The sequence below is a fragment of the Lynx canadensis genome, chromosome D1 (genome assembly GCF_007474595.2).
Source record: "Lynx canadensis isolate LIC74 chromosome D1, mLynCan4.pri.v2, whole genome shotgun sequence".
Lineage (NCBI taxonomy): Eukaryota > Metazoa > Chordata > Mammalia > Carnivora > Felidae > Lynx > Lynx canadensis.
Genome location: NC_044312.2, coordinates 102,476,060 through 102,597,955, shown reverse-complemented (window position 1 = coordinate 102,597,955; position 121,896 = coordinate 102,476,060). Strand labels below are relative to the sequence as shown.

At 47.5% G+C, this 121,896-nt stretch overlaps 2 protein-coding genes across 3 annotated transcripts; one reads left to right on the top strand and one right to left on the bottom strand.

Annotated features, from left to right (window-relative positions):
• The first annotated feature begins 7,919 nt into the window (after positions 1–7,919).
• Positions 7,920–27,688, top strand: APLNR (apelin receptor). 2 transcript variants are annotated; one of them, XR_003972504.1, is made up of 2 exons: positions 7,920–10,475; positions 27,675–27,688. XR_003972504.1 is itself a non-coding variant. In XM_030333427.1 (1 exon), exon 1 carries the CDS (start codon positions 8,204–8,206, stop codon positions 9,344–9,346), a length of 1,143 nt encoding a protein of 380 aa, XP_030189287.1. In that variant the 5' UTR covers positions 7,920–8,203; the 3' UTR covers positions 9,347–11,478. The 2 variants fall into 2 exon arrangements, 1 of the variants encoding a protein (XP_030189287.1); XM_030333427.1 differs by lacking the exon at positions 27,675–27,688 and having other exon boundaries at positions 7,920–11,478.
• Positions 27,689–50,871: 23,183 nt separating this feature from the next.
• Positions 50,872–61,771, bottom strand: LRRC55 (leucine rich repeat containing 55). Its single transcript, XM_030333478.1, has 3 exons — positions 61,434–61,771; positions 58,969–60,508; positions 50,872–55,049 (listed from the first exon to the last, which is right to left on the bottom strand). The coding sequence occupies exons 2-3, from the start codon at positions 59,687–59,689 to the stop codon at positions 54,814–54,816; spliced, it is 957 nt and encodes a 318-aa protein (XP_030189338.1). The 5' UTR covers positions 59,690–60,508; positions 61,434–61,771; the 3' UTR covers positions 50,872–54,813.
• Between the last annotated feature and the right edge of the window lie 60,125 nt (positions 61,772–121,896).

Here is a 121,896-nt window from a genome sequence, read left to right as displayed (position 1 = left end):
CTTCCCCCCCATGTTGGGTACCTTCCCGCTTGAGGAATTCCTCACACCAGCCCCCATAAGGCAGATGCTATAATGGCTCCCATTTTACAGAGGGGCAAACCGAGGCTTGAAATGATGGCTCCTTCGCCTACGGCAACGTGACTTGTGAGCAGCACCCTGTGCTCTCCTGAAGATAACCCTGTCCGATGAGCAGCTCTGCCCACTGTTGGGGCCGAAATGGGCTTCTAGGGGCAGGAGTGAGCATCTGGTCAGCAGAAGCATTCAAGAGGCCCCCGGATGGCCCTGAGCCTGGGGGGCACTACAGGAGATGTCCACGCTGGATTGGAGCAGGGAGGCGGGTTGATGATGCTCTTGGTAGTTGTGAGGGTCTAGGAAATCTTCCTGTTCCCGGGGCAGCCAGGATGGGGGGGCCGTGGTCTGCAGTGCCTGCTCTGGCCCCCGGGGGTGGAGGGCTTAATTTCCTCCTTTGGCGGTGTGCACAGCGGGCCGGCCTTCCCCAACCTCCTGGGCCCTCGTCTGGCCTATGGGCTGCTGCTGGCGTTGGTCTTCTCCCCTGGAGGGCCCGGCCCCACATCCTCCTATTGTTAGAGCTGATACAGTACCTCATTAATTTAGACTCACTGTAAATATTTTTGGAAACACCCTGTTGCTCTCCTGAAGACTGGTAGGGCTGGGCGTGAGCAGGGTCAGGGTCCTGTCCACCTCTTCCTGACCTCCTTCCGGCCTCTGCTCTGTTTCCTGTCCTAGCTGCCTCCTGCCCCAGCCCTCCTGTTAGGCTAACAAAGGCGAGTGAGCTCCAAGGAGAAAGGCTTCCTCCGGACTTGATCTTTAGGGATGGGAGGGGTAGGCAGAGTGGCACAGGGGACAGTGGGCTGGACCTGGTGGGGACACCTGGATGAATTCCCTTTCTCCCCTTGGGCCTCCCTTTCCTGATCAGTGGAGTCAAGCGTGTGGAATGGATTACTGGCTGCAGACTTTTCACCAGCACAGGCGACCTGGCTTGCTCTCCATTCTCCCCTACCAGTGCGTTGTCGTTTTGGAAGGATTCTGTTTACCTAACCCACTCTGTTTGTTAAATAATAATTAATTCATATTCTCAGTTCTTATTCATCAAAGCCATCTTGAGCACCAGGGAGTAACCAGAGCCACCATATCGAGCTGTGCAAATCTAAGCCTGAGGGGCGGCGACTTGACCTTTAGAGAGGGTTGTCTTATTAAGGGTGTGTGTGTGTGTGTGTGTGTGCGCGCGCGCGCCATTTCCAAAAGGTTTCATGAAATGCTGATGCTGCCTCTGTGGACCCTCCTTGCCGCCCACCGTCTTACTGTCTTCTAGCTTGGGTGGGGGGCAGTCAATGGCCTGGGTGAATTTTCGGAGTCTTTCCTATGTCAAGTCGTAGAAACCATCTAGCTCCCCGTCTAGGAGGTCCTAAAGAAAGCCCTAACTGCTCCCAAGGTTGTAGAAATTCTAGTCCTCGTGGCTGCAGAGAAACGGTCCCCACACACTTACTAGAGACCCACTTTGTTTAGGGAAGTGTGCTAAATAATGGGGGTGGGTAGTGTCAGGGGAGGGGTGAGGGGGCGGGTGAGGAAATCAGGAAAGGCTTTCAGACCCTGGTTACCGACAGCCTAACAAACACCCCATAAGGTGGGGCCCGTGGCCAGGAGAACGGATTCTGGCCTGATTTTGTCCATCGTCGACCTGCTACACGGAGTCAGGTTGCCTCCCTCTTTTGACTTCTTTAGCAAGAAATCCACTTTTCCAGCCTCCTCTGTGAGCCACTGCCACTGTTCCAGAATCACCAGCTGCTTCACCGTCCTCACGTACAGATGGGGAAACAGGCTCAGAGAGGGAAGAACCTCGTCCAGGCTCCCACAGGAACCTAGACATTCAGATTTTAGCTAGAATGGCAGCCACTCCAAGAAAGCCCTCTTCTGGTGGTCCACCCTCTAAAACTGCCCCCTTCCTATTATCCTGTGCCATTACCCGGCCGAGCTTTCTCTGCTGCTCTTATCACTATCTGAGTTCATTGATCTGTTTATGGTTCAGCTGTTTTGTCTCTCCTCCACCTGGAGGATGCTGTGCAGGAGGCCAGGGACACGCTTTTGAACTGTTCACACAATTCAGTGTGAGCCCAGTGCCTGGAGTAGAGTGTGGCCAATAGTAGGTGCTCAATAAACCTTTGCTGAGGGAATGAAGTAATAGCCAAGATGGGACTGGAGCTTATATTTCCTGGCTCTCGGGCCCGTTGATTTTCCTGCCTTCGCTGTCCCCAGAGCCCAGGGTCTCCTAGGTGTTTGAAGTACGCCTGGGAGTTTGAAGTGGCACCAAATGGCCAGGGGGAGAAGAGGGGCTGCCGAGGGGCGGGGGTGGGGGGTCTGCTTTCATTGTCAGGAGCAGCTGGCCATTTGGTTCTGGTCAGATAAGCTGCTAAGGCAGGGCTGTGTGTGTGTGTGTGTGTGCAGGGCTGGGATGGGGAAGGGGGTGTTGTGTGCCAGAAGAAATGGGAGAGGAATCCCAGAGTGGGCCGGACAGCCCAGTTTCATCCTCTTCCCCTGTCCTCCCCCCCTTCCCCTCAGATAACACCACCAGCTGTTCAGGACACAGCTGTGCTTTCTCTTGGGAAGGGGAGAGAAGGGCCTGGTCGCCCTGGGTAAGTTCAAAGCAGACCTGTGAAGTGAGGAGGCTGGAGCAGGGCTGGGGGAGGAGGTGAGAAGTCAGCAAGGGGCAGAGAAAGACCAGCTTCCACTTTGATGTCCTCCACCCAGAGCCTGGGGCAAGGTCTGGGCAGGTCCCTGCAGACCGGGGAATTTGGGCTTTCTCCCTCACCCACCCACCGCAAGCCCTTAGAGCGATCCAATTAACCACTCTTTCCTGTCCCACAAGGGGGAGGCTTACCCAGCCCCCGACCCAGGTACACACTGGCGCATGAACGCATGCACGCACCCAATATACACTCGTGCTCCAAGAGCACGCAAGTCCCGTATGCTCACAAGCGGCCCCACGGCACACACAAACCCTTCCCGTTTGTGCACACAGCCACACACAGTCACGGGCTTGGGGCCAAGCCAGTCTCTCTTGCTTTCTAGGCCAGGAACAAACTCGGGGCTTTGAATCACCGACTCCAGAGGGCCCCCAGCAGTCTGGGCTCTCCTCAAAGGGATCTGCAGCTGGCCTGGGGCGCTGTTCTGCCTGGAGCCCTTCATGCCAAGTCCCTCACAATACCCTGAAGAAATCACCCAGGAGAGAGCCGAGTCCCCCAGGAAACCAGTCGGCCTCTCCAGGGCAGGCCAGCCCCTGGGGACACTGGCCAACGGCCCTGCCCTCGCTGCTGGTTTGCCAGATGACTCAAGGCAGATTATTCTGGAGCAATTTAGCAAAAAGATGTCCTTGTTAATGCAGTAGAACAGCCCCTGGAATGAAGAAGACCCAGTCTTTCCCATCCTTTTCCTGCATACATTCCCAGAGCTTTAATTCAGCAGGCATTTACCAGGCACCCACTTGAGGTGGGGAGTGGGGGCAGGGGGGTGGGTACCAAAATGAAAACAGGGGTCTGGCCAGGTGCTCTCTGTCTGGTGAGGAATTGCTTCTGAGCCCTGGGGACACAGAAGGTCAGGCTTCAGCTACTGGTTCTGTTTACTAAACTTTCATCTCGATGTTGCATGGACAGGGACCTTAGGTGTCAGCCTGGGTGAGGAGTCTGACGCTGGCTTCATTCTCCTCCTTTCAGGCCGTCATTGCTGTGGGCACTCAGACCCCCTGGTTCCAGCTGGAGCTCCAGCTTTTGGCTGGAGGTCAGATCTTTTCTGCGCTTCACCCACTCTGGCCCCCCTATCAGTGGCCCCCTCCTAGTCTTGCCTCCCAATTCTCTCCCGTTTTGACTAGCTTGGTTCCTCAGGTGACATTAACCGCTTCTTACCCCCTCAGAGGTACAGGGCCTGGAGACCAGAGCCCTAAAGAGAAGAACCCACGTCCCCTCCCACGGGGTCTCTGTCTGGCTCACGATCCAAATGGGAATAGCTGTGGGGAGAAACATGATTTTGGGGACACTCTGAGCTCGCTGGCTCTCCTTCTTCAATGTTCTTAGCTGCAAAGGGCCCAGGTGCCTATGTCTTTCTGGGAGAACCAGAGAAGATTTGGATTACCTGGGGGTCTTGAACTTGGCCTTTATCTTGGCGTGTTCTGAGCAGCTGTTTGTATTCATAACAAGTGCTGTCAGTCGTGACCTGACCTGAGCCAAACTGGTTCCTGTGCACCTCAGGTCCCTTTTGAGAGGTCAAGGTTGGGGTAATCTGACATGTTTTCACCCAAGCTTACTGTTGGATGAATGAAAGCCATTTGTCCACCTGCACAGACTTCTATTAGACAAACATGCCAGGGCAAGCAGGCCCTAAGCAGTTCCAACTCCTGTGTACCCTGAGGTCAACCTAACTCCCGCTCTGGGTCGTATTGGGTGTCCTGACCGCCATTTTGCAGACTGCCAAGATTCCAGATGCTGGGTCCTGTTAGCTTTCCTGCTGGCCTCAGGCGACCAGGAATCTTTATTGGGAATGACCGGCCACAGAGCAGTTTCTGGATCAAGCTATGGTTCCATCCCTAAGGTACAGTACAGACTATTGTCTGGCCAGGGTTCTTGTAACCTGTTCAACCATGGGAGTGGGGGAGTGGAGAGTATCTCTAAAATATTTTAGTCCATCTTTTAAAAATTTTGCTCAGAGAGCTTCTTTTATTTTTATATTTTTAAGTTTATTTATTTTGAGAGAGAGAGAGAGAGAGAGAGCACACGTGGGGGGGGGAGGTAAAGAGAGAGAGGAGAGAGAGAGAGAGAGAGAGAGAGAAGGAATTCCAAACAGGCTCCATACTGTCAGCACAGAGCCCAACTCAGGACTTGATCTCATGAACATTGAGATTTTGACCTGAACCAAGATCAAGAGTTGGATGCTTGGGGCGCCTGGGTGGCTCAGTAGGTTGAGTGTCTGACTTCAGCTCAGGTCACAATCTCACGGTCCGTGAGTTCGAGCCCCGCGTCAGGCTCTGGGCTGATGGCTCAGAGCCTGGAGCCTGCTTCAGATTCTGTGTCTCCCTCTCTCTCTGCCCCTCCCCCATTCATGCTCTGTCTCTCTCTGTCTCAAAATAAATAAATGTTAAAATTTTTTTTTTTTAAAAATTAAAAAAAAAAAGAGTTGGATGCTTAATGGACGGAGCCACCCAGGTGCCCCACTGAGAGCTTATTTTAAAGTAAATGACAGGTATCCTGGCATTATTCCACATTTCTATAATGCTCAGCAGATGACAAACCCCTAATTCGAAAAGGGTTGGGGTTTTCTTTTTCTCTTCTTTCTTTCTTTTAGGGGGAGGAGAACTTAAGAGGTTTTAGTTCATGTGCTCAAGCCTTGGTTCAAATCCCGGCTCTGACAATTCCTAGCTGAGTGACCTTGGCCAAGTTACCTCACTTCCCTGTGCCTCAGTTTCCCGGTCTGTAAGTTGAGATTAATGACAGTGCCTACTTCCTAACACCATTGTGTTGATTGAAAGAGATAATAAACACACATAAAACACATAGCATGTTTAAAAGAGTTCCTGGCAGGGAGGAGGTGCTGAATATGGAGAAACACACCCAGTTCTCCATCCAAGACTCGGGGTCTGTCTTGTCCTGCTCTCTCGCCATCTCCCCTGGGTCTCCCCATTGCACCCCGAGACTTTGGCCGTGTTTGCTGTCATTTCTCTCTCTTTGCATTTGATGTTTCTTGTTCCTGGCCCATCCTCCCTGTTACCCTCTGCCTTACATTTTTGGCAAGCTCCTGTTCAAAGAGCACAGAGTGGGAGTGGCAGAGGACAAGCTTTACTTGTTGTGACCTTCGCTTTTTTATTTTTAAGTGTTTACTTACTTTTGAGAGAGAGAAAGAGAGAAAGAGCACATGCACATGGGAGAGCAGCAGAGAGAGGGAGAAAGAGAATCCCAAGCGGACTCTGTGCTGACAGGCAGAGCCCTACGTGGGGCTCGAACCCACAAACCGTGAAATCATGACCTGAGCTGAAATCAAGAGTCAGTCATTTAACCGACTGAGCCACCCAGGTACCCCACCCTTTGTTTTTGTTGTGTTTTTGTTGTTGTTGTTGTTTTTTTAACAGGATGAATTTCCCAGATTTGCAAATCTGGACATTTCTCATAAAATCCAGAATTTCAAAATTATGTAGAAAATCAGAGCGCTTGGCAATGCTGGGTCCCATGTTTCTGCACGGCAACCAGGGACTGAAGCTTAGGAGGGCTCCTCTTGATGGGGTGTGCTTGCTCTGGTTTGCCACAGACTACCACTCCCTATTGTCCCACAATAGCTTTTTTGCCCATGTACACTCTTCACCGGGTCCTTGTGGGTATTTGAGTTGGGGGCCCCTACTTTAAGGCCCCGGCAAGGTTTTCTGACCAACCCTCCCTTGAGACAAGGGATTCTTGTTTGGTAAGCCCTTTGTTTTGGATGAGGCCAAGACTTATCTCCTGATTTTGTCTTGTTTGATCCCTGCCCAACCTGAGATGGACTCCTCCAGTCTTGGGGGGCACAGTTTTAAATCGTATCTTGTGCATCCTTCTCTCCTTCTCTCTTTCCTGCCCAGAGGTCCCGGAAGGGCAAGCAGACAGGGCAAAGTGCATTTGGTGGGACTGTGCCCACAGCATCCCCTCAGTGACCGCCCCTTTCTCTGCCTCCCTCTCTGGCTGCATGGTCTAATAGAGACCTGGTCCCCAAAGGGCAGGAAGAACCTGAACACTGAAATGTACCTGGGTTCTTCTTTTCCCTTGCCCACGAGTTCGTCCATTGTACATTGCTTCTCTCAACAATCATTTAATGATCACTTACTACATGGCAGGAGCTGCGGGTGCTTGGAGACGAAGAAGAAAAGCGAACAGTGGAACTGTAACAAAATTCATCTTGTGACTTTGAGTAAGACATTTACCTTGTGAAGCCTCAGTTTTCCCACAGATTTTTTTTTTTTCAACGTTTTTTATTTATTTTTGGGACAGAGAGAGACAGAGCATGAACGGGGGAGGGGCAGAGAGAGAGGGAGACACAGAATCGGAAACAGGCTCCAGGCTCTGAGCCATCAGCCCAGAGCCTGACGCGGGGCTCGAACTCACGGTCCGCGAGATCGTGACCTGGCTGAAGCCGGACACTTAACCGACTGTGCCACCCAGGCGCCCCTTCCCACAGATTTAACAACTTGATTTCGTGACTTTTGTCTGAGGTTTCTTCCTTCCGGGACTTTGTCCTCCACCCTCTAAAACTTCCAATGCCATCTGCAAACGGCAGTCCGCTAACAGATTATGAATTCTAGAGAAATCCCCTTAACCGTGTCTGTAAAACAACAAAAGTTCCCAGAGGGAGGGTCAAAGTGGAGGTGTGAAGGAGGATGACTGTGGAGTGAAGTCTGGTCTGGGTGGGGGCTGGGAGGGCAGGAGGGGAGGGTGGGGGCCAGACCTGCCTGCCAGGAGGGCTTGCCAGATGCTCAGAGCATCCTGTGAAATCTCACACCCTCCTTGCCCGCCCCCCCCCCTCCTGGCTCCAGCTCCGGCTGGATTTCAATCTGCATAATTTGTCCCATTTAGAGGGGAGGGGAGGGGGTGAGAGTAGGAAGGTGGGGAGGGTTGGGGAGAGGGTGCTCCAAAGGCCAGAGGAAACCGGGGACTAGAGGCTGGGGAGAAGAAGGTGGGTGGTAGCCAGAGGGTGGAGGCGGGGCTGGGAGGAGGGCAGGCTGCAAACCTCAGATAACATTCTGCCCAGCTCTGCTCGGCAGGGCTCAATTTGGTCCACTTGCCCGGGGACAAGAGGAAAAAAACAAAAAAAAAAAAAGTGGGCTGTAACTTAAAGATCTTAAGACTCCCAAGTGAGGGGTGGGTCTGGAGACGGGTGGGAGGAGGGAGTGACCAGACAAGGAGGAGACAGAGACTCAGGAGGGCGCAAGGAAGCCTCTTAGCTGAGGCTGGGGCAAGGCGAGGAGAGGGCGGAGGGACGTCTGCAGGGGCAGGCACCCTCCAGAATCCGGAGGCAGCTTCTCCTGCTTGCCGGGAAGGGCTCTGGACACCCTCAGCCCCTTCTCGCCTGCCCCCTGAGGCTCGGGCCAGAAGCCCAGGGCGGCCGCCGGGGTCGGGGCCGCAGCCACGGAGCTGGTACCCGCGGGAGCCCCTGCCCCGTCTTCTCTCCGCCGCCCAGCATGGAGGAGGCCGGCGACTTTGACACCTACTACGGGGCAGACAACCAGTCTGAGTGCGAGTACACGGACTGGAAGTCCTCGGGGGCCCTCATCCCCGCCATCTACATGCTGGTCTTCCTCCTGGGCACCACGGGCAACGGCCTGGTGCTCTGGACCGTGTTCCGCAGCAGCCGCGAGAAGAGGCGCTCGGCCGACGTCTTCATCGCCAGCCTGGCAGTGGCCGACCTGACTTTCGTGGTGACCCTGCCGCTGTGGGCCACCTACACGTACCGGGACTACGACTGGCCCTTCGGCACCTTTGCTTGCAAGCTCAGCAGCTATCTCGTCTTCGTCAACATGTACGCCAGCGTCTTCTGCCTCACCGGGCTCAGCTTCGACCGCTACCTGGCCATCGTGAGGCCGGTGGCCAACGCTCGGCTGAGGCTGCGGGTCAGCGGCGCCGCGGCCACGGCCGTCCTGTGGGTGCTGGCCGCCCTCCTGGCCGCGCCGGTCATGGTGTTCCGCGCCACCGGGGACCTGGAGAACACCACCAGGGTGCAGTGCTACATGGACTACTCCGTGGTGGCCGCCTCCGGCTCCGAGTGGGCCTGGGAGGTGGGCCTGGGGGTCTCGTCCACCGCCGTGGGCTTCGTGGTGCCCTTCACCGTCATGCTGACCTGCTACTTCTTCATCGCCCAGACCATCGCCGGCCACTTCCGCAAGGAGCGCGTCGAGGGCCTGCGGAAGCGGCGCCGGCTGCTCGGCATCATCGTGGTGCTGGTGGTGACCTTCGCCCTCTGCTGGGTGCCCTACCACCTGGTGAAGACGCTCTACACGCTGGGCGGCCTGCTGCGCTGGCCCTGCGACTTCGACCTCTTCCTCATGAACGTCTTCCCCTACTGCACCTGCGTCAGCTACGTCAACAGCTGCCTCAACCCCTTTCTCTACGCCTTCTTCGACCCCCGCTTCCGCCAGGCCTGCGCCTCGGTGCTCTGCTGGGGCCAGGGCCGGTGCGGGGCCGCGGCCCACAGCGGCAGCGGGGAGAAGTCCGCCAGCTACTCCTCCGGGCACAGCCAGGGGCCCGGCCCCAACTCGGGGAAGGGCGGAGAGCAGATGCTCGAGAAGTCCATCCCCTACAGCCAAGAGACCCTGGTGGTGGACTAGGGCTGGGGTCGGAGGGGAGCCCGGTGCCCTCCGCCTGCCCCGGCCTCTGCCCCCCCCCCCCCTCTCTGAAAGTCAGGTAGCATGATAGCACCTTCTCCCTTGCACTTGGCCCTCTTCCCTGCCGCCCGCCTCCCTGCCCGCTCCTGTGGTCCTTCCTCCTCCAGCCCTGTTCAGATGTGTGTAGTTTAGTGGAAGGAGACTGAGCCCTGCAGACCCCTGCTCAGCCGCTCGGTGTCGGTGAGATGGACCTTGCACCAGTCTCTTGACCTCTCTGAGCCTCAGTTTCCCCATTTGTATAAAATGGGGGAAGTCACGCTGGCTCAGCTGACGTGGGTTGCCCCCACCCCTTTTCACGGCTCTCCAGCTTTTTCTTCTCCCTCCTTTTCCCCTAATTTTCTCTCCCCATGTCCCTGTCCCTGCTTCCCCTCTCTCTGCACTTTCCGTTCTGAATCCTCTCCGGCCACCTCTCTCACAGCACACCCCCTCCCTCAATCCCTCCTTCTTCCCCTTTTTACCTCCCGGGTCTGCAGGGCTCCTAAGGGTTAAGAATCCTGAAGCTTGCACACAGGGCCCCTGCTGCAGCTCTGTCTGGCTCCCTGAGAGTGCAGGAGGGGGAGAGCAGCAGGGACTGGGACTGGAGGGCTGGTGCCAGCCAAGAGTTAACTCCAGGCTCTGCAGCTGGGAGCTCCAGAACTTTCCCCCAAACTGGATCAGTTCACTGTGATTTCGGGCACTAGGTTATCCCCGACGGGTGCCTCCCTTCCTGCGTCCCCCTCCCCAATGCCAACAAGATATGCTTTTTACAGATTTCCTCAGGCCCTCTTGCTCAGTCTCTTCATGGCAATTGGAAGGCTACCATATCTGATGAAGGGACGGCTCCTTGTTTCATTATATGAGTGGGGGAGGGGTTGGGAGGGGAACATGGAGGAAGAAGGGAGTCTGTATTTAGTCTATATGCTGCTTGGCTTCCCTCTCTGATTCCTCACCCTTCCAGCCTCCTCCAGAGCTGTGAGCTGCAGGTCTTATCCCCGTCTCCCCCCTACACCCTGTCATCCCCAGACAGGAGGCTTTTTTCTTGAGCACTGGTGCTTCTTGGTGCCAAGAGTTGTGTGTGTGTGTGTGTGTGTGTGTACATAGATGAAGTCATTTGTCACTTGGGTGAACTACCCCCTACTCTCTACCACACCTCCACTCTTCACACAATATCCTTGGGGGAAGAGGGACATATTGAAGCAATATAGAGTAAAAACGAGTCCACCCCCCACTGGATTTGGGGGCTCTGACGGCTGGTCCGTGCTTTAAGAGAGAAGTCTATGTTACTGCTGGGGCCCCTCTGGGGAGATCTGTCCCCAGGACAGTGGCGCCCAAGACCTGGGGAAACCCGATGTGGTGGGTCCCATTCTTCCTAGTTCCATGAGGGAAGCAGGAGGTGGTAAAGAGCTTCCCGTGGCCCCCTTTCCACACCTCCCCACCCTGCTTCGAGTTTAGCCTTTTCCCAGGTCTGTGGCCCTCTCTCTAAGGAGGCTGCTTTCTTGCCTGGGGTGAAAAGAACTGGGTGGGTTTTTTTCTCATCTCACCATCTGGACAGGAGCCCCTCGGCAGGGCTGAGGGCATGACTTCATGGCACCAGAGAGGCCTCAAGGACAAAATTGATGGTGGGGCCTTTGTGAGCTAGGGGCAGGGGTGTGTATATTCCAGGTTTTGTTCTCAGAGGACTCCGGATGGGATGTGAAGGACGAGATTTGCACCACGGAGGCAGGAAGAGCCCAGCTTGGTGTAAATGGAGAGCTTGACCATCCCTGGGATGGCGCCAGCCCTGGGAGCAGAGGAAGGAGGAGAAAGGAAGAGACTCCTCTCAGCTCAGTCTCCCCCTCACAGGATAGAATCTTCCCTTCTCAGCCCAGCACTGTCCTCAAAGCATGCTGTCAAGGCTGGAGGAAGCTTCTAGAAGGGAAGCTTCCGAGACTCTCCTCGGTGACCCCAGAGACCTCTTTCCTGGAACTCATTGGTGGCCCCGGACAGAGGGTGGAGGCTACCCCATCCCCTTCCAGCCCCTTCCTCTTCATAACGTCTCTGCTACTTTCTGACTTTGTTAGTCACTGAGGTTCATTAAATAAATCTGTTTTGTGTAACTCTTGTGTCCAGAGCTTCTTCTCACACAAGTGTCTTGGGATGGGGAAAGGCCCCCAGTTTGCAAATGGTGCAGTGGGAGGTGGCGTGGGCATGGCTGAGGGGGCACAGGAGGAAAGTAGGGGCTAACGGGAGTCAGGTGGGAAACTAGAAAGGGAGGGGGGAGGTGGGAAGAGCACGGAGAGATACACGCCAGGGCAGGGCAAGGGTTGGGAGTGAGAGCAGGGGAGAGCACAGGAAATAAAGCAGCTCAGTTTTTGGCTTTGAAAAGCTGTGGAGCCAATGGGTCCATACTTTGGAGTGCACACATTCATTCATTCACTCATTCACTCATTCATTGTTCCGTGAGCATGCAATTTAGATCAGAATTTCGGGTGCCTGGTCTCCAAACAGTCACTCCGGATGTTTTCAGGTACCCACTCCTGAGCGGCACCCCTGACCTACAGAATCAGGATTTCCTGGACTACCCCTCCAGAGGCTCACAACTGCTAAAAACTCCTCACATGATTTCTGGAGGAGGCGAGGCTTGGGGATGTCCGCATCCACACAGATTCTCTGGGCAAATTAAGGTGGGCACAAAAGAACAGAGAGTCAGAGATGGATGGTCACTGATTTGGGGGAGGAAGAGTCTGAAATGCAATCCTTGGGGAGGGGGACTACTCAGTCCAGAGGTGTTCCTCATCTTCCCTGAAGATTTCGGGCACTAACAGCGTCTGCAGATGATGCAAAGGTGGTCACTGCAGCAGGATGGATGGTGACGAGAGAGCCCGCATCTACTGTGATTTACCACCGTGTGTGCGAAGCTCTTCCAAATATTATCTCATTTAATCTGAGCCGGGCATCTTTACCTCATTTTGCTGGTAAGGAAGCCAAGACTCGGAGAGATTAGTCAGGTGCCTCGACCAAGGTTGCACAACCAGTACATGGAAGAACGAGACCGGGGAGAGCTGAACCTGACCATTTCCAAAGCCCACGCTCTCAAGCACAAAGTACAAGTGAGGCAGGGCCAGGTGGGCTGGAAGGAAAGTGAGGGCCTCAGCTGTAAGGCGCTGGCACATGTGGGGAGTGCTCACCGCATAGGGACCGGTCCGGATGGGGAGGTGAGAGGAAGGGTGGGGGATGTGAGAGAGGGAGAGAGAGAGAGAGAGACAGAGAGACCGAGAGACAGAGGCAGAGAGAGAGTGAAGGGAGAGACAGAGACAGAGCTGTGGAGAAAGAAATAAAGAAGGTGAGGAGGGGGGTGCCTGGGTGGCTCAGTCGGTTGAGCCTCCACCTTTGGCTTAGGTCATGGTCTCCCGGTTTGGGAGTTCAAGCCCCTCATCAGGCTCTGGGCTGACAGCACAGAGCCGGCTTAGGATTCTGTGTCTCCCACTCTCAGCCCCTCCCCCCTCACTTTCTCTGTCTCTCTTTCTCTTAAAAAAAAATAAACTTTAAAAAAAATGTTTAGAAAACGAAAACAGTGGGTGAGGAGGGAGAGGGTTGCGGTGGGAAGGAGGAGGGAGCTGGAGGACTGGGTGTCGTTTGTTTTCAGCCTTTGGAAGCACACCAGGGAAAAGCTGCAGGAATTTACAACTGCTATGAGCTATTCAGGCTTTTTTTTTTTTTTTTTTTTTTTTTAGATGCTGGAAAAAAAAAAAAACCCAAAAAACAAAACAACACAACCACCTCACCAGCCCTCCAGGGAAATTTAAGGTAAGTTATCCAAAAATTGTACGAAAATAGAACAGTTAATAATTCATTCATCCACACATTTCTTCCTTTCTTCAGTGACTCACTCACTCATCTGGTTATTCATCCAGTCCTTATTTACCATTTTGGTGCCAAGCAGCGCGGTGGGCATAGGATAAATGGTGAACAGGACTCAGTGGGCTCCGGGCAGATGGAGGCAGCAGCGAGAGGGGTGATGATAATCAGCAAGCTCTAAGGAGGGAGTGTACAAGGTGTTCCGAGTGCTTAATGGAGACGGTGGAAGGAGTCTAGGCAGGGTGTCAGGGCAGACTTTAGAGACAGTGCCTTCCTTGCGAGGGCTGCTCTGGAAGGGAGGAGGGTGAGCGGTTGGTGGGGAAGTTCTCCATGTAGCGGAATTACCAGAGGGGAGACAGAGAACAGCCCCTCCAAGAACTGCAAAGCAGCTCGTCTACTCACCAGTGCTTTCTGCCCTACACCAGCTCTAGGAGGGAAGCCAGGCAGAGGCCCAGAGGAAAGCTTGCCCAGGTCTCAGAGCGTGGATGACAGCAGACTGGGGCCGGGGACCACGGTGCAGGTCTCTAGACAACCTGGGGGCCAGGGATTTTTTAGGGGGTGACTTCCTGTTTCCCCCTGCCTGGGCATGAACTGTTTTCTCTTGAAGATATCTGCCAGGGTCTTAGCTTAGACAGAGGCTGGGAGCTTTGGTCCTCTCATACCGTGCTTGTTGGAGAGAAAGATGCTAAAAGGGGCTGATGGATCCCTTGGGAAGACCACACCTGGAAGCCAGGATGACACAGCATGACCGGAGCTGGATGTGACATCTGCCTTTCTCAGCTGGTTCCACTCTGTCTGAACTCTGGGGAGTTGGAAGCTTGCAGGGCCTGAAGCAGCAGGTGCAGCCCTTGTGAATTATTACCCAAATGCTTACACAGTCCCTGTGAGCAATGTTGGAGAAGATTACAAAGGGGGCTTACAATCAGGTTGACAGTCAAGGAGATTCAGAGACCCTGGGCTGACTACTTATAGTTAGACTGTGAGAGTTTCAAGCAATGTGCATTGATTTATTCATTCAACAAGCTTTTGTTCAATGCCTACTATGTTCCTGCTGTCTCAGAAGGTGGGGATGCTAAGAACCTGACACCATTCCTGCCTTCATGGAGCTACATGGAGAGCTTCAACTTCCCATTGAATAGATGGGAAACTAAGGTCTTGGGAGGGAGAGGGATTTATACACAGTCAGACAGTGGGAATACGGCAGAGGTGGGACTAGAACAGGCACTTCCTGCTGTGAGGCAAGAGCTGACATGTGAATTTTCGGGGGAGACATTCAGTTTTTGGCTCCAGGTTTAGAAAAGAGAGAAAGTCGTTTTTGGAGAATATGAAGAGTGAGTGAAGAGGGTCAGAGCAATGATGGACCGCCAGCTGGGCAGGGGGTGGGCACAAAGTTGCTTGAAGATGATTATCCATAGTTCTGTCACTACATCTTTTGCTTTAGACTTACAGAAAAAATTGCTGATTTAATACAGAGAGTTCCCATCTATTCCACATCAAGTGTCCTTTATTATTAACATCTTACATTAGCATGACCCATTTGTCTCCATTAATGACCCAGTATTGATACATGACTATTAACTAAGTCTATATTGTATTCAGACTTCTTCACTTTTTACCTAGTGTCCTTTTTCTGTCCCAGGATCCCATCCAGGATACCTCATTACGTTTAGCTATCGTGTCTCCTGAAGCTCCTCTTGGCTGTGACAGTTTCTCAGACTTTGTTTTTGATCACCCTGGTACTTTTGAGGAATACTGGTCTGGTAGTTTGCTCCATGTACTCCATGAGTACTGTGACCCAGATCTTTGTTCCTCTGAGTTTGTTCCTTGGACCAATAGCATCCACCACTGTCAGAGGTCTTTCAGAAACAAGTTTCTTGGGACACACCCTAAACTACTGAATCAGAATCTGTTTTGTTTGTTTATTTGTTTTGTTTTTTTTTAACTTACTTTGAGAGAGAAAGAGAGAGAGCAGACAAGGGGCAGAGAGAGAGGGAGAGAGAGCATCCCAAGCAGGCTCCACCCCACCAGCACAGAGCCCAAATTGGGGCTCAATCCCACAAACCATGAGATCATGACCTGAGCTGAAATCAAGAGTTAGAGGCTTAACCAATTGAGCCACTCAGGCACCCCCAGAATCTGTATTTTAACAACATCCCCCAGTGATTCTTCTGCACACTGAAGTTTAAGAAGCACTGGTCTTGATAACATAAACAAGAGAAGAATTGGGATTCAAACTTTACTTGTCTAACTGTGCTCTTAACAGAATGGATAGCAGAGACACAATCATGGTTTTGAAGAAAACAAGTTAAGTCATCACTAACATAAGGTGGACATGTCAGTGCTGCATTCGATTGCCTGTCTACTCTGATAAGTGTCCCTTCCAAAGCCATCACAATATAAAAAGGAGACAACTTGGTGACATGAAAAGCAAGCAGGTCTGAGAATCAAGAGAAGTAAGCCAACCAAGTCAGCCACCACTTAGCAATGACATTAGGAAGTCCTCACTTCCTTCACTAGTGAAGGTAAGAACACTCTTTTCCAGCTCAATTATGCTGTGACTTCTATGCCAGCAGTCTGGGCTGACTGGTCTCCTGACACAATCAGAGTGGAAACCATTTCCTTCTCCAGCCTAAAGCATCTATCTTTAGTCACTCCTTTGGTAATTGCTGTGTTGCTTTTCCCAAACATAAAAATAGCTTATTAGTAGTACATCAAATAACCACCACCTTCCACGGGCCTGACAGCCTAACAGCACCCCCAATACAGAGCTTGCAACCAGCTGGATCCCAAGGATACTCAAGGGCTTCCAGGTCTCATCCCAGAAACCAATTAACTACCATGTTGGTGCATCCTTTTTCCTAAGGCAAGGGTTATATTCATGCTCTTCAATCCTGGAACCTTGGAATGACAGTTCCCAAACTCTGGGTCACTGTTGTCCCTGCTACTAAAGTCCTTTCTTTGCCAAAGATGCCAGACTCAGCCCACTTAGAGTGAAGCCTGGGGTCACTCTTGTCACCAGAGACCACTTCATCCCCATCATACAGGAAAACTTCTCGAACTTATGGATATATTCCAGACCCAGAAGAAAATCTGCCAAATCTTCTCTGATGCTCTTAAGTCTGGCCCAGATTTTCTCAGGGACCGGAAGAGACGTTTGGCCTGAGTATTTTTATAGAGGGGGGGAAGTCCAAGAGGTGATTGTTCATTCAACTGGTACATCCCCACCATTATGAGTCCTTCCTCCATGAACAGGGATGTCCAGGCATAGATTCCCAGAAACTGTTTGACTCAGTGTCGGCTCCACTTGGCTCACTGATAACTTCCCCAGGAAGCCAACCAGCCTTGCACAACATCATCCAGCCAAAGAAACTTGAAGACACAGTTTCCATCACAAACACTGAACAAGGTGTTTCAGTGCTGTAACTTGAAGGGTTCTACTTACAAAACTATTAGAAGTGCCCCTGGAACATGGTCCAACTAGTCCTGGATTTTGGCTCCGTGGGTCCCAAGCAACAGCTCTAAGAGGACCATGCTATTTGGTTTACTTGAGTCAGTGGTTAAGAATCTTAGCGGTCGTCAATCCCAGTTCATCTCTTCAGGAACCAGCCTTTACTTCATCTTTCTGGGCACTTTTAAAAGCAATCACCTTATTAAGCAAAAATCAGTTTTTCTCACCTTTCCTCCTGCCCATTCTTTATCCACTTATTCGATCACTTAAACAAATACCCTTTAAGTGCCTGCCACATTCCAGGCACTGGGCATACAAAGATGTGTAAACATAGACCCTTCCTTAGAGAAGCTGCCCATACAACAGAGGAGGCAGACCAGCACACAGAGCTATTATAGTGGGGCCAAATCCCAGTGCTGGGGGGGACACTAAGTGGAGGAGAAATAGTGTGCTGGCCAAGTAAGGTAGTTCAAGCAGGTTTGGGAAATCCATTTCTGATTATCCTGTCCACACAGGAGGCAGCCTTGTGTAGAAAGAGATGTGCCACGTGGCTAAATAATAAAGTGTGAGACAACATGGGCAACATGTCCATTGAACACAAATATTGTCTCATGGCACCAGATTTCTAGTTATTCAGGCAAGAAAATGAGTCCTAGGGTGGCTTTGCAGGTGGGAGACAATGATGGACCTGCGACTTAGGCCAGTGCATCAGCCCTGCCTGTGATCACTCTGGTGAACACCAGAAGATGGATGTGTGTCTCCACAACATCCTCTGTGTCCCCTGCAATGATGCTATTTATTATTCACTGTTGAACTCCAACAGAGCAGGAATCCCTTGTACGTTATTTTTTGCACTATCTTTATCATCTAGCATGTGCCTGGTATATGGAAATAAGAATATATTTGTTTAAAAAGGGTACTCATCAATGGATCGTTTTCTTATCTGTAAAATGGGATAGTAAAAGTAGTTATCCCATAGGACTATTTTGATGGTTCCATGGGGTACTGTCTACAAGGGTCTTGTGTGGTCTCTGGCACATAAGAGGCGATCAATATGAATTTAACCCATTTAGGCTGCTATACCAAAAATATCATAAACTTGGTGGCCTATAAGCAATGAACATTTATTTCTGAAGGCTGGAAAATCCCATATCATGACCCTGGCAGATCTGATGTCTGGTGAGAACCTACTTCCTCGTTGACAGCCATTTTCTCACTGTGTCCTTACATGGTGGCAAGGGAGCTCTCTGGGGTCTCTTTATAAGGGCACTAATCTCATTTATTAAGGTTCCACCCTCATGATTAATCATTTCCCAAAGGCCTCACCTCCAAACACCATCACATTGGGGGTTAGATTTCAACACGTGAATTTTGGGGGAAACATTCAGTTTGTGGCAAATAGGTTTTAATTTTCTTCCATTTTCCCTTTTCTCCTTTCCTATTACAAAAAACAAGTCACTTGATGACCTTTCCACTACAGAAGGCTTGGAGGATCTTTGCACTGTAAAAGAGCCTAAGGAAGAAGGGGGTGTTCAACTCCAAGACTGTGGTTATCAGTAATTCTTCTTGTATTTAAAATATTTTTATCTTGGTGGTAACAACAAAATAAAAGTACAGACTTTTGACAGAAGTTTGCATATAAAATTAATCTGGTCAGAAGTTTGTTGGAAAAGAAAGATTAAAAATAATATACTGCACATATATTTTTGCATTCAAAATTCACAATCTCGATAGTCTTTTAAGTCAGTGTGAGCCCCAGCTTCTCTGTATGGGAATGTAAAAAGGGCCTTATATAATGCCACACCAGTGGTCCGGGGCCACAGTTGTGTTCTCAGTGCTGTCCTGGAAAGCCATTCCCTGTCCCCCAGGCCTGAACATCAACTTCCCCACCTGTAACTTGAGGAGACTGAATGAGATCAAGGCAGACGTCCCCTTCCCATTGTAGTGGATGGTCTTTCTTGCTTGATTATCGCTCTAGCCAGCACTCTGGACATTTGAAGCAGCAAATGTGGTTTTGGATTATCACCTTTAAGAACTGACATTCAAGGATTTAAGAATTGCTAATGGCAAGATCTCAGACATTAGAATTGAAGATGGGCCTTGAAGGATGACTAGGATTTTGGCAACTTGAATGGGGAATGGGATTGGTAGGAAGCTATCCAGACTGACAGGACAGTGTGAGCAGAGGCAAGAGGGCAGGGAAGAAGGCATGAGACATTTGAGGAAGAGAGTGTGAGAGTCACTCATTCATTCAACAAGTATTTACTGAACCCTTACTGTATGCCAGTCACTGCTAAGCACTGTGATTACAGTGGAGGATGAGATAGGCATGGTCTTTCCTCTTGGCAAGCTATCATTTTTTGGGGGGAAGATAGACAATAAACAGGTGCATAAGCAAATATATTAAATGGTGGATTACAAAAAAAATGCTGCGAAGGAAATAACATTTCAAATAGAAAATGATGTTGAGGATAATTTCAGACAGGTGCTCAGGAAGGAAGGCCTTCTTGGAGAGTAACCTTTTCAGTTGACACCTGACAGATGAGAGTGAGCCCACCATGCCAAGGGCTGGCTGAGAGAGTTCTGGATGTGGAGAGCAGCAGGTGCAGACACTCTGAAGCAGGAAAGATCTCAGTAGGTTCTTGGAACCACTGTCAGGGCCTTTGGAAGACTAGTGAGCAGGGGGCCAGGGAGAGGGTGGCATGAGACAGTGTTAGACAGGCAGGGGCCAGCTCATGCAGGGCTTTGAAGGCCATGGTGAAGAGTATGACTTTATTCTAAGTGCAATGAGAAACCATCAGAAATATGACATCCAATTTGGATAAAATTACCTTTCAGGCTGCTGCATAGAGAATGAATTAAAGGGGATCAAGAGGGAAACAGAGAGATTAGTTAAGAAACCACTTCAGAGGCCAAGATGAGAGATGATGGTGGGTTGCATGAGGGTGGGGTCCAATGAGATTGAGAAGGGAGACACATTTGAGCCATATTTTGGATGCAGGATGAATAGGACTTCTGATGGCCTGGATGTGGGTGAGTGGATGGGGAGAGGAGAGATAGAGAGAGAAAGAGGCAGAGAGGGAGAGGGAAAGGAAGAGAGAGAGGGAGAGAGGGAGGGAGGGAGGGGGAGAGAGAGAGGAAGGGAGGGGGAGAGCTTGAGAGAGAGAGAGAGAGAGAGTGTTATCGTAAGTTTCTGACTTGAGTAACTTGGAAGAGGTGGAGCCAATTACTGAGATAGAGAAGGTAGGAGAAAGAATAGTTTAGTGTGTGTGTGTGTGTGTGTGTGTGTATGAGAGAGAGAGAGAGAGAAAGAGAGAGAGAGAGTCAAGATTTTTGCTTTCGCCATGTCATACCTGAGATGTTCATAAGATATCCAAGTGAAGATGTCAAGAAGGCAGCGTGACATGCAAATCCGGAGCTCCGAGGAGATGTCAGGCTGGTGATAAGATCTGAGCATGGTAGCAATGGAACAATGAAGAAAGCTGCTGAGAGGTCAGATAGGGGGAGACCAGAACATTGTCTTCTGGACTTGGTGACATGGAGGCCAATGGAGACAGGGACTGGTCACGGTGGGTTGTGTTGGTATAAAGAGAGGATGGAGGTGGGGCATTGGAGAATGCTTACAGAAACCACACTTTTCAAAAACTTTGTTGGGAAGAGGATCAGAGAAATGGACAGTAGCTAGAAGAGGAGGCGGGACGAAGAGAAGACCTCTAAACAATCGGGGCTGCGGGGCCATGTTTGTGTGCTGACAAAAATCTGAGAGAAACCACAACTATGAATGAGAGCAAGAGTAAGACATAAAGAGGATGGTTCTTCCACAGAGAGGGGATGATCAGAGGAGAAAAACTTTCAAGAAGATCAGAGAGGGTGTGAGTTTGAATACGTGGGAAAGGACCAGTCCGATAAGAAGAAAGGACATTCCTTCGGCACATTAGGAAGGAGGCAAGGAACCAGTAAGTTGCTGGGTTTTGGTGGCAGGAAGGTGAGGGAATCCTGCTTTGTGACTTCATTTTTCAGTGAATTGTAAGTTGAGGCCATCAGCTGTGCCTCATGAGGTAGGGAAGGGTATATAAAGTTTTGAGGGCATAGGGATGCCTGGGTGGCTCAGCTGATTGAGTATCCAACTTTGGCTCAGGTCATGGTCTCTCAGTTCACGAGTTTGAGCCCATACCGGGCTCATTGCTGTTGGTGTGGAGCCTGATTCTGTTCCTCTGTCCCCTTATCTCTCTGCCGCTTCCTTACTTGTGCTCTCTCTCTCTCTGTCTCTCTCTCTCTCTCCCCCTCTCTCCCTCATAGAAATAAATAAACACTAAAAATAACAAAATAAAGTTTTGGGGGCATAAAGTATTATCTTGGGCAATACAAAAATCTAAATTTCCTGTACATCTCTGATTCTCCCCTTTGAGATTTGGGTCCATGAGTTTAAAGCAAAATCCCTTAGCCAGACTGTGTGATTTTCCCTGACAACACTTTGCTGCTGTGGTTTTAGGCAAAGAGGACGTACTCAAGCAGGCATTGGAGTTTTGCAAGGTGACTGTGCCAGAGGAAAGAGGTGCAAGGGTGTCTGGGTTTTTTGCAAGGAAGTGGTTATCAAGAGGGACAATGGCATTTAATTTATGTAAGAAAGGAGGCAAAGAGGGGAGGCAGTTGCCAGCTGGTGGACTGTGGGATCAATGGGTTGGTGGTCAGGATACTGAGACAAGAAAAGTTGGGGGGCACCGGGGTGGCTCAGTCGGTTAAGTGTCCACTTCTGGATTCTGGCTCAGGTCATGATCTCACAGTTTGTGAGAGTAGGCTCTTCGTTCTCAGGGCTGCCAGGGAAAATTACACAGCTCAAGTCCGTGATGAAGGAAGGGTGATGACCAAGGAGCGTAGCATGACCTCAGTGAGGAGGAGGACACAATGGAAGGAGAGCCATAGGTAGCCTCTATGACACTTTTGTGCAAATTAGGAAAACAAAGTTCCACCTCCAGGGAAGGAGCCCCGCCCCGGGACTCACCACTTCGGGAGTGTAGACTGTGTTTTACTTACTCCTCAGGTGGACATCCTTGGCCAGGACATACCTCACTTGTCCTATCTGTACAGCCATGCCCTGCCGCCTCCGTGAATAGCCTAGGCATGAAAGGAATCAGCTTCCTGCAGGAGAGATGTCCTGACAGAGGCAATGGGGAGCAAAGGTCAACCTCTCATTTTGCAGACAGGGACACTGAGGGCCAGAGAAGGAAAAAAACTCAAACACACAGGAGGTTGGTGGCAGAATTGGAGCAAAACTCTGTTTTCCTGACTCTCAGCACCACCCTACCATGGGAGTGATGTTTTAGCAAACACTCCAAATTGCAAATTCAAAAACATGTTGTCCCTCAAAGTTGCTTCTGTGGGAGGTGGCAGACTTCTTTCTAGTGATGCTGCCATTGTTCCAACCATTTCTGGAAACTCCGTCAGAAAAATGATCTTCAGAGCCAGCTTCTGAGTCACAACGACAGCCCACTGTACTGTAGAGCCTTCTTTAATACAAGGCGTGGACCTTGTCTTTTGCTGGTGCTGGGTCTGAGACCCCAAGACGCAGCCTGGAAATATGGCCTCTCTTCACTTTATTTCAATACATACTTTTTGTGCACTCAGTATGTTCCAGGCCTGTGAGATCCCCATCTAAGACAGCGTGTGTGTTGGGGAAGGGTGTCAGATATTGCTGTGAGGTATGTTCAGTCCAAACAGGTTTTGTTTTGCAAGGCTGGTATGCATGGGGTTTACATCCTTCTGGCATCTTCAATGCAAACAACAGAACCTCCTCCAGCTATTTATGCAGAAAATGAATTTAATAGGGGAGATGTGTTAGGTGGTTTGCAGAATCTCTGGGGAATTAGGCTTCAGGAAGGAGCCTTCCTTGAATTATTTGGTTCTAAGGAGGAGTGCACACTGCGTGCACCATGAAGTTCTGTGTGGGACCAGCACAACAATTCCACCACTGCTGACTCCCCGACCTCTCTGCTTTCCTGCTGTTCCCCTCCACGTCAGCCAGAAGAGATGTTCCATGCAACTCCTGGGTCCCTAGGTTGTTCTCCAAAACAAATTCTTTCTTGCATGTGCAGGATTGGTGGAGCCCAGGCCTCCTGCTGACAGAAGCTGCAAAGGAGGGGGGGTATGGAGAAAGTGGAATCAGCCTCCAATTTGGGAGGCAGTGCTCAGATAATGGGAAGACCCTTAGACATAGGGAGTTTGTGCAAAAGAACAGTGAGTGTTGCAGACGTGACAAAGGTTGCCTACTAGGCCTTCCTTGGGCTATGATGCTTAGAATTTGGCCCATCTCCACAGAGAGTGATCACCAGCTCAGAGATGTCAGTATAACTAGACTCCGTGTGCTAAAAATTCAGAGTTTCTTTTAGTAGTTAGAAACCGAAAGTTGTTTCTCCAAGCCCTGCAAATGAGTGGTTGTCAAGGTCAAATCCTCCTGCCAGCAAACCTGTGTTCATGGAGAGAGCTGAGACAGTCCCCCTGGAAATGCTATTCCTCAGTGATCCAGAATTCCTTCTCTCTAAGTCTCTAGAATAAACAGGACGACCCAGCAGCTCCCTGTTTTCCCCTGTCTTTTCCATGCTGTGAAAGATGCATCTGACAGGCCTCTATGGAGTGCTTACCAGGTACTGGGCTTGAGCCTAGGTCGAGGAGGCTAGGACTTATTCAGAGATGAGTAAGATATAGACTCTGTTTCCAGGAAACACAGTCTAGTGTTGGAGACAGACAGGCTTAGGCTTAACTGTGTGTCAGTGGGGTACAGGGAGTGGAGAATGGGGCCTTGGGGTCTTTGAATCTTGAGGCTATGTCTTGGGACTTGTAAACTTGTTTTCCCATCTGCAAAGTGGAGATAATGACTCAGCTCATGTGGTTGCTTGAAGGAGTCAACAGTATAAAGTGTGTGGAGTAGCCAGTGCTTAGCACATAGTAGGCACTCAGAAAGTGTGGTTTTCCCAATGCCTCCAGACCCCTCTTTCCCTCCTTTCAGTAGGAAGTGTGATGGGGTCATAGAGAAGGTGGGGGTAATTCTTGATGGATTTGGGCTGGGCTCCTAACGATGACAAGGTTCTTTAGGCAAGGGTGAGGAAGATGCTTTGGGCCCTGGAAGCGGCATGATCAAAGCCATGGAACGCTGTGTTTGGGGAATGGTGGACTGGACACCTGGCTGGAGGTGTGAGTGGGAGGGCAGACTGACTGGAGGGAGGTTAGGGGCTCTGTGAGTTACGCGGGGCGTCTCGATGTTCTCCTGTAAGCCTGGGTGGTCAGTGAAGGACTTTAAGGCAAAAGACCATTCCCAGAAGGCCAGAGCAGCTGCTCTTTGGCTGGCGAAAATCTCTCTCTTTTATTTACCCTTGCTCTGGACGTTGGGAGTTCTCCACATCTCTGCTTTGAGATAAGGTTGGAGGAAGTGGACTGTTTCTTGGCCCCCATTCAGCCTGGGGATGCGTGTGGTTGGATGACTTGGAGAGTGTCTTAACACCATGACTCTTTCAAATGAGAACCATAATACTGCTATTTGGTGAACATCTACACTCCCAATGCAATGTTAAGTATTTTGCAGCACTAATCCCACATCCTTTAACTTTGTAAAGGCAGATACTGTCATTTCTGTTTTGCAGAAGGGGAAACCGAAGCTAGAAATGTTAGGCAATTTGCTTAATGTCATGTCGCCAATATATAGCCCTGCTAGGGTTCAGAGCTGTGTTCGTCCAGCTGTAAAATCTGAGGTGGTTTCACCACGCCATGCTCCTGAGTGCCACTAGGTTATTTCTAATTGGCATGAAAACTCGTGACATGAAAACTCCGTGTCTGTATACGTCTGCTTGTCTTTACCTCTCTACTTGTATCCATACTCATATCTATTTCTCATTTCTCTCTCTACCTATCTATCTAACAAAATGGCAGGAATTTACCAGTTCAATTTCTCTTTCCTTCTCTTCCCCAAATCTCTGGGAATTCAGGTACACTCCCTTTTCTGGATGGGGAAACTGAAATGTGGTCAACTTTTGCCATCAAAGATGTCCTAGAGTGAGGGTGTCCTGCCCGCCACCTCAGCCGTGGGCAGACCCAGAACTGGTTCCACAAGAAGAAAGTGGGGAGCAACTTACACTGTGTGGTAGATTCCCTAGACTTTTGTCTCTCCCTGCAGATCCTGCCAGTCTCTTGGCAATGCTGGAAAACCTTATATCCAAGTCATTCGTGGTGTGGTGAAATGGATATGCCTCACAGAGACCTGAGTCCAAATATCAGCTCTGTCTTCACTAGCTACTGAGGTCCTTGGGCGAGTTATGAATGCCCTGAGCCTCATGTGTGTAGGTGTCAGCGTTGGGGAATGGTTAGTGTACCTCTTACAGGCTGCTGTGAGGATAAAACAAGATTCCTATAAAATTTTGGGCACACAAATGCTTATCTGGTGTCTTCTTTAAATTTTTCTGGCCTGAGGTGGAAGTGTATTCAGTCACATTTGATGGTCATTTTGAATAATTATCCCCAGTCTTATCTTTGAAAAGATAGAATGGAATTAGATTGTAAGGCTGGTTGGCATTGGCAGGGAAGAGGTAGAAGAAGGGACGAAAGAACAAAGAAAGGGCATAAGCAGAGTTCAGTACCTTTATAATTTATTCAGGATCCAAGCCAGATCTGCCAGAGAAGGCAAAGGCAGTAGCAGCTGGGCCTGGGGGAGCCCCTTTGATGCAGACTGTGTCCGTAAAAGGTTGGATGAAATCTTCATCAAGCCATAAATACGTTTTGGGCTCCAAACACAACCTTTCCTTAAAGGGAAAAATGCTCTTAAGTGGGGAGGTGATTTTATTTGGGTTTCCCTGGGGTGGGCAGCACAGAAGACTCCTGGCAGGAAGCAGCCTTGATGGCTCCTGGCCAGGCCGGTGGAGACCTCTGGCCTTCCCCCTGGTCCTCAGGAACTTCTGCTTCCCCAGGAGGAGGGAGGTGGCAGGGAGGAGGGGAAGGCACAGGGAGGACCATTTGGAAAAAAGGAGATTTCCGGAAAACAACTGGCTGTTAGGGAACAAGGTGAGTGGGATGACCCCGACTGATTGTTAGCCTTAAGGGAATCCTTGGTGCTTTTGGTTGCTGTTACGTGTTTCCCTTGTTTGCTTGTGACCCTTCGTTCTTGAGCACATCTTGGAGTCACTGAGTGATAAAGGATCACTGGGCTCATCTCTCCATTTTGCTTTAGGTAATAAAGGTCCAGAAAGGGGAAGCGAGTTCCCAGAGCCAGCTGGACTCTGCACCACCCTTTCCCTGCTCTACTGTGCTATTTTGTGATCTAATTATTCTAGAATTGGGTGGGTTGATATTAACAATAGCAGCAGCTGAAGTTCATTGAACACTTTTGAGGTAGACATTGCCTGAGCTGGAAGAGTATTTGATGGGATTTAGCTCATTTAATCCTGGGAGGTGAGGGTGTTCTTGTGACCAGTTCCATTTGCCAGATAAGGAAACTGAGTTTCAGAAGACTGGAATAGACTGCCAAATGTGAAGTGGTAGCTGGCAAGGGGTAGGTGGGATTTAAGTCCGGGTGGATGGGATCCAGGGCTGAGATTTTCTCCGCCACAGTGCGCTGCTGCTGGTTGGCATCCACTGTCTTTTACTCACCCCCTTGTCTTCTGCAAGGCTTGGTATGTAGAGGTCAGATTACTCAGTAAATTGTTTCTATGTAAGTGATGATGACATTTTTTCCTCATTTTACATTTCTGCTGGGTCTTGGTGCAGAGACTACACATTAGGTACTCAAGATTGATTAGCTCAAAATTAATTTTCATGAGTAAGAAGGGACTGCTTTACAGAGACAAGGCATTAATGGGCACATATGAGATCTGTTGTCTCCTTGAGATAAAAAATATGGCAAGAGAGTGCTTAGTTAATGTTATTTCACATTTATCCGGCACAGTGAAGAGAAGTAACATGAATTGAACACACTGTGCTGAGCACTTTAGAATGTGTTATGTCAACATCGTTGGGACAGTCTTGGGGGAGGGTGCTCTATTGTTATTTACAGATGAAGTTTAGAGTTACACCAACTTTCCTAGGGCAACACTGACAATTCAAGAGTAAGGTGAGGGACCTAGGAGAGTCAGAACCCTAAGTCCACTATGCCAAGCAACCCTCCAGGTGTTGGGAAAATCATCTAAATGGAAGGAGGACCAGGCTGGCATTCCATTCTGCCTGCTCAGGTGAGACCTGGGCAGAGGAAGGGGAGGGGGGCCATTTATTTTTTCCTCTGAAGAGTGGGGAGTTAATCCAAGCTAGAGGTGGGGAATGAACTCAGCAGTAACTTTGGATGGGCCCAACAAATGGCATGAATCAAGGATCTTGGGCCAATGGGCCAATGGGTATGAACACTAACCACTCCCGTGTGCTCAGAAATATTTGGATTCCCAAGCAGACTGTGCTGAATGAGAACTAATTCCTAGGTTACCTCATTTACCAAAAAATTAAGCCGAAACAACCAAAGTGTCCACCAGACTTCTGGACTGCCTTGTAGAGGCTGATGAGAACAATCTGGGCTCTTGTTACCTAGTTGAATGTTGCTAACACTTGGGGACCCTTCCCCAAAGTGAGTTCACTCCCTAGGATCTGGATCTCCAAGCTGGGATGCCTCAAAATGGGAAATGAAGTGTTTCTCTTCTGTGCTCATTTATCACTTCCCCACTGTTTTTTGTCCTTGTAGGCAGGATTGATGGCTTTTGCTGGGGTGGCACGGGAAAGCCTGTGGATCTGCAGTGTCTGACGTCACAGGCCTTTAAAACACCAAGAAGCAAGTTTCCAGTCTGTGAGCCGTAAGGCCAGGAGGCTTGGGGGTCTTGGTGGGGGTGCTGGGGGATCCTGACAGTGTGGCAGCAACTCCAGGAAGTCCCCAGAAGGGTTTTGTTAACAGGCTAGGAATGAACAGTGTCATTCACTTATGGGGGGTGTGTGTTTTCTTAGTGGACTGAGCCCAGCTGTACTGGTGAGGGTGGGGCTGGTGAGCAGGTTTGTGTGTGTATTTGAGAGTCTGTATATGTGTGTGTTTGTGTGACTGTATTATGTCTGTGTGTGGTTGTGTTTGTGTGTGTCTGAGCATAGGTATTACGTACGTGTGTATGTGTATGAGTGTGTAGTGTGAGTGTGTGACTGTGTGTTCCTTTAGCAATGCTAGCCTGGGTTTGGACTTAACCCAGCAAAGCCCCTTTGAAGTGGAAAGCAGAAAGCAAGCTTAGTCCCTCCTTCCTCCCAGACCAGAGCTTGTGTGGCTGCATGGTGGGGAAGGCATTTATAGCCTATTTTGTCACTTTCACACCATCTCCTATGTCCCAAATGGTGGCACCAAGAGTATTTTTGTGAGGGACCCCTGGCTGCTAGGTCTCTCTGGTTTCCATGGAAACCATACAGCCCACTTGAAGGCGGTTGGAGGGAGGAGGGGCTAAGCAGGGTGGGAGGCTCCCTCTCCGGACAAAGGGGAGGGACAAAGGCTGGGGGAGGGGGAGCAGGGGTGTCGCTAAGGACGATTTATTGTCCTTATCTTACGGCTTTCCAAATTGCTCACAGGATAATGGAAGAGAAAGATGAACGGGACTGTGAGCCGTGTCCAGGAGCCTGAGCAAGGAGCCAAGAGTGGGACAAAGGGACTGGAAGAAGAGCCCTCTCCCCACCCCACTGCCTTCCAGATAAACCCTGAATTCCCTGGATGGACATTCAAGGCTTTCAGTATCTAACTCCACCAGAGCTGTCCACTTTCCTTGATTTCCTCCCTGACAGTCCCTCAGAACAAGTGTTGGCCTTGCTACTGTCCATACTGCCGGGGCAGTGACCTTGTCTTATTTATTGGTGCGTCTCCAGTGCTTGGCCCTGTGGCTGAGCTGTATGCACTGATAAAAGGTGGATGCTTACTCCAGAACCGGGAACCTTTTATCTGACGGAGCTCCCTGCCTGGAAAACCCTCATTCTTCCCCCTCCCAGGCAAGGTCTAGCCCTTCCTTTGTGCCCAGCGCAAGCCTGCCCTCTCCACGAAGTTCCCACCCCCATTCACAACCAAGGTCTTCAAAACATACACGGAGGCAATATGTGTATCTGGTTTCTCTGAACACCCGCGTCCGTGCTTAATTCCAGCCTGTTCTCTTTTTAAATTTTTTTTTTCAACGTTTATTTATTTTTGGGACAGAGAGAGACAGAGCATGAACGGGGGAGGGGCAGAGAGAGAGGGAGACACAGAATCGGAAACAGGCTCCAGGCTCTGAGCCATCAGCCCAGAGCCCGACGCGGGGCTCGAACTCACGGACCGCGAGATCGTGACCTGGCTGAAGTCGGACGCTTAACCGACTGCGCCACCCAGGCGCCCCAGCCTGTTCTCTTTTTAAAATTCAAGTTGTTTTCCTCCTGTGGGAAAGGGCATGGAATCTGGAGGACAATAATACTAATCTATCATTCAGTTCCTATCTTGAGTGATTTGCATGCATGGTATCATTTAAAAAAAATTTTTTTTTAACGTGTATTTATTTTTGAGAGGGAGAGAGAGAGCGTGAGCTGAGAAGGGGCAGAGAGAGAGGGAGACAAAGAATCTGAAGCAGGCTCCGGGCTCTGACCTGTCAGCACAGAGCCCGACACGGGGCTCAAACCCACGAACTGTGAGATCATGACCTGAGCCCAAGTCTGGCGCTTAACCGACTGAGCCACCCAGGCACCCCTGCATGCACAGTGTCATTTGAAGTAAAAACAATCTGAGTGTGAGTCTTGGCTCTTTGTCTACTATTTGTGAACATGAGCAGTTTCCTCAGTTTCCTCATCTGAAATACTGGAATTTTAAAGTCTATTTATTTGTTTTGAGAGAGAAAGTGAGTGGGTGAGAGGCAGAGAGAGAGGGAGGGAGAGAGAATCCCAAGCAGGATCTGTGTTGTCGGCGCAGAGCCTGATTCGGGGCTGGATCTCACCAACCGTGAGATCGTGACCTGAGCCGAAATCGAGAGTCTGACCCTTAACCAGCTGAGTCACCCAGATGCCCCTGGAGTACAGGAATTACAAATAACAATTTCCATGTTTTCTCCAGAGGGTTATTTTGAGGCTCCTGAGAGTTATGAGTTAGGACGGTGCTTTGAAAGCTGTCAGATGCCCTGGTATTGTGTGTTAACGCTGTTTTGGGTTCTGAATGCAGGGAGGGTGTCTTGGTGATTTTATGCTGAAGCCTTGTCCCACTCCACATCCAGGTGTTCATCCCCGGGAAACACACGGCAAATATTTGTTGAGTTGAACTAAAGATTTGCAGAGGGGGCACCTGGGCGGCTCAGTGGGGTCCGCCTCTGAGTCTTGCTTTCAGCTTAGGTCATGATCTCATGGGTTTGTGAGTTCAGGCCCCGCATCAGGCTCTGTGCTGACAGTGTGGAGCCTGCTTGGGATTCTCTCTCTTTCCCAATCTCTTTGCCCCTTCCCTGCTTGTGCTCTCTCTCTTTCTCAAAATAAATAAATAAACATTAAGGAAAAAAAAAAAAAGGTTTGCCGAGATAATAGCCCTGGGAAGGTTGACTGAGTCCAGGTGGGGAATCCCATAGTGTGGCCCACTGGGGTTTGGGGATTGGTAGGGTTTTGGCGGGGGCATTTTCTTAGGGTACCAAACCTACAGTGGTCAAAATTCATAGCCCAGGAGACTGCAATTATTAAGAGGAAATTTAGGGTAAGGATAAGGTGAAGATTAAGAAATCCTAAGGAATGGGGGTCAGGAAAGCTCACATTTTATATTTATTTATTTATTTATTATAATTAAAAAAATTTTTTTTTAACATTTATTTATTTATTTATTTATTTAAAAAAATTTTTTTTCAACGTTTTTATTTATTTTTGGGACAGAGAGAGACAGAGCATGAACGGGGGAGGGGCAGAGAGAGAGGGAGACACAGAATCGGAAACAGGCTCCAGGCTCTGAGCCATCAGCCCAGAGCCTGACGCGGGGCTCGAACTCACGGACCGCGAGATCGTGACCTGGCTGAAGTTGGACGCTTAACCGACTGTGCCACCCAGGCGCCCAACATTTATTTATTTTTGAGACAGAGAGAGAGAGAGAGAGCATGAACAGGGGAGGGTCAGAGGAAGAGGGAGGCATAGAATCTGAAACAGGCTCCAGGCTCTGAGCTGTCAGCACAGAGCCCGACGCGGGGCTCGAACTCACGGACCGGGAGATCATGACCTGAGCCGAAGTTGGACGCTCAACCGACTGAGCCACCCAGGTGCCCCAGAGCTCACATTTTAAAAACACTTGGGTACCTGCTGTCACTTTCATTTACAAATCACCATTTGGCTTTGTTTTCCCAACCACCTTGTGAAGTGGATGTTATTGTTCCCATTTTAAGGGTGAAGAGACATGGCCAGACCCAACACTTCCTCCAGGAAAGGTGTATATTAACTCCCTGACCCTAGACTCAGGTCTTGAGGTCCCATGGCCCTGATGGAGCTGGAGTAAAATGACTCTCTTGAAAGACCCGCTGAATATTCTCGGGGGAGAGAAAACCAATAGGTGTGGTGACTGTCTGAAAACATTTGGTTGGAAGTCACAGCTTGTCATTCAGGAGTGAGCTCACACCAGGGAGAAGAAACGCAACAGAACTTCCTGCGTTGTTGCCCGGGTGGTCTGGTGCCTGCATCCCCTGCCTGTATATCCACTCAACTCACAAACATCCATCACGGCAGGGCAGGGGGCGAGGTGACATGGAAGGGCAGGGAGTCTGAAGGGGGATGGGGAAGTCAACGGTGGTGATCATCCCCATCTGGCCTCCCCTGCCCCCCTGGGGGCCTCAAGCTTCCCAGGGGCAGGGGTGAGTCTGATTAAGAACCGTTTGTCAGGACATGCCCACCAGCTGCCGGCTGACCTCAGAGGCTGTTTAATGTCCAACAACACAATGTCAGTCACAACCTTTGCCCTGTCGGCACCATTGGAGGATGGAGCTTATTCCAAAAAGGAAAACATCTTTAAAATAGAAGCTAGCCTCCTCATCCCACCCCCTGGCTTTTCCTGCAACTTCAAGGCTCTCTTTGGAAGCCTGGAGGTGGCTGTTTTCCTTCTGCAGTCAAGCCAAGAAAGGGGCCAGGTGGGAGATTTACCAAATGGAGCAGACCACTGGGACCAATTATTATCTTGGATCCCGTGAAAACATTTTGATTTCCAAGGAAATGTCTCAGAGAGGCCCCCCCCCCCAACCCCTTTTACAAAGTGGGGAGGACCCTTCTTGTTTTCATTCCCCAGCCTCTGCCTGTTGCCCAGAGGGAACGGTGTGCCCTCGCAGGGCTAGAACGACATGCTGTAGTAAGGTAGCCGGTAGCCACCTGTGGCTATTCGAATTTAAATTGATATTATTTGAAATTAAGTAAAACTAATATTTCAGTTCTTTAGCTGCACTAGCCATGTTTCGAGTTCTTCACAGCTACATGTCACTAGTATCTATCAGATTGGACAGGGCAGATACAGGATGTTTCCATGATTGCAGAATATTCTTGTGGACAGCACTGGCCGAGGGCCGGGTGCCCACTGGAGTCCCCTGGGAGCTTCTAAGATGTCCTGATGCCTGGTTGGGGCACAACCTAAGACTCAAAGTGAATAGGTCTGGGATGGGATGTGGCACTGGGATTTTTCAAATGTTCCTTGAGTGATTCTAATGTGTGGTCAGCACTGGCCCACTGAGGACTAGACCTAATTCGTTATAAGGATCATGCAGAGCTTTTTTTTTTTTTTTTTAATACAGATTCCTAGGAAACTTCCCTAAGGATTCTGACTCAGCAGGTCTGGAGCAGGTCTCAGGAATCTGTGTTTTTATTAAGCATGTCAAGTAATTCTTATGGTCAAGTGGGTTTGCAAAAAAATGGATGTGACAGGAAGAATGTCACTCACCAGGCACCTGTTAGGTTGGGCCATAGGCCACACAGTCCAGCAAGGTAGGCTTTATCTGTACTCATGTCACAGGTAAAAAACTGAAAATTCAAGAAAAGTGAAGTCCTTTCCCAAAGTCACTAGCCAGTAAGTGATGGCACTGGCCTTTAGATGTGGTCTGAGTGTTAAAAAAAAGCTGGCTGTGGAGTCATTTTGGGGTTTAGGTGCCACTAAATGTCCGACCTTGGCCAAGTCACTAAACCTCTGAAAGTTGATTTCCTTCTTTGTAAGCTGGAAATCATAACAGCGTGTACCTCCTAGGGATGTGGTTAAATGAGATAATGCAGGTAAAGGACCTTGTATGGTACCCTAGGCATCTGATTAGTGTCTGAGAGCCTTCTCTCTAGTGGTGAAAGAGAATGCCATTCCAGGCAGGGCTGTTCTTTTCACGACGTCTTTATTCCAAGAGCATCTTTTGTGCTTCTCTCATGATCTCCTTGTCTCTCCTTGTCTGTCTCTGTCTGTCTCTGTTGTTATTCCATGGAAGGCAGGTGCTAGTTCTGTTCCTCACGCTGCGTGGCTCTAGCTGCTGGGTGTTGGAGTCAAGAAGGCTCTTGGCTGTTGAGCAGCTGGGCCCGGGCTGCCTCCTCGCCCCACGTCTGCTCCTCTGTGCTGCAGGACTGCAAATACAACTACCGGAGAATAATCAAAACAGCAATAGAAATAATAACAATGATTTGTAATCAAGTAGCATTGCCATTTATTGAGAGCTTGAACTCCAGGTACTGGGCTTTATATGTGTGCTTTCTATGTCAATGTGTTTCTTCCTTTCTGCAAACCTGTGAGGCAGGTATTGTCGCTCTCTTTCTTCACACCAAGAAACAGAGGTACAGAGTCTCTAAACCACTCATCTGTGGTCACCTAAGTAGCAACTAGCAGAACTGAGATTTGAACTGAGGTTCAGCCCCAAAGCTGCTACTCTAAGTTGTCACCCAAACAGAAAAAAGAAAGAAAGCATAATCGAAACAGAGTTTTGTGTTTCACTGTACAAGGCACTTTCATGCACATGGAATCATTGGATTCTTTTTAAAAAAACTTTTTTTAATCTTTATTTATTTTTGAGAGAGAGAGAGACAGAGTGTGAACAGGGGAGGGGCAGACACACACACACACACACACACACACACATGCACACAAAATCCGAAGTAGGTTCCAGGTTCTGAGCTGTCAGCACAGAGCCTGATGCGGGGCTCGAACTCGTGAAGGTGAGTTCATGATCTGAGCCGAAGTCAGACGCTTAACCGAGTGAGCCACCCAGGCGCCCTGGAGTCATTCGATTTTTATGATGTACCCTGTGTGGTGGGGGTGGTTGTCATAATATCATAATTCCCAGATCAGGAAAATGAGACCTTTGGAAGGTGTGAAGTATAAGGATCACCCAGTTAGTGGTAGTAGGACACAGAAGGAGCCATGGCTTCTGGCTGTCACACTCCTGCCCTTTCCAATACAACACCACTCAAGAGAAATTATACTTGTGATTATTCCCTGTCTGTGACCATCCTTATCCCTCTTCTGCCTCGTCCATGAACGACGAGGAGGCTTTCTCCTCTAGGGGTGGGAGTGCTTGGATTTGCTTAAGGCCTGAGAAAACACAAGATTGGCGTTATCTTGTTATCCATCTTAGTTCCAGCTCTTTCCCAAGGATGAGGGAAGATCCTGTGACCTCTAGATTCCCTGTAGGGAAATGCTGGCTCCTGGGAAGACCTTTCCCCCTTCCTTCACTGAGATCTTCACTTAGAACAAAAACTAGCTCATGTGCTAGGTAGGCAGCAAGGGGATAGTGCCAGAGAATGGGTGCTGGAGTCAGGCAGATCTGGATTTGAATCGCTGCTCTGTTTTCTTCTTGCTGTGTGACCTTGGGCCCATCATTTAACCTCTCTGAGCCCCAGCTCACTCCGCTGTAAAGCTGAGAATAGCGTCTGTTCTGCATCATTGTGGCAAGGGTTGAATTAGACAAAGGCCATCAATGCCTAGCACTGCCTGACACACAAGGATCCCAATGGCAAGCATCACCATCTGTGATCACAGCGACCGGTCAGGCAAGCAGAGGGATGGTCAGCGGCCACGCTCCACCTGGAGTTGCCCCTGGGACCCTTTCTTTCAGTGTTGATGTGGACAGAGGAAAGGGGGGGTGTTGGTCCTGGAGAAAGGACAGAGGCCCTTTAATGAGCTCAGGAAAGCCCATCTCCTGACAATAACAGCCCAGGACTCTGCAATAACATCCTGCCAGAAGAGGCAGCGACAGGATACGTGCTAGGGGTGGAAGCGTGTGGCTGCCCCACTGCCCGCTCGCCTGCCCGCCTGTCCCTGAGTCCTGAGGACGCTCAGGAAGTAGCAGCCAGGGATCAGAGGGAGATGAAGACTCCCCCCTCCACATGCATCCTGGACTGATACCGAGACGGGAATCTCAGCTGTCTTGGATGGAGACTCCTCTTGGCCAGATTGTTAGCGCTTTCTCTGTGATCTGCTTCTACCCCACCGCTGTCCCTGCTTTAGCTGGAGCTGTCCTCTGGGTCCATGCTCAGTGGCCTCCCATAGTTACACTGAGTCTAGGAACAAGACCAGTGAAGGGGAGTGGTCTCCACCTGCCAATCAAAGCACTCATATCTGTTGAAGGCCTTCTTGGCACTGAGGACAGAGCTTGTCTGTGGAAATGCGGTGATGAGAGACACCATCTCAGCCCTTGGGGAGTTTACCGTTGGGTGAGGTACAGAGACGATGAGCAAATGCAGCGAGCTGAATGAAGCTCCAAAAGTCCAGGGAGCTTGGGGGGTGGGAGAGCATGGGGGCCAGCTCTGTGGTGGAGGAAGAGGAGCACACAGCTGAAGGATGGACAGGAATTGGCCAGAGGTGTGAGTGTTGCTGAGGAGGGTTGCGTTGGGACTACAGCTCTGCGTACCAGCGGCCTGTGGCTGGAGAGAAGACCGGGGCCAGTGGCTTTGTGAGCTAGTCACACCAAGAAGGGTGAACTTCATCTGAGGGGTAGTGGGAAACCATGGAAGCCTTTTAAGCAGGGAAATGGTGCAATCAGATTTGTGGTTTGAATCTTAACATGTTCCCTCCCATCAGTGAGCAAAACTTCACAGGGACCCTCTCTGCTGTGAAGCCTGGAGGAAATTCAAGAAAGCTTCTTGTCAGAGTCAGGGTCCTGTGAAGTAGAGGACAGAGACCTGCTGGAACACAGAGGGGCAGGCTCAGAGCCTGGCTCTGTTGGTCGTTCATTCACACAGTGACCTGGGCAAGTCACTTTCGCCCTCTTGACCTCATTTCCTAGGTATAGACATAGAAAAAAGGCGGAACTAGGTGAATCCGAAAGGCCTTTTAAGATAGTGTATTCTATGAGCCAAACCTAAAATAAGTTTCCCTGCCCTCAGGAAGCCTACAGTCTGGGGATGCTTGGTAAATGCTGGCTGATTCTTAGGAAGCACCTGATCAGGGATAGGGGAGTGGAGGGAGAACCAAGAATCTCTGTTTCCTGGAAAGTGGATGTCGTGCATGCAGAGAAGGGAGGGATTGCCACAGTGCGCTCACTGCCTGCTGGAACTGAAGTTGGATTTTCTATTGCTCTGAGTCCTGAGTGGGGTCAGCGTCTCCAGATGGTGGGCAGGGGACCCAACAGGCTGCTGCTACTCTCCACATGGGACAGTCCAGGGGTCTTGCTTTCAGGATGCTCCCATCCTGAGTCTTTGGATGCCCTGGTCCCTAAAATCAGAAATGGGGCCCACCCCTATGGAGCCAGGGAGGCAAAAGATACAGATGGCAAATTGAACTAGGCGACCCTGCTTGTATTCCTGGCTCTGCCAGTGAGTGACATGGTGTGCAACCTTGCAGACATGTCACTCTTCCTCTCAGGGTCTTAGTATCTTCATCTATGCAATGACAGGGTTTTTCCAGGTGTTGGCTGTGTTCTGGGCACTGGTGCTGGTGATCAAAGATGAAAAGGACTAGGTTCTTTCCCTCAGGCAGCCTTCAGAAACACATACTTTCAGTGTAATGTACTGAGTACAAAGCTAAAGGGATGCCTGGGGTGTAGAGGCTCAGGAATAAGGCCCTTAGTCCAGTGGGGGAGGTGTAGGGAGGCTTCCCAGAGGAGGGGGCTGCATTCCCATTTGAATGGTCAGTGCGAGACAGTTGGTGGAAGGATGTGGGGGTGGGGAAGTACTTTGGACATTTCCAAAGAACAAAGAATCTATCTAGTCATCTTGCCTTTGGCAGAACTCCGGCTCCCCCTCTCCCCCACCTCCCCTGAGGCTGATTGATGCTCTGGAGCCACTCCTCTGTCTGCCTGCTGGCTGGGAGGGCAGCCAGCACCCGAGGTCTCTGGGACGGACTTCTGAGCACCTTCTGCTGGGATGAACTCTGAGCATAGCCCACAGTTGACTTGAAGTCACAAGCTTGCCTTGGGCAAAGTTTTCCAGCCGTCAGCATGATGTCTCCTCAGGAGCCTCAAAGACTTAGATCAGAGCCAGCACAGCCTTGGTCTCTGCCAGGGTTTGCTGGAAGAGATGCCACCCACTGCCCAGGGGCTTCCTAAGGGCAGAACACCAGCTCCATCCACCCATCTTGGGAATATTTATTGAGTGTAAATCAATCATGGGGTGAGAGAAAACCAGCAACCTCATCAATGAACATGTGCATGGGAATGGGTAGGAGAGCTGCGGAGGAGACGGTGTGGGTGTGGGCTCCCATGAGAATCTAGTAGGCATTCCGAGCTAGCCTGCATGGTCCTGGAGGACTCCTGTGTGGGGGTTGGCAGGAGGTGAGCAGAGCTTGCGGTGGGCTCTAAGGGAGGAGAAGAAACTCCATAGTGGAAGAATAGAGTGAGAAAGAGAGAGGAAGCAGACTGGCATTCTAGGCAAACAAAGAGCATGAACAAGGCTCCAGCACTGGGAGGTAAAAGACCAGGTGGCTCGTGCAGAGGGACTGTGGTGATGTGAGATGATGGCTATGGGTTGGCAGGGCTAGCTCTGTGGGTACTGCAGCCTGCACTGGGGCTTTTGTTCTTTATCCTAAAAGCAACGGGGGGGGGGGGGGGGGGGGGGGGGGTGGGGGTGGGGGTGGGGGTGGGGGGTGGGATCCACATCAGCAGGGGGCTAATAGGATCAGATTTGTGTTTTGAAAAGAAACATCACTCTGAATGCCTCAGAGAATGGATGGGGAGGAGGCAGTGAATGTTGCTGGACCAGCTGGGAAGCTATTGCACTGGTCTGGGTGGGAGATGAGAGTGACCTGAGCCAGTGGTGCCAGTGGTGGTGCTGAGGTGGTGTCAGTTCTAGAAGCGAGATTGACATCTTCTGGTTTCTGAAATGTCAGAGCTGTGGAGCACTGTGAGGTCATCTTGTCTACCTCCTCATCTGATGACTTAAGGCAACAGGGGCTCAGAGATGGGGAAGATTTGCCCATGCCAGCACAGCAGAGCCAGCTCCAGAAATACACCCTGTGCCTCTCCTGTACTCTTAGAGTAGAATTGTAGAAATAGTTGAGCAGGAAGAAGTTTTAGATATCAACTAGTCTAATTCTTACATTTTATAGATAAGGAAACTGAGGCCCCAAGGGGTGAGCTCTCAAGGGGCCAAAGGCCACCCAGGGAGTTAATGAATTAATCAACAGAATGGTCTATGTATATATAAACATGCCTCTGTTGACCTCTAGATAGTGGGACATGTGTTTGTTCAGGAGGGAGATAACTTGGCAAAAGTCCCTCCAAATGCTTTCCCAAGCTTCCTTGCGCCTGCTGGCTCCCCTCTCAGTGGGACCGTGGTTAGGGAATCCAGATGTCTGGGGCCATGAAGCCAGCTGGATTTTCCCATGTCCTGGGCTCCCGGTGTTTGGACTGAATAGGTTCAACAGCCATGCTGGTGGCAGGGAGGGAAAACCAAGCTGTTCTCTCAGTGAGTTTCCCAGCATCTGAGTTTAGGGAGAGGGTTAATTTCCTTGGGTGCCTTGGAGGTGGCCCCTCCAGTCTGGCCAGAATCCTGCAGCTAAAAGCAAGGTCGCCATCTTGTGCCTAAATACAGGGACCCGGCTCTCTAGAATGGAGTGTTGTGACAGGGTCCGACAGATGTTATCAAACATTGTGTAGCTTCCAGATGTAAGAGATCATTTAGGAGATGAGTTAATGTGGAAGCCAAAATGTTGGAATTTTAATTTTTTGGGAAGAAAAACAGGCTGAATATTTGAAATTGGGATTGCATTAAGAAAATTCCAGAACTTTATTTTTTGGCAGCTGAGTAGTTTGTTACCAGTAGTTTGTTATCAGGCTTGGTCTCTGAGGAATCCTTGCAGCCCTAGAAGGATTCAGTCCCAGTTCTTGCAGTTGTCCCCCCACTCCCCCCAAGCCCTCAGGAACATTCAGGCAATGGGACAAGGGCACCAGTTTTTGTAGAGGCTCAGGTGGCTGGGAAAATGGTGGCATGTGGAAAAGCATGGAGTCTTTGGAATCATATCATGCTTGGGGTGAGAGTGGGGGGGGGCACACTTGTGTCCTGGCTTCTCTAAGACCACCTGTGTGACATTGGTACTCATCTCTCTGAACCTCAGTTTCCTGTTTTGCCATGTGGGGGTAAGGATACTTATTTCATGGTGTCATTGTAGGAAATGAGGTAGCTGATGAAAACCACTTAACATAGTGTCTAGCATTGAAAAAGCACTCAGCTTACATTGTTCTTAAAATTTTTTTTGTTGTTTATTTGCTTTTGAGAGAGAGTGAGAGAGAGAGACAGAGACAGAGACAGAGCTTGAGTAGGAGAGGGGCAGAGAGAGAGGGGAAGACACTGAATCTGAAGCAGGCTCCAGGCTCCCAGCTGTCAGCACAGAGCCTGACACAGGGTCGAACCCATGGACTGTGAGATCATGACCTGAGCCAAAGTTAGATTCCTCACCGACTGAGCCACCCAGGTGCCCCTCAGCTTACATTGTTCTTATTTGTCACTCTGGGACCCTGAAATCAACCAACATGGAGTCAGATTGATTCAGAAGAACACAACCTTCTTCTTTGATTCTGGCCACTGCTAGTAGTCTCTTGGGGTTCACTGCCATGGCAACGGGTCAGTGGAGTGGTGAGGAAGGCAATGGGGACAGCTAAGCAGCCAGAACGCTGCGTGGCCTGCCGGCGCCACATCCAGTGAGGGCAGCAGCCTGATTGATGGCTGTCTGATCCCCTGGCCTCATGTCAGGCCACCCTGGGGGAGGCTTCTCACCCAGGGAGGGGCAGAACCTCACTTGGTGGGGTGTGCCAGGTCCCTGGTCAGTGGGCATGGTGCCACAGAGTCTTAGAACTGCTGAAGCAGAATATTAGAGCTGAAAGGGACCCTGGAGATGAGTTATTCCAGTCTCCTTTTTTTATGGCTGAATACAGAACAAACGGGTAATGAATGTCTACAGTGTGCCCCACACAGTATGAATTTCTTTCAATGCTGTGCGATAGGTATAATGAGCCCCACGGGGGAGGTGGAAAACACAGATGTGATGTCTTTCATTCACAAGGCACAGCTAGGATTTGCACCCAAGACTTCTCTGATTTCAGGTCCCATGTTCTTTCTACCTGTCATATTTCTTATTGTTTGACCTTTGGGAACTTGTGTGTCTTAGTCTTCTCTTGTATTTCCAGTGCCTCGGATAGTGCTTCATACATATTAGGGGCTCCGTAAAAAATTGTTGAATTGCCACAAATGATCTCTGTGCCATTTTTGCAGGTGTGATTCTAAAAACAGTCCAGGAAAGTGTGTGTGCATATGGCACCTCTATCAGACCCTAGGATGGGGAAGGCGCTAAAGTTGAAAGTCTTTGCTTGGCGTCCCAGTGCCCCTCACCAGGCTCTTCCCCTGCAAATTCCAGTCACACTGGATTCCACACTGAGCATGTACCTTCCTTCCCCTCTGTGCCTTCTCTCCCATTTTTCCCTATCTGGAATACCATCATTTCCATCTTTACTTGAGGAGCCCGTACCCATCCTTCAGATGTTCCCGTCTCCATGAAGTTCTCCTTGGTCCCTTTCAGGGAATTCGATCTCTTGCTGCTCCAAATTTCTGTACTACTTGTGAGTCTCTTGTGTACATTCTGATTGCATTCTGCATTGCATTCTGTCTTCTTGTGAGTGCCTCATCCCTTTTCTATTAGTCTGTAAGCTCCTAGTGGGCTTTGACCTTGTTGTATCTTGGCATCATCTGGAGAACCTAGCACATTGGTGCACACAGCAGTTGTGACAAATGTGGACTTGAATGCAATTGACTTGATGCAGAGCTCCCCTGCCTACCCACCCTGGGTTACTCTGTGTTGAGCTGGATTCATCCGGGAGTAGAACTAGACCCAGACAGGGCTGGAGGTGGGCCTCTGATGCCTCCTCTCCCCCAAGTGTGGGCTGAAAGCAGCCCCTCTCAGGGACCTCTCTGACCTCAGCTGACCTTCACTAGGTCTGTTTTCTCATTCTCTTGGATTGGGCTGAGAAAAACAGGAAGAATCATTAAGAGACAGTGCCTTCCGAGCCAGCAAAATTATCGCTGATTCTTTTTACAGACACCAAAAGCTTTGTGTATTGTGACAAAAGAGCGGGCTTTTCCTGCAGGCCCTGGGGAGAAGCCTCTACTAACCTCCTGGATCCACCCCAGGCTCCACTCCCATCCCCCTTTGCCTCTCTTCCTCTTCCTTCTACACTTAGGATCACTAATGTTTTCTATACTTAAAACACGCAGAGTCGGAGGACTGTCAGTTGTGTCCAGTCTTTCCCTGAGAGATCATCTGACTCCTTCCCATTCAAAGTGTGGTACATGGACCAGTGACGCTGGTGGCTTGTTAGAAATGCAGTTCCCAGGCCCTTCCAAGCCTGCTGCTGTAGAATCTGCACCTTAACAAGATCCCCAGGGAATTGTGCACACTGAAGACTGAGAAGTGCTGCTCTAACCCACTTTTATTTATTTATTTTTAATTTTTCAAACAAGAGGTGACATCTGAACTCTGGAGAGGGAAATGGACTTGTGAGTTGGTAGCAAGATGAATTTGGTTTCATAAACATTTGTTGAAAAGCTGCTGTACATCCTGTGCTAGGCTCTGTGGATAAAAGGTGAAGTAGGGATCCTGGTCTCTTTGGTCTTTTTGTTATTCTTTCATGTACCTAACATTGCCTTGCCCACACCGGGGCCTCAGCAATATTTGTTGAATTTCAGCCTGGGGTTGCTGCTTCTTCACTGCAACTGCCTTCTATAATTATCAGCCTCCTGGAGTAACTTGTAGCACTTTTGGACAGAAATAAATAAGTTCTTCAAGGAGGAATTCAGAGAGTGGGCTGTATCCTTCATTTTACCAGCTCTGGAGAGTAGGATCCCAAGAGTCTAATAATGAGATAGGGTGCCTGCACTCCAGAAATCCATATATCACAGATGACAGAAGGGGAGCATCGTACTGGAACAAGGAGTGATTTCAAATTGGTGAAACATCTTTGATGAAGCAATACAGGATATATAACAGGCCCAAATATCAGTGATTGGTTCCACTTCACCAAAGTGAAGATCTCTTGAGATCTGATCTCTATTGGAGTGTCTAGTTTTTCCTTTAGGGGCTTTATTCTTTTTTTTTTTTTAATTTTTTAATGTTTATTTATTTTTGATAGAAGAGCACAAACAGGGGAGAGGCAGAGAGAGAGAGAGAGAGAGAGAGAGAGAGAGAGAGAATCTGAAGTAGGCTGCAGGCTCTGAGCTGTCAGCACAGAGCCTGATGTGGGGCTCGAACCCATGGACCACCATGGGATCATGACCTGAGCCGAAGTTGGTCGCCCAACCCATTGAGCCAACCAGGCACTCCGGGGTTTAATTCTTGATTTAACATTTGCTTAAAGTAATCATTAGAAAGTGCCTTTATTTGTAAGGCAGACATTGCACCTCCCTTATCTGTTCATCACAATAGTGACTGCAGCTGGTTCTCGCTGTAATTCACAGGCTCAGGGCTTGCATCTGTGCTTCCTTTGGCTGCTGCATCACTTCTGGGAGCTCAATATTCTTCTGCTATTGTGGAGTGGAACAGGGTTTGAAATTTTTTGCATGGAAGGAGACACATAACACTGCATCTGAGTTGTAGATGACTTTTTCTTTGGGGAAAAACATGCTACCACGATACATTTCTCAATGACATTTTACAGTAGTAGCTTGGGATGTCAATACACTTCCAGACCAGTAGGAGATGGGTTGAACTCTTCTCTTTATTAATTTCTGTTGGCCTTGTCAAACTCTGTTAATAGATCGTTACAGTATGGTGCACTAGCATTGCCTAAAGCAAAGGAAAGTGATGCAAGTTTCCAGTGGTGTTATTCTTGGAGAAGTTGGAAACTAGGACTGAAGATTTCATGTGTTCCTTGCATTGGCCAAATTAATCACATCTAGAATAATTATAATATTTTTAATATTAAAAAATAGCAGTGGCTAATCTTTTGTCGATTTCTTACAAGGTGCCAGGCATGATTCTTAGCTCATTAATAGGGATTAGATCATTAAATCATGACTACAGTGCTATGGGATAGGTGGCATCCCCATTATACAGAGAACAGAATGAGTCGGTGAAATATTGAGTAACTTATTCAGCTGGTAAGTGGCAACAGCTTATGGGTGCTGTTGCACTTGGGTGGTTAGATCTGGGAGCATGGGCTGCTACCCTCTACATAGTTTACTTTTGGGGTGGAAAGGCCACTCTGGGTTTCAGGCTCATGTTGCTGACATAGTTTTGTCCTCTATAGATCTTTTCCTCATAGGGCAGTCTTTCAGTTATGGATGCTTTGTAACAAATAGTCCTAAACAAAGCAGCTTAAAATGATAAATTGGTCTTGTTAAAAAAGAAACTGTGGCATATCAGACATTCTAAGAGGTTATTTGAGCAAACGTCAATTTGATTAGGGGAGTGCCAAATTGGAAAGAGTTAGGGGAAGGCACAGAAGCTAAGCAAAAGAGTTATTTGAGTGACTACAGCTTCAGTGGTCACCTTATTTGGGAAAGAGTAGCTGGCTATTTGCGATTGGTTGTCCTTAGGTCTTCATTTTTTAACTTTGAGGCATTACAGGCTTTAGGTTTTGGTTTGCTCTTGTAGGTGACGAAGGCATTAAAGCCACCTCAGTCTAATGGCCTCTTGTTTAATTAATTCAACAGTGGTCATCCCTGAAGTTTAGCTGGACAGTTTTTTTTGCTGTTTCTGCTTGGGGCTGTGCTCAGAGGGTGTCTGGGGCTGGAATGTTTGAGACAGATTTACGAAAATGTCTGGTGCCTGGAGGGATTGGCTAAAAAGCTGGGCTCAGCTGGCACACTGGAATGCCTGAGTCTCTCTTCTCTCCACGTGGTGTCTCCATGTGGATTTTCCCTCTGTCTCCATGGATCAGACTTAATCCACAGAAGCTTAGGGCTCCCAAGAGCACATAAGCAGAAGCTGTCAGGTCCTTTTAAGGATTAGGTCTGGAACAGGCATAGCATCTGCTACCTTCTGCTACCTTCCCTTGGTGAAATCGAATCACAGAGCCAGCCCAGATTCAGCATGGGAATGAACTACTGAAGTGAGGCACGACTCACTGAGTTCCATGTTTGGAGACTAGTTGTCACAGCTGGCCACTGTGACCTATCTAGTATATGACCGTGGTTTAGCACACTGGGCTGGGAGGGCAGATGTGGATTAACACTTCGACTTTGCCACATTTCAGCTGTGTGATTTAGACAAGTTACTTGAACATCTCTCAGCTTCTAGTTCTTTCTCTGTAAAAGAGGGAAGCTAGCAGTAGTCACTCTCACAAATTGAATATCACTCTGTGCCAGGCATTCCTCTAAGCCTTTTACATACATGAACTCATTTAACCCTTCCAGAGACCCTATGAGGTGGCTACCATTATCCCTTCAAATGAATAGAGAAATTCAGACACAAAGAGATGATGTCGCCTGCTCAAGGTCACATGGCTACCAAGTGGCAGCACTGGGATGGGAACTTAGGCAGTGTGGCTCCCTAGTCCATGTTCTTTATTTTGCTCTCCCTTTGTCAGTAGCAGCTCTCCCCCAGTGAGACACTAACATATTGCAGGTAATGTGCTGGATGCATGTGTGGTACAATGTCAATGCACAAAAGTCAGCATTATGAACATTCACAGTATTAGCATCATACTGAGAAGCCCAGCTCATCACCATTTCATTCCTTGGCTAAGACAAGTACAAGCTGTTTGTCCCCATTTTTCCTTATACGATTCTATGCAATATTCCCATTTCAAACATATCTGGGCCCATCTCAAATAGAATTTGTTTTTTGGATTTGCTTCTTTGTCTATAGCTGAGGGAGTCTTATATTTTCCTTCTAGGAAATCACTCTGGAGGCTTTGCCTCTAGCCCATCACTGCGAATGCAAATCTATCTGTACTCTGAAAATGCTGCTGATTATTTCGGCTTGAACTCAGTCCCTGAAGCTCCATTGCTGTGTTTAACATCCACTGGGACCCTGGGAGTGACAGGGAGTATTTAAAGCAACGCTGCATGTTCAGATTTTTTTTTTGAACTCTGTCTCTGGGCTCTTAGGTTTGGACTGTTTCCTGACATTATGAATCTGTTTGTATATCTGCTTCCTCCCTCCTCCTTCCAACTTACTCATCAGGGTTTTCTGACTTACTGGTTGTTGACTGTTGGTATTCTTTTTTTTCATAGAATTAAGACAGCCTTTCTGCTACTTGGGTCCTGCTGAGCATAGCTATAGCTGAAGGAAAAAAAAAAGATGAGGAGTTATTCTTGATTCTTCTTTTGTTCTCTCTCCTCATATCCAGTACATCATCAAATCCCACTGGCTCTGCCTCTAAAATCTATCCTTAACTTGTCTCCTTGTCTATCACCAACACTGGTATCCCTTAGAACATCTTCCAACCAGGCCTACTTAGAAGGCCCCTTCCTGGTTCCTAGCTTGCATTCTTTCCCAACTGTTGAACATTACCCACATAACATCCAGAATAGCCTTTGAAAATGTAATCAGAGCATGTTATTCCCTTGCTTAAAACCCTCCAATAGTTTACCATGGCATTTACATTAAATATGAAGTCTGACCAGGGTTCATTAGGACCTATCTGATCTGGACCCACTTTTTCTGGACCCTCATCCCCCAACCCTCTTCCTGCTTTATTCTCTTTGTAACAATTGTCACTATCTGGAATTATTTATTTATTTTTGTTTATCATTGGATCTAACTCCTCCCACCCCCACCCCCATATAGAGAGTAGGCATCAAGGGGCAGGGACTTTATCTTGTTCATTATCATATACCCAGCATGTGAAACATGGGCCTAGCACATGGAGATGTGCGATCAATATTTTTGAATGAATGAAGGTGTAAACTGCTCCTTTATATGGGACTCTAACTCTTGACCAGCTAAAAGTCCTATATCAACTACTTCCATAGTTTGGGCTTTTTATTTATGTATATAGGGACCTATTTTGAATGCTGGCTCAGCTATAGAAATAGAACTTATGAGAAGATATTTGCAAATGACACATCAGATAAAAGGTTAGTATCCAAAATCTATAAAGAACTTATCAAAGCCAACACCCAAAAAACAAATAATCCAGTGAAGAAATGGGCAAAAGACATGAACAGACACTTCTCCAAAGAAGACATCCAGATGGCCAACTGACACATGAAAAAATGCTCAACATCACTCATCATCAGGGAAATACAAATTAAAACCACCATGAGATACCACCTCACACCAGTCAGAATGGCACACATTAACAAATCAGGCAACAGCAGATTTTGGCGAGGATGTGGAGAAAGAAGATCTCTTGCACTGCTGGTGGGAATACAAACTAGTGCAGCCATTCTGGAAAACAGTATGGAGGTTCCTCAAAAAACTAGAAATAGAACTACCCTATGACCCAGCAATTGTAGTACTAGGTGTTTATCCAAAGGATACAAAAATGCTGCTTCAAAGGGGCACATGTACCCCAATGTTTATAGCAACGCTATCAATGATAGCCAAATTATGGAAAGATCCCAAATATCCATCGACTGACTAATGGATAAAGAATATGTGGTACATATACAATGGAATACTACTCGGTGATGAAAAAGAATAAAATCTTGACATTTACAGCAACGTGTATGGAACTAGAGGGTATTATGCTAAATGAAATAAGCCAGTCAGGAAAAGACAAATATCATATGATTTAACTCATACGTGGACTTTAAGAAACAAAACAGATGAACATAGGGGAAGTGAAGGAAAAATAAGATAAAAACATAGAGGGAGGCAAAGCATAAGAGACTCTGGAATACAGAGAACAAACTGAGGGTTGCTGGAGGGGATGTGGGTGGGGGGATTGGGTATTAAAGAGGGTACTTGTTGGGATGAGCATGGGGTGTTATGTTGAAGAGATGAATCACTGGGTTCTACTCCTGAAACCAATACTATGCTGTACACTAACTTGAATTTAAATAAGTAAATTAAAAAAAAAGAGGAAAGAACCCTCTGTGTTGTAAAAATCAGCCACATTACATATTTTCTAGAACTCCATGTTGTGTACTCCCAAATGATTCTGTGAGCTAAGTGTAAAGCAGGGGAGAACACATTGGATAATATTTTTTCTTTATACAACACTTTTGTAGTGGCTAATTATTTTATTTTATTTTTTAACAAAATTATTTATTTTGAGATAGAGAGAGCACAAGCAGGGGAGGGGCAGAGAGAGAGGGGGAGAGAGAGAGAGAATCCCAGCAGCTTCCACATTGTCAGCATGGAACCCGATGTGGAGCTCAAACTCACAAGCTGGGAGATCATGACCTGAGCCAAAATTGAGTTGGACACTTGACCAATTGAGCCACCCAGGTGCCCCTCATAGTGGTTTTTTAAAACTATGATCTCTGCCCTCCATGGTGAGTGGGTTAGGGGTAATGACCAGTAACAGAAAGAGGATAGCCTCTTAACCACCATGGGCAGTAGCTCTTTCCCATCACTCCCTATTATCCCTCCAACAGCAAACCTGTCCTACAGCAAAGATTTCTGGTAGACATTCTGAACTCTGAATCCATAGGTCAGCTCTTTAACTTGGTCATATTTTTTCACAGTTTCCTTACCTGTCATCACGATGACCATTTCAATGGGGAGGCTCATTCCTATTATGAGTTCATGTTGCATTATTGTCTATGTGCTTCAAACACTTCTGGTCTCAGTCCAAATTGATCCAAGTCAGGTCTGTAAGGTTTTAAGTAACTTTAAAGCAGTTTGTAAGTTGGAATGAAAAGGAAGAGAAAGAATAAAAAATTTGGAGCATTAAAAAATTGGAAAGGGTAACTATTTCTAGACTTAAAAGATAAGAGATTAAATTGGAAAAACTGTTTCTAGGCCTATGTGATAAGAGATAAAATTGAAAAAGACTTTCAGCAACAAGGCCTACTAAAATTTTTCAGTTTAAGTAACTTGGCCAAGGTGAAACAATTAAGAATATGAATGTTCTTATCTATTGTTTCAGATAATTCAAAGGTTGCCATTAAAAGAGAGGTCACCACGGAAGAGGAAGGGAAAGCAAGGAATCATGATGGGCTTGAAAACATCTTTAGGAAACAACTTTTGTGTGTGCTGAAACCTGGAACTTAGTTGAAGCAAATAGAATAAAGGCCTACCAATGTAAGAGGTAAATTGCTAGGAAACTATGAACGTGGATTCAAAAATTTGACTATTTTGACCACTGAGACCTAAATCAACGGGAGGCTGGTTGAAGAAGATGGGCAAGCCCCAAAGAGTGCATGCTCCCCAGTACCCACTTTAGATATGGCCATGGTAGATAATGGAAAAGGGAGATTCTCCAAGCGAAGAGTCAGAAGCTACAGAGAATGACTGACAAAGAAGTTCTTAGCAGAAAGCAGAACCAGCGACTAACAAAGCAATTTGATCTGAGGCCTTCATAATGCTCTCCCACCAGGATTTCAGAATTGCTATGGAATGTGACAGCTGTGAGTTTTTGTTTCCCACGTTCCAAACAAAGATTTTCATCTTCCGTTAAGCAGTCCTTGGGCCACTGTTGTATATTTGGTAGGTGTTAGTGGGTGGGAGGTAACTTTCCTTTTTAGTGCACGGACACCAGACCACAAAAAGGCCCAGTGGAAAGTACCGCAAAATTGCTGATCTTGAGCTCTGAGCTGGATGTGGAAACGGTGATAGGCAGATAGGTGATAGGGAGAGCAGATGGTGTTAGAGACTGGTGGGGTTTATCTAACTCTGTTTCCTTTGATTCTTGGTACCTACTAGTGTACTCCTTTGAAGTTAAATGGAGCCATGGGACCGAGTTCAGGCCAGTGAAATATGGCTGGAATTATGTACAATACTTCCAGCTTAACCCCTCCAAAATCTCCCTTGAGATCCACCCCATTGCAGAGGATGCAGTGGAGGCTCTGTGGCCTCAGGGATGCTGGAGCCACTGGAAGGAAGGAATAACCCATGTGGGGCAGAACCTTTTATATGCATTGGGATGTGATATGACCAAGAGATAAGGCTTCATTAAATTAAATAATCCAGAAAACAAACCTTTCTTCTTTTGAGGTTTTGGGATCACCTGTTATCACAATTAGCATTGACTAATGCAGCAATCAAAGATACATGCAATTAAAAATACAAGATATGTTTTGGTGTTACCTATTACCTCCAATTTTCTTTCACCAGATAATTGCAGAGGATCTCTGTGGCTAAAGCTCACTTCTGATTGAGACTGGATTTTCTCTATGTCTTATGGTGTTTTTGTCCCCTAAAGTCAGTTAGTCCCCAGAGATTACTGAATGCCTAAACCCAGATCTACTACTTACTAGCTGTGTGATCTTAGACACATATTAGCATGTCTGAGCCTCAGTTCCCTTATCTGTAAATAGGTATAATAATGCTACCTATCTTGGGTTGTCGTGAGAATTAAGTGAATCAATCCATGTATAGTGATCAGCACAGCATCTGACACATAGTATGTACTCAATAAATTTATTTTATCATTGTTGTTGACATCATAGATTGCTAAGTATATGCTTGGCACGAGGGATAGCACTGAAGAAATTATACAAATTCTGGACTTCTGTGAGATATCTGCTTATTTCATGACCCTTGTGTTTGATTTTGTACTTGTTCAGTATAGTTTCTATTAAGTACTTAATTTTAAGAGAAAGGTTTTGCATCTCTCCAATCTACTTTGGAAAACATCGCTTATGGCTGGGCATGTTCTTTGTCTTTCTGTCTGAGTGTTCTGAGTCAGTATGTGTGTTCCTGTTAGTGGCTTTACTCTCTGAATGCAATATTTGTCCATACCCTGTGGCAGTTGGAGTGGGGGGAATACAGGAAGGTGAAAATCCCTATTGGTGGAAGGAACCACTTCCTGCCTCGAGCCATTTCCTGCTTGGATCCACTTCTTGCTCAGATCCACTTCCTGCTTGGATCAACTTCCTGCTCAGAGCCACTTCCTCTTTAGAGTGTTAAGTAAAAAATGGCTGCCATTGTACTTATAAAAGTACACTTTACTCCTCTTTTCTGTCCCTTTTCCCAGGGTACACTATCCAACCATCTCATTTCCAAAGGTGTGTAGGTAACATTTGCAAGATCCAAGTGGTTAAGAATCCTTTCCCTTCTCTATTAGCCTATGAGAACAGAAACTGAACCTATACCAGTGATATCATCATTCAACCCTTACACCATGCATTTAAATGCCTGGTTTACCTGTATGCCTGAGCTAGGGTCTTTATGGGCACACAGCTGGTGTGGGCCATCTCCCTGGCACATGCTCCTTAGTGATGCTAATTAGGTAGGCACACCCACTTGCCTTGGCGTGTTTTATAGTTGACCCAAGCTGCAAACACCAACATGTATAAGACATATGCTGTCTTCTTTGTGTAATTTCAGGCACCAAAATATGCCTACACACAGGGGTGTGTGCATACAGACACACACATATTCTTTTTTGCCTGGTAGAAATATGCTTCTGTGATGTTCCTTCTACTCCCACACATGCCCCTCCATGGTTGGCACATCTCCTAATTATTCCCATCTACTCCCTCCCCATAGACCTTTTGTGTGTATATTTTGGCACACATTCTCTTGATTCTGCCTAGTTCCTCTTTTTCTTTTTTTCTTTCCCTGCCTCCCTCCCTCTCCCTCCTCTTCACAACTCCTTAGAAAATTTGTTAAACTATACACTCTTTATTATTAATGTACATTTATGAAAAATTCTTCACAGTTACAAAAGTGCATGGTTATAAAATCATCTCCATACAAAGGTTGGCATCTTCCCCTTCCCCACCCCTCCCTAACCCTCCCACCCCCAGACATCAGCATTCCACAGGACAGTGTTTAGAAAAACTGAGAGCTCAGTGGATCCAGAGCTCTCTATCCAAAGCTGTGGCAAACATGGCGGTGATTTACACAAGACCTTGCAATTTGCCTCCTTCACTTCCCTTTTGCCTCCTTCTGAGGTGGGTAGAGCAGACAAGTTTCTCTAGCTTTGGGAAAATTTTCTTCTGAGGGATGAGCAAAGATGTCTCCTTATACTCTTCCAGAGCTTAAAAGAATGTCAGAGCAATATCAACAAAGACATCTACAAGGAAAATGGAGGTTGTAGGTCTTTCCTGATGGTTGAAGAGAAATGCCTCTCTTGGTTTGTTCAAATTCCATATGCCATCTTCCTTGAGAGGAGCTAGCAAACTGTAGCAACTCTGGGGACCTATTTTTGCAGGATTCCCTGGTAATCCCTAAAGGAATGGAGAAACAGATGAGAGATTGTCTGAGGGTGACCAGAAGCAACTGGTCCAGAGTGGTGTGGTGCAGATTGGGGTCTTTTCTAAAAAACAATTTTCATCGCCCAGACTTTGACTGTCACAGCTCTGTTGGTTAGTTAAACTTTGATATCCTCAGACCCAGCATGAAGGAAGATTCTGTGATGAGGACAAATCTCTGAGGGATAGAGAACAGAAGGAAGCAGTCAGGCTGTGGCTGGGCTGCCTCAGCCACATATTTTTCTCTTTTTATATTTTTCTGAGCAGCTATACCTAACCCAGCCCTAATGGGATTCCATATTAGTGTATTAAGTGATGCAATAAAGAGATGGTTGAGTAATGTCAGGGAAATGAACTCAAGTTCCAGAGAAGTTGTCCCCGTATCAGTAGATACCCAACATATATGGAACCTCATGAACAGACACATGGACTCAAAGATACCACAACATTTACGTGTTAACTAGTCTGGAAAAACTTATTCAAGACTTGTAGGGATACCATCATGGTTTCTTGGTCAGAAGGGTTGTGCGAACATTTCCAACTGGGCAGTTAGATTACCTCCAGAGAAGTGTGCTTCTAGAAGCTTGCTTCTGATTGCCTGTGCAAGATGGTGGTGGGAGAAATGGAATTCCTTGGCGGTAAGGGAGTTTTATCATTGTGCTTTAGTTAACTGGGGACCTTCTAGTAGCTGGAGAGGAATATGTTCTTTAAAAGCCATGTATCCTACTCAGAAAGGTGTGCCATTAACGGGGACCAAATAATCTCATTAGAAAGGACATTTGAATTCAAGGGGCATTTGGAATCTTGTTTGGTTCTAGTTCTATGCAAAAAAGGTACATATCTTAAAATATATTAACTATATTTCAGCAAATAAGAGTCTCTAGGAGATTATAATAGATGTATATGGTGCCCCTCTATGGGAGGTTTAACTATTTGTGTCAAGACTATTATTTCTAAAAGTTTTACCCCAAGTACATTAGGCTATTAGCTTGATTGGTAAAGAGCAGCCCCAGTCCATCTGTCCTTGGGCATAGTGGAAGAAGAGAGCAGGCACAGTTCTGCTCCAGATGTCACAGGAGTGGGGGCCTTGCTCAGATGTTGTGAGATACGAGGTTCAAGTACCCCAGGTCCAGCAAAGTTTCTGGGTGCTCTTTTGGTTGACTAGCTCAAGGAAGCATGAGTAAGGGAAGACTTCTTGGAAGATGACATGTTATTTTTCTTTATTCCTTTCCTAGGAGGATGGGACGATGCAAAATTGTTGGATCTGAGGGCTAGGTAGAAAGCCCCTGTTTTTAACCTTCATCCTGGCCAGCCTTACCAACATGTTGGACTGTGCCTTAATGTCCTCCTCTGTCCTGCTGAGGTTCTCACCCCATCTCTCCTGCAACCATTGTATCTCTTGCAACACAACACAGCAGGGCTTGAGTAGGAGGGGTTAGCACAGCTTCATCTCTCATTTCCCAAAGAACTTCTTTTTTGCATGATTTCCACCAAGGCCACCAGTTCTAATGTGTTATTTGCACGTTGCAAGGCAGATGACTCCTATTCATGTGCTATTTGTGCTGCTCCTGTGTTTCAGAGGCTCCAATTGCTCTACTGTGAGAACATCTAAATCTGTGAAGGAGCTGGGTTTTACTGCCTTTTATTTAGCTGACATACTGGACGTTCATGGCTGCTGAATCCGAGGGCCCTACTACCCAGCCATCCTGGGCATTCTCTTTCCCAAACACCTGGGAAAGCTGAAGAGAGAACCGAGTTGGAGTTGAGTCCCAGCTTTACTGCTTTGGCAAGTCACATCTGCTCTTGAGTCTCTATTTTCCAATATGTAAAATAGGAGTAATGGGTTGTGAAAAGTCAAGAATGACGCCACAGCATTTTAGGAGCTGTCCAGTGCTGAACAAAAACAGGGTGGAAGCTGACGAAGCTGATGGCAAAGTTGGAGATGACGGCAACAATGGTGATAATAGAGCTTCACACATCAAGTTACTTGATTTTTGACAGACTTTTTAGACAGTTTCCCTGAATAGAGCTGCCTATCACCTTCCTTCTAGAGTGTACCCGGATAAGTTTGGGTAAGATACTCATCTCTCTACACTTAATTCATCTATAAAATGGGAATAATAAAAACCACCAGGCAGTGTTGCTGTGAGAATTGAAATAAATAAGTCAGTAAATTTAAAAGTGCCCCGAAGAGTGCCTGGCCCTTGTTGGGAGCACTTATTCGTCAGCACTACTCGAATTCAAACTTATATAACTTCAGAGGGAACTGTGATGTTCCTCAGCTTGGATTGGGTAGAAAGAACACAGACTTTATTTTGCTTGTTAAGCAACATGTGACTTTGAATGCTCTCTGAACCTTTATTTCCTCATCTGTACAATGGGAACAACAATGCTTACCTCAGAAGATTGTTGTATGCATTAAAATGAATTGTCTGTGGAGAGAGCTTATCACAGTGCCTGACACTGGCAACTGCTTGGTAATTAATTAATATCTCTCATACCCTGATGCTTAAATGGGTGAATTGCTCAGAATAAAGAGCAAATCCTCCTATGGTCACAACTGTGGTGGCCTTCTATTCCTTCAGTCATGGCTACCCTCGTGCTACAGTGCACTTTCTTGATAAGATCCTTTGGTGGGAGCACCGTGGCAAGAACAGTCACAAGATTAGGAGTTCCGGGGTGCCAAGACTCTTGCTGCCCAATTGCTGGACTTCCTGCTTCCCTCTTCTGAAGCTGAAGCTCAAGTGAGAGGCAGGAGACAAGGGTAGGAGAAAGGACACCGAAAGTGTCCACCCTCAGCTCAGTACCTGGGACCTCACTTGCAGGCTGCATTTGGTGGACTTAGTTTGGGAGGCAGTCAATATGAGGTGGTCTCACCTCGTAGCTCCTGGCAGGAGACCTAGGAGGCTGGCATGGGGGTGTTCTCTTCTTCAGGAGGCAGTGTTGGGCAACTCCAGGAGCGGAAAGATTGGGTGTCAGAGGGAAGTTTTGGTCCTGTGCCGCATCTGCTCTATACACTTAAGTCATGAGGAGTGGTCACTGTTCTCAACACACCATGCATATTTTGGCCTCCGTCATTTGCTTATGTCCCCCTTTCTTTGTCTACTTGACAAAGCAGACATTTTTTGATAACTCTGTTTGCAAATTGCCTCCATTCTTGTAATTCTTTTAGACTTTCCTAGGCACAATTGATGATCCCTCCTCTGGGCTTTCATAACTATGTGCTCAGAGTGCTGACAAATTGTCTTATAGGGAATAGTTTTTGAATCTCTCTCTTCTATTAGAGGTAAGAGCCTAGAGGGCAGGGGCTAGGTTAGAGTCATCTGACATTTCCATTTGGCACAGTGTCTGGCCCACAGTCGAGGCTCGCACAAAGGTGGTTTCCTGACCTTGCTTGGGTCATGAAGTGGCCAGGGTACCATGGAGCCAGAGTGAGCAGCGTCCGGTGGTCAGAAGCAGTGGTGGCCAGCAGCATGAGAGATGTTAGGCACCCACGTCAAATCTCTTCCTCTTCACTGGCCTTGCTCCAACGGTGGCAGCAGTTGGCTGTGATGCCCAGGAGGAAGTTGGTGACCACGGAGGCAATGGAGACCACAAAGCCCACAAATGCAATGAAGAGATAATCATCCAGGGTCAGAGTCAGGTGGCAGGCCTTGAAGCTCTCCTCAGTGAGGGAGAAGAGTGGGGCACCCTCGACTTCAGGGGGCCCCCGGCACTCAGCCAGTTGAGAATCTGCAACACAGAACCCAGGAAAGGTGAGGGGCCGGAGGAGAGTGAGTGGAATGGAGAGTCTCCCACCACCCCTCTCCCCCCAAGAGAAGTTGAGTCCTTTTATTGAGTTTCTATGTGTCAAACATTTTACTTACCTTCTTTACTCTCCTCAACAACCCTTGAATCAAATATTTTATACCTGTTTTTAAAGTTGTGGAGATCACTGCTCAGAGAGTTTAGTCACTTGCCTGAAGTCCAATAGTCACTACTGATGGTAGATCTACTGCTGTCTTGTGACATTTTCATCTCTTACAATAGCATCCTAACTAGTTTCTGGGCTTCTGCCTTTAAACCATCTTGATGCAGTTGGCTGAGTATCTTTGACACCCGAAGTCCTATCATGTACTACTCTGTGCTTGAAACCGTCCCCTGACTTCTTATCTTCCCATGGAATGAAAGCCAAGGTCCTCACTGTGAGCTACAAGGACTCTTCTTTCCCTCTGCTCCTTGTTCACTTTGCTCCATCCACACACACATTTTGATCATTCTTCCATCACCCTGAGCACATCCCTTTTCAGGGTGTGCCTTTGCATTTGTCCTGTGTGGGAGTGCTTCTCCCCTGAATCTTGGCACAGCTCAGTCCCTTATTCCTTTGGAATTTTGTTCAAGTATCACCTTACTAATGAGCCTTTCCTTTATGATTCTATATAACATAGTAACTCCACACCACCTCTCTCTGGGCTTTCTCTACTTTCCTGCTCTGCTTAATTTTTCTCCATTGTATTTATCTTGTCTCACTGTTTCTTTATTATCTGTCTCCTCCTCCATGAATATAAGTTCTTCCCATGGTGTTCCTAGTCACTGAACAGGGTCCTGTCCCTGTAAGTGCTCAATGAAACTTTGTTAAGTGGATGTGTGGATGAATGACTCTGTCCAACTTGAAAGCATTGGGTCTTTCTACTATCCCATGTGGCTTTTCCAGGGATGTAGAGTATAGGGTTATGAGTATGGACTCTGGAGATATTGATCTGGGTTCAAATCCCCTCTCTACCCCACACTAATTGTGTGACTGTGCGTGAATTACTTAACCCCTCTGTGTCTTGCTTTCTTCATCTGTAAAATAACGATAATGATGCTATCTGTAACATAGGATTGTCGTGAGGTCTCAGTGAGTTAACATATATAAATAATATATCCTTGGTGGATAATAAGCACTATGTAAACATGTGCTTTTGTTAGTAACCTAGGCTGGTCTCCCTGGACAGGTCAGTGAGGGTCATATTCTGTAGATAGTCTTCTGTAGGAGAAGCTTCTCCTTCAATGGGATTACTTTTCTCTCCATCATTGATGGTCCCACCTCACCCTTCCAGGGTCACTTGTACAAACACATGGTTGTCAATGGTTTCATTTTACTCTGCCTTGGAAATAAGAGTGGTGTGCAGTTGGAAGCTCTGTCCTGCATTGCCAGGCACCAGCTTTGTAGCAGGCATTCAACCCTTTGCTCAGGGTATAAGTATTAATCAAGCTCTCACTTTGGGCAAGTCGTTTTTTTGTTTTTGTTTTTGTTTTTGTTTTTGTTTTTTCGCCTTTCTGGCTCTCGTGCTCTCCCTCCATAAGAAGGGGATAATTCAACCTAAATTGTCTAAGAGTCAATATGCAGAAGTTTTCTAAATTAGGTAGTACATAAACGCTTATTCATCCTGTAGTTTTTGAGGGCAAAGAATAAAATGATGGATTTGGATTGCCCCTTTTGAGAAACGGATTAACATCATTCTCCTTAGAAATGAGGAGTCAGTTTGGGGGAGAAGATGCAATCTGCAGTGCATGTGGAGGGGTCCCTGTTGGCCACATGCACAGCACTCCAGACCCTGCTCAGGACAAGATGGCATCTGAAGTTAACCATTAAGGGCTCTCCTCTTAGAACCGGAAGATGCATAACTCCAAAGTCTATTGTGTGCATGACTGGGGTGGTGGCAAGACAATGTGAAGTCAGGGAATGTGGGGGAAACTGAAGGCAATTGGTATGGACCCTGCAGAGGAGGCTCTGAGGACAACTGGCAGGACCCCGGGGGAGTTCAGGATGGGACCCTGAGGGCTGATAAAGCCCTCTGGTAATTCAAGGGGCCAGTTTTGAGGTTGAGTATATCCCAAGGGCACCCTTCTGTCCCTCTCTGTTGGGATTTGTCCAAAAACCATGGATAATTGTAGGAGAACAAAAAGAAGACAAAAGGAAGATGATTGCCTGGTCCTCCCTATGCTGGCAAGTTCTTTGCACCCAAGAGGAAATATCCTGGAGGATGTGATGTGCTGAAGAGCTTGTTCGGTGGAGAGTGGGGAACCTAGTGGCCAATGGACAGTTACTTTCCCTCTCTGGGGCTGGGGTCCCTCATCTGCACTGTCATGAGTCTGCCCAAATGGGATCTTGGACCTCTCTCCTGCTCCCCAGGAGGATGTGCTTCTTCTGAAGGGGAGCAGGGGCCTCAGAGATCACAGGAGGTGGAAGGTGCATGTGGCACCAGGGTGCCCTTTCTGTCCTTAGTACACAGGAAAGAGGGGACAGCTAGCTTGCAGCCTTCAAGGGGTGAGCAGGTGGGGAGATGGCTCTAGGCAGCCTCCCCCTCGTGCCCCCTAGCATTGCCCCATCTCCATCCCCAGCTATTTTGGTCCCGGAGAACTTCCTCCCACAGCTGTGTAGAAACAGTGGAATCGTGACCCACACCCCTCCCCCAAACTATTTTGGTCCTGGGCTCCCCACTCAGTCTTCCTCTCCCTCCTACCTCATTCAGCATCGTTCTTTTGGAACACATGCTGAGCCAGGCTCTGGGAAAGCCCCTGAGATGGTGCCCCCAGCTATTTCCCATCATTCTACTGCAGGGGGGCTGATGCCAAGGCTCAGTGCTGCCACACAAGAGAGCCGGTGACGGGGGGCCGCATCTGAGCACTGCCTGCCTCCAGGTGAGGTCAGGGCCCATCCAACCTCTGTGATTCAGTCTCCATCAGTCCCCAGTGCACCCCCAATTGGGATTGATTGGTTAAGTTGCCAAATCCATTTTTCTTCTCAGCTGCCACCCCATGCCCTAACCTTGCAGAGCTCTGCTAAGGCCCTTTGGCCAGCCCAGAACTCAGGCCCCGACTCTTCCTGTTAGCTTTGGACATGACTCTTCTGGATATAGCCAGAAGGCAGGCAGACTGCCAGAGTTTGAATGCTGACTCCAACACTTAGCAGCTGTGTGGCTTTGGGCAAGTTACTGACCCTCTCTGCGCCTTGGTTTCCTTCTCTATAGAACAGCGTGTGTAGGGATCTCATCATGGTTCTTCTGAGGATGAGATGAGCTAAATATGACATATGTTTAGGATAAAGCATAAGAGTAAGTCCTGGCAGATAGTAAGTACTAAAATAAAGAGTGTTTGCCTGTTTCTGTTTCTTTGAGTTTTTCCAGCACTTGGAATACTTTAAAAAGCAGCCTGGTAGAGTAGAACAGGGCTTAAGAGTCAAATAAACTCGGGTTTTATCCACGACCCTGCTACTTTCTAAATGAGCGACCCCGGGCAAGTCTTTTCATTGTTCTAGAGCTCAGTTTCTTCACCTGCAAAATGGGAGTCACCAAAATGGGGGGAGGTAACGCGTGCCAAGTTCTCAGGTCACGGCGAAAGCTCAGCACACTCTCGTTTACTATCTGTCTGCCTCCGCAGGTCCCAAGTGCTGCAGATGCAAGGGTGGTGTGTGTTTCACTGGCGAACGGCACCAGCAAGCAGGGCAAGGACTCAACGGATGAAACTTGTGGGGGGACAGGGCTGGTGTGCACAGAGGCCAGCCCAGACCAGGGCACGCACCAGGTGCTAAGAGCTGTCAGTCCCTCCCTGTTCTTTGGATCCTTTGCTGGCAGGGGGGCAAGCCCCTCTGTGCCCGTGGCTGCCCAGTCCCGCCCTCCTGCCTTACCCGCCGTGCAGCGCTGGATCCGGTTCCGCAGCCACTTCAACAAGGGCTCCATGGTGCAGCCGCACACCCAGGGGTTGCCGCCGATCTGCAGGGTCACCAGCCCCGGCAGGCCCTCCAGGGCCTCGAGACTGAGGAAGGCCAGGCCCCCGTAGCTGAGGTCCAGGTCTCGGAGCTGCACCAGGCCCTGGAAGGCTTGGGGGTGCACCCTGCGCAGCCACGGGTTGTGGCTCAGGTCGATGTGCACGAGGCCATGGGCTTCTTGGAACATGTCGGCCGGCACGTGGCTGAGGTTGTTGTAGCTCAGATCCAGGTGTGCCAAGCGCTTGGCGTGGAGGAAGAGGCCCGGGGGCAGCTCCACCAAGGAGTTGTTACGCAGATCCAACACCCGGAGCTCCATGTAGCATGTGAGGTAGCCGGGCGGCACGGCCGTGATGCGGTTGTGGGCCAGGCTGAGGTTGCGAGTGTCCATCGGCAGGTCTGGGGGCACGGAGAACAGCCGTTGGCTGCTGCAATCCACCACCTGGTTATGGCATGTACAGAGGACCGGGCAGCTAGCGCCGGCATCCGAGCGCATGGCCCCGGCTGCCAAGAGGAGGGAGACCAGCAGCACAGCTGGGTGGGGGGGCCCAGGCCAGGGCAGCTGGGACCAGGTGTCACCCATCTTAGGCAGCTGGCAACCGCCCTGCTGAAGGGAGCCCACTGGGGCCGGGGCTGTGTTCATGAATCAAGAGTCGGTGGCTCCGAAAGACAGCTACATCAGGGCCAGGGCCCCGGAAGGTGGGGCTTCTGGGCACGTGGCATCATGGCTCAAGCCTTTCCTCGGAGCCTCTGAGCACCAGAGGGCTCCCTAGGTGAGATCCACAGGAAGTCCCCTTTGGAGCCGAGGGGGCAATAAATCCAGCCGAGGTCCTACAGGGTCTGAAAAGATGATCAACGCTTGAGAGAGTGAGGGACTGAGGCTAGGGCTGGACCAGCTGCTAGCAGGTCCTGGAAGGGTCCCTGTGGGTCTGTGTTCCTCTCACCCATGACCCCTGGCTGCTTCCTGTCTTGTATTACGTTGGACAGGTGGTGGAGGGGGTGAAGGACATAGATTGTGCCTGTTGAAGGTCCTGGCGCATCTAAAAACCCGGAGCCCCGTCCCGAATCTGGGACCGATTAGGAGGCCAGGGCTGCATGTGGGTCTCCGGCATTTGAGGTCTCAGAAGCCATTTCTTCTGGTGGCCCAGGGGGCTCGAGTCCAAGGGGGTCCTGGGGTGGGTGTTTTGGGAAGGGAGCCTGGGGCCGAGTGGGTCTCCATGGGCCTCCTGAAAGCCTGAGTCGTCAGCCTCAGCATCTACTGAAATCCCCAAGGAGGCTCTTCTTCCCCCAGGTTGGGGAGGACCTTGAGTGACACCCACTGCCGGCTGCCAAGGCTGGAAAGAGCCATGTGTCCTGGAGAAGCAGGATGGAGATCAGCTAGGACCGCTTTGGCCACTTCTCCCCGGCCAGTGCCTCTCTCCCAGCCCAGCTCTGCGTTCAGCAGGCGGGGGCAGAATTCCCTCTGTCAACAAGGAAAGCACTCAGGCGGAGATCTCCAGTGCCCTCGCCTCCCTACTGTCCTTCCTAGGTTCCCTGGCCCCCTTCTTCTCTGCCACCAGCCACAGCGTTTTCTCTGCATGCTGTGTGTCAGGTGTGGGCAGCGCTGGGCTCAGACCCCACCCTCACACTGTGGTTGCCTGTCCTCCTCCCGGGGTTCTGTCCTGGGCGAGATGCATTCGCTTCTCCTCCCAGCCTCGCCCCTCAGCACCAAACACCCCACCCCTGGGCAACTCCCTAAAACAGGCACAGCCAGGCTGGCTGTTTGCATACCCCTTTCAAACAGGGTTAGCACTCCCCCCCCCTCACCCTCTCCCTCCCTTACCTTCTCCCTCCTCTCTCTCTCTCTCTCTCTCTCTCTCTCTCTCATTCACACACACACACACACACACACACACACACACATTGTTCTCCTGTGATCTCCCCACATTTTGCCCTGCCCTGTGCTCACACCTCCCAGTTTTCTGTCCAACTGCCTTCTGCACACGCACTGCAGAACCCCCTTTCCAGTCCGCCCCCCCCCGCCCCCCGTGTTCCACCCTCCTGCACACCCCTAATCCCAGCCCCCTTTCTACAAGCACCCCACTCTGCTCTCTGTTCCCCAGTGTGAGCCCACGTCCACATTTGGTCAGGCAGAGAGAGCGATGACATACCCGGTGTCTCAGCTCTGCCGTCCACCGCATCCCCTGTGGCCCCCCGCATCCTCTGTGGCCCCTGGCTGTCCTCACTTGTCCTCCCTAACCCCCTCGGTCCGGCAATGCCTCCCCTCCCAGCACTTCTAGCCTCAATCCCGCCCACCGGGAAATCACCCAGCTCCTTTATCCAGACCCATTTTTCTGAACCCCAAGGTCCCCCCTTGCACTCCCATAGGCCCTCAGGAGCCCACTTACTCTGTTCCAAGGACACAGCCATCAATCTGCAGCAGACGTGGGTCTCCCTCCCTCATCCTGGAATCCCGCTTGCTGCTTCAGAACAGATTGCCTCCCCGGCACTTCCCCTCCCCCGGCTTCTCGTTCTCCATGGCTCCTGGATCCCGGGGCAGCATCCTCTGTGGTTTCCTGTCCTGTGCTCCCGGTGCCTGGCCGGTCCCCTTCTTTTACTCAAACGGGGAACCTGAGAGAGGATGCTTAGAAGAAAGTTCACAGAATCCTCTGAATGCTTCTTCCCGAAACTCAGCTGGTGCTGAGGCTGCTGGGGTATGAGGCTTCCGCCAGGTCTTCCCCTCCCTCCGCCTTCCTTTCCTCTCTCCCCCTCCTCTCTCCCTTTTTCGCTCCCTTTTTTCCTCGAGGGCCAGGTACTGACGTTTCGCTGTCTCTTAGCAACTGCCTCCACATCTCTGAGCAACAGGAGAGCTGGCTATGGACCCCACCAAGAAGAGAGAGAAGAGAATGAGGCAGTGGCAGAATCCACAGCCACCTCCTGGGTCCCAGCGACAGGGCAAGGGAGACATAGGGGGAGGGGGCAGGGGCAGGGCAGGGAGGAAGGCAGAGGGGGCAGGCAGGGGGAGAGGGCAAAAGGGTCCTGTGGGAGAGGCTGGAGTGGGGGCAAAGCAAGGGTCTAGAACGTGAGATGGGGGAGGGGTTGCTTATGGGCATTTGGCATTGGGCCCAGAAGGGAAAATAGAGAGGGGTTGGAATGGAGAAAGGAACTTTTGGAGGGGAGGGGGGAGAAGCTGGGGAAGGCAATGAAGACATGAAGAAGGATGGAAGGAAAGAAGAGAAGTGTGTGTGTGTGACAAGTTTGCTCACTTGATGGGATGTATCCAATCAGTCCCTACGTAGCATCTGTCTCCCTGGGACTGAAGATATTTTGGTCACCAGGTATCAGGTGGCTGGACTGGCTCAGGGCTTGTCAGGGACAATTACAGAAGGTGATACCTTCTCTGTGTTTGTTCATTGTTTCATTACTGACCCAAAAAAATCAGAGAGTTTTGGGTGGCAAAGGGCAAAGTGACAGGTCCAGGTCGGGTACCTGGGGCCGCAGATACACTCAGCTCTGTTTCTAGGAGTGTGGAAGCTGCCAGAAAACTTCACGGTCTTGACCTCTTTTGCCAGGTCCCAAGGACTCTGTTTGCCCTCCGGTTTCCATGTCTCCAAGCTCCCTGTCCCTCCCCGCCATGGACTGACCTCACAGGGAGGGTGAAGACTTTGCAACAAACATCTCATTGAACAAATCTCCAGCTGACCTGCATTTGAAAAAGCAGCTTGACCAGTTGCTATGGTCAACGAGCTGGCTTCTTTCTTCATTTTAATAATTATTTGTTGAGCACCGACCATGTGCCTGGCACTTGGGTACATGGTGGGCATATAGCTGTCAGTGAGGCGGATGAAGCCTTTTCCATTGCAGAGGGCATCGTGGTCCTGTGTGTTCACTCAGTTGATCTGGGACCTCTTCTGTTTAAGCAATATCTTAAGTCTTTGGGGGAACCCAAAGACTTAACAAACATGTGTTAAGTTGCACAGATCCTAAGCATGTACAAAATCCTCAAAATCATTGTCTTCTCCAACATGATTCTCTTTCCCTTATGGTCTTAGAAGTTCTGCTGCTAAGCCTCGTCCTCATATTATACTCATTTTGAATCTTTTATGTTCTACAGTGCAGAGTAGCCTGGTAGCGACTTCATTAATATTTATATATTGAATTGGCTGAGGTAAATATGACTTGTATTTCCCCCTTGCTTAAAGAAGGGAAGAGTCCTTCAACTCATTATGAGCTTAGAAATAAAATGTTAATCTTAATGCACAAGACAGAACAGCACATTGAGACAAGTAATCCATTATAAACAAGGACTGTTGGCCTCAGTCAAGCAAAGTTAGCATCAACATTAAGTGAAAACTGATAGAAAACATAGTTATTTCAATAGAGACGAAGAAAGATAATCATGACATTTCTTTTTTCTCTTAAATGTTTATTTATTTTTGAGAGAGAGAGAGAAAGAGAGAGAGAGAGAGAGCACAAGTGGGGGAAGGGCAGAGAGAGAGGGAGACCCTGAATCCGAAGCAGGCTCCTGGCTCTGAGCTGTCAGCACAGAGCCCAACACGGGGCTCAAACCCATGAGCCGTGAGATCATGACCTGAGCTGAAGTAGGATGGTCAACTGACTGAGCCACCCAATCAGAACATTTCAATATTTAGTGTTGACTAAAGGCACATTAAAAAACAAATCACAAAGAATGGAGGTTTTCTTCCTTTACGTAATATGAAATTTATTTATAATAAAACCACTATTATGAGTAAAGGAAAGTACTTGTGACAGTGTTCTTAAAAAATAAGTACACGAGAATGCCTTGTCATCATTTGATACTCCAGTTTTCTGGCCTGTACCATTGGGATAATAACAATCATGACGTCTAACTCATGGGGTTGTTTTACGGTATAGGAGTCTTTATTAATAAAGTACTTAGAATAGACACAGTGAGCACTACAGACGTGTTTGTTAAGTGAACAAATAAAATAAAACACATGGCAGAGTATAAAATTGCTGGAATTGTTAGGCAGCAGGGAAAACAAATTGAACAAAAGTGGGAAACGAAGGACGGAAAATACCACACCTGCACGTGATTTGAATGTATTCTGGGGCAGGATCAGAAAACCCTCACTGACCATTGCATAGAATGTCTTCTGTACAAAGAGAGAGAGAGAGAGAGAGAGAGAGAGAGAGAGATTAAATGGGAGCAGACACCTTTAAAATGATCTTTTGCCCAGAATCATTTTAGGTTAAGTATTAAAGCATTGTATCCCAAACTCGTGTCTCATGGTACGCTGTGCGCCATGACAAAAAAGTTTATTCTCACATAAGTTGAGAGCATGAAACATTTCTTTCATTAAACAAAATGAAACAGATTTATTTATTGCCAGATTTCTCAGGGCCTTTAACGTGCAAATATTCATGATGACCCGAGAAGGGAAAGGACTGGGGAAGGGGGAAGGATGTATCACACCCAGTACCACTCTTATGCAGAGTGCCCGGCTGCTTCTTTTAGCAGAGTGACTTTTTCTTGCACAGCAGCCTTACAGCAGGAGTGATTCACTTTTGAGCCCCAGCAAAATGATAAATTATTACATACCATGGCCTTTCCTGGCCTCTTGCAAGTTATTGAAACCGTGACTGTTCAATCAGGAATGTCAAGGATTTACTCTACTGGGAAAATACGCAGAAATTAATCTTAGAGTTGTAGACACAAATGAGTCGAAAAATCATTTTCCTAATTATGATTTCTTGACATACATAGCGAATGAGTGGAGATGATGACAGAAAACCTTTAAATACGTGAAAATAAACGCAATCTACCACCCAAGAAATTTGTTCAGGGACAATTATGAAACTTCAAGAGAGTGAAGATACAGAAAGGAATGGAAAGTTAATCTCTCTAGTTACTGGGAAGGCTTAAAATAGGAAAGATGACTTTGCGTTTTATGGCATAATAATTTAGTGAAGTATTTAGCAGAATCTGGTGAACTGGTGGTAGAAACCATCGGGGAAAAATGAACAGGAATGCACAGATGATGTTAATGAAGACAATAATGATGATGGGCAAAGCTGAGGAGTGGAATCGGTGGCTTTCCTAACTAAAAGATTAAAACATATGTTGCAAACGGGAGCACCTGGGTGGCTCAGTTAGTTAAGTGTCTGACTCTCGGTTTAAGCGCAAGTCCTGATCTCACAGTTCCTGGGTTCGAGCCCCTCATCCAGCTCTATGCTGACAGCATGGAGCCTGCTTGTGATCTCTCCCTTCCTCCCCCAACCCGCCCCTCCCTGGCTTGCTCTCTCTCTCAAAATAAATAAACAAACATTATAAAAACATAGGTTGCAAACTGAAAATTGGCCAACGGCATTACCCAATGTTTGTGCTTCAGGAAGGGACCTTGGGCTACACTATCCTTTGAGGAAGTGATTCTCACTATCAGAATAGAGAAAAGAAAAATGAGAAACAAAACCACAGTGTTGAAAGTCATCTCCGAGTAAGAAGTGTTGTTGAGACATTAAAGCCATACTTCACTTTCCTACATGAAGAAGTTCCAAATGGCCCAAAGAATTAAAGAGAGAAACAAACAATAACAAAATGCAAATCAGGGAGAGAACAGAATAGCACGTTTCTCCCACTATGGAGGGAAGATGTCTTTCTGTGTCAAGGAAACAGAGAATGTCATTTGCGACAAGATGGCTTCTGACAAACACACAGCATTGAAAAACAACAAGGTTTCCTTGAGCAAAAAAAAAAATGGCAAAACAAAATTAGAGAGAAAGGAAAGAAACTCAATGAAAAACCAGATTTTAGACATAAGTGATTTAAAATAATCTATGCAAAGTATGTTAAGAAATGTTACGGATATCATTTTGAAATTGATAGAATACATAAATTCCTCTGATGCAAATACAGAAAATAAAGTGTTGTAGATGTTAATTATACCTCAGTAAAAACCAAAACAGAACAAAACCCAAAATGCCTTGGTAGGCAAGGTCCTAAAATGGCCCTCGTGGTAGGTCGAATATAATGACCCTCAAAGATGTTTTTATTCTAATCCCTGAAACCTGTGAATATGTCACCTTATAAGGCAAAAAAGACTTTGTGGATGTGATTAGATTAAGGATCTTGAGATGATATTATCCTAGATCAACAGGTGGGTCTAATATAAAAACAAAGATCCTTCAAAGGGAAAGAGAGGTAGGAGAGTCAGAGAAGGAGATCTGATGGGGGAGGCAGGGGTTGAAGATGCTACCTGCTGACCCTGAAGATGGAAGAAGGGGCCAAAAGTCAAGGAATGCAGACAGCCTCTAATAGCCAGAAAAAGCAAGATTCTCTCCTAGAGCCTCCGAAGGAATATAACCCTGGTGCCCTATTTTAGGCTTGTGACATCCAGAACTGTAAGGTAATACAGTTGTTTTGAGCCACTAAATTTGTGGTAATTTGTTACAGCAACAGGTCACTGAGATGGCCCTCAAGAGTCCTATTCCCTGGTGTGGACACCTCATTTACTCCCTTCCCCTTGAGTTTCAGCCAAATCTGTGACTATGATGAGATATCGCTCCCATGACTATCCCCATAGTCAGTTGACTTTGTGTTAATCAAAAGGGAGATTACCCAGGTTGGTGTCACCTGATCAGGTGAACCCTTAGAAGAGATATTGTCCATTGCCAGCCCTGAGAATGGGTTGGGGGGCAGATAAGAAGGGCCCGAGAACCCTCTGGTTGTTGAGTCTGATCCTTGGCCAACAGCCAGCAAAGAATCTGCAAGGATGTGGTTCTGCCAATGAATTTGCAAGATGGCCTGGGGATCCGGATGACAATGCAGCTGGCCAATGAGTCAATTTCAGCCTCTTGAAATACGCTGGGTCGACAGCCCAGCCGCCCTCTGCCGGGACTATGCCAGGACTATATGGAGCCATAGACTAATACATGAGTGTTGTTCTCAGCCAATCAGTCTGTGGTAATTTTGTTATGTCGTGTGGAAAAATGCATGGTCTCACTAGACAGTAAATGCAGAGCAATAAAATCTACTTTGTGATACCACGTTAACCCAGTAACGGTAAAAAACATCTGTGAAATCCCACATGCTGGGTATGGAGGAGCCAGATACGTGCACATTTACTGCAGACGCTGGGAACCAGCTCGGACCCACTTCGGAAACTGCCTGCCCCTTTGACCTAGTAATGAGTAAGAAATTAGTTCATACAAAAATATTCAGGGCAGGAATATTTATGATAAGGAAAAAGAAGGAAATAATGCGAATGGCCGGCAACAGAGGGTGCTAAGCGAACACCATATTCATATAAAGGAAATGCCAAGGAGAACACTGTTAATCGTGGCACCCGGATGGGTACTGTGGCTGCCTGGGAAGCATGAAGAATCACATTAACTGAATAAAGCAGAGCAACCCTTAGCTCATAGTTGGACTGCTAACTTCTAACTCCTCCTGAACCAGTCGTTAGCTGCGTCACTTATCCTTACCGTGCTCAGTGTTCTCATCTCTAAAATGGGTGTGATTTCAGTACGTACCTCACAGGGCTGCCAGGAGGTTTGAAAGAGGCAATACAGGTAGAACCTGGCACAATTCTTGGTCCTTTCTAGACGCTCTGTGAAGAGCCATTACCATGCTTATTAGTTTTTATTACTATTATTACTGTTATAATTAGTTTAATTATATAAATTAAATTAAGGCATTAAGTTGAATGCCTTTTTCACTCTTAAAACTTCTTGATTCAACCTGAGAGCCTGTGTAACACAGTGGTTACAACAAGGGATACGAGACAACAACAATAATGACAACAATAATGATACCTGACTCAGGGTTGTTGGAAGAATTAAATGACCCACATGAAATAGGTCATGGTACCTGGCATACCATCAGCTCTCCACAAACCTTAACTACTGTTGTTGTTATTATTTCAGGAGGAAGTTGGTGGAGGTGAGTATGGAACCACAGCTCCAATCATAGCAATCGTTTTTGGGCAGTAATCCCAGCCCATTCTTTTTACTTGTGACCAGGTTTCACTTTTTTTCTACTCCTTGGTTCCTGGACCCCTAGAGTAAAATCTCATAATTACGTGCGTCAAGATGAGGCGCGTTCATCTGCCGTGTGGGTCATATGTAATGCGGTTGGCTCCCGCTCTCTGCCCCTCACTCCCCTCTCCCCGCCTTGGGGACAGGGAAACGTGGAGAGGAGGTCAGGACTGATGGGGAATAAGGGGTGAGTCGAGGTGGCTGCTTTTGGCACCCAGTATTCTGTTGGCCAAATCTATCTTGGAGTCACTGTCACTGCCCTGCACGTCCCAGACAGCTGCAAGGTCCAGAATTGTTCCTGCTGACATGGTCGCTGCGTGTTTATCAGGGATGTTTGTCTCGCAACGTTAGTTTTCCTAAAACGAGAAAACAAACTGAAGTTTGTTGGGTCTGTCCTTCTCTTGGAAGTTCTCAGTGTAATTACATGCTTATCTGTCTGTCTCGCTTGCTGGGCTCTGAGCCCCTTTTGGGCAGGTATGGTACTTTGTTTACTGTTTTCCTCTGGTGTCTGATACATAATGAGCGTGAAAACATCACAAGTGTTTGCAGCGTGAATGAGCGAGTTCACTTTGAAGCATCAGGTCAGCTGTACCTGTTGTTGGGCCCTCTTTGCTGAGAGCGCATTAATCCTCTCTGGGTAAAACGGCCTATGCTGGTTCAATGTCTGTCTAGGGACACTACTCTTTACCACTGGCGCTAATGGTAAGAGAGGCTCCTGGAGTCTGATAGAAGAGAGAGAAGAGGATATAAAGAGGTGCAATAACAGATGGAAATTTACCATCAGTTCCCAGGAGAGCCGGAGGTCGGAACAGCAGCATTGTCACTTTGGGGCCCATTGAGAGAGGCTGTCTGGCTACATTTGCTGGGACGGGAGGGAGACTGGGGACAGAACAAAGGGACCTACTGCCTCCTTAACTGACCAGAGTTGACCAGCATAGGGCCAGAAAGGAACCCATGTATGCTGTGTAGCTATAATGTCCCATTTTACAGAGAGGGTGACTGAAATCCATCCACTTATCTAACACATATTTACTGAGCACCTACTATATTCCAGACCCTGTCCTACGAACTGGACGATAGCCATGTTTGATGTATACACAATATGCACCAGTAGGGCATATGGGGCCAACATCCATTCAGATTGGTGTCCGTGATGGCTGGTGGTTACACATTTTGACTGTTCTCTGTTCAGCAGTGAACAAAAACAAGTCCCAGCTCACTTTCTGTTTGCAGGAGACAGAGATGAACACACACATAAACACATGTATGGCGGGTGATGATAACTGCTATCAAGAAGAAAAATAGGGGCACAGGGGCAGAGGTTAGTAATTTGCCTGAGATTTCACAACAGATAAGAGGTGTGACCTAGGTTTGATGATCTGAAGGATGACCGACTACTTGGCCTCCATCCACACAGCCTGTGATGAAGGGACTGTGGACGCAGCTGGCCATGAACTTATAGTTCTAGCTAAAAGAGACCTTGTTGTGTGTTGGCCATGAAATATTTTTTGAGCCCCTACTACGCACCAGGTACCATGCTAAACGCTGGTAATAGGGCAGTCAAGAAAACAGGCCAGGTCTCTTCCTGGGGAGGGGGACACAGGGAAAAAAGATCTTAAAGGATTAGAAAGATGCAAAGTTGGTAGAAGGGAGAAGGCAGGATTGGGCAGGTAGGGAAAAGCAGGGCTCTGTGCTAACATGGGGTGGGGGGGGTACCTCCCTGAGAAAGCCATGCATTCTCTGAGTGCATTTGTCCTGGCCTCCTTCTTTTACCTTATCAGGTGTTCTTTAGAAGCTCATTGGCTTTTTTTTTCTTTTAATTGCAGCTATCACCTTCATTAGATGGCTTTTTTTTTTTTTTTTTTTTTTGGTGCTTCTACAAGCTATTTACTGTTAACATTTTGTGGCGTGATTTCACCCCTTAGGTGATTTTTACAGCCTTGCATCTCTCAGGTGAAATAACTTGCTTCATTCTATGAAATATAGGTTTTAATGCACCAGGAGGCAACAACAAGGAAAACATTATTTCTCTCAAGTCCTCTGAATATGAATCGAGGGGGCAATAAGATGTACGTAGTTTATAAAAATAATGTTGCGATAATGACTGATAAAAATAGCCAGTTGTTTACAGCTTATTTGATAGAGCACTGAATGGCATTACTCTGCTCATGACTGATAGATAGAAAATGCTCTCCTTTCTTGATAATTTACCCATCTCTTTTCTCTAGCTATGCAGAGAAATGTAAAAAAAATAGGGTTAATATAAACTCGTTGATTTTGAAAAGCATGATCCCTTCCTGTCTGGTTCCCTGCATCTTCTTTCCCTTGTGGGTAGCTGCTGGGGCTGAGTCCTTCTAACATGTCTTCCCTTCGTGGCTCTGATGCTGTCCAGATGCTTTCAGCCAGCCCTGGACTCCACGGCCAGACCACAGAGCGACTCCAATTATCAGCACCCAACTTTGAATCATGGCTCTGGCCCATTCATTTAAGGCGGTCACCTTTGCCCAGGCATCCTTAGGATTCTGGGAAGAGGATGGTGGGAGGGAGCCCCGATGCTGCCCTGGGACTTTCTGGAAAATGAGAGTGGTAGTGTTGAAGGAGGAGGAGATGGGAGGCAGGGATCAGGAAAAGCTGGGGGCTTTCTTCGCACATCCTGGGAGGTAATTCTTCCTTACACGATGCTTCTTGGTAAGTCCTGCTGGAAATACCCTGGAACTGCCTCGAGGTCATGCCCACTCTTGTGTCACACATCCTTTTGCTCTGTCTCACCTGTCTACATGGATAATGGTGCACCTTCTCTCTCTTGTTTTAGGCACAGAGAAGCTGCCACATCTGGAGTGATTTATTCCTGCCCATGTCAGCGAGGCCCCCGCTGCTGATTTCTTGTCCTCGCCATGTCACTCTCTCCCGGGGCTGCTGAATGAGAGCCAGAGGCCTTGGTCAGAGCTGTAGTTCTGTCATTTTCTGGCTCTCTGCTCCTGGGGATGACAATGCATAGATAACGTTTACCGACCACCTACTTTGTGCCAGGCACAAAGGTTTTAAGCGCTTTCCACTGGTTCCCACAGCCTGTCGATGGCAGGGGAAGACCTTCAACCTGATCATTCTCCTTCCAAAGCCCAAGCCTATACCTTTTTCTGAACCTCAGTCTTCCCCCTGGGTGAAATGGGGATCAGAATTCTCCTTTTTACCCCAGAGGGTTAAAAATGGAACATTCCTGTAGTATCTGCAAAGTGCAGCAGAGACTGTTTTGGTGAGTAGCTATGAAGGGAACAGCCTTCACAGGTGCACCTTCTCTCTCCCGGGTGTGCTCCAGGCTCAGTGCCCAGAGGAGACAGAGGCTTGAGCAGATGGAGACCGGAAGAGGATGTGCAGCAACAGTGTCCCTGAGGTCTGTCCCAGGGGTGAGTATGAAGAGCTCTTGGTTGCCCACTCAGGCTGTAAAGGCGGAGGCAACAAAAAGAAGGTTGGTTTCCTGTCAGGAGCAGAAAAGAAGGAATTTCTTTTTAACCCATGTTTTATTTTTCTGTCTCCAGGAGAGACATTGGGGGCCAAGGTGTTTGTGCCTGGGTGGTGCCTTTGGTCCAGAGAGCTGCTCTGGGCTGGCTCAGGCTCGGAATCCAGAAGGCGGAGGGGGGCTCAGGCCTACACAGTGTGGTCCTCACTGCAGAGCGTGAGGGAAGGGAGAGGGGCTGTGGCAGGAATTCATGCCTGCAGCTACGGCACGGCCTGCTGCTACTGGGGGTATGAAGGTCAAGCTCAACTGGCCCCATGAAGTGGAAGGATGGTGACCTTAAGAGTGGGAATCGGGGGCGCCTGGGTGGCGCAGTCGGTTAAGCGTCCGACTTCAGCCAGGTCACGATCTCGCGGTCCGTGAGTTCGAGCCCCGCGTCAGGCTCTGGGCTGATGGCTCAGAGCCTGGAGCCTGTTTCCGATTCTGTGTCTCCCTCTCTCTGCCCCTCCCCCGTTCATGCTCTGTCTCTCTCTGTCCCAAAAATAAATAAACTTTAAAAAAAAAAATGGGAATCGGACCACCTCCCAGTCTTAGGCAGTCCGGGTGAAGGGGTCCTGAAATGAGAAATCAAGCAATGCCCACTCCTCTTCACATTTGCTGTGGGTCCTTGGGGCAAGTCATAGCCCCTCCCTGGGCTTCAGTTTCTTCATCTAATAACATGGGGGCTCTAGGGAATGTCACCAAAAAGATGTGACTGCCAAGTGGACATGTGAGCTGGACCCAGAGACGAGGAGGCTCCTCACCCTCTCCCCTGTCCTTGGAATACAGGTCCTGCTTGCGTTTTCTGTTCCCAGAGTCTGCTCCAAGGGACACAGCCTTGACTTAGTGATGTGGTGTTGAAAACACCCATACTGTATATGCAGCTGGACCAGGTTAAAGCCTCTTTATATAAACCTTTAAGAGCTGGTGGGCAGGTGTGGGGACCCATCCATCTTGCTGCTGCCCGAGACAAGCTCCGTAAGTAAGTTCCTTTTGTTTATTCAAACTGCCACCTTCCAACCTGGAGTGGGTGGCCTGCCTCCTTCTGTCTCTCCCCACCCTTCCAGTGAAGAGGGCTGTTTAAGATTACACCTGGGAGACTCCCAGAGGGTGGTGAACCAACAGGAGCGTTTGGCCCAGATGATTCTGAGCAAATTGGGTGACTTTGAACAGGGACAATGACTAGGCATTTACCACGACTCGAGACAGTATTTACTCATGCTCTTCTCTGCAAGGGGCTGCCTCCCTTTGGCCTGACTGCTTGGCCCAGAAGCCTCAGGTCCCAGATCCTACATCCCCCAGTAAGGATCTGGGGGACTAGGGGGCAGGGCTGGGGTGATGGAGCAGCCACTGCCTGTACCCCAGAATAGCCACAGCCCTCCTGGCATCTGCCGTCTGGCGGCACATTCCCATCCCATTGGCTGCTCTCGATCCCTGCTGTCTGGCAGGCGCTGCTTTCCAGGGTTTTGTGGCACCTGCTAAGCAGCCCGCCCGTGTGCTACAGAGTTCTGGCTTCTTCCTGCAAGCGGCTGGGATCAGAATAGCGACTCTTCTCTGGTTCCCCCAAACTTGCCTCACTTCACCTCCCAAATGGTTGAGGACAGAGGGGTAGATTAGGGGAAAAAGTCCCAGAGTTGGTGGCGGAGGTCTTGAGTTCCTGGCCACCAAATTACCACGTGACTGGGCACAAGCCTAAACATCTCTCTTGCCTTCAGTATCTTCACCTGGAAAATGAGGGCAATCAGGCTGTGGTTCCACTGCTGTTCACCAGGGTGGCCATCCCACCCTGCATAGCTGGGTGCATAGCTGGAGTCCCGTTACAGATGGCATGTCTGTGTCCCCCCTCAGAATCCATATGTTGAAACCCTAACTCCCAATGTGATGGTATTTAGAGCTGGGGCCTTGGGAGGTAATTAAACCAGGAGGGTGGAGCCCTCATCACGGGATTCATGCCCACATAAGAGGAGGCGAGAGAACTAGCTAGCTCAATTTTTGCCACGTGAGGATACAGTGAGAAGCCGGCAGTCTGCAACCCAAGAGAGGGTTCTCACCAGAAGCTGACAGAGCTGGCCTCCTGATCTCAGAATCACAGCCTCCGGAACTGTGGGAAAATTTTTCTATTGTTCAGAAGTCGCCCAGACTATGGTACCTTGTTATCACAGCCCCAAATGCCTAAGATAGTTCCCTTCTGCTTGGCCAGTGCCCATGTTGTGCTGGTTGTTCAATATTTTGAATATCTTCCTGGGGATAATAATGCCTGGGAGGGAAATTGCTCAGAACTGTCGTGACGACTCAGTGGGGGTAAACAGTGAAAGAGGTGCTTTGGGAGTTGGGAAGCCATAATCGCATGCCTGATGCACCTGTCTGCCCAGTGTCCACCCGTCTCCTCTGTCTCGGGGAGCGATTGCACCTCAATTTTCCACTCACCCATTCTTAACCATCCGGTTCAGCTGGAGCTTGCTGCAGCCCTAGTTCCTCGGCTGCAGGTGACCCAGGTCTGGGCAGGCAAGCATTTCTTTCTCTGGTCACAGTGATAGGTTGACAAACCAAAATGACCCTGTCAGACCAGACCAATAAAACACATCCTCTCACTGTTGAAATGGTTTAGAAATAGACATGGGACCCAAACTAGGCCAATCAGATTATTTCTCTGAGATTATTCTCACCAGGATGAGTGGGAAGGATCCCTTCTCGTTTCTGTCATGAGCTTGAAGGATGTGAATCACGACTACTCCTTAGTGTAGAGAAAGCCTGTCTGAGTAGAAAAAATGGAGACAAGCAGAAAAAACCAACATAAGATATGAAAAGGAGACAGGAGGGAGTCTTAGTGACATCAGGCCTTGGTATTCTCTGGGGCCTGATGTCCTGTTTCTTACCATTCTTCCTTAAAGGAGAGTAAAGGATTAGGAGTGTCGGGGAGTAGGAGATATACTTATAGTCTTATTTTGATGATCAGGGAAGCCTTTTCTAGTGAGGTTAAATGTGATCTTCTACCTAGGAGGCGTCTAGGTGGCTAAGTCAGTTAAGGGTCTGACTCTTGATTTCGGCTTAGGTTATGATCTCACCGTTTGTGAGTTCGAGCCCCATGTCGGGTTCTGCACTGGGTGTGGAGCCTGCTTGGGAGCCTGTCTCTCCCTCTCCCTCTGCGCCTCCCCTGCTTGTGCTTGTTCTCTTAAAAAAAAAATCTTATACCTAAATAAAGTGAGAGAGTGGGCCCCGTGAATACACCGAAGAGAATTCTAGAAAGTGCAAAGGCCCTCAGGCAGGAAGGTGTCTGAGGTATACTCAAGGAACAGCAAGTAGGCCAGATGGGACTCCAGCTGAATGAAAAAGTAAGAACTTATTCTGGATTTCTCTCTGGTTGTGTTAGTGGTGGTGCTACCCTGTGTCTGATGAGTTAGTGCTGGGACCTCAGCCACAGCTTCTAGGGTTTTGGTGCCTGTATCTGCCTGCCAGGGGCTGGGAAGTCCAGAGACCAGCACTAAGGCCTTTTATGGCTCTGTAATTCTCTGTCTGTCAATACCCAAGGGATATACGACCTTCCTTCTAGCTTCCTCTAATAACTCAGCGAGGATCTATCATAAAGTACTGTTTCCACAAGGATCCAGAGAAGGGAGCCCTGTCTTGTGGCTAGAGTAGACAGAAATGCTTCCGTGAAAGGGATTTCTTTCATTACAATCGCTGAGGTGCGACATTCCATGAACACCTGCCAGTTTGTTCCCCACGTGTTTGTTCCTTTCTTCATTCATGTAACAAGAATTTATTGAGCATCTGATATCTGCCAAGGTATACAGAAAGGCACTGAATATACAAAGATGAATCAGTCACGGTTTCTGCTTTCAAGGATCTCAGACTGGCTGGATGTGGAGGAGGCAGCCATGTAAACAGATAATTAGAGAGAAACATGGCAGGTGCTGACACCAAGGCAGGAACACAGTGCCACTGCAGGGGCCCCGTGGGGGGAGGGAAGAGTCAGGTGGTCTCTAACTAGACAGGAGATGGCCCCTTGATGGACCACTGAAGGCTGAGGGAAGGCTGACCAGGGGAGAGCAGCTGGGGGGACAGTATGTGTTAAGAGCATGCACTCATGGGAAAGGAAGGGGTTAGGAGATGACAAACAACTCAGAATAGAGGGTTTGAGGGCTTGGAAGTTGGTGGATAAAGTAGAAGAGGGTGGCTGAGGTCAACTTTCCCCTTGCATTGGGGTAAACTCCCCCTGCATCAACCCACCAGTCTGCACTGGGTGTTTAGCCTTTGTTCTGTTGATTTGGAGAATCATTCAAGATTTTTTTTTTTTTTTAATTTTTTTTTCAACGTTTATTTATTTTGGGACAGAGAGAGACAGAGCATGAACGGGGGAGGGGCAGAGAGAGAGGGAGACACAGAATCGGAAACAGGCTCCAGGCTCTGAGCCATCAGCCCAGAGCCCGACGCGGGGCTCGAACTCACAGACCGCGAGATCGTGACCTGGCTGAAGTCGGACGCTTAACCGACTGCGCCACCCAGGCGCCCCGATTCAAGATTTTTAAGGAAGGGAGTAATGAAAACAGATTAGGTTTTTTAATAGGGTATGATATACTATACTATACTGTACTATACTATACTGTACTATACTATACTACTAATAATAGGAAATTGTCTGAAGAGTAAATGGCTACTTTTTTGGGTAGAGACAAGGGCACAGACTCAAATGCCAACAGAAGCCAGGCAGATGACGTAGGAGAACAAAGAGGCTAGCAGGTTGTGTGGCCCCTGCCCTGTCTCAAAAGAGCAGATGCTACTCAACTCAGTCAGTTGTTGCCCCAGTGAGGAGTCAGGGCTGCTAGAGCTCCCGAGTTTTTCGAGAGCAGCCAAAAATCCAGATCCTTATGTAAAATCTCACCATTTTTAAATGTTGGCAACTAATTTAAATTCTACAAAATGCTGTGTGGGCCAAATATAACACATCTGTCAGCCCGATCTGTCTGCAGGCCACTGGTTTACAACTTCTGGGTTGAGAAAAAGAGTTTTCTTTTTTTGTAAAGAGAGATCAAAAATAGTTTTGGATCCAAAGATTCATGCCTGGAATGATCTTCTCTCACTCTGGTTCTAGCAAATTCTTAATCGTTACTTAAGACTCTGTTCAGTTCTCCTCTGCAGAGATTTCCCCATCACCCCCTTGCCCTTGTCACACACCCTTCCACCTCCCCAAATGCCTCCAAGTAGTTATCATATCTTTGTATTCCATTGTATCACTTACACGCCCTGATACTTAGGGGCAAAAAGGGCTATGGATCAGGAACGAAGCCAAGACACAAAAGTTGTAGAATTGTTGACTCGTGGATGGAATCAAGACTGGTAGGAGAAGTGGTGAAGTTCATAATGCAGGTCCTCACAGGCCAGATCTGCTGCCTGGTGGGAGTTGGCCTGGAGGGAAAGAAGCAGCCTGGGTCTGAAAAGAAAGACAACATGCTTAAGAACAGTTTGCACTTTGGTGGCTTGTGAAAAGGCACAACATTATGAGTTTCTGAAGGACTTGGTGTTAAGCAGGGTTGAGTTCCATGCCCCAGCCTGTAATCTCATGGTCTTCGGTTACTGTTGATCCTGACGTACTGAAGACTGGCCAGGCATTTCCAGCGGAGGGACCTAAGATGTGGAGGTGGAGTGAGCTTCTGCTGCTTCATTGGCCAACTATTGTTCATCCTTTCTTGGTTTCCCCAGGAATCCATCTGGCCTCCACTCGGGTCCATGTGCTTCTTGCTTGGGGGTTGGGCATGTGACTCAGACATGGCTCATCAAGGCTTCTTATTCCTTGGACACAGTGGTCAGTGCAGGATGGTCACATAACCCCACTGGGTCAGTGAGAATTGGGCTCAAGACCTCCCTTGAGTTGTTGAGTGACAGACATTCTCTCTTTCCTGCTGGATTTAAACCTGGGAAAGTATAGGTTTAGAGCAATTGTCAGCCACCATGAAGTCCCTAAGAAGAAAGTCAGCATGGAGAAGAGATGAGCTTGAGAGATGGAGAGAGGTCTGGGTCACAGGTGGTATTATTTGAGCCCCTGGATCAGACTGTACCTAAAGCTAGTTAACCTCAGCTTTTTCATTATTGAAGCCAGTAAGCTTTTTCTTCTCCAAACCAGTTTGAGTTAGGCTTTGGCCAGTGGCAACCAAAAGGGGTCCTTCAACCTCAAGGAAAGGCATGAAGAGTGATCTTCCCATGAAAGGTGCTTTTGGTTTGCAAAGCATTTTATATCCATTGCCTAATTTAATTCTTCCAACTCTTCTGAGCAGTAGGGAAAGCAGGGATTATTATTCCCATACCATAGAGAAGGCAACCAAAGCTTAACAGGGTTACGATCCACACACAGATGGCTAGGAATACCAGGATGAAAATCCCGTTCTTCTGAGTCTTGTTCCGGAGTTTCTGTGCAACGATAATGTCGTCTTAAATTAAACTCCAATAATGCTGAACTAAATTACACTAAAGCACCCCTGGAAATAGCCTCTCAGAGTCATATTTCATGCTGTGTAATTACAAAATAACTTTCTTCTCATTATTTTCCTACTAACATATCTCCAAGGGAAGGGCTGGTGATAAATGTCAGGGTTGGGACAATTTAGGTAATTATTTGGATGTCTGTCTGAAGCACATCTTTTATAAAAGCTGATATCTGTCTGCTTTTAACTTCTGCTTGATAATCCTTAAATTGGAGACCCTCCATTTCATGTCCCCTCACACAAGTCAAATTATTTGGTAAAGAAATGGATAAGAGCCTTTCTCCTGCTTTTCCATCTTTCTAGAAGGATCTCTCCCCACTCAGTACACAACTCCTGCTCCCCTTGAGCGTTAGCTTCCACACCATTGACTCAGAATGATTTTTACTTTATAAAAAGGAAGTCTTTTTTCCCTCCCTCGCCCCTCAGTTTTGTCCATGGGAGGCCGTGTTATATTCTTTATAACATTTTTCACAATTTCTAGTTTTTAAACATTTCTTTTAAATTTTCTTTCCTTGCAATAGACTCTCCAATCAGGTGTGGGTCTTACTTCTGTATCCCTAGAACCTAGCCCAGTTCCTGATGTGTAGCAGGTATTTACTAAGTGTCTATGGATGGAATAAGCCAGTGAATGAAGAATGACTTATTCAGGAGTGCCCATGAGCCATGGGGGGCTCCAGTTTGGTGCTTAGCAGCAGTGAGGTTGGGGTGGCAGGAGATGAATCCTAGAAGGGATGAACCCTCCAGGGAAGACAATATTAGCAGGAAGGAGCAGGGTGCCAAGGGCCAAGCCCCAGGGCATGGGAAAGGGACCAGAAGCCAGAGAAGGGGACAGGGATGGCTGGCGATCAGACAAGCACTGGGCAGAAACTGTGTCCTAGAAGCCGAGGCAGCAGGGGCCTCGGGAAGAATAGGGGGTCGACACGGCATTCCGTACTCCGCTCGGTGCCAGAGCATCTGATTCACACCTGACTTACTTTTCTAATTATTTTTACCCTGATTGTAGCAGTTGGCAGGGTTCCAAGTGGCAGTGTGATTTTGTTTTGCTGCCTGCCGTTCCCACCTCTCCAGGTTAGCAGGCATGAGTCTTTTGACCTTGCTGGAGAAGGTGACACCTCTCAATATAGCTCTGTTTGCAAATGTCAGCTGAGATGCTGGTAGCTTTCTCCACTGGGTCTTTACTCACGCAGGAGCACACACACACACACACACACACACACGCCTCCCCCAAGATGCTTTACTCTCCACATCCTCTGCTCCCTCAGGAAGCAAGGGCACTTGCGAGGCCACCACTTTGCAGTCCCTCTGCTTGGGGGTCTTCACCAGCCTTTGATTCTGCTGTGATGCAGGAAATAAGCGAGTGATTTGCAGGAGGAGTCTTAAATACAAGAAACTAATAATGTGGAGAGAGATAAAGCTAAGACTTTGTCATCTTCCCAAGGGGTAGTCTTTACAGTGTTAGGAGCTGAGTCATCATGGTCCAGAGAGTGACACACACCTGGGTCCCTTGTTTCCTTTTGGAAGCATAAGCTGTCTTTTTTTTGTTGTTTTAAATGAATGAATTTATTTTTAATTTACACCCAAGTTAGGTAGCATATAGTGCAGTGATGATTTCAGGAGTAGATCCCAGTGATTCATCCTCTATGTATAATGCCCAGTGCTCATCCCAACAAGTGTTCTCCTTAATGCCCCTTGCCCATTTAGCTCATCCCCCCCCACACACCCCCTCCGGCAACCCTCAGTTTGTTCTCTATATTTAAGAGTCTCTTATGTTTTGTCCCCCTCCCTGTTTTTTAATATTATTTTTGTTTCCCTTCTGGAGGCATAACTTTCTGCAGCCAGTCTCATGTTCATGATAGCTGGAGGTTTTAATAGCTGCTCCTTTGGAGTGCTTCCAGTGGGCTCGGCCCTGTGTGAAGCTTTTTATATATGTTCGTCTCATTTATTCTTCCCTGGAATCCTACCAGGTTACTATTATTGGTTCCACTTTGCAGATGAGGAAACTGAGGTGCACAGATGTGATATGACTCACTGATTGTCACACAAAATATACACAGTGGAGTCAGAATCAAACTCAGGTTGTGGCTTTCCCCAGGACTCCGTCGGTGGAGGCGGTGACCCCCGCTGGTTACCTGATGGGGACTGTCAGTGTCTGTCACTGTAATTGGCTAATCGGGGCCTGGCCCGGTGCCTGGATGCTGGAGACAGCCATCAGCAGGGAAACAGTGCTAGTTTGTATTCCATGTGGCCCAACGGGTAGACTTTCTCCATTACATCCTTTCTTTGACTTCCCTCCTGATCCATTTCAGGGTCCTTGCTGCTGGTGGGGGCAGGGTGCTTCCACTTTGTTTCCCCAAACAGAAAAAAAACCCAACCCTGACAACTCTTGTTTTAAAGGGGATATAGCAGGATTCTTCTTTGCTTTCTCCCGGGAAGAGCCGGAGCTTTTGGTTTTATTGGCAATTAAGTGGGGGTGGGGGACATCCTCTGTGACTCAGCGGGGAGCTGCCTCCGCCCACGGTAGGGTTGCCCGCCCTCCCGGGTCACATCCTAGCAGCCACCAGGAAATGGGAAGAGTGATCAGTGAACCAGCAGGCAAGCAGCAGGCACAGGGAGGAAAGAAGGCCTTCCTCCCAGGCTCTCCTCCAAAAGAAGATGCAGTGAGACTGTATAAAACCACAAACCAGGCTCTGGAAGGGCGCTGGGTGGGAGTGGGCCAATCGCCTCCCACTGCGTGTGCTCCATTTGGCTGGTCTGACTCCCCAGTGGGGCTGGGCCATCGTGGCGAGCTGGTGAGGGCGTGCTGTCAGTCCCTCCTTCTGTCCCCAACACCCCCTCCCCCAGCTTTCTCCTTTTGCAGAAGGGGAGCAGTGGCTCAGAAGCAGGAGCTGTTCACAAGCAGCAGTGGGGGGGAGGGGTTGGGGGGGGGCCTTGGTTTGTGTCTCTCCTTGTTCTATGTCCCTGGCTGTGCTTCCGTCCCTGTCAGGGAGCTCTAAGGTGCAAGCCATTCTGCCTTGTCTGTTTTCTGTCTGTGGTGTCATTCTTGCCCAGTTGTTTTAAGCTGCTGGGACTGCTCTATGCAGCACAAAAGCAGGTCGTGGACACCATCGCATCCTGCTTCCCAGTCAGCCTCCGCACTGAATCCTGAGCTTCTCCTGGTTCGGATGCCACCAGCCCTATTCTGCTGCTGCCTCCACGAACAGCTCTCCTACTGTGTATGTTGGGGCTTTTCAAGGGGGGGAGGGCACTAAGCTCCCTACTGTGGCTTTTCTTGGCTTGGTGTTTTATGCCTTCCGAGGGTCCGCTGACAGCCGAGGCATTTCTCTTCCTGTGGAGTAATAGGACCCAGCTCAGATCCAGTCAGCGCTTCTATAACGGGTCACCCTTGCCTTCTGCAAGGCCTTCCCAGACTTGTAAATACTGACCCGGCTCCTATTTTTTCCTAATACGTTGCGACCACAGCAGTGACAATGGAAAGTAATCCTTACTGAGCACTCACTATGTATATGTGCCTCGTATATATCTCATCCGTCCTCGTGACAACTCAGTGAATCAAGTGCTGTTATTACTCTCATTTTATAGATGAGGCATTGGAAGCTCAGAGAGGGTGAGTAACTCACTTGAGGCCACAGGAAGCAGCGAGGCCAGGCACAAAGTAGGAACTCAGTAACTGTTTGCTGAATGAATGGAATGAATGGTCACTGGGCCACTGGATTGACTGGGCAGGTGTACTGGCCAGGGTGGGGCTACTGGAGACAGTCAGGCAAGCGTAAGGAAGAAGCTTCCTTTATTTATTTGCTTTTTTTGGCGGGGGGGGGTGGTGGAGAGAGAGACATAGAGAGCGAGAGAGGCAGAGGGAGAGAGAAAGAGAATCTTTTTTTTAAAAAAATTTTTTTAACGTTTATTTATTTTTGAGACAGAGAGAGACGGAGCATGAACGGGGGAGGGTCAGAGAGAGGGAGACACAGAATCTGAAACAGGCTCCAGGCTCTGAGCTGTCAGCACAGAGCCCGATGCGGGGCTTGAACTCAGGGACCTCGAGATCATGACCTGAGCCGAAGTCGCTGCTTAACCGACTGAGCCACCCAGGCACCCCGAGAGAAAGAGAATCTTAAGCAGGCTCCATGCTCAGCATGGAGCCCGATACAGGGCTTGAACCCACAACCGTGGGATCATGACCTGAGCTGAAATCGAGAGTTGCACACTCAGCTGACTGAGCCCCCCAGGTGCCCCAGGGAAGAAACTCTGTAGCAGCGAGAGCTCTTGGGTAGGCCCTGTGGGTGTTTTAGATGAGGCTGAAGGTGGAGAAGGCAGTTAAGCCCCAGGTGAGGGATGGGCAAGGTGACCTTTATGGTCCTTTCTGATTCCGAGTCTGAGGTTATTGTAAAATTCTTAAAGAAAACCAATAAAACCCTTTGCAAACATAAAGCATCTTCAGCCGCGGCTGTTATGAACAGGAACTGAGTGGAGGTTCATGCTGGGGCAATAAACGCCAGCATCCATAAGATCTCAAGTCCCCTGGGGATCAATATCAGTAGTCTGTCATCAAAGAATGATATTAACACCAGCTGGCATTTATGGAGTGCTGACTGCACTTCAGGAAAGATTATAAACCTTTGACGTCCATAAACTCAGTGCTCACAACAAACCCATGAGGTCATGAGTAGTGTATTCGTCAGGCGAAGCGGTGTAAATAAGTTAATCTTCTGTCCTCAGTGGATTAACATGATAAAAGTTCATCTCTCAGTTTCTTAAAGGCCGAAAGAAGTTGGGCCATTTTTTAAACCTTCCTTTGCTGAAATATGTGCCCTTCAAGGACACCGTGGTAAGGAGAGAGACAGTGGGGTAAGGTCTCGGGGTTGTTACCTTCGACCTGAGAACCTAAAATGACATACTAGTGCATATGCCTATTGAGATAGTTTAATGAAACAGCAGAGATGAGGCATTTTCAGCCATGGACAAAGTCAGTGCCCCATACCTGTGAACGGTGATCAGTAGGTCAGAGGGGTGACTGGAGCCCCACACGGAGCCCAGATGTGGGAAGGGGCAGGAAGGTGATATCTCACACTAGCTAAGCCCTCCTTGGGTTGAGTCCCCAAGCCCCTGTCAGGAGGCTGTGCCCAGACCAGTGTCAGAGGTCACACTGACCAGGGCAGGTATATCAGCTGCCCCAGCCTACCCTCTGTCAGAGATCTGGTACCTTCTAGTGCTGTACCAGCCTATGTCATCCATATGCCCACCTCCTCACAGATGGCTCTGCCTCTGTGGCTAAGCATCTGATACACTATGTGCTCCAACATGTATGTATGTGTGTAAATATGGATGGATGGATGGATGGATGGATGGATCATCTATCTATTATCTATCTATCTATCTATCTATCTATCTATCATCTATGACCATGACCTGTCTATGCTGGGGTGAGACCCTTTGAGTCCCTGACAACTTCCTTCCTGCCTGGCTCTCGTCAGAGCCCAGAACCACGAGGCTGGAGCTGTGTCATTTACAGACATGTCTGCTGCCTCATGGGCTCCCCATGGATACCAGTGGCTGCCCAAACTGCCCCCACCCCATTCGTGTGCTATTTGTTGTCTGATGGTCCTCAGGACAACCAGGCTGCTGGCTTCCCACCCCTCTGTCCTCTCAAACTGCGTCTTCCCTCCCTTCTTCTCCTGTCCAGTTGTGTCACGCCTGAGTCTGTCGGAACCAGGATCTGGGAGATAAGAAAGGCAGCAACATTCATCCAGAAGCAGTTCTGCAGACGGAAGACTGGAAGCTTGGCTCTGGAGTCTGACTGCCACTGTTGTTTTCTTGCTGGGTGACATTGGTAATACTTATGTGTCAGTTTCCTTGTCTGTGAAATGGGGGAACGTAATGTTACTCAACTCAGAGGGTTGTTGAGAAGGTGAAATGATAGTCCATATTATGTGACTAGAACAGTGGCAGCACGTGGTAATAATCCATGTTAGCTGTAATAACAAAAACACTTATCCTTCCAATTCGAATCTGTCTCTAAAGTTTCTGCTTTCCCACTCTATCACACATTACAAAACTATTCCTTGATGGAAAGCCAATCCGTGAAGATTAATTTTTCTTTTTATTCTGCTAAATTCACAGGGGATATTGGAGAAGGGTATTTTTAGGAGGCATTACTGAGAAGCATAGCAGGTGGCCAGATGGTAATGACAGGAAACATGGTCCCTTCTGTCTGCAAGAACAGCTGAGTGGCATTCAGGTGTGTAATAAGATAAACTACATTTCTAGAGATAGCCTACTAGGTCCAGGTGGAAGAGGGGGCACCATGGAATCTTGCCAGAGAATGTGAAGTCTGGGAAAATTCGCAAAACCGGACCGTTGTACCCAGGCCTGTTCCCTAGGCAGTCCTTTCCCTGCATGGTGCTGATATCTGAATGTTCACCACTGGCCCCTCTATCTTCCTTCCTCCCTCATTCCTTCCTTCCTTCCTTCCTTCCTTCCTTCCTTCCTTCCTTCCTTCCTTCCCTCCTCTTTCTCTCTTTCTCTTTCTTTCTCCCTTTCTTTCCTTCTCTTTCTCTCTCTCTCTTTCTTTCTTTCAGTGTTTATTTTGAGAGAGAGAGACAGAGAGACAGAGAGAGGGAATCCCAAGCAGGCTCCAAACTGTGAGCACAGAGCCCAGCATGGGGCTCTATCTCATTAACCATGAGATCATTTACCTGAGCTGAAATCAAGAATTATATGCTTAACCAACTGAGTTGCCCAAGTGCCCCACCAGCTCCTCTTTCAAGGGTCTCTTCCTGAGGACCACAGTGAGATCATACCCTGATGATATTCTGTGACTTGGGCTAACAACGTCAACTCCTTCTCCTTTACTGAATCGCAGGCATTGCCTGAAAATCAAATTAGGCTGCTGGTGATAATATCTCTGTGGGAAAGGAAATCCCTTTAGCTGCAGAGCTTCTCCTTGGGGTTTTATTCTTCTGCCTTTGCTTTATTTGATTTCATTTTTATTTTCTGGGTGGATGAAGTGGACCTAATAGGTGTTTTTCCACTTCTTGGCTACTTTCCACTGCTTTTCCCAGGATCCTTCCCCAAATTTCCATGGGATTTGAAAATTAATGTGGAGGGAGGAGCTGTCCATCATTATATGAATGGGTTTTGGTGGGGAAATGACTCCCAGTGTTCACCTTTTCCTAGGGAAGTGAGGGAGGGCCAGTTACATACATCTTTCCCCACTCTTAGGAAAAGCCACCAGTTGGTGTATGTAGGGCCCCAGACAAACATAAACTCCTTCCCTGGGACTTTAAATATTTAGTCTTTGACTGGGAGCATGGAGACAGTGGGAGGGCCTGTCACTGAAGACTGGATTGGGGAACTCAGGGCCGGTCTAAGCTGGGGTTCCTGCAGACCACCCTCTCTCTTGGGGCCACTTTCTACTTTGATTCATTTACCCTAGAGATTGTGAAATCAATACTTTCCCAGTGCAGAGAAGTACTTTAAATGTGTGAGGTGGTGGGGTGAAAGACAGGAGAGAAGGGGTGGGCCTGTGAGTACATGCCTGTCCTAAACTAAACGTTGTACAGCCTGCATTTTTTAGTGTAACTGGGCATCGTAGACTGCTAGTGTTCTGGCATTTCTCTGGAATGTCCTGTAAATACTGACACGTTATCATCCAGATTATATCTCTTAGAGTTCTTTTTCCTCAAAGAGGTCTCCAGGGCCTTTGTCAGAGGATGGGACCTCATTTGCAGATCAGAAAATAAAGTTTCCTAGCAGAGGCCTTTGAGGGTAGGGTTCTGAGTCGGAGTTGGGGCTGTACTCAGGCTACCTGGCCCAGGTCCTCCCTCGCTGGCTCTGTGAAGGGCACTGAGCTGTGCTTGCCAAATGGTGTGGGAATGGGCACCAGGGGTACCTTTAAAAGAGGCCAGGAGATACATTGACTGACATGCCAAAGAAGGAAGTTTATGTCTCCTCCATGTAACAATGTCAACACTGGCAACCCAGGGCTGATTCAATGGCCTTACAGCACGAGGCACCTGGAACTTTCTTTCTTGTTGCTATGCCATCTTTAAAACGCACGTCCCACCTGGTGGCTAAGATGGCCAGTTCAGCTCCCACTACCATGTGGATCTTTCCAGTAAGCAAGAGTGGAGAGAAGGCAAAGGATCTTTCTTCTTTTTAAGGGCCTGATCATGGCTTTTGCTCACAAGGCATTGGCCTCAATCCAAGCAGTTGGCCACAGCTAGCTGCAAGGGAGATTGGGAAACTTGGTTTTTAGCTGGGTGGCCATGTGCCCAGAGAAGACATCTGTTTATAGAAGGGAGAATGGATACTGGGGAGATAACCAGCACTTTCTGCTCCAACACTGAGGTGGGCTCCAACCCTCTCCTCAGAACAAAATGTCTAGAGCTGCCCTTGATGCTTTTCATGCAGAAGGAGGACAAACGACCTGTCAAAGGTTACACAAACATCCGTAATGGTAGATCTTCAGGCACTAGGCAGGCAGGGAGAGGAGACATTTTCTGGCAAGAGCTCTAGTGCCTTCCTGTCTTCTCATGTGGGCGGTCACTCTTTCTGTTGAACTTCTCTACTGCTTACTCTCCCTTTGAACTAAGCTTGAGTAGAGATAATGAACCTCCCTTTTAGTGAAGGCCACCCTGAGCAGAGACCACTGTCTTTCAGAGTGAACCCTGAGAGAAGCCAGCCACAGCTCCCTGCTGCATCACTGTCTCTCCCTCCTGGTTACCTGTAGCATCTAATCTTCCCATTCTCACTCCCTGTCCTTGTTTCTCCGGGCCACTACTAGGTGGGCCAGGCGTGGATATCTGAGGATCCTCCCACAGGATGGGCTGGGCACCTAGCATCTTGTCTGAAGGATTAGAACTGAGTGACACTGGAGCTTAGTCAGTCAGCTGACGGTGACTTGAAACAAGAGGTTACATACAATTAGGGTCAGAGTTCCTTCCCTAACAAACCAAAACTCCGAATAAGCCAAAGGTTTGGGGACACAGAGGAGCCCTAAGTAACTCCCCAAAGTGGTCTGCTCTAAGTTAATGGAGTAGATGTGCGGAGAGAAGGTGGGGAGAGAGGGAGAGACATTGTGGGCCACTTCTGTTCCCATCGCACATGCTGGGACTCTCCTTTATTGTCTGTCCTTGTGTATCTGTCCGGTCAGTATAAGCAATACCTGAGTGTCAGCTCTGCACTCACAGACTCTCGGCTCAAACCGTAGTTTTGCCCCTAGTACTGTGACTATGGGCAAGTAGCTGAGCCAAGTCAAGCCTTAATTTCCTCATCTAGAAATAGGGTGTCTTTGAGTATCTACTTCATAAAGCAGCTTGAGGACAATGCAAGTGACAAGTACATAAGTTCCCTTGGAAAGGTATTTTCCTCCTTTTCTGCCTCCTTCTTCTATCCCCTCTCCCTCTCCTATTCATCCCTCCCTCCCTCCCCCCCGCCGCCCCCATTCCTTCATCTCTCCCTTCCTTACATCCAAAGATTCAGGACAAAGTGTAAGGCATCTGAGATGCTGGCCAATGGCTTTCTTACTATGCTCTTGGACTCCATCCTCTTTTGAGGTAGGAACTCTTTCAATGAATTCATTAATGGAATGATTTGCTTAATTTGATTAGTCTCCTTCCAGAGCCCTAAGCTCACTTCACTTCCTTTTGGGGGTGGGGAAACTGAGGTACCAGAGGTGAAACCACCTGTTCCGTTGAGTAGAAGCAGTGTGGGTGTGCACACCATGTACCCTTGCAGGATGGTGGACTAGCTCTCTCTCCTCCATTCTTTTTGTTCCATCAAGGGAAGGCTGGGCACAGTGTGTGTGTGGAGGAGCCTTCCAGAAGGCTGCACTAATGAATTCCTACTCATTTTCACATGAGGAGCTGGGACCTTCTGACCTCAATATGCAAAGAGATGCTAAACATGGAAATCGGCAGCACTCAGGTTCACAAAAATAGCTCAGGAAGACTGCTCCTCCTCTCTTGTCCTCCCAGCCTCCTTTCTCTTATCTTCTTGGTCCTCCATTCCAGGCCTGTCTTAGCTACCCCTCTCCTCTCCCTTTCCCTCATTTGTTCTCCTTCTTTTCCCCTCTCATCGGCCCAGCCTCCATTTCTGTGGTTCCTTCCCACCTTCTTGCCTTCCCACTTTCCCGACCAGGGTGTGGATGGACAGACAGGGCACAGCCCCTCACCACCCATCAGCAGACTGGACCTACAATGAGCTGGCATTGTTTTAGAGAGTTCCAAAGTCCTCTGGATCTTTGGGCGTCTGGGTAGATGGTGTGGAGGTGGCAGGAGGACTAGGATGTAGTGGCCGTGCTGTGGACTCCGGATCCACACTACCAGGATTCAAGTCCCAGCTTTGCCTTGGTGGTGGTGTGACCTTGGCAAGCAGCCCAGCCCCTCTGGGTCTCAGTTCTTTCCTGTGTAGAAAGTCAACACTGGCATCTATCTTATAGGATTGCTAGGAAGAGTGCATGAGTTAATGCAGGTATCCAGCTCGGAGAAATCCAGCCATGATCACCAGCCGTGAGTCCTGAAAACTACAGTGTGGTACTGATGCAAGGCCTGGACATAAGCGAGCAAGTGGGTGTGGGCCATCTGGGAAAGGCTCCACGATGGAGTACAGCAGACAACAGTGGTGTGGCCCAGTTCAGTAAACACAAGCTCCAGGGAGTCAGACAGACCTCCCTTTGAGTCCTGGCTTGGGCTTTTCATAGTTGTGTGACCGAGGTCCTGTCGAAGGACATTTCTGGGGCTCGGAGCTTTCACCTGTAAACTGCAGATGCAAAAGCACTGGCTTTGTGACTCAGGCTTGTGGCTTCTCGGAGATAATGAATGCACAGGGCTTCGCACAGAGCTTGGCAGATATTCTGATGTAATAACTATGATCGCTAACTTCCATGGCCCGCTAACCATGCATTAGGGATTGTGTCAAGCGCTTTACGTGGATCAGCTAATGATATATTCACAATAATCCAATGAGCAGCCGCTGCTACCACCTTCTCTCCCATTTTATATATAAGGCTATAGTAGTTAAGTAACTTGTCCAAAGCCACACAGCTAGGAAGTAGGAGAGCCGGGATTTGGACTCAGGGCTTTGACCTCCAGAGCACAGAGACTTGATATGGAATTATCTTGTCTCCTGCTCTAATACAATTTGGGCTCCTCTTAGTGTCAGAAGAGGAACTGCTGATGTGTTGCCAAGTTTAGAGCTGCAGAGATGACTCCCAGCAGGAGAAAACCAACATGTCTTCCTGGAGGCAGTGGTACCAGACTAGTCTACAAGGATGAGTGGGATTTGGCACACGGAGACAGGGCCAGAGACAGCCTGCCGGGCCCAGAGGACAGCTTGTACAAAGGCACAGAAGTGGGGAAGTGCTAGGAATGTTCTTCCTCCAGAGTCACTGGATTACACGGGAGCTGGGGTTCCTCATACACTTCTTTTTGTGTCCAAATCCAACCATTGCCAAAGAGGGCCTGATGGAAATTCGTAAAAGGGCGTCCGATGTGATTGGGAGTCATGGGCCCCAGTGGCGGTGTTTCCAAGTCAGGGTTTCTCCATGGCAGCACTATGGATCCTCTGCATCAGAGGGCGGTGGGTGCACTGTTGGGGGGTGGGCAGCAGCATCCTTGCCTTCTTACCATGGCCCCCTCTGGAGTAAGGACAGCCCAAACTGTCTCCTGACATTGCCACATGTTCCCTGGGAGGCAAGATTAGCCTGGTTAAGAACCACCATCCTAAATGTGGGTGTGGGTGGAGTAGGGAGCATGAGCTGGGGAGTCAGGACACCTGGGTTCTCACACCAGCGGGTTAGTGCTGTATGACTCAAGGCAAAGCATTTCCCTTTTCTGGGTGTCGGTGCTCTTATCCAAAAAGTAGGGTGGCTGTTTGCAGTAGGTGGTCCCTGAGGACCCTTTCCCTCTAGTGGCCCAGATTGTCCAGAAGTGTGATCAGCAGCTCCAGTCTGCTCGGTGCTGCTTCATTATGCCACCGGTACAGTGACACCCACCACACCTTCGAGCCTGTTGTCCCCATGGGGCAAGCTTACAGCAGCTTGGGTCTGGGCTCAGCACTGCCTCCTAGAGCAGGTATGTAAAGGGCTCTTGCTGTCACTTTTCACAGCAACACCCAGGTGACATCCTTAATTATTGTCAGGAAGAGTAGGGCTCAGGAGGTGGCTGTGGCTCAGGAGGTGGGGACAACGTGTTCTTGGGTGTGAGAACATGATTAACACCAGAAAAAGGGCCAAGTGGGTCTGCTGACGTCATTTCCTGAGAAGCCAGTGGAAATAGGCGGACCCTTACATTTCTTTAGAGAAAACTCTGTTCTCGCCTTCACCTTTTGTCCTGGGAACCTGGCAGATGTTCCAGGTGAAGCGAAGGTCATGGTAGGCCCCATTTGGCTTTGGAATTTAGAATCATGGCAGACAATTATGGGCTGGGGTGTGCTGAGAGTTTCCTCCCCTATTTTTGAGAGCTAATTCCCTCCGTGGAAAAGGTGGGGGATTCCCCTCTAGGCCAACTGGGGGCAGACCTTGTGATGTCAGGCCATGGGTCTCAGCTCCATCACCCGTGGGATGTCAGCACTTACAGCCTCTACCCTACAGGATTGCTAGGGGTTACATGGGTATACAGCAGTTAACAATCACAGGAGTTAGTGAAGGTGCCTCTGTATGCCAGTAGTGGGGGAAGCATGACCACCCAGCCTCTGGAAGAAGGCCAGTCTTTGTCATGCACTATCCTCGGCCTCCACTGATCCTTGGAGGGAAGTATTCTTAAGTCTGGCTGTACAGATGAAGCTCAGGGAGGTCGGAGCCATTTGCCCAACATCTCTTAGTGTGTGGTGGAGGGACAGTTCAAGCATCACAGGAGGAATCCAGCCTGGACCGATTCCAAAGCCCCTGTCCTGGTTTGTGTAGAAAGGCTCAGAAACACCCTCTTCCTGACTCTGAGGGGCCGGCCACTCCCTCCCTCAGCTCCCTTGTGCCTGGGAGCCTGGAAGGCAACCTCTGAGCTTCTGCCATTTCCTGTAGGGCTTCTATCAAGAAGACAAAAAATAACAGTCATGTGGGCGAGGGATGAGCAGATAAGGGGGCAGTGATGGAGAGAGGGACATTTGATAAGGGGCCAGGGGGGGCCCAAAGGAAGCAGATGTGAGCAGGCTGGGGGGGCAAGAGTGAGATAAGGAGATGGGGAGATGAAAGGGGGACATCGCCTGGGAGCCCGCGATGGGGGGGTGAACAGATAAGAAGCAGGGTGAAGGTGGCCCATGGGGAATGGGGGTATGCATTAAAGGGAGGAGGAGGAGATAAGAGGCCAGAGTGGGGTGGAGGAGACACACGCAGAGGGAGACCTGCACTAGTGCAGCTCTGATCCAGATGGCCGGCCTGTGGGGAATCCTGCATGATGTCTTTCTCTTCATTCTCCAGCCCAGCCCTGGCTTTTCCCAGTTCAGGACTCTCTCTTTAGCCAGTGGGGTAGAGATATCACAGTAGAGGAGGTGGGGCTCCAAGAAGGCCTGGCTGGATCCTTCATTAGTAAAGGCATTGGATAAACTGTCTTTTGCCCCCTCTATCCTTGGGAGAGTTCCCTCCCTTCTTAAGCCCTTCCTTTCTTCCTTCTCTTTCTTTCTTTCTTTCTTTCTTTCTTTCGCTCCTTTTCTTCCTTTCCTTCCCTCCCTTCCTTCCTTCCTTCCTTCCTTCCTTCCTTCCTTCCTTCCTTCTTCCCTCCCTCTGTCTCTTCCATCCATCCTTCCTTCCCTCTCACTTCCTTCACTTAGCACTCACTAAGTGTTAAATTCTCACCAGCACTAAATTCTGGTCCACATTCTGGGGACACAGAAAAGATTGTTGTGCATTCTGATGGGTAAAAAATGAATACTGACATTCAAACAGACAGTTAGATAGCCCTAACTGTCATGAAGAAAATTGAATTATGTCAGGGTACAGGGAGTGGACTTGAGGTGGTTGTACTGGGTTGGCTGGTCAGAGCAGGTGTTTGTGAGGAGGTGACATGGGAGCTGGGACCTAACGATAAGAAGGACAAGCCATGAGAACATTGAAAGAGAGCCCTGTAGGCAGGCGGAAGAGCAGCCACAAAGGCCCTGAGATGGGAGTGTGCTTGTCTTGTGAGACTGGAGAGGTGGAGAGGCCAAGTGTGTAGAACTTGGAGTCTAGACTTTATAGCAAGTATAAGGAGTAAGGCTACAGGAAGGTCATCGTGACCTTGGGGAAATCCATCCCTCTTCTCTGGGCTTCGGTGTCATCCGTGAGCTTGGAGAGGGAGATTCAGGGATTCCTAAGGTCCATGGGCATTTGAGCAGAATGGATGAGGGGCACCTGTGAGACCCCCGACCCCCTTGCACCCCTGATTTTACCATGCAGGGAAGCACCCAGGTACGTGAGCTCAAGTCTTGACCTTAACATTTAATTTTTGTGTGACTTTCAGCAAGGGGCTTAACTTCCCTGAACTTCTAACATCCTCATTTGTAAAATGGGAATAATAATAGTACTCACCTTATGGGGCTGTTATAGGGGAGGAAACGGAATAGTTATGTAAAGGATTTAACTCAGCTCCTGATACATCAGTCACCATTATCACTGTTGCCATAGACATCCAAATATTGACTTTGAGGTTAGACCCATCTCCTGAGCATGGGCCCAAATGTCCACCTGCTGACTGATCATTTCTACCTGGAAACCAATGTCACGTTGGCACATCCAACTAAACCTGATCAAAATCACTCACCATCTCCCTCACTCCCCATTTTCTCCTCATCCTGTTTCTCTCGCAGGTCCGTTATCTTGGTTCATGGCACCATGATTCTCCCAGACACTCATGCTCAGTCTCAGTTATCTTGGCCTTCTTTTCCCATATCTAATCAATCACCAAACCCTATCTCTCAGACTCCATCAGGTCTCATCCTTTCCCTCATTTTCTTTCCTAATGCTTTCCTTCGGGCTTTCTTTACCCTCACCTAGACCATAGGATAATCTCAGAACTGGTTTCCTGCTTTGTTTCTTCCTGCCCGTCCCCATCTCTGCCATCCATCATCACCACTTTTCAAACACTGTCACCAGTGTGGCCTTAATGCATATCTCTAAGCAGGTCACTTTTCTGCTTAAAAGTCTCTCTATCTCCCCATCCACTCAAGGCCCCAGGAGAAAGCCATGGCTCCAGTCTGCCTTCCAAATCTTCCCTGATTCAGTTCCAACTTACTCTTCCAGGGTCTTCCATCATCCTCCCCTAACACACACTAAACCCTAATAACACCTGTTTGCTCAGCCTTCCTTGAGCACGGTTCACTTCTAGAAAAACTCGAATGTAAGTTTCCTCCCTCTGCTGCAGTCTATCCACACTCCAGTCTGCTTGTTCAAGTTCATCCATGCTTACAATTTGAACTCAGAACTTGTTACTCTGTAGGATCTCCCCACATGTTTGTGCCCTGTGGCCCTGGTAGGTACTATCCCTCTTTCCCCCATGCTTTCCTGTTATCTTTTTCCAAAAAGCACCTGCAGTTCTCTTAATTCTAATGTATCCATTCTTCTCCCCAGTAGGCTTGTGAATTCCTGGAAGATGGGAACGCTGTCTTGCTCATGCTTATATTGTTGCCTGGATGTAAATAGTTAAAGAAGCCTGCTAGGTCTCTCAAATGCACCATAGCTAAAGTAGGACCTCTGATTCCACTCCTCCACCCCGCCTCTCTGTCATTACCCTGAGTGGTTCTGTTATTCCCGTCTTCCTCTTCTTGGTAGACAACACTGCCATCCACCCAGTTGTTCAAGCTCCAAACTTGAGTCTCATCCTTGATTCCTCTCCCTCCCTTCCCCCATCCTAATCCAGCCCATCACCAAATGAGCTCTACCTCCAAATCCATTCAAATTTGTCCACTTCCCTTCACCAACCCTGCCCTCCTCTTTCCTGGACTGCTGCAATGAGTCCCGAATGATCTCCTTGCATCTGTTCATGCTTCCCTGCACTCTGTTCTCCTCTCTGAGACGACAGACAATGTTATTTAAAAATGTGCGTCACATTATATCACTAACTGACATGAAACCCTTTGATTATCTCCTATCATGTAGAATAATACATAGACCTCTTATTCAGGTTTACAGAGCCTTGCACACTTAGACTCTCTAATCACATATCATATGCCATGCCTACACCACATCTCCAGCCACAGTGAAATTTTCTCCAATATACTAAGCTTGCTCCTGCCCCAGGGCCTTTGTACTATTACCTCTACCAACACTACTATTCTTCCTGATCTTCATGTCTCTTATTATAATTTTGATTTTAGCTTAAATATTATTTCCTCAATCTGAATTACCCATCGGATCATTCTATCATATTGTTCTCCTTTAAATCTCTACATTGCAGTTATCACTATCTGATTAACTATTGTAATTTTGTTTTACCCCGGTGTTTTCTATTCCACTAGAAATAAACTCTATGAACTTAGGGACTTTAGTCTCGTTATCACTGTATCCCTAGAGCCCAGGATAGTGCTTTACACATAGTAAGAATTTTTTGAAAAATAGGAATAAAAATAATTATTACTGTTATTATAGTGAACTGTGTATCTATTATGTACCATGCTGTTATACAGGGGAAAAAAGGGGATAATAATATTGATCGTATAGGGCTTTGTGAGAATTAGAGATAATTCATGTAGGGTGTTTGGTATGATGTAGCTCTTATTATCAGTTTTTTGCCTGGTATCTGAGGCTGAGCAGGGCTGGAAGACAGGTCTCAGTGCCTTTAACCCTCTTACTATTCCGTGGGGAAACTGGTAATACTCTGATTTAGTTAATCTGATATTATTTTTTATTAAAAATGTTAATGTTTATTTTTGAAAGAGAGACAGAGCGTGAGCGGGGGAGGGGCAGAGAGAGAGAGGGAGACACAGGATCCGAAGCAGGCTCCAGGCTCTGAGCTGTCAGCACAAAGACTGATGTGGGGCTTGAACCCACGAACAGTGAGATCATGACCTGAGCCTCAGTTAGATGCTTAACCGATGGAGCCACCCAGGTGCCCCTCGTCTGATATTATTATAGTCACAAAAGATTTTGTTATATTTAGTGTTCTCACTAAAAAATGTCTCTTTTTCATCCTTCTCTTCTAAAGCAATATGTGCCTGTATTTTAAGTACACATCTCATAGTCAGCATATGGTTGCATTTTGCTATTTTACTGGTTGTCAATAATCTGCTTCCTAACTGGTAGTTTTGGGTTGATTTTTTTTAAACTATGTTTTTAAAGCTATTTTCTCAGCAGTTAATTCAATATTAATACTAACTTAATTTTGGTAAAATATAAAACATTTTCTCCAACATAACTTCATTTACTTCTCCTTTATGCTATTATTGTCATATATATGACATTTTTATATGTATAATCCAACATCTCAGTGTCACAAGTATTGCTTTACATAATCTTACGTCTTTTAAGGAAGTTAAAAGAAGAAAAGAGAAAAACAGATGTATACTAGCCTTTATACTTGCCCACATAGTTACAGTTTTTCATGCTTTTTGTATTTTAAAATTATTATTATTATTAGTAGTAGATGCTAATTAGCATCTGATATCTTTTCTTTTCAGCTCCCAGGACTACTTTTAATATTTCTTATAATAAGGATCTGCTAGTAATGAGTTCTCTTGATTTTTATTTTTCTGGATATGTCTTTATTTCACCTTTGATGTTGAAAGCTGTGTATTTGATTAGAGAATGCTTGGTGACAGTTTTTTTTTTTCTTTTAGTATCTTGAATATGTCTTTCCGCTACCTTTTGGCCTCCATTGTTCCTGATGGGAAACCCGTCATTTGTCAAATTGTTTTTCCTTTGTAAGTGATGAGGTAAATCACTTCTGTTGCTTTCAAGACTTTCTCTGTCTCTGGCGTTTGGTCATTTGAGTACGATGTGTTTAGGTGTGAGTACCTTTGTGCTTCTCCTTTTGACATGCCCTGGGGAGTTTGCACACTATTTCCACAAATATTTTTTCGGACCCTTTTTCTCTCTCCTTTCCTCCTGAAATTCCTAACAGGAACTGCCCTGTTACGTTGCTTCGCTACCTGACCCCATGGACGTATAGGCCGTATAGAACCTCTATTCTTCCAGAACTTTTCTATTTATGTGCGATTGTACGTATGTGTACAAAATTTCATTTTTTCCCTCCTCAGTGAACGATGTGGCACCATTACAGTATTCTGTACTTTGCCTTTTGTGTTTTGTTTTGTTTTTAAGTTTACCTCTTGGACGGCAAACAGGAACGTCCCCGGCCATTCCTCAGACAGAACTTAAGAGCAAGGCCCACATGCAGTCAGTGCCTGCTATGGACACATGAAGACAGCTTTCTGTGCAGACATACAAACGACTGCCATGCAAGGCGCATGGTGGCAAGTGGCAGAGGGGGGCAGAGAGTGTTCTGGGAAGCACTGGAGAGAGAGAGGGAGGGAGAGAGAAAGAGAGGGAAACGACGTGATTTCTGGCTTGAGACGGGTCAGGAAAGTCCTCATGGTGTTGGTGGCATATGAGTTAGATCAGGAATGGAACAGAGGAGAGGTCTTTTGGAAAAGGCTGTTCCAGGTGGAGAGAACAGGTGGACAGACACAGACAAGGGCCTGGGTGGGGAAGAGAAGCTGGCTTGAGCATCCTGTGTGGATAAGAAACTGGTACAGGAGGCACAGACCAGGTGGCCATGGGGTTAAGTGCCAGTCCCAGGAAATGAGCAAGGACTGAGGACTTTCCTAAGATTTCTGCTTGTCAGGGTTCTGTCTCAAGATTCGAAGGACTGGATTCATAGATTAGAGGTACTTCCCAGAGGAAAAGCTCTTATGTTAAACATAAACCTCAGTAAATTTGTTGTACAAACTCCTCTCCCTTTCCTCCTACTTTTGTTATTTGGGTGTGTTTCCCTCATGTGTTTGTCCCTGGTCCCTGTTAGGTGTCTGGGCTGAGGCTGACCACGGGCCCACACTGCCTCCCTGTGCCGAGTTTGTGCATAACACTCAGAGAAGCTGCTCCCTAAGGCTGCAGAGGATGAGAGCTCAGGGGGTCAGTCCTGTCCCAGAGGCTCACCACTGTCATTTACTCAGCTTTTCATATGGGGAGGCTGGCTTCACTAGGAAGGATGTAGGATAAGCACTCATGTTCCTTTCATACAGAGCCACATCGAGGGGAGAGGAGAGGGTCTGTGTTGAGGACCTGCCTCTACTTGCCTCCCGGGCTTTAGGCAAGGGACGGAGACCTCTACCTGTTCCTGTTGGTGACCCCATGGCATGGTATGCCTTAAGTTCTGGTTACCTTTGTGACCAAGGGGAGTGATATTTGTTTCTCTCTTCTTTGGTCTTCACATTCCTTTCTAATTACAACGAGAATTTCTGAATTAGTTTCTGGGTCTTTGGGAGGGCTTCTTATGAGCAGAGCAGGACAACAAAGATAGGTGAAAACCAACCCTAGCTCATAGGGCATGCTCCCTCAGTCCGAAAGATAAAGTTCCATGTGTTCAGCTGGACCCCAAGGCCCATCAAGATCTGGCTGTTCTTTCCTTTCCGGCCTCAACCCTGACACTTGCCCTCTACGCTCATGTGTTTTAATCAGAAAGCATTCCAGATCTCTTCACATGTTCCCTCTGCCTGAAATACTCCTGGCCCCATCTTTGTTCCAGCCCACACCATCCTTCCAGAGGGCTCCTGCATATCCTGGGCTCCGTCCAGACTCGGGCCAAATACGCCACCTCTGCGTGCCCTGAACCTGAAGTCAGTCACCTTCCCCGGAGTCCAGTGATTCGTACGTATCGCATCTTAGTCTCCCGTAGTACATGTCGCAGTGGCCTGGCATATTGAAGGGTCTCGGTGTATGTTTGTGGGTGAACGCAAAAGTGGTCCCAGTCCCATGATTTGGGAAGTGGTTAAGATGGTGGAAGGAAGGTTAGAGAGGAAGCAGCAAAAGAGCAAGCGTGTGAAGAGGACTTTAACCCCCAGTGTCCCTGTCCTCCCAATGCCAAGGAAGAGAGAGGGACACTCCTTCCCCTCTGATTGTCATGTTGGGTTTCCTGACTAGTTCTAGGTTCTCCATGCCAAGTCCTCTTGAACTCACACTTATAGCTTTACTAACTTGGCCCACCCCCAACCTGTATTGACTTTGGCAGCCAAGTGCCCCGGATCATGGTGAGAGCTCCTCAGGACCTTTTCACTGAGGCCTAAAGACCAAATTCAAATTCGGGATACATAATTTATTGGCGTGGGGTCTTAGGCAAGCCTCTCCACCTCTTGGAGCTTCTGTTCCTTCAGTTGTGAAATCAACATGGAGGCCGGTGTAAAAACCATACCTGATAATGGATATGAGAGTGCTTCCCGGAAGTGCTCTAGATAATTATTAAAATGGTAATTGACAAAAAGAAATGCATGGAATTTTACTCTTCCCTGCACTCTTTCCTGAAAGCTGACACCAAAAAGAAAGTCATAATCTAAGGATAGACAAATATCACATTAGCCAACGTGTTGAGTCACTCTGAAGAAATGAAGCCAATCTTTGGAGATTTTTATCCTCTCTTAACAGGAAACAGAGTGAACTAGACTGATCTCCTGCACCTCATGCGCCCCTAGAGGCAGTGTAGCCTAATGATATAGAGGATGGGTTTGGAGTCAAATGACCTGGATTCAAATCCCATCGCTGCCATTTGGATAGGCTTGTTTAAGCAATAGCGTAGTCTCTCTATGCCTTGATGCCTTTTAAGTAAAATGGGAATTATTTCTGTTCTGCTTGTTGTAATGAGGTGCCGTGACCCCCAGAAAGCCCTCCAGTAAATGCTAGCTTTGAGCATTTCCCCTGCCAGCCTCCTGTCTGTGGGGGTTTGACAGTTTTGCTCTTGCTCTCATCTTGAATAAAATAACGAGGCTCAATAATGACCCGGAAGAGGGCAAGGAAAAACATCTAATGAAAGACTGGCTACTAACGGGATATAAAGAGTCTTATCAACTCTCTAGTCCAATTCTTTCATTTTAAAATTGAAGCCCAGGGTGGAAACATTTTCTTTGAGATTATGTAACAAGTTTAGTTCAATTTATTGGCTTTTTCTCCACGCTGATTACACTCCTCACAGTATCCACATTTATGTGGATTAGTGGATGAATAAGAAATAGTTCTTGCCTCTGCACACCATTTCCTAATGTGCACAAGATGCAAAATAAAGTTATCATGGTCAGAATTCAACCCAGAAAATGCTGGATTAAGTGAAACAAAATGCCCTTCTCCAAAAGGGACTTTCCTATGGGCAGTATAGGACAGAAGTCCCTTTTCCTTTGGAGTCCGTCTTGTGAGATTTGTACTCTGTGGCATGTCCCTTTGAAAAATGGACTTTGTTTAGAAGTTCACAGAGTACTAGGGCAGGGGGGTATATGAAAAAAGATTTATGAGAATTTCACAGGTGATGAGGCAGACATGGGATGTGCTCAGGGGGACCTACCTTGAGGGCAGAGGACCCTCATCCCTCTGCCTTATGTTTTATGTGGATCAAATCTTCTTCCAAGGACCACGCAAGAGCCATCTTAATCAACACCTAAGAGCCCACTGTTTATGAAAAGCAGTCTTGTAACCAAGGGTTTGAAGAAAGAAGAGACTGTTGGGATGAGCACTGGGTGTTGTATGGAAACCAATTTGACAATAAATTATATTAATTTATGTAAAAATGTAAAAAACAAAAAAAAGAAGGAAGAGACAAGAAGACAACCAGACTGAGGCAATGGCAAGGGGAGAACAGGATGCCAGCTACCACTGCCATGATGTCTGTTATGCACCTAACCTTCTATTAGTGGATTCAACTCTCACGTCAATGCTGTGAGTCTTATTAATACTTCCATTTTACAGATGAGGAAACAGACACAAGAGGTTCAATGACTTGCCCAAAGTCATCTAGCAAGTCATTACAAGAGCTGAAGTTTGAATCTAAGAACTGGTTCCAGTCTAGGCTTGGCAGCTAGACAGGGATGGGGGTTACCAAGATGTAGGACTAGTTATGAAGACATTGTGCCTGGGTAGCATTTTGACCTGCCATGTGGTCCTGAGCGCTGGGATGGAGGGACTCAGCTTGGGATGTACAGTCTTTCCTGTTCATGCTTCCCTTCCCCCACTCTGGGGATTTTTCTCGAATACCACTTCTCCATGCTTACTGCCTTTCCTGTGCTCGGTATTTTGTTTACACTTGGCTGTGGTGCTTCCCATGTTGTACCTTGTTTTCAAGTGTTTGACACAGATCTATGGATGCCCTCTAATAAGTCACATTTGCTTGAAGGCAAGGAAGACAAGCTCTTACTCTTGTCCCCATATCGCGACCTCAGGACTTTGCTCAGTCATTACCGTTAAATAAATAAACGAATTAACTTGGAACCACTGAGTAGCACTTAAAAACCTCTCCAAAAGTGGAAATGCCACATGTGGATGTCATTAAGTGCTGTTCGTTAATATTTCCATCTTCCCACCTTCCAGGTAAATGATAAATGATGTGCTTTCACTTTCTGTGACATTGGATATGGCCATGTCATCTACTTTGGGAAATTGGATGAGTAGAAAGGATATGAATGTTACTTCTGGGGAACGGATTTAAAAGCCAGTGCACCTACACCTGAAACTAATGTAACATTGTGCGTCAACTGTACTTCAGTGAAGAAAATGAAGCCAGTCTATCGTTCATCATATTTTTTCTCCATCATGGTGGCGGCAATGTTTCAGATGGTGGCCACTCCACCAGCCTGAGTCTGAGAGGGGCTTGAAGCCGTGGCCCCAGCAGACCCACAGAGGACTCATAGCATGGGTGAGCAGTGAAGCTTTGTGATTTTAAGCTATGGCGATTGTAACGCTATTTGTTTTTGCAGTATAACCTAGCTCATCCTGACTGGTGCACCACAGAAGGCCTTCTTGAAGACAATTTTGAAGATGAATATCACTTTGCCAAGCAGAAAGAGAGGACAGAGGGGAAACAGGAAGCTTGGATTAGAGGCAAAGCTCTGTGGTTATAGCAGAAGAGTTGACATGGAGCCACACGTATTGAGAGCCACAAAAATGTTGAGTGGAACTGGAAGGGCAATTTGGTCTGTAAGCCATGGCGAGGGAGGTGGTGAGGAGTGAGGCTTGTGGATGTCATGTGGCCCATCTTCTATTATTCTTATACAGTGTTTTGAAAAATTTCAATAATTGCCAATGTTTAAAAGTCCAGATTCTTGGCTTCTCTGGAAAAATGAGAAAATCTGGGCAGCGTGGCATGCAACTTCCTTTAGATGCAGCGCGCAAGCTGTAGGTCCCTACTGCCTGTGGCCAGTGGCTGCTTCATTTGTTTCTTTACCTGCCTGATTCCTGGAGGCATTGGAATTGGAGACCCCTGGACAATCTGAACTTGGGACTCTTAGTCTCAACCTATATTATGTCTATTAAATGTTATTAGAGTCAAAGCAGTGCGTTCCCCTCCTCCGGATTTTGATAGCAGCCGCTCTTGCCAGCACTAAGATAAGATTGTCTTAGGGAAGGTTTCAGGGCCTAAGAGAACAAAGATGTGCAAGATGCTGCCATATCTCTCCATGCACAAGTGAAAGTGATTCCGGGTTGAGACTCAGGGTACAGGCATTGAAACAGGGAACTTTTAGAAGTCAAAATAGCCTTGGGCACACAAGACTGGGAAACCGTGGATTCTGTCTCTGTTTGCAAATTGGTCATGCCCATTTTCCCTTTCTGTAAACAGGCTAGATTGAGGGATGATGAAGATGAAGGCTTTGTATTTTTTACAAGAGAAGGTGGAAAGTGGGCAGAGAGGGGACCTGCTGAGAGGTCTGAGCCTGGAGAAAGTTACATAAAGGCTTCAGAGCAACTGTTTGGTGAGATGGTTTTGGCTCAGCAGATGAAAGATGTGGAACAAACACAGGGAGAACAAAGGCAGTAGAGGGGACCCAGGCAGGATCAGGAGATAAGTCAGGAGAAGAGGACAAAGGGAGCTAAATTTAAACAGGAGGGAAAGGATGCTTCAGCAGGGCCGGGAGCAGTCTATAAATACCTTGAAGGCAACAAGCTCCGGAGAGAAAGGAAGGCTTATTCACTGTCTTCCCAGATGTAGGACAGAGCAGGGGCTGGCAGAAAGCTGAGAAGGCGTCAGGCTGCTGGACCCAGGGGAACAAGGCAGCGTCTGTGCCTGGTAGGGACTGGACAGTGAGCAGGGCTGGCTCCCGGGTGGCTGCTCAAAGTGGGACCACCTCCAGGTCCCCCCTCCTGCCCCCTACGGAGGCTGCCCAGCCCAGGGTGCCACCAGGCCCTGGCATCAATGCTGGCCAGGAAGGAGTCCTCTTGGCAGAAAGGGATCCCCTTGGCTCTGGGCATTGAGATCGACTGGTGGCCTTCCAACTCCTTTTCCTTCCTGAGCTCCTGTCCTTCCTCTCTGTAAAATTGGGATAATTGCTGGTGGCCTCAGAGGGGTGGGCCTTTGTATGTTATGACAGATGGAAGAAGTTTGCCCTTCCTGGTTACCACCGGCCTCCATTTTCCCAGACCCCTTGGCAGAGCGGGTCACTGTTAAGGAGCAGGAGGGTCTTTCCCTTCCTTGTTCCTTTCCCTCCTTCCCTCCCTCACTTGTGTTCTGTCTCACTTTCTTCAAACATTCCCTGATGCACAGGCATCACCTGAGGCTCAGGGAATGTGCCTGAGAGCAAGGCCTGAGTAAGTGCCTTTAAGGAGTTAACTCAGTGGGAGGAGGTAGACATGAACTCAGGTAATACCCTTCTCGTATGATACACCACAGCCGAAGCGGGGCCTCAGCAACTTGTGACCGAAGAGAGATGGGCTCTAGGTGGGAGGAATAGTGTATGCCCACCTGCTTGGTCAGGAACCGCATACTGCAGGTTAGGGAACCACAGGCGTGTGGTGAGGGTCATGGTGTGGGCTGTGTCTCCTGCAGGGCTTCCCTTTTCATTTGAGAGAGCCTTCACCCTGGTTAGTGTGGGTGAGGGACGTAGGCCAGTGGTCTGAGTGGAGCACTGCCCCACTCCTGATATACATTTGCCAAGGAGCACTTGAGAACCCGGCATCCCCTGGAACTCATGGAGGGAGTGAAAGGGTTAGTCTGGGGGCTGAGCCAGAGGCTGAGAATGAAAGTGCTAACTAGCTGAGGGGAGGCCAGCAAGCTACTGAGATTGTGCTTCCTTGCTCAGGCTGAAGATACTATATCACTCCCCGCCCCATGTGGGGGAAAACACCACCCTGGGGCCCAGTATCTGTAACTGAGGAGCAGGGCTGGGTGCCTCCTCCCATCCCTTTCTCCTGCCTGCTTGCATTTCCGGGTAATAAATGAAGGGAGTGGGCTGGGCAGATTCGTGCCATCATTAAACTCTCCCAACCAAGAATTTCATGATGGAAGAAGGCTCTAAAGACGTGTTGGGAATGTCTTTTGGAGGACACACCCACCATCTAACCTGAGGGTCGTTCTTCTGCCTTGCCATCCCATCCTACACACATGGGGATGGACTCTTGTAGCCATGTTTTTATTGCATACTCTTGCTTCTTCTGTCATGGTTGATTGGGCAAGGGGCGGACACCTGACTCAGGGAAAACCAGCCCAGAGGCTGGGCTGGACCAGTCAGACCATCTCCAGGAAGTATGGACTTGGATCACAGAGAGGATGGTTTAGCTTGCTGTAGGTCTTGGCCTTGTCAGGTGATGCAGAACTGAAGTCTGAGAGGGCCATCCCGGGACATGGAGGGCCAGGTGCAAGCAGCACAGAGAAAGTTCATCTGCAGAGGGAATGGATTAGAAACAAATGGAATGACCAAGGAAAGAGGGTGAAAAGGAGAGAGAGAAAGAGAAGCAAGGGAGGGAGAGAGAGAAGGGAGAACTTGACTTGGCTCCTGAATGACTTTTTGTTTTTGATGGTCCTGTTCTTGGCTTTTGTAGGATACTCTTACATTCTTCCAGTAAATTCCTCCTGTTTAAGTTAGTTTGGATGGGTTCTTTGTAACCAAATGATTGGATAACTAGTCTTTTTCCCACACAATCAAGAAAAGTTGTACCTAAAATTTCTAGACCTCTGTTTTGTTTTGTTTTGTTTTTGAAACTCTATGAGAGATTTTCTCATGGGCTTTCTTGCTAATGCTTTCAGTATTTCATGCCCCTCTGGTTAGGCTCCTTCATGAGGTCCATTATAAAGTCTTCTGTTACATTTCAAGGTCAATTACTTCTGTTCTATGATAGATCACTTCTTCTTTACATTCTATTCTCTTTTCCTTCCAGTAACTTGTACAAAAATTCCCAAACAATTACCAAAATTTAACCAAAGTGGGGGGGGGTGCGTTGGAGAGAAAAAGGAGAACCATACGCCTTTGGACTATTGAAAAAATATCATTTTTTTGCTTGGAAAATGGTAAAATCTCTTTGGAAAAGGTGGCAGAAATTAGTTGGAGATTTATCATCTTAGCTGAAGAATCCTGAGTACAACACTAAATTTGTTGCTTATTAGCTCTTCCTAATAATTTTGCAGCGATTTAGAATTTAAAAGAGCGTAAGAAATTCTGAAAAGGTAAATATGTCAAGTGGAAGCCCTCTGGGTGGGCAAGGACTTTTCTCCCATGGCCCCGACGGGTCCTCTGGATGATTGGAAAATTTCTGGATTTTAAAGGTTTTGGTGGATGGTGGGTAAAGCAAGGATCCCAGACCAGACGGGTCTCATGTACTGACCGCATCTCAGAGTGGCTTTAACCAAGTGACAACCTCTTTGAACGCTGTTATTTCCTTAAATGGGACTAAAGATAGACCCTGCCTCACAGGGTTGCAGGGGGCTATTTGTAAGTTTTTCTGTAAGGGGTTAGCTGTTACCAGTAGTCTTAGGAACACAGCTGCTAAGGAGGTCACAGGGCTGGAGAGGATCAGTGAGTGCATCCGATTGGATGCCTTCAGCTGCAACCACAGAAAACTCTGGTTGATTTTCACTAAAAGGACATTTTTTTTCCATCTGCCATCACTGGAAGGTGAGCTGGGATGTACTGTAGGACTGCTTGAGCCAATATCAGAGGCTTTTGCACCTGCCTCTCTTTTTTGCCATCCTTAGGAAATTGCCCTCAGGCTGGCTTCCTGCTAGGTCCCCAATAGCTGCAGATCTTTCAGACGTCCCATTTAGACACTTGAATTGTTAGAAGAGCAAGAGACCACATCTTTTGTGTCTCTCCATGAAGGGTGAAACCTTCCCAGAAGCCCCCAGGAGATTTCTCCCCAGGCCTCCGGCCTGAGTTTGGTCTTCTGCCTATTTCTGAGCTAATCACTGGCAACAGGAATAAACTGAACACAATTGCTTATTCACACGGTGCCTGTGGGCTGGTGGTCAGATCTCCTTTCTGTCACATGGGAGAGGGTAGATTTTTGAATAAAAGTGGGTTATGTCAGCAAGAAAATAGGAGGGAATGGATATTGGATAGGTAACCAAGTGCTGGCTCTGCGGGGTCTATCCAGATATCTGTATTAGTCTGCCAAGGCTGCCAGAGTGAAATGCCAGAGGTGGGGTGGCTCACACAACAAAAATTTATTTTCTCGCAATTCTGGAGGCTCGAGTCCAAGTGGAAGATGTCAGCAGGTTTGGTTTCCTCTATGGCCTCTCTTTGACTTATGGATGGCTGCTTTCTCCCCAGTTGTCTTCACATGGTTGTGTCCTAATCTCCTCTTTTTATAAGGATACCAGTTAGGGGCACCTGGGTGGTTCAGCTGGCTAAGCGTCTGACTCTTGGTTTCAGCTCAGGTCATGATCTCACAGTTTGTGAGTTCAAGGCCAGAGTCAGGCGCTGCACTGATGGGGAGGAGCCTGCTTGGGATTCTCTCTCTCCCTCTCTCTCTGCTCCCTCCCTCACCTCACAATAAATACACGTATATTGTAGTTACATATATATACACATATATATACATGTATATTTATATATACACCAATTATATTGGACTAGGGCTCAACCATGGAACCTCATTTTTACCTTAATGACCTCTATACAGGCCCATGTCTAAATACAGTCACATTCTGAGGTACTGGGATTAGAATGTCAACATATGAATTTTGGGGGGAAACACAATTCAGCCCCCAATGTCATCCTCTCCTCTCCTCACTCTTTAGATTTAGAAAACTGAGGCCTGTTTTTATTTTTATTTTTTAATATTTATTTATTTTTGAGGGTGGGGAGGGGAAGGGGCAGAGAGAGGGAGACACAGAATCTGAAGCAGGCTCCAGGCTCAGAGCTGTCAGCACAGAGCCTGACGTGGGACTCGAACTCATGAACCGTGAGATCATCACCTGAGCCGAAGTTGGACACTTAACTGAATGAGCCATCCAGGTGCTCCGAAAACTGAGGCCTGTTAAGAGAATTGTGATCTGTCCTGAATCATACACATTCTCTAGATTCTCAGGCTCACACGGCTTTCCTACAACTTAAATAGTGAATTTTTAGCCCCGTTCTCAACCTTAAGAATTCAAGCTCCCGTTTGGCCAAGCTTCAACATACAAGTTGCAACAAGTTTATTTCTAGCTATGAACTCTTGGCAGGAGAAGGTATTGGGTTTTGAAGCATGAGGTTAGGCCAGAAAGGATGTTTTGGTTGACTTGCTCAGAACATTGCTTGGCCAGGAAGATGGCCACGTGATCCTAGAGATTGTATCTGCTTCAGAGCAGGTCACCTGGTCAGGGTTCCCGCAGAGAAAGAACGTCAGTCTGGGGTGGGAGTTATCATAGCACCTGTCCTTGGCTGTATTGAACTAGATTTAAGGACATACGCTAACCAGAGTGATATCAGGAGGCCTAAGCAAAGTTAAAACCCCACCTCAACCCCCCACACTTAGGACTCCTCAGAGCAATTACTATGCTAATGCCATTTTGTGAGTGTATTTACAAAAGGGAATACAATATACAGCATGTCCTAAAATGACAGCAGAACGCTTTTTTCCCCTGCTTTGGGAAATGCTAGTCTGGAGCAATGCTCGCTAACCTTTTCCACGACCTGTCATGAATACAAAACAATAATCTTTCTTTTGGCCTCCTGGGTAGATGCTACAAGCTGCTCATTGCCAGAGATGCTCTTAGAGGCTTTAGCCCTCCAGGCGTAGCCTGGCTATGCTGAGCATGGCACGGTGGTTGGGAAACTGGCCTAGACTCTATAAGTCAAGTAACCACAGGCCCATAGGCAAGACAACTGGTCTTGTCTGTAGAGCCTTCTGGATTCCTCCACCATCATCTGCCTGACTGTACAGGCCACGGACCCCTGCCTGGCTCCCCGGATTTTCATTCCTTGGTTGTCCTTCCCCCTTCTCCCTGCCCCATGATTCTTACTTCATTCTCTTCCCTCTTTTCTTTCTCTTGCTTCTTTTCTAGCTCATTCTTTCTTTCTGCTTAACTCTCCCAGGTCGACAGACAGACACATAAACACACATGTGCACAGTTGAAAAGTTGGTGTACATGGATTAAATAGAGCTCATTGATGATGGGAATAGATACACCAGTGTTGAGTGCAAAGAAATGCAGGCTCTGGTTAGAATAACGATAACAGTAACACACACACACACACACACACACACACACACACACACTTTTGTAACGAGCGACAAGAGATAGCTGGGTAAAGAGAGCTGTGAGCTGACAGAGACATGCCAGGGTATGGAGGCCAACTGTTTGGACAGAGCGAAATGATTCTCCAGCTCCCTGTCCCACAGCCGCATTGCCTACGACCCCTCCTACTGCAGCTCTGCAGGTTGAGGCAATGAGGGCATAACTCTGCTGCTTGAGCACACATACAGGGCTCTGCATCAGATGCTGGTGACTTAGGGTCAGTCTGCCCCTCAGCTCCCACCCCGGCCCCATCTCCCTGATCTCCCTCTGGCCAGAGCTTGTGCTCTCATTGTAATGGGGTGGGGACTATGCTTTTCTCAATCAGCTCTTCCCTCTTCCCAAAGAGCTGGAGTTCTGTCACCTGCTATTATGAGCTGGATTATGGCCCCTCAGAATCCATACATTGAAGTCTTAACCCCCAACGTGACTATATTTAGAGAAGGGGCCTGAAGGTTAAGTGAGGTTACGGGGATGGAGACCTAATCCAATGTGACTGCTGTCCCTCTAAGAGGAGAGAGACTCCAGGGACACACAGGGAAAGGCCACATGAGAGGGTATCTGTCTGCAAGCCACAGAGAGAGGCCTCAGGAGACACCAAACATGTTGGTACCTTGATCCTGGAATTTTAGCCTCCAGCACTGTGAGAAATAAATTTCTATTGCTCAAGCCACCTAGCCTCCTTGTTCATTGACTATTGTAAGGTAGTTTGGAAGACAGACGTTCAGCTTTGAGGTCCTTCCTGGGTTTGAATCTTGCTCTTGTCACTTTCAGCTGGGTAACCTCGAGCAATTAGGCAACCTCCCTAATCTTCACCTCATTATCTGTGAAAGGGGACAGCAATACCTTCCTTGGAGGAGTATCAATAATGCTAAAATAAAATTATTAAAGATTCTGGTTTCTTAATTGATATAATAGTTTCAGAGAAACAAGATGGGTAGAAGACGGATTAGACAACGTACATTGCCCACGTTGTGTTCGGCACAGAGTTGGGACTTAATAGGTTCCTTTCCTACAGATCCCCCTATTCTACAGTTCCTGTGCCCTCTGTGCCTGCTGCTGAACTAGCTGCCCTTGGATCTCCATGTTCCAATCACCAGCCTGGTCTTCTGCTCTAGACCTCATATCCATCTTATTTGCTGCATTTTTTTTCTCCTTGGTATTTATTACTGGCTTACCCACTAGAATTGTAAGCTTCATGGAGGCCTGGCACACTATAGACACTTCCCCCATAATTGTTGACTGAAGGAATGAATGAACGAAGAAATGGTGGGGCCATTTTCTTGTGGGTCAAGGGGGAAGTAAGTACCACGGTAGGTAAACATTATGGCGGGAAGTATCATGGCATCTCTTCAGCATCAAGAACCAGAGAAACAAGATTCCAATCCTGACCTCACCACTTTCCAGTTGTGGTGGGTTTCAACCATTTGCTTGGACGTGAGGGTCAAACGAGCAAACACAGGTCAGTGCAGAGAATGGTGTCTGCAGCAGCCCGAGGAACATCAGTTAGTGCCCTGAGAAATGACAGAGAGGTTGGTGACGAACTAGTGGTGGGGAGGACTCATGACTTTGTGTCAGTATTTGAATGAGGAGAGTAACTGGATGAAAATTAGACGAACAGGCTCAAGGGAACAGAAGTGGGATTTCCTCTCTGGGTGAGTTAATTCTCTGGACCACTGAGGTTCTGTACCACACTCAGGCACAGAGCAGTGATTTGGGGACCAGGCATTTTCTACCCAGAATAGAACCACAGGAATAACAAAGTCCAGTTAGCGGTGCTTATTGTTAACTCAACATTTATGTGGAGATAGCTCTGCCTCCTGTTTTATCTGTTTTATGAGGACACTAGGGCTCTCAGTAGGTCACCACTTACCTGAGATCACAGAACTACGAGTGCAAGGGCCAGACCCCAAACCCAACCCCTCTGAGTCTGATGCTAGAACTCTCTCTCCCTCACACACTGATTAGTCATAACGGACCGGGAAAGAAAGTCGAAACTTTGGTACCATCTTCTCCCAGAAATAAAAACCAGAATTCCATCTTCATATAAGTGGTCCTTTGGACCCTTCTGTGAAGACTAAAACTGGTTTTCTGCTTTTGTCGTTTTGGGCTTCTGTCACGTGAGATCAGAAAAGTCATCATAGCCTGTGTGGGAACTGAGTTTAATGCCGTGGGGGTCCCTCAATTCTGAAGCAGTTGGAGACAGGGGAGCTAAGCGTTTCTTACTGGGAAAAGGCAAATGTCTTTCCTTGAATTTTTTGATTCTCGAGTGATTTTCCTTCAGGAGGTGGCTGTGGAATTGCCAAGTGTTGGTTGTTGGAAAACAGGAGGGTGACTCCAAAGGTGGGGCTGAGTTGTGTAGCAAGAAGGAGCTCAGTCCAGACAGATGTGATGGTAGCACAATGGGGATTTGGAGGCCCCACCTAGTCCTTGAGTATTTTGTTTGGAATGCACAATATATTACGATAAAAAAAAAATTTTTTTTTGGCTGGTAGTAAAACATCAGACTGTTTTCACACAAAGTTCTGGATTTATCATTCTTAAAATATAAAAGTAAGCTTTGGCAACGCTGGACCCTGTTCTATGGCAACAATTGACACAACCCGAATAGTGGGTGTGCGTCATTCAGTTTATCACAGACCCCTTCCCCTGCGTGTGGTCTTACGTCCCTCCCATCTCACTTATTACCCTAGTGGATGGTTTCGTTTTGTAATCCTAGAAAGAATGGAAATAGCACTGCACCGGCTGCTGGAGATTTAAATACTAGTTCTGATGCCAAAATGCTGCAGTGATGTTGGGCAAATCTCTTCCGCTCGCTAGACCTTGGTTAATTCACATTCGAGAAGGAATAAGCTCTTACCATGTAAAGGTGTGCAGAACAGCTGATTCACTCACTGATCTACTCATTCGGTCAGTGTTTAGAGAATGTATGTAATAATGGAGATAGCAATAATGGAGAAGCAGTGCGCCCAAGGCAGAAGTAAATCCTGTTATTCAGTGAAGGAAACTGATCGTTACATAAGTGGGGAAATACAGGCCGTGCCAAGGACACATTACATGAGCCTCTTGCCCAATCTAGGGGCTCTAGGAAGGCCTTCAGGAAGAAGCGAGGTTTATTTTTATTTATTTATTTATTTATTTTTTTTAATATATGAAATTTATTGACAAATTGGTTTCCATACAACACCCAGTGCTCATCCCAAAAGGTGCCCTCCTCAATACCCATCACCCACCCTCCCCTCCCTCCCACCCCCCATCAACCCTCAGTTTGTTCTCAGTTTTTAACAGTCTCTTATGCTTTGGCTCTCTCCCACTCTAACGTCCTTTTTTTTTTTTTTTTTTTCCTTCCCCTCCCCCATGGGTTCCTGTTAAGTTTCTCAGGATCCACATAAGAGTGAAACCATATGGTATCTGTCTTTCTCTGTATGGCTTGTTTCACTTAGCATCACACTCTCCAGTTCCATCCACGTTGCTACAAAAGGCCATATTTCATTTTTTCTCATTGCCACGTAGTATTCCATTGTGTATATAAACCACAATTTCTTTATCCATTCATCAGTTGATGGACATTTAGGCTCTTTCCATAATTTGGCTATTGTTGAGAGTGCTGCTATGAACATTGGGGTACAAGTGCCCCTATGCATCAGTACTCCTGTATCCCTTGGGTAAATTCCTAGCAGTGCTATTGCTGGGTCATAGGGTAGTTCTATTTTTAATTTTCTGAGGAACCTCCACACTGCTTTCCAGAGCGGCTGCACCAATTTGCATTCCCACCAACAGTGCAAGAGGGTTCCCGTTTCTCCACATCCTCTCCAGCATCTATAGTCTCCTGATTTGTTCATTTTGGCCACTCTGACTGGCGTGAGGTGATACCTGAGTGTGGTTTTGATTTGTATTTCCCTGATAAGGAGCGACGCTGAACATCTTTTCATGTGCCTGTTGGCCATCTGGATGTCTTCTTTAGAGAAGTGTCTATTCATGTTTTCTGCCCATTTCTTCACTGGGTTATTTGTTTTTCGGGTGTGGAGTTTGGTGAGCTCTTTATAGATTTTAGATACTAGCCCTTTGTCCGATATGTCATTTGCAAATATCTTTTCCCATTCCGTTGGTTGCCTTTTAGTTTTGTTGGTTGTTTCCTTTGCTGTGCAGAAGCTTTTTATCTTCATAAGGTCCCAGTAATTCACTTTTGCTTTTAATTCCCTTGCCTTTGGGGATGTGTCGAGTAAGAGATTGCTACGGCTGAGGTCAGAGAGGTCTTTTCCTGCTTTCTCCTCTAAGGTTTTGATGGTTTCCTGTCTCACATTTAGGTCCTTTATCCATTTTGAGTTTATTTTTGTAAATGGTGTGAGAAAGTGGTCTAGTTTCAACCTTCTGCATGTTGCTGTCCAGTTCTCCCAGCACCATTTGTTAAAGAGGCTGTCTTTTTTCCATTGGATGTTCTTTCCTGCTTTGTCAAAGATGAGTTGGCCATACGTTTGTGGGTCTAGTTCTGGGGTTTCTATTCTATTCCATTGGTCTGTGTGTCTGTTTTTGTGCCAATACCATGCTGTCTTGATGATGACAGCTTTGTAGTAGAGGCTAAAGTCTGGGATTGTGATGCCTCCTGCTTTGGTCTTCTTCTTCAAAATTCCTTTGGCTATTCGGGGCCTTTTGTGGTTCCATATGAATTTTAGGATTGCTTGTTCTAGTTTCGAGAAGAATGCTGGTGCCATTTTGATTGGGATTGCATTGAATGTGTAGATAGCTTTGGGTAGTATTGACATTTTGACAATATTTATTTTTCCAATCCATGAGCAGGGAATGTCTTTCCATTTCTTTAAATCTTCTTCAATTACCTTCATAAGCTTTCTATAGTTTTCAGCATACAGATCCTTTACATCTTTGGTTAGATTTATTCCTAGGTATTTTATGCTTCTTGGTGCAATTGTGAATGGGATCAGTTTCTTTATTTGTCTTTCTGTTGCTTCATTGTTAGTGTATAAGAATGCAACTGATTTCTGTACATTGATTTTGTATCCTGCAACTTTGCTGAATTCATGTATCAGTTCTAGCAGACTTTTGGTGGAGTCTATCGGATTTTCCATGTATAATATCATGTCATCTGCAAAAAGCGAAAGCTTGACTTCATCTTTGCCAATTTTGATGCCTTTGATTTCCTTTTGTTGTCTGATTGCTGATGCTAGAACTTCCAGCACTATGTTAAACAACAGCGGTGAGAGTGGGCATCCCTGTCGTGTTCCTGATCTCAGGGAAAAAGCTCTCAGTTTTTCCCCGTTGAGGATGATGTTAGCTGTGGGCTTTTCATAAATGGCTTTTATGATCTTTAAGTATGTTCCTTCTATCCCGACTTTCTCAAGGGTTTTTATTAAGAAAGGGTGCTGGATTTTGTCAAAGGCCTTTTCTGCATCGATTGACAGGATCATATGGTTCTTCTCTTTTTTTTTGTTAATGTGATGTATCACGTTGATTGATTTGCGAATGTTGAACCAGCCCTGCATCCCAGGAATGAATCCCACTTGATCATGGTGAATAATTCTTTTTATATGCCATTGAATTCGATTTGCTAGTATCTTATTGAGAATTTTTGCATCCATATTCATCAGGGATATTGGCCTGTAGTTCTCTTTTTTTACTGGGTCTCTGTCTGGTTTAGGAATCAAAGTAATACTGGCTTCATAGAATGAGTCTGGAAGTTTTCCTTCCCTTTCTATTTCTTGGAATAGCTTGAGAAGGATAGGTATTATCTCTGCTTTAAACGTCTGGTAGAACTCCCCTGGGAAGCCATCTGGTCCTGGACTCTTATTTTGGGGAGATTTTTGATAACCGATTCAATTTCTTCGCTGGTTATGGGTCTGTTCAAGCTTTCTATTTCCTCCTGATTGAGTTTTGGAAGAGTGTGGGTGTTCAGGAATTTGTCCATTTCTTCCAGGTTGTCCAATTTGTTGGCATATAATTTTTCATAGTATTCCCTGATAATTGTTTGTATCTCTGAGGGATTGGTTGTAATAATTCCATTTTCATTCATGATTTTATCTATTTGGGTCATCTCCCTTTTCTTTTTGAGAAGCCTGGCTAGAGGTTTGTCAATTTTGTTTATTTTTTCAAAAAACCAACTCTTGGTTTCGTTGATCTGCTCTACAGTTTTTTTAGATTCTATATTGTTTATTTCTGCTCTGATCTTTATTATTTCTCTTCTTCTGCTGGGTTTAGGCTGCCTTTGCTGTTCTGCTTCTATTTCCTTTAGGTGTGCTGTTAGATTTTGTATTTGGGATTTTTCTTGTTTCTTGAGATAGGCCTGGATTGCAATGTATTTTCCTCTCAGGACTGCCTTCGCTGCGTCCCAAAGCGTTTGGATTGTTGTATTTTCATTTTCGTTTGTTTCCATATATTTTTTGATTTCTTCTCTAATTGCCTGGTTGACCCACTCATTCGTTAGTAGGGTGTTCTTTAACCTCCACGCTTTTGGAGGTTTTCCAGACTTTTTCCTGTGGTTGATTTCAAGCTTCATAGCATTGTGGTCTGAAAGTATGCATGGTATAATTTCAATTCTTGTAAACTTATGAAGGGCTGTTTTGTGACCCAGTATATGATCTATCTTGGAGAATGTTCCATGTGCACTCGAGAAGAAAGTATATTCTGTTGCTTTGGGATGCAGAGTTCTAAATATATCTGTCAAGTCCATCTGATCCAGTGTCTCATTCAGGGCCCTTGTTTCTTTATTGACCGTGTGTCTAGATGATCTATCCATTTCTGTAAGTGGGGTGTTAAAGTCCCCAGCAATTACCACATTCTTATCAATAAGGTTGCTTCTGTTTATGAGTAATTGTTTTATATATTTGGGGGCTCCGGTATTCGGCGCATAGACATTTATAATTGTTAGCTCTTCCTGATGGATAGACCCTGTAACTATTATATAATGTCCTTCTTCATCTCTTGTTACAGCCTTTAAGTTAAAGTCTAGTTTGTCTGATATAAGTATGGCTACTCCAGCTTTCTTTTGGCTTCCAGTAGCATGATAAATAGTTCTCCATCCCCTCACTCTGAATCTAAAGGTGTCCTCAGGTCTAAAATGAGTCTCTTGTAGACAGCAAATAGATGGGTCTTGTTTTTTTATCCATTCTGATACCCTATGTCTTTTGGTGGGCGCATTTAATCCATTTACATTCAGTGTTATTATAGAAATATACGGGTTTAGAGTCATTGTAATGTCTGTATGTTTTATGCTTGTAGTGATGTCTCTGGTACTTTGTCTCACAGGGTCCCCCTTAGGATCTCTTGTAGGGCTGGTTTAGTGGTGACAAATTCCTTCAGTTTTTGTTTGTTTGGGAAGACCTTTATCTCTCCTTCTGTTCTAAATGACAGACTTGCTGGATAAAGGATTCTCGGCTGCATATTTTTTCTGTCTAGCACACTGAAAATCTCGTGCCAATTCTTTCTGGCCTGCCAAGTTTCAAAAGAGAGATCAGTCACGAGTCTTATAGGTCTCCCTTTATATGTGAGGGCACGTTTACCCCTTGCTGCTTTCAGAATTTTCTCTTTGTCCTTATATTTTGCCAGTTTCACTATGATATGTCGTGCAGAAGATCGATTCAAGTTACGTCTGAAGGGAGTTCTCTGTGCCTCTTGGATTTCAATGCCTTTTTCCTTCCCCAGTTCAGGGAAGTTCTCAGCTATTATTTCTTCAAGTACCCCTTCAGCACCTTTCCCTCTCTCTTCCTCCTCTGGGATACCAATTATGCGTATATTATTTCTTTTTAGTGTATCACTTAGTTCTCTAATTTTCCCCTCATACTCCTGGATTTTTTTATCTCTCTTTTTCTCAGCTTCCTCTTTTTCCATAACTTTATCTTCTAGTTCACCTATTCTCTCCTCTGCCTCTTCAATCTGAGCTGTCGTCGTTTCCATTTTGTTTTGCATTTTGTTTAAAGCGCTTTTCAGCTCCTCGTGACTGTTCCTTAGTCCCTTGATCTCTGTAGCAAGAGATTCTCTGCTGTCCTGTATGCTGTTTTCCAGCCCAGCGATTAATTTTATGACTATTATTCTAAATTCACTTTCTGTTATATTATTTAAATCCTTTTTGATTAGCTCATTAGCTGTTGTTATTTCCTGGAGATTCTTCTGAGGGGAATTCTTCCACTTGGTCATTTTGGATAGTCCCTGGTGTGGTGAGGAGCTGCAGGGCACTTCCCCTGTGCTGTGGTGTATAACTGGAGTTGGTGGGCGGGGCCGCAGTCAGTCCTGATGTCTGCCCCCAGCCCACCGCTGGGGCCACAGTCAGACTGGTGTGTGCCTTCTCTTCCCCTCTCCTAGGGGCGGGATTCACTGTGGGGTGGCGTGGCCCGTCTGGGCTACTTGCACACTGCCAGGCTTGTGATGCTGGGGATCTGGCGTATTAGCTGGGGTGAGAAGGCAAGGTGCACGGCGGCAGGGGGGGCAGGCTTAGCTCGCTTCTCCTTAGGTGATCCACTTCAGGAGGGGCCCTGTGGCAGCCGGAGGGAGTCAGATCCGCTGCCGGAGGTTTGGCTCCGCAGAAGCACAGAGTTGGGTGTTTGCGCGGAGCGAGCAATTTCCCTGGCCGGAACCGGTTCCCTTTGGGATTTTGGCTGGGGGATGGGCGGGGGAGATGGCGCTGGCGAGCGCCTTTGTTCCCCGCCAAACTGAGCTCTGTCGTCCGGGGGCTCCGCAGCTCACCCTCCCTTTGTCCTCCAGCCTTCCCGCTTTCCGAGCAGAGCTGTTAACTTATGACCTCCCAGACGCTAAGTCGCGCTTGCTGTCGGAACACAGTCCGTCAGGCCCCTCTGCTTTTGCAAGCCGGACTCGGGGGCTCTGCTTGGCTGGCGAGCCGCCCCTCCGCCCCGGCTCCCTCCCGCCAGTCCGTGGAGTGCGCACCGCCTCGCCGCCCTTCCTACCCTCTTCCGTGGGCCTCTCGTCTGCACTTGGGTCCGGTGACTCCGTTCTGCTAATCCTCTGGCGGTTTTCTGGGTTATTTAGGCAGGTATAGATGGAATCTAAGTGATCAGCAGGACGCGAGGTGAGCCCAGCGTCCTCCTACGCCGCCATCTTCCCAGAATCCCAGAAGCGAGGTTTAAATCAAGGCTTGAAGGATGAGCCACAGTGGGAAGGGGAAAGAGAAGAGTATCTCAGGCAGAGAGAACAGAATGTGCGGAGCATGTTTGAGAAACTTAAAGGAATCTGAAATAGCCAGACAAGGATGGAAAGTGAAGAGAAGAGATGAACAAAGGCCAGGGCTTGAAGGGATTTGGAAGGCTCATGAAACCGAGAAGTGCTTGGGCCAGTTTTAGTTCAGGATTTTTAATTTTGAGACTTGTCTGAACCTCTGTCTATTCAAGAAGGAGAAATGGCAGGTGGAACCATAGAGAGATCCCAAGTATCAGCATGAGAGATGGAAAACATTTCCCTAAGGGTGAACAAGGAAAGCATTTATTGGCTAGTTAATGATGCACTGTGGTTGAGTCTGATGTGAGCCACTCACACCCTAAATGCATTTATATCTAGCAAATAGAACGCAAAACTAAAAGGTACTTGAAATAGATTATATATGTATATAATTGATAAAAGATACTTGAAATAAATGATATATATAATAGATAAAAGATACTTGAAATAAATTATATATATATATATATATATATATATATTTCTTTATTTTGAGAAAGAGAGAGAGAGCAAGGAAGGCAGAGGCAGAGAGACAGGGAGAGAGAGAATCCCAAGCAGGCTCTGTGCTGTCAGCACAGATGAGGAGCCCCATCTCAGGAACCGTGAGATCATGACCTGAGCTGAAATCAAGAGTTGGGTGCTTAACTGAGCCACCCAGGTGCCCCTGAAATAAATTATATTTTAATAGGACACAAAAACTACCTGGATCAGCTTCTTTTTTCTAAGGAAGTTTGACAACTGCACCAAATGCTGTCAATTAACCAAAGTGCTGGTAAAGGACAGCTGAAAAATTAATCAGCTTCCGAATGGTTTTCCCGGAAAACCCATTCTTATCAAACTTGTAACGGTAATTGCAGAAATGCCGCCTGTGTGGCATTTAAACATAAAGACAGTAACAGGAAGAAATCATCACTTAGCGTTCTTCTAAAATTCTATCTCTCTAAGTTTTTGAACATCTAGCCCTTATTAAGGCAGAATACAAGAATTATTTCAATAACACCAACTTTTATTTGACATTTCTGGGTAATTGTGTAAAAAAATGATTCTAATCCAAATACATCCTTCATTTCTTTGCTTATTTTTGGGAGTGGAGAATCAATGTAATTGCCAGTGCAGGAGGGAATAGGAAAATCTCCCTGGTTTGTTTTTTGTGATTGAATGCACTTTCCTTCTTCAATTCTCCTTTTGGAATTGTTATGAATTCCCTCTACTCCCTCTGTCCAATTCTGTGGGTGAAATGAGCATGCTCCCTTCCTCCCCCATCCATGTCAGAGTCCTTGACTCCCTTCCAATTCCAGTGCTTGCTTTAAATTGGAACAGAGTATGAGACAGGTCTTCCCACAGAGTCTAAAAATTCCCCTTTAAAAGGATTATCTATATTCTGGCACAGAGGCTTGAATAAAAAGAGCAACCATCTCTATTTTTCTGGCTAATTCCCTTCATCTGAGATCTGGGCCAACCAGATTAATTATAAATGGTCAAGAGAGGCACAGGGAGGGGTTGGCTCAGTGGATTGTCTTCGTGGTGCAACTAGAGAGAGAAAAATCTCCTGGCTAATCTCTCAATAGCTTTCACTGAGGTTAGGTATTCCACAATTAACGATTCTTAAAAACAAGTTATTTTTAGAGGAGTAGTGTATTAGAAGCAAATTAATTCATTCAGCAAACACTTACGGAACATCCACTATATGTCATATTATATGCAAGGTGTAAGGAATGAAAGCTAACAGCAATGACAGCAATAACTACTATTTTGCGAGCATTTACTCAGGGACAGGTACTGAGCTAGGTGCTTGCTGGACATACACGATTTCATTTAATTCTTTCAAACTCTTTGATAGGTAAGCATTATTTCTTTTACTATGCGGATGAGAACATTGATGTTTAGAAAACTTAATTATATTGTCCAAAGTCAAGATCACCCATGGAGAGCATGTCAGAGGTAAATCTGAATCCAGCTGGATGACTCCAAGCCAAAGCCCTCAACCAACCTGCTGTCCCTTGGGAGCCCCTAGACTGGGGGGACAGGAAGACCTGTAAACCAGTGATTACAGCCAGGGTGAGGGTGCTGACACAGAATGATACGACCAGTGGGCCCAGGACGGCCCTGAAGAGGAGCTGGACAAGATTTTAGAGTGGAGCTAATATCTGAGCAGGGCTCAGTGGAAACTCAATAGAAGGGGCGAAAAAGCTCCAGGGGAGGGGAGTGGGGGACGGTTAGGGCATGTGTGAGGAAGGATGAGCCTATGGTGTCTCCGGAGCAGCCGGGAGTCCCCATGGCTGGAGAAGGTGAGGTGGGAGAAGGCTGGAATGGAGATTGGACAGAGGCATCAGAGCGAAGGGCTTCTAATGCCACCTTATGATTCTGTAGACGGTGGTCACAGCTTATCATATGAAATGACCCTTTGGTAACACTTTCTAATTAAGTGCAGCTCCTTTCCTGTCCTGCAATGAAATGGAATGACATGCCTCCAGAGATAGTTTTTTTAAAAAAAGACCCATCTAGGGGCGCCTGGGTGGCGCAGTTGGTTAAGCGTCCGACTTCAGCCAGGTCACGATCTCGCGGTCCGGGAGTTCGAGCCCCGCGTCAGGCTCTGGGCTGATGGCTCAGAGCCTGGAGCCTGTTTCCGATTCTGTGTCTCCCTCTCTCTCTGCCCCTCCCCTGTTCATGCTGTCTCTCTCTGTCCCAAAAATAAATAAACGTTGAAAAAAAAAATTAAAAAAAAAAAGACCCATCTAGCCTTCTAGCTCTAAAGGAAAGGGGAAATAGAAGGTAAGTAGCTTAAAAAATAAGCATTTAATGTTCGAATGCTTAAGCACGGCTGCTCTGGACGACGTAATAAAACAGATGCTGTGTCTGTATGTTGTTGTGGCACAAACAGCCCTGAAGGCAGAGTGAGTGATTTTCACGTCCTGGAGGCTCAAGTCCAATGAGAGTGTTGCTTTTGATAATATGACTTCTCCGAATGGTCACATTTCTTGGCCAAGCTCCCAGCAAAACAAAGTCCAAGCTTTCCTCCATTTATGTGGTAGGTGCAATCCAGGAAAATTCAGTGTATGCTAAAATTGTGGAAAAAATATTTTGTGTGTTCTAAGTGGAGATAATGAGAAACATGCTTTTCACTCTCGTGATGTCTAGAGGGACATTTGGAAATCACAAGGGACATGGGACCATTCTTGCTAGTGTGAGCCTGTGCTGTTCGAGGCTTTGGTGACCTCTGACCTCTACATGCTGATTCTCCCTCCTCACCCCACTTTATCGTGACAATTAACACTGTTCCTGCAAGTTGAAAAGAAGTTCGCAGGGGTCTTTACCTTCCAATTAGGAACAAAGCTAAAGGGACTCAATGAAAAATAATTAAAAAATAATTAAAGAACCCTCAAGGGGCTCTAAGTATAATGGGGGAAGATAGATATGTTAAATAAGTTATGAAGAAACTAGGTGGCGACTCCATTAATAGATGGGAAAAAATAATGTACTATGAACCAAGGAGCATAACCCAAATCTCTACATTTGACGGTTTTAAAGTAAGCTTATGTTAATCATATTAATTGCAGATTTTTCCTAATTTTGTCCTTTACTTTTATTGTTTTACGAACCACCTGACATTCAGAGTTTTTCTATCCTTGTACTAATCGATCTTTTCCTTTCTTATTTCTACTAGTGGTGGATTAAAGATGTCCCTCCTCCCACTGGAAAAAAAAAAAAGAAACTCTGTGCCAAGTGTTGGCAGAGGGATGGGAGCCAACAGAAGGGGAAGGGAAGGGCTCACAGAAGGGACTGGAATGATGACTTAGACTTGCTCTTGCAGATCATGGTGGTGGGAGGAGGGCCTTCTAGAACGAGGACGCAGCATGAGGACAGGCAGTAGGCGAGGTCCCCAGGACCTGGTGCTTGCAGGATACTGCACAAATGGTCCTGCACAGGGATATGGGGGAGGGTGGGGTGGGAGGCTAGAAAGACTGGCAAGGGAAAGCAAGGTTCAGACATTCCAGGTCTCTGCAGCTAGCTCAGGTTATTACCAGGGAAGTAACGTTCTTTTCTTCCTCCCTCCCTCCCTCTCTTCTTCTTTTTCTTTCTTTTTCCTTCCTTCCTTCCTTCCTTCCTTCCTTCCTTCCTTCCTTCCTTCCTTCCTTCAAGTTTATTTATTTGTCTTGAGAGAGAGAAAATCTCAAGCAGGTTCCACACTGTTGGTGCAGAGCCCGATGAGGGGCTTGATCTCACGGACCATGAGATCATGACCTGAGCTGAAATCAAGAGTCAGATGTTTAACTGACCGAGCCACCCAGATCTATGTTTTTATAAGAAGAACATTGGCCAGACTGTGGGGAAAAATCATAGGAATGGTCCCTGACCAACAGCAACAACATCACCTGGGCCTCACGCCAGACCTGCTGAATTGGACCCTTTGGAGCTAAGATGCATGTTAGTAAGCCCTCCGTCTCTACTTTGATGTCCAGTAGGCCATTCAGACTCAACACGTTCGGAACTGAACTTGGGAGAAACAGGGGCTGGATTTACCCCTCCACCTTAAACGACAACTAAACATATAAATCATTGGTTTTCAGAAATTGGATAATACCCAGCATAAAATCCCCCAGGGAGAAGGGACAGCAATGAGGTGGCCCCTGAAAACTATCTCAACATCATTCCTGCCCTTACAACGTGCTAAGGAAGTCCCGGCACTGGATCCTTCTTTCCCCAGACACTCACTTAACTCATGCCCCAGGTTCTTTCAAGTCTTTGTCAAATGCCACCTCCCCTTGAATCCTGCCATGATCCCTCTATTTCATACAGTTCCCTTCCTCTTTTCCCTGCTTCCCCATTTTTTACAGACCACTTCTGGCCTTCTAGTGCATTATATAATTTACTTATTTATTGTGTTTAGTGTATGTCTCCCTCATTGGCAGTTAAGCTCCCCAAGGGCAAGGGTGCTTGCTGGTCTGTTCACGGATGTATCCTAAGCACTAAATCCCTGCCTGTCACGTTACAGGTTCTCAGCCAGGGTTTACCTACAATTGTTGAGTGAGAGACCCAGGGGGCCCACAGTTTGGGAGTGACGGACGTGGATTCTGAGCATAGATCTTAGGCTGTTAAAGCCCACAAGGACTCTCCTTTACCACTGCTC

Coding starts and splice junctions, on each gene's coding strand:
- APLNR (XM_030333427.1), top strand. CDS start 8,204: ATGGAGGAGGCCGGCGACTTTGACACCTACTACGGGGCAGACAACCAG.
- LRRC55 (XM_030333478.1), bottom strand. CDS start 59,689: ATGAACACAGCCCCGGCCCCAGTGGGCTCCCTTCAGCAGGGCGGTTGC. Junction 55,050..58,968: donor GATCCAGCGCTGCACGGCGG/GTAAGGCAGGAG, acceptor TCTGTGTTGCAG/ATTCTCAACTGGCTGAGTGC.